The following is a 121,424-nucleotide window of genomic DNA, read 5'->3' on the forward strand; positions in this document are numbered from 1 at the left end:
ATCTCTCATCCTTCTAATATGCACAAATGCCCCGCACCCAAATACCCTCAAGTATCCATAATCAACATCTCTCACCGACCATACTCTCTCGATAATCACTATTCGTAGGCTTTGCTGGTGACAAAGTTGATCACATGCACGGCCAGACGCGATTGCGCCTACCCAAAGAGCTTCTAGGTAGCTTAGAGTGAGATAGCATGCATCTTATCCTCTCTACAATGGTACGGTTCATTCTCTCTCGCTATTCCATTCTTGCGGTGTCTTGGGAACGGTCCGCTTCATGACCTAATCCCATGACTCGCAATACTCTTCAAATGGCCCAATGTACTCACCCCCATTATCCGAGCGAATACACTTCAACAACTTCCCAGCTCTCTTTCCACCATGTCAGGAATTTCTCAAACACGCCAAGTACTTCATCCTTGGTCTTCGACTATAGGCCCATATCTTTCTTGACGATCATCAATGAATGTCAAGAAGTCAATAAAACTTCACTCTCATAGGACCACATAAGTCTGTGGTGCACTAGTTCAAGGATTTGTCCTTTCTCGTGAGATCGGAATCTTTGGAAAGACACCCCCGTGTTGCTTTCCTACCAAACAATGAGTACATGTATTTAAATGTGTACCTTTAATGTCCGGCATGACCTTTTGCTTAGCAAGAACTTCCATCCCTTTTATGCCCATGTGACCGCGGTCTCTTGTGCCACAGCTCAGATGAAGCTTCTTCTTCTCATTATTCGCTTCGCTTTACACAAACTAGCCTCGTGTTTTGTAAAGAGAGCAAGTTTTCTTTCCTCTGCTACAATGGAACCTCTCCTCGCCAGGTTTCCATACCCCGCTACCAAACGAGTTTACAAAGCCATCGTCATCTAATTTCCCAAAATTAAATTAGGCTTAACCGTATGTCGTGGACATGTCTTACATCCTTGAGTGTCAAGGTGTAGCCGACATTGGTTTGTACATGAACATCTCCAATGCCTATAATCTTCGAGACACCATCATACTACCCATCCTCACTTCACCATATTCACCACAAATTAGGTAGTGAAGAATCCCCGTCGGCGTGTGACGGATAGGATGCTCCTCAGTATCTATCACCCACTCAGTATCCCCGACATGAGGTACTAAGGCAAAGACACACCACAATCCGACACAATTCCCTCAGGGTCGCCGACTAGTGCGGTAGTATCTCCTCGCCTCAGTTTTCCGTTCCTCGCACCACCATGTCTTCATGTACACGCTTATTCTTCTCATCCCTCTTCTTGTTCTGCACTCATATCCGAAGTGGCCTTTGGTGGCACAATAGTAACATTGCCTCTTGCGCCTTTAGGAGTTCTAGCTTCACCCCCTAGATTTACTTCGTCATCACCTCTAGAACGAGATGGTTTTCGCTTCGACCTCTCCCCGCTTTCTCGCGGAAAAGGACCTCCGAAGTTAGAAGAGCCGCTTTTGCACTCCTTCTAGTCTCCTCATTCAACAAAGACGTGGTAGCCATCTCCATGGTAACAATTCCATCCTTGGCTGCTCCATGTAGAAACCGCTAATGTCTCCCAACTTTCGGGTAGAGAGCCTAATAGAAACAAAGCCTCAACTTCGCCTCCCAAATTGATCTTCATCAAATGCATCCGATTGATGATATTCTCAGACTTCATTAAGATGCTTTCGGACATTGAAGAACCTTCTTGGTACTTCGTGGTTCCGCAAACTTCTTAACGACTAGCACTTTGTTTCCACCCGACTTCCTCTCATAAAGGTCTTCGAAGTTTCTTCCATAGATCGGGCGTCAGTAGTCTCTTGGGCCACATGGTGAAAGACACCGCCGTCTATCCATTGTCGAATGTACCCAATAGCTTTTTCTCAAAGCTTTTTCCACTCAAATTTCATCGTTTTTTCGGTTTTACTCCCCTCATTCTCAATGGGAAGTGCCAAGTCCTTGCAAAGATAGCAAGTCTTCCATCTTGGCTTTCCAAATGGTGTAGTTCTTCCTATTCATCATCATGCGAGTGTTCACTGAATGGTCCATCTCTACAAGTTATTTAACCTCAAATCTTCTCTCGAATTTCACAAATACCTTTCCCGACCAAGATTCGGATAACACCCTAAGCTATTCTAACCAAGCTCGATACCACTTGTTGGGGATTACACCAATACCAATCGGTTCCCCACTACACGATAAACTTGTATGAACTCAATTCAACTCCGATAAATCTCAAATATCACAAACTACCTATACTAACATGCCCAACTCGCTAAACAACTATTAACAAATGATAATAATGTAAAGCGAAGAAAAGCAAACCACAACACAAAGATTTACCGTGGTTTCGCCAATGATGCCTACTTCCACAAGAGCCGCTTCTTAATAAAATGGGAAGGAAGATTACAATCTCTCCTTACAGCTCTCACCTTACTAGATCACTCTTATCTCTTTACGTGGTTGTCTCTCTCAGAAGGTTCTCTCTCTTTTTGTTTTAGTCCGGATTCCAATCCTTCCCGACTTGTTTGGTTCTTCCTTTTGTTTTCCAAAACCTTGATTTTTGGTTTTATCTCCAAAACCAAATTTCAAGGGTAATCTTGTAAGCAAGGCCCACAAAAAATTATGCTGGCGGGCTGGCACTCGGCGCGAAGTCGCTACCAAGACTGGAAGCTGAACTGGGCGCGCTGGCCACTTTGAATGTTATCGAACTCTCGAGCTGAAGTCGCTTCTGGCCTTGGCCTCGACTTCAAGGATGTCGAAGTTTGCCCGTTCTGTCGGCTCAGTTTCTCTCCTCATGTGAGGGATAACTCCAACAGGACTCTGGAGGCAAGATCGGGTCAAGTTTATATTTTGGCATGATATTCAGTATGCTTCCTTAGGTCCTACAAGGCTACAACTATTGATGAATGAATGATCTGTACTCTCATGTTTTTAATTGAGTACTTTTTCTAATTTATAAATGAAATCATCTTCTGTTGTTTTTGTTTGAAAAATATAAATAAATAAACAAGAAATTGGGCCATTCGATTCAAAATGATTCTAGAGGACATAGTTTTTTTTATAATCACTTACAAAACCATTTTCATCGTCAAAATAGCTCACGAATCCCAGTTTTAAAATTTTAATAACCCTCAAGGACAAATTAAGTTGGCTCAGTCCATTTTATTTTTCTTAAATACCACTTTTACCCTTTTGTGTTTTTATATATAAATTAAAGATGTTTTCAAAATTAGAAATCACACAACACACTCCAGTTTTAGGATTTCCTCAAACTAAAGATTTCAATCCATTACTTTTTCTTCCTCAACTGAAATCGAGTGATTTCCTCAACTGAAGGTTTCAATCTATAACTTCTTCTTCTTGCCGTCTAAAAAAGTATATTCAAACTTTGTATTTATAACCTATATGTTTATAACAATTTGAAATCATATATTGATTTTGTTTATAGCTCATGTTATTATGTGTTATAATGATGTCTAAAAACGTAAGTTTTTAATTTGTTTTGTTTGTTCATATTTTAGATTAGATCTGTGATTTTGAGATGTAATTTGTTTGTGGTTTTTATATCATGTTTGTTTTGAAAACACTCTTTTATGTACTTTTCTTAATTGAACTTTAAGTTTTGATTTTGTTTTTGTTATGAACAATTATTCACAAACAGCTATGAACAAACCAATGTTCATAGTTGTTTGTGCTTGAACAATGATTGTTCATATCTTGTTATGTATTTTGAATGATCCCAGTGTTGTACCCGTATTGTAAATATATTTGATGATGCATTTTTTATTATGATTTTGCAGTTTATATGGATCATAGTGTGATTGGAGTTTTTTTGCTACAATGGTGGTAGTCAGGTTGAGTCAACAACTTCTTGTAATTGAGTCGATAAAGACATAATTTCTTGTAATTTTGCAGAAGAAGCAGGTATTAGTTGAGTCGATAAACCATCTAGTCAAAACGGAGGATTTGAAAATCCACCTTCTCAATATGTAATTAAGGAAGAATATTTTCTCCGAAATGTCCACAACAAAACAATATGTAATTATTTATTTATTCTCCTATTTGAAACGATTATGAACAATGAGTGTTATGAACAATCATTATTCATACTCCTATAGGTATGAACAATTATGAATACAATGATTCCTCATATTTAGAATTAATTGTGATTTGACTGTGTATTATCTAAATTGGCTGTGTATTCTCTAAATTGCAGCATTGATTGTGGACTTCATGTGTGCAAAACTGCAAAATGATGAAAATTCTGTATGAACAAATGAAAAGAAAGTACACAACAGCTTGCATTTGAGACCTCATGAGTTGTTTTGTATATCTCAATAACGCATTAAGCATTTAACCATCATTTCATTTTTCCTAACAGAAATTAAACTCCAATATTGAGAACTGACGCACTAAAGAGAAAGGCTCATATAACTTACCAAGGACCTACGTGAACCGCCAAGCAATGCAGTACCTTGTTAGTTTTCAGTAACCTCGTCAAGTTTTGCTTTTTCCATAGTTTCGATTGTTTTAAGAAATTGTTCTTACTTGGATTTTTAGTTTCCTTTGGTTAAGCATTATATTTCTAATCCTATAGAAGGATTTTTGTTATGGAACATCTTCAGAAAATAAAGATCGACGTTTGTCCTTGTCAGGGTAGGGAAAACTGTGTTTGTTGTGATTGATTATATATGCGATTCTTAGTCTAATGCCCTGCATTAGAATATCGCAAAGTAGTTTAAACGGTTAATCCCAAGGTTGCCGTTGGGTTGGGCCAATATGCATGTTCCTTGGAGCCACAACAATACGATTGAGAGTATAAAATAGTCCAGAGGTATATAACAAAATTTAGTAAGGTATAAAAGTTGCAGCCTTGAGAAGGTGTCCACCACATGGTGTTGTAAAACAAGTTCTGCGTCTCTAGGATGGTGTAGCTTGAAACTGTGGTCTCTGAGAAGTGAACTTATACAAGACTATTCAGCTATTGTAGACCGATACAAATGTAGAAATACCATATTTGAGATGCACGTGAATGGGGGTCATTGTTATAGATAAGAGTTGGCAAAGGGTTACGAGGAAATAAACTTCTCGTCCCCCTTATGCATATCCATGTAGCAAACAATTGAATTGGGAAAGGGTTATGAGGAAATAGACTTCTCGTCCCCCTTGGGGTAATTATGCATGTTAACAAAAAGGATGCAGTGCCAATATTGCTGAATTAGTAAACAACTTTCACATTTGATATCAAAAAGTTTAGTTTCAAGTTAACTTACAAGGAAAAAACACAGGTACAGGTTTGAGAGTATCTAAGCAGCTTATGTTCTAATGGAGTCTCGACCATCAATATTTCGGTACAGCAGAAAGGAGAAGAGTCTGTATGAGACGATAAGATTGATTTTCTCCTCACTGTTGCAACAAAGAAATAATAGAATAATAAAAAAAAGGGTTAACTAGTATTACCCCCCTACTAGATGAGCCAATTAGGATTTCCCCCAACTAGATGGAGAAATTAGGGTCTCCCCCCTTGGTTGACCGTGTTTTTTTGTGTGTGTACTCAGGGGGGAGACCCTAATTTCTCCATCTAGTTGGGGGAAATCTCAATTGGCTCATCTAGTAGGGGGGTAATACTAAAAGATCCTAAAAAAAAATAGAATCATAAAAACCTAGTATGTAGAATTACATTGTACCTTAGCAAATTTGGCAAGAAAGTTCATTAATTATAGAATAATATAAGAACCTCTAAAAGTTTAATATGGCCAAAAGAATAAAAATATCTAATCTGGAGGAACTCATAAACATCTGAGATCATTTCTTAGCAGAAACAAAGGAACAAGAGCTGTACATTGTAATATTCACTTGGATTAACTGATTTATATGCTATCTTCTTTATTGGAATTTGAGATATCAACAGCTTTGTAGTTTGACCTTACATGCTGCAAAAATAAAGAACTTCAAAATCAACTGCGTATATAGCTAACAAAGCAATAACAAATGACACTTCAAGAGAAGAAGAATAACAAGTAGGCGGAACCGTAACTTTGGAATGATAATTGGTAACCATTAAAAAGTTGGGAGCGTATTGTATAACAAGGATGGTGTAGCTTGATATACAAGTAAACTTCGGATAAACATATGTAGAAGGATATACCTCTAGCAGAGTGATATAATAGAAGTCCTCCATATGCTGCATAAGCGCACTTCCATCTCTAATAGAACGAAAGATATTTATCTCTGTCTGCAAAATCTTTTCAAGTAGTTCCTTTTCTCCTTTCATCTGTTCAAAATGTTCACATATTAAATTTAAGTCAGAATTTGCGCAGGTTCATCTTTTCCCTTTGGCCATTTGGTATGTCTGTTAATATTTCTTTTAGGGATAGGTTGAGTAATGGTTGTGCTAAAGAATACGAATTAATATTCTGAAGCAAGAAACATGTTGCAAAGGTTGAGAAGCATACGAATTCGCCAACAAGAACGTCTGGTGTGTATTCGGCAATCACATCTCCATGGTAGCCATCTCCCAAGAGCTCCATATTTTCCTGAGATGTGAAGCTTCTAACATATGAATGACTGTTATATCTTGAGAAGTGCAATAACTAATAATAGGTACTTATAGTTGACCAGTTGAGAGCCACCAAGAACTGTGGCTTTTGAGATTGGTTACAAAACAATATGAGTAACTAATACACGGATCAACGACAATATAGATTGAAACATGAATACCATTAACGACAATACAGAACCATTGAAGATAGATAACTTATAGACTACCTAAAGTTCAGAGCGTCGAATGAGCTTCCATATTGGAAACAAATATATGTTTACACTTATTTGCATATGAATATGAATATATGATTAAGTTCAATACACTAGAACTTGCTAGCTTCCCATGAATTAAAATATAAAGGTGAATGGTGAGTCAGTTGCCATTCATTGTCATTCATAGATACTGAAGTAGTAAGAAGAAGAAAGTTTTGAAGCATAAAGACATTCTCCGTTTTACTAAGTGGTGGCACACGCATATGGAAGAAAGATATACTAAGTGTTATATTCCTTTTTTTTTTTTTGGTGAAAGTGTTATATTCCAACAAACATGAGCCAAACATGTTATCCCTAGAGTTGGTGTATGAATGTCATTGGGTAACTGGCTTCCATTCTTACAAAGTATACATGTACACAGAAACAGAGTTCAACCAAATGTATATAATAAGACAATCCCATTGATAGAACAATAATTTCATTCACCATTTATAACTCTCTTCAATCCTAACCAGTTTATTATTCCATTCTTCTTCTTCCTTCACCATTTCTTACTAGTTTACTTATCATTGTGTTGTTTATACTCTCCTAGCATTACCATTGACACATAGGATATGCATAGAGAAGGGAATATATTACAGAATATTAGGATGTTATTAGAATATTAGGTAGAATGATAGAGGTGGTTGATGATACAAAAAATTTATCAGCCTTTTAACCAATTACTCACCAACGCACCCTGTAGATCTCCAGTTGCAAGATAAACCGGTTGCGCAACATGGCAATAGCCCATCAATCGAGGGACTGTAGGGATAATATCCCGGTGGTTGACGATTCTCCAGCTATCTTTAACTTTCTGCAAAGTGGCGACAGAAAATAAGTTTTGATGTGCATGCAATAAAAGTCGACATTGTTAAATGCGATGCAATTGCAAACTGATATTAAGAGCAGATGCAAGAAAAAGTAAAGTACCACATCTAAACTGTTGTATTTATCATTATATATCACTGTCAAATATATTCAAGGAACACATAAAGGTTCATGGAAATCCATTAGTAACCTAAGAACTGGTACGAATTTGAGTCAATCAAAGATATTCTACTTTGTGACTGTTGTACAGATATCCAGATAAATAGGAAAAGATTGTAGATAAGTATCTTGCTGACTAACATGTTAAGAGCCAATATTCATACCTCATTATAGAGGTCAACAAATCTTTTGTTCCCAACTCTTGGAGAACCAAAGTTATACATCGTCACTGAAACTGCGTCATTCCTAAAGATAGACAATGAAGCAAAATATTAAAATGTTACCACAAGAGTTAGAATATACATGTGAGATAGTGATATAGGGAGAAACCATTCCTGTTATTATGTAAATGAGAAAACTACTACAACTCCCATGAATCATATCATGTATTGATGTTATACGCTGAATATGCTTCACATGACATGTAAAAGACTAACATTCTCTTCTCTATATACCAAACTTTTCACCAAATTTAAGTGTTAACTCAGTTGTTCAACAGTACTTACTCAAAAGAACTACATAACTCATGCTCAAACATATTCACGAGATAGATACTAACACCAATACCAGATACCGCATGTGCATTACCTATTTTCATGTTCTGTTGCAGTTGCAATTATACTACATATTTAAGCATACAAATAATATTGACGTTTGAGATAGAATACTACTATCAGCATACATTTCCTTGAAGTTAAAACATGAAGGTACGTTTCCCTTTATTTTCTTTTTCTTTTTCATGATTGTTGCCTCTACTGGTGTTTATCTTCATGCATCTAAGATAGTTATATTCTTTCATGAACCCACTGCCCTCCATTACCTATATATTGACATTATCGACATGGCTAGTTAACAAGATACTATTACCACAAAAACCAAAGGTAGAAAAGGGAGGGGGTGGGTATAAGAAATTTTATAGCATTTATGCAAATGTGTGTAGTATTTATAAAAGTAACAATGCCAACAATTTCAATTGTGACATTTGGGGCAGGCCACACCTGAAACACATGTAAAAGCATGTATATTATTATCCTTCATTAGGTGGTGCAAAAGGATCCTAGCTAACATAGATATGCTCATTGTCAGTATTGATTGAATTGCAGAAAGAAAACGTTCCTAAAATGCTGATGGGTAATATAGACATGCTCATTGTCTGTATTATTGAATTGCAGAAAGAAAATGTTCCTAAAATGCTTATGGCGAACAACAATCTTCATATAAATTAAGAAAATAAAACAAAATAGCATATTATGGAAATGATGCAGCTTAATGCTTTTTTATGTACTTAATAATCTTCTTATCTTCACAAAATCTGCATATATATATATATAAAACCTGTACATAAATAACATAAACTTTATAAATATGATTGAATAACAGTGTAAAAACTACATACGATTAAAAAGAAGAAATAGATAGAACTAACTTTGCCATTTGACTGGATGAAAGTTCAAGAGTAAGAAGAGTGGCTAGAGCACCACCTAAACTATGACCAGTCGCATAAATATGCCACTTATCCATGACATTGACTCCGTCGTCTCTGCAATAACACACAACTTACTTTTACCAAACAAGAACAAAATCATATATCATGAACGGAATTAATAAGCATAGGTTTAGTAAAACCTCAATAAAATATATTTTTTTTTTAGGGCGTCGCTCATGTCAGTCTTATATTTAGCTAAATACAGTAAGCATTATTTTCTCAAAACTTCTTATCCACATGGTATCAAGAACTAGGTTCTGAACCCGATTTCCCCCATCACCTCTCTCTATCTCTCAAGCTTCTTCATTCTCGTCCCTCTCTCTCGTTGTTGTTTTCACATATGCCACTATTTCCCTCCCATCTTTCTTCTACAGCAACCCCTCTCCTTCTCTATCTCTGTTTTGTGATCCCTCCCCTAGCTCAATCTTTCTTAGTTTTTCTGATTCCGCCTTTCTCCAGTTGCGGTTTAAAAGTCATGCATATGAACTGTATGACAAAACTCCAGGAGAGCCAACAACCCGTTTCTATGGCTTCCAGCAGCACCCTCTCCTCAACCTATAATAGCTCAGTGCCTCAGTGGATCCACCCTCTCCTCAACTCTCCATCTATGCTGGAAACCTCTTATCAGCACCAAATGTTGACCACTTTATGAAATTATCTGGTGACAAGTACATCACTTGGATGCGTCATATGGAGCCATTTCTCTACGGTTGTGACTTCATGAATATTTTGGCGCTTCTCATCCTCACCACCTCACACCGTTTCTGGTCCTACCAAGGGTACCACCATAACTAACCCTGCCAAAATGCAATGGTTTTAGATAGATCAAATGATCATTACCTACATTACCTCTACTTTGACCTAGAGTATGTTGTCTCTCCTAGATGATGTCTCTGCATCACAAACTACTTGGGAATCACTCCTGCGCCATTTTGCTCAGTAGCCACAACAAATGTGGCTAATAAGAAACTCCAGCTTTACTCCCTCGCTCGTGGTGCATGCAACAGGCAAAGACTCTTAGTGACTTATTGGCAGCAATTGGTCGTCTGGTTCACAACAACGAACTGGATCCCGATATCTTGCCTGGCTTAGGACCATATTCTGACAACATTGTGAGTACTATTCCCCGAGTTGGGGTTCTACCTGATTATGAGTATCTTAGGAGGCTTTCTCAATATGAGACTCAGAGTCAGATTTAGGTTTCCTTCCTAATAAAATTATAAATTCATTGGTTTCGAAACGAACACAAAAAATGGTGATTAGATTTAAAAGCTCAACTTTCTAAGTGACCTTCATTTCCAAAGAAAAACAGATCTCCCACACTTTAACTTAAAAAGGTCTTACATGTCAGTCTTTTAGCAGATTTAATGTGAATGAGAAAATAAAGTGATTTATGAATATTCAAATACTGTCGGGTGATAGCACAAAACACAAATATGCGCAAGTTATGACAAACATCCAATATTTCTCTGTATTTACCTACTGTGATTTTCAGTTGCGCAAGAACAAGAATTCCACTGACTACAGAAGTAAGGCGATGCTTTTCTTTGGGCCAGGAGTAAAAGGTTTCACTGTATCATAATTAGGGGAATGATATGTGAAAACTGAAAAGGAAAGACTTCAATGAGTTCTACAAATCGGATGGTGTTACCATAAACCCCAAAGTTTCGAGGCCAAATTCCATCAGCTAAGTTTGAATTTATGGCAAGAAGTTGTCTTTCAAGTAAATTTGAATGTTTTAGGATGTCGATTATACTCAGGAGTTTAGTTTCCTTTGCTTAAACATTAACCTATTAAAGGATTTTCATTCATGGAACATCTTTGGAGATTGACTTTTGTCCTTGCCATTGCCAGAGTAGGGGAAAATGTGATGTTGTGATTATATGTGTTGTTATTCGTCTAATGCCCTGAATCTAAATACCATATCCATTTTTGACACACAGCGAAACGTGCTTTTAATGTGATTCAAACGAATATCATGTAGACATATGACTTGCAAAACAAGTTAATAGTACAACCACTGGAATGAGTGTATGTAGCATAAATTATACTTACAAATAACCGATTGACAATTTAATGAGAGACATGAGCCTCGTCCTGACTGAGTCATATGCGCTTAAGAAACCACTATGAACCTGACAAAAGCACCATATAGTACATTTTGATACACAAACAAAATTACTTGTTTAACCAGCATTTAAACTTAGGTAAATTCCATTGACAGTGCGGGACTTACTTGAATTTCTTGCTTGAAATCACCACCTACCCTCTCAGGATTTAGCCTATATAATTGACAAATTTGACAGTCAACAATAGTAAGAGAAGAGCACGGGAAAAAAGGGAAGTGAAAAATTATGTTCTGATTTCCAAATGACACAGTGCGAAGCTAAGTTAAAGACTTTTAGTAGAAAGAGGAAATTACTTATGACTCTGAAACTTTATCTGAAGATAGTGAAACATCCCCAATAGTTTAGCTAGTGAAGAAAATATCACCATAATAATAATAATAATAATAATAATTTTTAATAATTTTTCTACTTACAGACACCCTCAATTTTTGTTCAAAGGACAAAACAACCTTATTCTTTACTAAAAGCTGTTCAAATTAAAAAGAAATCATAATTTTTTTTAAAAAAAACAAAAAAATAAGTAAATAAGTGCTTTATGCCATTGAGGCGTGATTGAGGCTCAGGTCTCAATCACCTCTGAGGCACAACTTCCTCTAGGAGGCTAGCGACTTGAGGCTCTTACGCGTTTGTTAAAAAGCTGAATGCAAGACTTTATTTACTTAACGATGAATAAATCAAATAAATTTCTTCTTAAAGTTGTCTTATTCCAGTAATTGATATAAATCTTGAATCAACTCAGTTACGTAACATAGTCAGGATTTCTAACATAAGCTGAAGTCATAACCATCTCAAATTTCTGTTTGATCGCATTACTTATAGACCAAAAAATGAGGTAGAAAAATGTCACGTGCATTGATAGTTGATACAAGGTCTAATTGTAAATTGAGCTAATGTCTAGATGATGCAAGAAAAGTTTCTATTTTCACCCACTGGCATATCTAATAAATAATGATAAGAAATCTTTTATGATTAAACCCATTTTGTCTTCGTCAGATCTTTCGAAATTGCAGGTTCTTTGTCCAGGATCTATAGTTGTTGAAATAGAGAGAGGCAGAATGGCAGATGTTTCATTTACAAACACCTAGAAGTTAAAGATGCTATAGATAGAAGAACCTGGGAAATGTCCCATAAATAAAAGAGCTCTAACACAGTTTATCTAAAGGAAAAATGTTAATTCTAAAGTAAAGAGCTTACCCTGCAGGAACTAGCATTAGATCAGTTAGTAAATCCTTCCATCTTGACTGCAACAAAAAATAAAAATACAAAAATAAAATCATAACTGGGGCAATCAAAGGGCAACTAAATGACCAACTACACCCTAGGTTCAACCAGAAAACCAACACACTTGTTCAGTTCCTCTGAAAGCAACGACTAATCTTCTCCTCAAGGTATCACGCCATATAGCCACCTGCAGTTGTTTTGTATTTTTTCATTAGCATAATGTAAGATTTTGCATATGCAGATTATTCTTAGATGAAATCTAAAACAATTCATGAGACCGAATCTTTTTGTCTCCAAATCTAGAGAACTACGAGAACGAGATCCTTCCAAACTAAACCTGATTGTGCAACATTGGCCTATACTTAAGGACTCAGGATTCAACCTTACCTGAGTATCAGTAGATGTATTTTCGAGGAAACATATCTTCTCGAATTCAGATTTGATGAAACTAGGATGCCCCAATGATGTAGCTAGCATGGCCCAAGCCTCCATTGCACTTTCTGCACTTGAAAACAGTGCCTTTGTGTCATCTGCTTTTCTTTGTTCAAATGAGGATCCATCCAAATTGCTAGAATCCCTTTCACTTGTAGAACATCCAGAAATACCATCAATGGCTTTGGTAGAGCTTTCCTCAATCTCATTATTTCTCACTGAGCTCCCGTCCTTGTTTTGTTGAGAAAATGTAGTGCCGAAAACCATCACTGCTCCTAGAATCGAATCTGTCTGCCGTAATATATCAAATGACAACTTTCTAATATCTGGAGAGGAAGAGGGACCTGTTTCAACTGTAGATGATTGGACACCTTTAACATCAATACCCTGATTTCCAGGTGTCGCAAGCCCAGACTCAACATACTTTGCTTCTGCAATCTCTTTGCACTGTAAACCAATTTTGTTTAACATATCAAATCCATCAAATTTTATTTTGTCAAGAACAGGAAAACCAAGCTTCGGAACAACATTCTGATTGATAAGGTCCGTAACATTCTTCCACATATCAGATTGCATAGATTCATCAAATTGTATCTCTAGGAAACTGCCGCTTCCATCACTTTCAGCACTGTCCTCAGTGACATATTCAAAGACATTGTTGCTTTTATTCACTTCTGCACTATTCTCCAATTCTAAAGGCAATTCTGAATCATCAACTGCACTCAGAGACTTTCCAAAGTCTTCAGGACAACTTTGCACCACTATTGGCACATCTGAACCACTGCTTTGATCTGTGGAATTCTCCCCAGAATGTCCCTCCTTGTCATCTGAATGATTCAATGATCTTAACTGTCCAAATGCATATTGCACAAACTGTTGTGCTTTTACTGTATCAGAGCCAAAAAACTTGCTGAATGTAGACTCCAAACTTTTATTTGCAAGAAAGTCTGAGATGTAAGGTATTTTCCACCCAGTTTCCCTTTCATCCACTTCATCAAAGCTTCTATACTTAACCTGAAAAAATATCACCAGCAACAGTGAAACATATTTCACAATTGAGACATTATTAATTATTTATCTGGTTAGTTTTGATGACTTCGTGTGTTTGGAAAGACGAAAGCAAAGTAATGAATTTCTATATTGGTGTTGTTTTCATTTTTTTTTGTTTTTGTTTTTTGATTGATTGAGAGAGAAATGGAGATTCCAGTAGAAAAGATGGATTAAAAAGTTTTATGACTTTGAACTTGCAGACACCACAAGAATATCCAACTTGCAGACAACAAATTTGACTTGGGCATAATGATGCGCAAAAACGTCCTTTAACATGCCCAAGGACGTGGACACCTGTCCAAATGGTAAAAGTACTAAAATAGGGGTTTGATCTTTTTCATCTGTTTTCAAAATAGGAGTATTGTTTTTATAAAGCTATTGGCGCTGTCCTTCTTGTAACTTGTAAGGTTCCGATTCCAGGGTTTTATCTGCCCCATTCTCTAAGATTCTAATCAACAACGAATATAAATGAAAAGAGAACAATACAAACAATGTGATATCATTACTGATGACATAAGAGAAGTTGAAAACTTCACAAGAAGAAACTATGGACTAAAATATATTTTGATTTGCTGTTCAGAAAGGGCTATCCGTGCAACTTGTAGCGTGCTTGTCCCCGACTACTTTTGTATGATTTTTTGTTTTGGATATTCAATAAAAATATATTTTTATTCAAAAAAAAAAAAAAAGACACAAACACACAATGGATTTCAGTGACCAAGTGAAGACCATATACCTCAAGATGTATTCTTCCACCACCTCCCAGACCTTCCAGTTCCAACACCAACTCACGCAAGTTACCTAGATCCACAAATTTATGTCACTTTATCACTGAATGTCATATAGTTTGCAGTAAACTGTTTACAGTACACAAAGATTCTATACACTGTGTAATCCTCAGGTCTGGAAGAGTCAAAAGTTACAATTAAGTAGAAGATTTGGTTTATTTGGTGGTAAGGTATTGTAAAGCTAAAGAAGCAGTGGGAAATATAAGAATAGGAAGAAGAAAGCCCCTTCTATGCTCCTTAAAGGACTAACAATGGCAAAGAATACAATTAAGTAGGACTAATATATCCTTCATAAGAAAGTTCATTTATCCTGATCAAAGATGAGCTCTCACCATCACATAATGATTCCAGACTGAGCACTGCATTACCCATACGTTTATGTGGAGTCACAAGGTTTGCATCCCAAGCTGCAACCTGATGTTTGAAATATCATGTACCAAAAGGTTACGACAAATCGTTAATCACACTCACCAGCCAAAATCAGGATCAATTACTTCCAATTTTTTTCCACTTCTAGTCATAATAAAAGTTTATCCAGGAACACACAGTTGGACACTCTTGAAGATCTGACCGACTGGACCAGACACAATTCACCAATACTAAAAATTGAAAAACCACGATAAAAATATTAAGGAACCGCTGATCGTTTCATCATCAAAGACTGGAAACTAAACATGATTTTAAGCATGTGGACCCAATAGTAGATGCCAAGAACTTAAGTTTGAATGTGATTTACTGTCCTCTAAGCTGGTATAGTCTTTAGCCTTAAGAGTATATATATGTATTTCTTAAGTACTTGGTAATATAGCCCAAGATAACTTCTCCGAGTACTTCCTAAAATACTGGTCTAAAAGATTTGGTAACAGAAAAATACAAACTGCAAGAAAGAAGAAAGATACTAAAAAGATTTCGGAGTAGAGATACGAATATAAAGTTCAATATTCAAATTGAGGAAAAAAATACTAAAATTCATTAAGGAAGATCCAACAAACCTGAAGACTTTTTGTGGTAGGTATCTTGATATTTAAAGTAAATTCTTCATCCCATGTGGGGTCTTTTTTCCTGCCATGATCAAAATATTCATACAAAATCATGCAAAGACTGTTGAGAACATGAGAAAAACATAACTGATACTTCAAACATTCAGTACAGTTATTGAACTTGCTTCTTGAAAGCCATATGGTACCATAGTTATCAATTTTAGATACTAGAACCAATAAATAATAAGCATGTAATAAAATAATTGCAGTAACTTACGCCCATTTGACATTGCTTTTGACAACTTGTCCATCTAATTGCATTATCACATATGGATCACTTGTTCCCTGGAAACCCCACCTTTAGATGAGAACTTAATCATCAGATTGATAAGTCACTTGCAAAACTAAACTCGATTTCATAGGAAGTCACATGGCATGCAAAGTTGAAAACAGTTTTGCGGAAAGCAACTGACTGAGATAGAGAAAGACATGTAGGACCAGTGTAGTCAAGGCATTAAGGCGCATCACTCTCTTTGTGCCTTTGGCGCAAGGTGCGGTGCGGCGTGTGCCCTTATTGAAGTGAGGTGTGCAGTAATTAAAATAAATAAATAAAATATGATATGATATGAATTATCACTGATTTGCATAGCTAAACAATAAAATCAATTCTATAAGATTGTAAACATATCAACCATGGAGCAACACCCGTAAAAATCACGAATCGTTTAGGTAGTAATCACTTAAAAGAAAAAATGTAAGCAACAATTAAATAGCAAAATGAAAATTGTATCTCTCAATACAATCTAGCTCAACTTCGATCAATAAACTAAAGGAGCAAACTAATTGAACTGAGCTAAATGGACCTCACGAAATAAAATACATGATTCAAATTTTGGAAACCCATAAGAACTTCATTTAATTCTTCTTTGTGTCTTTCTCTCAATCCATTCAACTTAACAAAAACTTGTAAAAATCCAAGTATAGAGTGTACCCTAATATAAAACTTATAAAAATTGAATGATTTCTTGTACCATTCCACTATTGGATCGAGTGTAGATGTGTCACATATAGCCAAAAGTGTACAAAAAGTAAGAAAAACTGCAAATGATAATAAGGCGCGCTCCTTGTGCACCTCAACAAAAGGCACGCGCCTTATGTGTGTACCCGCACCTTGCTTGAGGCGAGGCACTAAAGGTGCGTCTCGCGCCTTAGGCACGCGCCTCTTTGCACTTGACTATACACTGTGTAGGACCTCTAACACATTCAAAACCAAAAATTCAAAATCTTAAAAAACACACACACAAATAACAGCCAAAAAGGTAGAAGTAGCCCCACACTTTGCCGAATATTTGTGAGCCAATAAAATCAATTGATTTGACTGTACTGTTCAAGAACAAAATTAGACTGAACCAAAACAGAATCATGACAAACACTTCCATCCCAATTTCACTATATATGAGAGTTCCTTGGAAGATTAAAATGAATACTAAGGCATGTGTTTCTTAAGGGACTAATCCAAATATAATTACAAGTGAGGCATTTTGAGAAATACCCAAACCTCTCAACTAGGGCGTTAAAGTAGGGATATATCAGCACTAGAATGGAGCAGGTCGTCATAGTATGGTATCAAAACCGAGGATGGTTCATCCTAAAAGATGGAGGAACTGCAATACGCTGATACACCAAGTGGTTTCCAGTAGGTTATTCTGAAGGCGCCAAACCTAAAAGGTGGAGATTGTTCTTAGGAGTTTAGTCCTTCATCATTACATGTCCACCAAGAGTTAGGTTTCTCAGATGTTGTCACAAAGTGGTTTCTTAGCATTACGGATCCTACAGCTAGTGGTTAAACATTCAATACTCGTTATGAAAAGTAAACCCAAAATTTTCCATAGGTCCTTCATCTGGTAAACTTATCATGCAGTTCAACTACAAACGGAGAATTATCAGAAAAAAAACTAATTATATATAGAAGTCACATATGATAGAATATATTGATTAGCAACCAAATTAACCGGAAAAGCTAACAATCATATATTGCAGTTGTTCAGATAGCATACCCAGGGATCCATGGCAGGAAGATCAACCCCTTTTCTTAATTTTATTAACAACTGCCCATCATACACCTCGCGTAGAAATAACCTACAGACACAAGTATCCAAACATAAATTAATTATGCACATTTCAAACTTTAATTAATATCACATAATTTTCCTTCAACGATTCAGACGAAAAATGGAAAAATCAACTAGCCATTTGTATAGCAAGTTCACAGTATATGACCATACTGAGAGTAGGTCACACTACTGACTACTTAATTCTAATCCAATTCTTCATAGAATACACAATTACATGCTTATTTAAATAGTATTCCATGAAATATAGGCAACATTAAATTACATACTCAGATAGATACACTGTTTGACAATCTGCTGAATTAAATTCCCTGGTTCCCACATTTTCCTACACACAAAAATAAAAAGACACATCATTCAATTAGAATAAAAGGAATCAAGTAGTTAACTTTCAAAGTTTCAATTCAAAATAGAAATAGAAACTTACAGGTGGACTCGAATACGCTTCGAAAGAGAAACCAGCAAGAATAACAGCAAGATTAATATCAAAAGAAGCTCTTTCTTCCCCAACAATAATCTCTTTCTCATCCTTATTAACATCAACAGATTCTAACTGTTCTTGAAATGAATTATTTGTTTTACAGAAACAACAAAGACTGTAACTTGAATTTGAAACACTAACAAGTTTCTGTTTGAAAAAAAAGAGCTTGGAACTTGGAGACAAAGTTTTGAAGTTTTGAATGTGAATGAGTTTTTGTGAAGAAGAGAAGGAGAAATGAGGATGGTTATAAAGGTGAAGACGAAAAGGGTTTGATAGAGAAGAAACCATGAGTGAATTGAGTGGCAAGTTATGTAAATTTGAACAAGATAAGGAGTAGAAAGAAGAGTGTGTCAGTATTTGTAGCCGTTGTCTCTTTCTTTCTCTCGTACTTTACATAACTGATAACTGTCTTGAAAATAGAAGTTGCTAGAAACGCGGGTAAGTTCTTTGGGCTTGGGCCTGTATATACAAACCTAGTCTATCCAGGCCCACGTAATTTGTTTGAAGTTGGAAATTTGCAATTGATGAAGGTGAACCGTGAATGTAGCCAGTATACTGCATAGCAATGGGGGCGTGAGCGGAGTATTGGAAAGGTGTGGAGAGTGGAGAGTAGAGAGAGAGAGGGAGAGATTGAAAGGGCGTGGAGAGTGGAGAGGGAGACGAAGAGAAGAGATAAGGACAAACAGAAACCTAACCATATGACATTTTGGCCACATACCCTCTATGGGCCAGAACGTTCGCTCCACTCACTTGATAATTTGCGCGTTCCTACGTTGAATCTTGAATGCATAGAACCAAAAACATATAAATACCATTTTTACAGACTTCGCCAGAAGTTGAGCTTAAACACATTTGATGCCTCCTACCATGAGATTGACTTAACATGTTCTAGTTTGAGTGATTGAGTGGCAATCACACGTTATAAAATCAAAATACTTTGAAAAAAATCTCTGTGATCAGAACTTTAATAGATAGCCTCAAAAGTCACAGCCTCATCTACCCATCCATATTATTTTTATACACAGAACACAGCCTTAATACACATGCACCGACATTTAAGTATGTAACTCAAAGACTTAATTGTATATATATCTAATATAACAAGGGAGGGAAGTTTTATGACCTACGGCTGGGATTCAATATGAGCGGGTATAAATCGAGGGACACCGTTCCGCCACGTGTTGGAGTTTGATGGTAATTAAGACTTCCCATTAATTTACCAAATCAAATAATAGTAATTAAGACTTCTATTTATTAAATCAATAAATAATGATAGTTAAAATTTGTTATTAATTAAGCAAATCAATAAATAATGGTTTAATTGGTAATTAAAACTTTTCATTAATTTATTAAATCAATAAATAATGATAGTTAAATTTTTTTTATTAATTTTGCAAATCAATAAATAATAGTTTAATTAGGTAATTAAAAAAAATAATTTTCCAATAATATCAAATTAATTAATGCTTTATTAAAATAAAGAACTCAGTTCAATCAAAATTTTCATTTTTTTTTTTATTATCAAAGTTGATATTTAAGGAATCAAAAATCTTACACATCGATTGTTCCCACATAGTCACCACAGTGTGAGGTTTTTTGACACCGACAACAAGTTTTCAGGAGGCCACCCATCCTATGACTACTCCTACATGAGCAAACTTCACTACATAGTTTCCATGAATCCATAAATCCGGAAAAAAAAATCTCTATGTTGGGATTTGGCGGATGAATTACTTATGTCTCAAATCTCAAACAACTTCATAGATGCTAGAATTCATACATGAGGCGACCCTTGCCCCACGCATCTTTCCAAGTACCTGTTTCAACCTCGCTTCACGGGCTAGGTGATGCAGTATATTCCCACACGGGCCGGGTATTACACTATATATGCAAAGATTTAGACTATCTAAAATACTAAAATAAAATTAGCAAATTATTTAAGGTTTCTACCATTTTTCCAAAAGCAATTTATTAAAAGACAAGTCTACGAAAAAATCAAAATAAAAAATAACAAGTTTATTGAGAAGTTCTTATAGAGATGATCAACAGTTCAATGAGGCTTTTTCATGGGTATTTTAATTTCTTAATTGATAGCTTACAAAAATTTAAAAATAGATCGGAAAGTTATGACAAGTATGAATTGGATATTACTACTGAGTTAACCTGGGTTAAAATATAGGATGAGACATACTCTAAAATAGTTGGATTTCAATCTCGATCCAATAACATGCGAGGCGTTAAAATATGAGGACGACAAAAACCATTATGCAACACTTTAAAATGGATAGTTGGTTTACATCGTCTCGATGAACGATTGGAATTATAGAAAAACTATGAGTTAACGAAAATGAAATAAACAAAAACAATTCAAAACCATAAAATGAAATCAATTTAGGAAATTTAGGAAAGTCATGCATTACCTCCGAAGGCATGTAGTCACCGTTTATATATATATATATATATATATATATATATATATATATGAATTAAGTTTCTTTTGAACTACAAAATTTCATGTTCAAATCCGTTGAAGTATGTTCAAAATAATTCTTGTAGAGTGAATTTGACACAAATCTTTTTCTATTTTTATTTCATGTCTTATACTTTTACCGTTCTGTTGAAGTAAGAGATGAGTCAGTGTGCCGTCATGAGTCGAACAAGAGCAAATTAACATTTGTTGATATACCTTACAATGTGCAAAGGATTGCTCAAAGTGTAGTTAATCTGCTGCAGTGAATATTCTCAATTGTATAGTATGGTTCAATTACCTGCCCAAGAACTTTGGTATATTTTCAATTTGCATAGGTTTTTGTTTACATTTTCAATGTCAACAATGTTGCTTCAATATCCCAAAGTAACAAACACAAAAAGGTTTTGCCAAAATTCTTTGCGACATGGTGTTCATAGACGTAGAGATAGCACCAAAGATAAAAAGACGACAACATAATTTGTGCCTTCATGGCTAGGTATGGAGCGTATATCATATTCATATTTTGTAATCATATATATATATATATTATTTTTTTGTAGTTTATTTTATTTTATTTTATTTTTTAATATATCGGAAACTAAATCATTAGGAGGGTGTATATACATGCTAGGGATACATATTGCCAAAACACAAGTATAAAGTTTGTGGACAAACTTTTAATGTATCATATTAGTCAAAATTGTTTCGGTCGGATGAATTTTTCACAAGTACTTTTTGTTTTTGTTTTATTTCTTGAAATTATGAAAAATACATGAATTAAAATATATATGTTCAAGACAAAAAACTGTACCAAAATCATAAAATAATAAATCAATAATTATTATTTAAATAAGAGACGAACATAGCGATGATGTTTGTTAAAACTGTGGCTAGGAAAAAATATTAGTGAATCTAAACAAGAAAAAATAATAATAAATAAATAAATAATATTAAAAAAATCAATGCAAATTAAGAAATTCAAAAACAATCCGTGCATTACCTAGTATATATATATATTAAAGCAGGGTAAGGAAAAAACACTTTCAAAATGAAAAAAATAATTGTATGATTAATGAGGTAGACAGTTGAATGACCGGAACATACGTATGGAAGAAATATGATATGACAAAATCAAGTTTGAAATAAAAATTGCGGGTTTATGTGTTTTTATCATTACGATGGTCTTGAGATCTTTGGTGTGTGAGAATTACCAATGCACACACCAGCCTCAAAAACATTTAACTAAATTCATTATTAGAAGATCGATCTTGTCAGATCGAACGAACTAATTACAAGAATTAAATAATTAATCCGCCCGCTAAATTTAGCTATTGGCACTGTGGATTATACCCAGGGCCCCCAAAATAAAAATCTGTACCCCATCCATCACTATAAAAAGTTTTGATGTCGTAACAATTGGGGTTCGCGGTAACAGTTGAGATGTGCTGGGCTGAGCTGAGGCTGTTATCGGCATCAACAACTTCAAGGTTCCGAAAGAAACTGGACTGCCCAAACCCATCTTGGGCAAAATGGCCAGAACCCATTTGAGTGGATGTGTGTTTGCCATTGGACCGTGAGTTCACCACCTCACCACCCCCACTCAACCGAGGTTGCGTGATCTGCTAAATGCGTAAAAAGCTCTGCTGGCCAATATCCAATAACTGTGTCACCGAATGCCAGCCACCAACATCCTTGTTTTGGATCCTGTAATGTATCTAGGGTTTCAAAATTGCTCAAAAAATCTTAGATGCTGCGCATATAATTAAGATCGATAAACCTTCCAAATGACAATGGTGATATCATATTGATTGCTTGAGACAGATGACACGGGAGATATAGCAGCTCCAATAGCAATCTTGTTGTACGAAATCAGCACAACTAAGGTTGTAGCAGCCCGTCGCTTGGTATGCATCACCTAAAAGAAATGCGAGCGGAACATTTTACAGTGCACACTCTCAAAAAGTGCATATTTTGAAAAAGTTCACCCAAAATTCCAGCACGGTTTTCCCTATAGGTAAAAGATGCGTACGTGGGACAATGACCCCCTTCCCCACCTAGGCCTAAGTAATCCTTTATGAGCAAGAACACCATTAACGTTTGAAACATTCCTTTTCCCACTAGGCCAATTGGCTGAACGTTCAACCGTTCAACAGGGTTAAAATACACATTTTGATCAAATGTGAAACAGTTTTCTTTTAGATTGCCAAAAAGCACTTTTATAATGGAGCAGATTGTCGTCTGCCTGACTGCCTCAGTAGTAGTCAAACTTGTTTGCGACACAAAATACTCCATTACTCTGTGCACTTGCATGTCATGTAAGTTTAACTATCTATTATATAATTTCTGGTTTTTATTAGCGTCTGTCTCATATACTGAAAATGCACAAAGTGTTCTGCTGCACGTTGTAACCAGATACTTGGGCAAGGTCACCTGATTCTTCAAAATAAAATATCAAGTAGAGGAAGAGAGCTCACCGTCCAATATGTAAATAATCTGGGTCTACTGTCCCCATAAAGCTGCGGACAGACCTGACCAAGAAGAATCACAGCTTCAAAATATGTTTTTAAAGTGAATCTTTTCACATTTGAAGGTTCACTAATTTTAGTACTTTTCATTAACTTTCAAACATGGGATAATGGGTAATATGTATGTAATAGCTATTGAGGCAAATTAAACGAAATGAAATAGAAGAAGTTAAGAACCTGCCAACCAGCTTCTATGGTGTTGAGACCTGAGTCATTATAAGATCCACAGAGAATCCAAATCTGTGAAAGACTAAACTCATTCACCACTTCTACTTTTGGATCCCATACATTTATTGTAGCCTTTGCTCCATATATTTCTTGCGATGTTCCTGTGTATGCAAATGCATGCTACTAACAGATGCACAATCAAGGGCATAAAGATAGAAAATTAATAAGAAACTTAAAGCTTGATAAAAAGAACAAAGTTTAACAGTTACATCAAGTGAAAACTATAAGTAGTGGTGTTCTGACTTCTGAGTTTTATGTAATGGCTCTAGGTCACTAGGTAACTGAGCTAGATATATTCGATTTAACCATCTCTACGAATCCACACTGTTGCTTATCTTACATATTATGGATAGCGTCTTTTAGAACCCCCCCCCCAAAATAAAATAAAATAAGAAACTCATATCTAGCTCTTGTGGATATGATTATATGATCAAAGTAATTATATTGTGAGGCCCTTCTTTTTGGTTTGTTGTTGAACATACATGTTAGCGTACAAGGAGAACCAGAAATTACATATACCTCATGGCCATCGCCACTGCCCACATCTGGTGCATCAACATGTCTATCAAGATGAAGCCTAGTTGGTTTCTTCCCATAATGATACAAAGATTTTGCTCTCAAAACGTCATGTACTGAGCTTCTTCTTATTGGAACCGTCCCTTTTGGACACTTATCACCACTTTGATGCCACTTGCCATGCATGTTCACTCCCAGTTAAATTTTTCATCATATTTTCTTCAGTACTCACTTTGAATCTCAGCCTTTCTGGTGGCACCCTCTGATAATCACATAAATCATTTACAATCATAAAAATATAAGTAAACTAGGACTACAGAAAATAGGATTAACGTTGTGTGGCCATTATATTTAAATTCAGCAATGAGGTATATAATAGCGTGGCCGTATGTGATCTTTCACAATGAACTAGCCCCTTCATAATATTGTCAGTGTGACTGGGTGAGCTAGTTTGTTGCAGTGGGAAGGTCAGATAATCTATGTACTTCATACTTTTCTGTCATACAAATATTGTTCCTTTTCCTATTTTTAGAGATGAGAGAGACACACACAACAAAGAAAAAGATGAGAGTTCTCTTACCTGGATCCTGTGTTTCCTTAGAAGAGGGTGATCTAAAGCTGGTTGCTTGTGTCTACGAACACAATCTATTATATCTCCATCTGGGCTCTACACAGATCAACGAAACATAAGAAATAACCACATCCATGAAGAAACACAAGATCGAACCATGTATGATGATACGATCACCCGGAAAATAAAATTCGATCATTAGAAATAAGGACAATATATACCTCAATGGTCTTAATCGCAGGTTTGTTAATTTTGTTCAAGTGTATTTGGATCCTTTCAAGTCTCAAGCTACTTACTCTCTTATAATTAGTGTAATTCAAAGCCAACACTACTGTACAACCTTTAAAGAAAACTATGAAAACAATGCACATGACTACAATAACAGAGAAAGAAGAGTCTCTCCTTGTTGTCCTTAATGTTGCCATATTATATTCAGTGCGGTTGAGAAAATATGAGATGTCTACAACACCATTACTAGTACATATAAGAACATGACAAAGAGGAAGCGGCCGGAACCAGGATTTTAGGTGAGGGAAGCTGCTACTTTAGGAAATTCTTTCTAAAGAAAGAAATCCATGGCTAGGAAATTTTTGTTTAAATAAAGAAATAAATCTCTCGCATTACTTTCTAAATTAAAGACAGAAATCTATAGTCCATGAAATCCAACAACATTAAATTACACACTCAAGTACTTAAATAGATACTTACAGGGGAACTATAGAATTCGCGAAACCATCAAGAGAAGCTCTTCCTTCGCCAACAATCTTCTCCTCATCCTTAACATCAACATATTCTGATTGTTCTTGCCATGAATTTGAATTACAGAAACAGCAAATACTGTAACTTGAATTTGAAACACTAGTAACTTTCTGGTTAAGTAAACAGAGGTTGGAACTTGGAGACAGTTTTCATGTTGACATGTTGTGGAAGTGATGATTGAGTTTTTGTAAAGAAGAGAACGAGAACTGAGGATGGTGATGAAGGTGAAGATGAAAAGGGTTTGTCCGAGAAGAATCCATCAGTGAATTGAGTGGCAAGTTATGTAAAATTGGACAAGATAAGGAGTAGAGAAAAAGTTAGTGATCAGTTTGCTTCATATAACTGTCTTGAAAAAAGAAGTTGCGAGAAACGCGGGTAAGTTATTTGGGCCTGTATATACAAATATAGTCCACCCAGGCCCACCTACAAATAACTAGAATTACTACATAGCAGTAGGGAAGTAAGCGTAGGAGATGAGAGGAGGAAGATGAAAAGAAGGGCGGAGAACAAAGAGAATAAGAAAAGAAACACAATAAGAGAGAAGCTATAAGTAGAGGGGGCAAGAATTATTGTACCCCCCTAAAAAAAAGAAAACTCAAGAACGTTCACATACGCTCACTTGACTAAGTCACCAGAATACCAGATACACCAACCACCAACCACAGTGATAGATATATACCTTCATTTACATACGCACTGATATGTGGATACATCGAGATTTTTTAGATTTTTAAAGAGAGCTTAAAGGTTTCATTACTGTTCCTGTGTAAATCAATCGGAGTGCACTGGGATATAGACATTAATAGGCACAAGCCTGGCTACTTGGCCATGAAAATTGAAGTTGCAAGTCTCCAACAACAGCCTGACTACTTTTGGGTGGTTTATAATTTATGAGCATATCAGAATCTTACCACAAAATAAGAAGTATCAACACCATCAGCTTCAAATTCTTCAAGAATACCTCTCCCTTGTGCATCATCAGCAACCTAGAGAAAAGAAATTTCTTGTACTGTTAACAAAAGAGTAATGCAATTGGTCATATGAAAAACTTACTCTGGAATATTGGACCAGTGAGGCAGTGAAACGTACACATATAAAGAATATTATTATACAGGGAAAAAAACAACTTATAGTGAAAAATGTTATAAACCTTAGAAATCAACCTTGGATTCAAACCCAAACGAGCAGCACATGTTAAAGCATTTCCAGCATTTCCCCCTCCCTGAATCTGCAGTACGCAAGGCATTTGTAAAAAAATTGCGTAGGCACAAAAGCTACAGCCTACAAGTAGACTCCAAGTTTGCTAACTAAGGGCATCCCCAATAAAGCAAATGAGTTGAGACTGGTAAAATCTTGTCAGACTAGAGTGAGCAGAAAAGAAGAGGACATACCTTCAAACTAGTGCTCCTAATCTTGTCATCAAAGTTTGAACAAAGGGCACTATTCTTAGCAACCAGGTTCCTACACATCCAAAGGGAGGGGGGTTCCTCTTTTCTGTTGATGAGGTTAAATGTACTTAATTGCCAAAAAAATTATTTGTTTAAAGAGAAACAGGTCTCGACTGGCAATTTTTCTTAGAAGCGCCATATGTTTCTGCCTTCCTCAAAGTTCTCCTTCTGCTGATCTTCCTCTGCATAGGCGGTACACCCTTTTAGGCCAGTACTTCACTCTCTTGTATTGGAACTTGGAGAAAAACAGAGAGCATTGCAGTAAACCCTTATATAAATGAAATTAAAATGGTTCTATTGGAGGTAGTGTTTGCAGATGTCATCATATTAATATAAATTAATTTGTGTTGCATGGTATTGCACCTAGGTTGTCTGAACTGAGTTGGATTGATTGCACAGAATGATCACATTCAGGTTTGTGATTCTTCATGCCTATAATTGTATTGCTTGCTTGTTATCAGGTGTGGTCCATTAAATGGTATCTCGTGCTCTACTTGCATTATGTTCAAGCTCATTGTGTCTTGATATCAGTTGTAGCTGGTGAGGGGCGACTATTATTGGACGTTTGGACTTAGCTGAAGTCTTAAAAGCAAGTCCCAAGCAGCCCAAAATTGTGCTAGCATGATCTGAACCACCACTCGTGTTGTAATTGGAGGATTGACATTATTATACACCTGAATAGATTCCGAGTTTTTGGCTAAGAATTTGTGATTACTTAGATAAACATTGATGCAGTTTGGAATCCATTGTTATTGTCTCTTGCTGTTAAGTTGTTACTTAACTTCGTTCTCGTTCTAAGTTGTAACTACTGATTCACTGCACTGTTACTACACTGTTCTTTCTGAAAGCCTCAGCAATTTGTACCATAAGCACGTTATGTTTGATAATTGTCGGAGTTGACATTGGAGGATAGTTCTCTAGGAGTAAACCAATCGAGTTCTCTTATTATTCTTTCTTGCCAGCGTTATACGAAATTACGAACTTATATATATACAATAATTGGGGCGATTAAAATTGAATTGAGTGATTAAAATGGAATTGTGTTGTTGAGCACTGGGTAAGTGGGTAGCTGGCACGAGGATTTCAATGGGCTAAGATAAAAAAATAACAGCTGTGGTTATACAACACGTTGAGCAGACAAAAGCAAGTGTTCAAGCCCAAAAACCCTGGTAAAGTCGGCATGTACGTTTGTGGTGTTACTGCTTATGACCTCAGTCACATTGGTCACGCTTGTGTCTATGTTTCCTTTGATGTCCTCTTCAGGTATGTATACTCCAATTGTTAAATTCTCTTCTTGTAGTTGTTTATTGCAAGTGATTTCGCTTCCGACTAACTAAGTGGAGATGTTTTTTGCACCTTGTTTGAAAACTAGGTAGATACTTGAAGCATTTGGAATATGAAGTTTGTTATGTATGCAATGTCACCGATGTCGATGACAAGGGCAGTATTATACTTCTTGCTGCGATTCATATATAAGATGTTTTTTTTTAGTTGCCATACATTTTGTGTTGGACATGTCATTAGACTTACTCCTGCACTTTTCCATACGTGTAGATAATTGCTAGAGCAAATGAGTTGGGAGAGGATCCTTTGAGTTTAAGCAGACGCTACTTTGATGAATTCCGTTGTGATATGTCATATCTTCACTGCATTTCTCCTTCAGTTGAACCGCGTGTATCTGATCATATGCCCCAGATCATTGATATGATCAAACAGGTGCTCACCTTGATCTCTATGTACTTGTTTGTAAAACTGACAAGCATGCTTCTTCAGTTTCGTAATTTTACAGATGGGACTGTAACTATAAGACCATTTGTTATTCTAGGTTTTATCATATAAGAAGTTGACGCTACTGTCTCCATGTTGCTGTTATCCACTGGTTAAGTTATTTGACCTGCATTTGAAATAATTTTTAGACCATTAGACACTTCTCATGAATTCCATCCACGTAATAGCATAAACCTGTTGGGGTTTATACCAATATCAATCGATTCCCCACTACACAGATAATTTTATTTGAACATAATTCAATTCCAGACAACAATCTCAATATTCCCTACAACCAAACTAACATGCCCAACTCGCTAGAACAACTATTAACAACAGATAATAATGTAAAGCAGTAAAAGCAAACCACAACACAAAGATATACCGTGGTTCGGCCAATGGTGCCTACTTTCATAAGAGCTAGTCCTTTTATAAAATGGGAATGGAAATTACAATCACTCCTTGCAGTCTCTCACCTTACTAGATCACTCTTCTCTCTTTACAGGGTTGTTTCTCTGTAAATGTTATCTCTCAATCTTGATAGTTCTCAAGATTGAGTTTTCTCTTACTTCTGTGTTGTCTCTCGTGTGTTAGGTTTTGCCAAAAACCCAACATATAATGCAAAACTCGCGATTCCGCAAAAATAGAATCCTACCAAAATTAGGCATGGGCATGCTCGGAATTGTACTATAACAGGCGCGGGGCGCGCTCTTGCCTCGGACGATGTCCAGGCACTTGAGCGCGTGGCGCGCTTCAGATTTGGCTGTGGAGGGTGTGGGGCGCGCTCTTGCCTGAGTCGATGTCTAGGTACTTGAGCGCGGGGCGCGCTTCAGAATAGGCTGTGGAGGGTGCGGGGCGCGCTCTGTCTTTCCACACAAGCTGAACTGATTTCTCTCCTCTCCTCATATGAGGGATAACTCCAACAATCTCCCCCTCCCGAACAGTGAGGGGGGATACCTCCATGCAATTTCCAAATCAACAGGAGGAGTCTGCTACCATTCCGACAGTAGCACAACAAACAACAAACATCAAACTTACTTTTCGGTTAGACCTTGGTCATCATATCCGACCCGTTCTTGTTGGTATGGATCTTCTCAATACACAAATGCTTGTCTTTGAGTACTTCTCTAATCCAATGATAACGCACATGTATGTGCTTGGATCTAGAATGGAAACTCAGATTCTTGCTCAAATGGATGGCGCTCTGACTATCACATAGAACTACAAACTGTTTCTGCTTTAGCCCTAGTTCGTTGAAGAACCTCTTCATCCATAGCATCTCTTTGTAACACTCAGTGGTTGCAATATACTCGACTTCTGTAGTGGAGAGGGCAACACACTTTTGCAACTTAGATTGCCAAGAAACTGCTCCCCCTGCAAAAGTAACCAGATAACCGGAGGTGAACTTCATCGAGTCAACATCACCTGCCATGTCTGCATCAGTGTAGCCTTCAAGTAAGGGCTTACTTCCACCAAAAAACAAACACAATTTGGAAGTGCCCTTGAGATATCTCAATATGCACTTAACACCTTCCCAATGTTCTTTTCCCGGATTTGACATAAATCGGCTTACAACACCAACGGCGAAAGCAATATCTGGTATTGTACACACCATTGCATACATTAAGCTGCCCACTGGGATGCATAAGGAATCTTTTCCATCTGACTCTGCTCATGCTCACCCTTTGGACACATCTCTTTGGTCATGCGGAACTGTCCACCAAGCGAACAACTAACTGGTTTCGCTTGATTTATGTTGAATCTCTTCAACACCTTCTCAATGTAGCTTTCTTGAGAAAGCCACAACTTCCCACTCTTTCTATCATGAGTGATCCACATCCCAAGTATCTGCTTTGCTTGACCTAAATCCTTCATCTCAAAGGACTTACTCAAGTCTTTCTTCAACTTGGATATTTTGTTGATGTTTGGGTCAACTATCAACATATCATCCACATACAACAAGAGCACTATGGAATCCCCATCTGGAAATCTCTGAACAAACACACAATGATCGGAAGCAGACTTCTTGTATCCTTGCTTCGCCATAAAGAAATCAAACTTTATGTACCACTGTCTCGGTGCCTGCTTCAACCCATACAAGCTCTTTATCAGCTTGCATACTAGATGCTCCTTGCCTTTGACCTCAAACCGCTCTGGCTAGTCCATGTAGACATTTTCTTCAAGGTCTCTAGCTGCTTAACCTCTAGGTTCATATTTGTGGTCATACCCAATACCACCTGGATAGAAGTCATATTCACTACAAGAGAGAAAATCTTATCAAAGTCAATACCTTTCCTTTGACCAAATCCCTTCACAACAAGGCGAGATTTGTGCCTTGGGTGTGGATTGTTCTCCTCATGCTTGACCTTGTAGATCCACTTATTCTTGAGAATTTTTCTTCCTTGCAGTTTCTCAACTAACTCATAAGTGTGATTATTATGCAAAGAATCCATCTCGTCATGTATGGCCTTCAACCACTTTTATTTGTCTGTACCTTCAAGTGCCTCTTGATAGTACATAGGTTCTCCACCATCTGATAGTAGAATGTACGTATGTGGTGGATACCTGGTTGAAGCTAGTATCTCTCTACCTGACCTCCTACCCTACCTACTGGTGCCTCAGGAGGATGCACTTCTGCTTGCTCTGGTGGTGGTTCATGCACTTTATCTACATCTTCTATACCAATAGGTTCTATCCCATCATGAGCAATAGGATTCTCATCATGAGCTTCAAACTCATGGTTCTCTGCATTCTTAATGCCTTTTGCACGTTCCACAGTAGAAACTTCTAGTTTTGAATCAACAAGATCATTGGTGAAAGCCTGTAGCTTCTCACCCTCCTCAAAGTCTGCTATGGTTTGGTCTTCCAAAAACACAATATCTTGACTTCGGATTACCTTCTTGTTAATCGGATCATAGAGTTTGTAACCAAACTTTTCATCTCCATAACCTAGAAAAATGCACTGCTTGGCTTTATCATCAAGCTTGGATCTCTCATCCTTCAGAATATGCACAAATGCCCTACACCCAAATACCCTCAAGTATTCATAATCAACATCTCTGCTTGACCATACTCTCTCGGGATAGTCACTATTCAGAGGCTTTGACGGCGATAGGTTGATCACATGCATGGCTGTACGCATTGCTTCTACCCAGTAGGTTCTAGGTAGTTTTGAGTGAGATAACATGCATCTCATTCTCTCTACAATGGTACAGTTCATTCTTTCTGCTATTCCATTATGTTGCGGTGTCTTGGGAACGGTCTGCTCATGACGAATCCCATGACTCTAGCAATACTCTTCAAACGACCTATTGTACTCACCCCCATTATCTGAGCGAATACACTTCAACAACTTTCCTGTCTCTCTTTCCACCATGATATGGAATTTCTCAAACACGCCAAGTACTTCATCCTTGGTTTTAGACTATATGGCCATACCTTTCTTGACGCATCATTAATGAAGGTCACGAAGTATAAAGCTCCCCCATGGGACTTCACTTTTATTAGACCACATAAGTATGTGTGCACTAGTTCAAAGACATTGTCCTTTATGTGAGACGAGAATCTTTGGAAAAACACCCTGTGTTGCTTTCCTACCAAACAGTGATTACATGTATTTAAATGTGTACCTTTAATGTCTGGCAAGGCCTTTTGCTTAGCAAGAACTTCCATCCTTTTTATGCCCATCTGACACAGTCTCTTGTGCCACAGTTTGGAGGAAGCTTCTTATTTTACCGCATTAACTTTTGCTTTACACAAACAAGCCTGTGTTTTGTAAAGAGATCAAATTTTCTTCCATCTGGCTGCTACAATGGAACCTCTGCTCAATTTTCATACCCCGTAACCAAACGAGTTTACAAAGCCATCGTCATCTAACTTCCCAGCCGAAATTAGGTTTAGCCGAATGTCATGGACATGTCTTACATCCTTGAGTGTCAAGGTGTAGCCGACATTGGTTTCTACATGAACATCTCCAATGCCTATAATCTTTGAGACATCACTGTTACCCATCTTCACTTCACCATATTCACCACAGCTGTAGGTAGTGAAGAATTTCCTGTGCGGTGTGACGTGATAGGATGCTCCTGTATCTATCACCCACTCTGTATCCTGGCATGAGGTACTAAGACAGCACACACCATAATCTGACACAATTCCCACTAGGTCGTCAACTAGTGTGGTAGTATCTCTACTTGTGTTTCCATTCCTCTGCACCATGTCTTCATGTACACAATTATTCTTCTCATCCCTTTCCAGTGTTCTGCACTCATACCTGAAGTGACCATTGGTGGCACAATAGTAACATTGCCTCTCTGCCTTAGGAGTTCTAGCTTCACCCCTAGATTTTCTTCTGTCATCACCTCTAGAACGAGATGGTTTTCTGTTTCTACCTCTCCCCCGTTTCTCTGTGACAAGAATCTCTGAGTGAGAGGAGCTGCCTTTTGAGCTCCTTCTAGTCTCCTCATTTAACAAAGACGCGGTAGCCATCTCCATGGTAACGATTCCATCCTTGGCTGCTCCGTGTAGAAAGACTGCTAACGTCTCCTAACTTTTGGGTAGAGAGCATAAAAGAAACAAAGCCTCAACTTCGTCTCCTAAATTAATCTTCATCAAATGCATCTGATTGATGGTATTCTCTACTTCGTTAAGATGCTCAGACATTGAAGAACCTTCTTGGTACTTCGTGTTGGCAAACTTCTTAACGACCAGCACTTTGTTTCCGCCCGACTTTCTCTCATAGAGGTCTTCGAGTTTCTTCTACAAGCCAAAAGTTGTAGTCTCTTGGGATACATGGTGAAAGACACTGTCGTCAATCCACTATCGAATGTACCCAATTGCTTTTCTGTCAAACTTGCTCTACTTAGCCGCAGCAACCGTTTCCGGTCTTTTTCCTCCATTCTCAATGGGTTGTGCCAAATCCTTGCAATAAAGCAAGTCTTCCATCTTGGCTTTCCAAATGGTATAGTTCTTCCTATTCAGACTCATCATGTGAGTGTTTATGGAATTGTCCATCTCTACAAGTTATTTAAACTCAAATCTTCTCTCATGAGTTTTGTCAAACACCTTTCGACCAAGATTTGGATAACACCCTCGGCTAATCTAACCAAGACTCTGATACTACTTGTTGGGGTTTATACTAATATCAATCAATTCCCCACTACACAGATAACTTGTATTTGAACACAATTCAACTCCAGATAACAATCTCAATATTCCCTACAACCAAACTAACATGCCCAACTCGCTAAACAACTATTAACAACAAATAATAATGTAAAGTAGTAAAAGCAAACCACAACACTAAGATATACCGTGGTTTGGCCAATGGTGCCTACTTCCATAAGAGATAGTCCTTTTATAAAGTGGGAATGAAGATTACAATCACTCCTTGCAGTCTCTCACCTTACTAGATCACTCTTCTCTCTTTACAGGGTTGTTTCTCTGTAAATGTTATCTTTCAATCTTGATAGCTTTCAAGATTGGGTTTTCTCTTACTTCTGTGTTGTCTCTCATGTGTTAGGTTTTGCTAGAAACCCCAACATATAATGCAAAAATCGCGGTTCCGCAAAAATAGAATCCTGCCAAAATTAGGCATGGGCGCGGGGCGCGCTCTTGCCTTGGACGATGTCCAGGCACTTGAGCGTGTGGCGCGCTTCAGATTTGGCTGTGGAGGGCACGGGACGTGTTCTTTCCTGAGTCGATGTCTAGGCACTTGAGCGCGGGGCGCGCTTCAGAATAGGCTGTGGAGGGCGCGGGGCGTGCTCTATCTTTTCCACACAAGCTGAACTAATTTCTCTCCTCTCCTCATATGAGGGATAACTCCAACAAAACCTTGTTACAAAACCTGGCCTTGCTCTATATATCTTGTCAATGTCAACTAACTGACTAAGTATATCTGTGGTGTTTGAAGCTGTATTTTCGTTTCTTTTCTTGTAAACAAATACACTTTTCATTTTACTTTGCAAACTTAAACAGAAACATGACTAGTCAATTTTACATAGAACTTTAACTTTGTTGGCTTGCTTTCTTAACAGATTCTTGATAATGGTTGTGCCTATTGAGTTGATGGCGATGTTTATTTTTCTGTAGACAAATTTCCTGAATATGGACGACTATCTGGACGAAAATTGGAAGATAATAAAGCAGGTGAAAGGGTGACTGTTGATTCGAGGAAGCGGAATCCTACCGACTTTCGCGTTATGGAAAGTGAGTTGATCAACAAAACTTCGTATGTATGAGGTTTTGCATTGAAAGTTTGATGCAAACGTTTTTAAGTGAAGTATGGATATATGTGATAAAGAGTTCATTTCGGGCTTAACCTCGCCCGACTTCTTGCCTTGTCAAAACTTCGATCTTGGATTGCACATTGAAATATTTGGTTCATTATTTCACCATGAAATTTTTGTTGCTCGAGAACTTTCAAGTAGGTTTCATTTGTGAGGATGATTTCCTTTTTTGGACCGAAACAGAGTTGCAGATCTTAACTTGGAAGTTAGAAGGTTTTAAAATTAGTCAAAGGTTCTCTTATGCTATGATGGTAAAATATTTCAGCCTACGATGCAATATCCACATAAATGCGGACATATTTCACAAGCTAGATAGATAAACAATATATCGACGCCAAAAGCGGTTCCGTTAGATAATCTTGTATAGATTTTAATTTCTCAAATTTCTAAGTTTATATGACAAACTCCATTTACCATCTGCTGCGAAGGAAGGAGAACCTTTTTGGGAAAGTCCTTGGGGACTTGGAAGACTAGGATGGCATATTGAGTGCGGTCACGAATGAGTCGCGACTTACTTGGGTTACTCTTTTGATATACATGGTGGAGGGTGCACCTTGTGTTTCCTCATCATGAAAATGAAATTGCTCGAGTTGTGCTACTTGTAACAAAGAGTAACATAAGCTACTGGATACACAACGGATTTGTCAATAGTGATAATGAGAAGTTGTCGAAGTCACTGGGTAATTTCCTCACAATCCGGCAGGTAATTGTAATCAAGTACTCTGCTTAGGATATCAATCATTCTGTGCAACTTATGTTTGCTTTCATGTTTGAGCATTTTACAAGAATATAAGATATCTTGATGGATGGTTCCCTGTAATTTTGCAAGTTGTAGACCTTTACCATCCACTTGCGGTGAGGCTATTTCTGATGGGAACACACTATTGATCTCCTATTAACTACTCAAATGCGCATCTTGAAAGTGCATCTGACCGTGTTTTTTACATATATTAGGTACCACTATTTCTTTCAATTCCTCGAGGTGCATTGTTAAGACATACAACTCATACATCTTTTCTCCCAAGCCGAGGCAGTTGGAAGTTGGAACACATTGAAGGCCTTGGCCTATAAGAAGTAGACCTGACATTCTATTAACCCTAAAATTATCCGCATCTAGCTGGTTAAATCCAATGGAAGTTTCATCCCTAACATTGTGAAAGATAACTGTAGAGCTTACCAAATGCGCAATGAACTGATCTGCGCATCTTAAGTTTCTTCCAACCTCATAGAAAACATCAATATATTTTCTATTGTAGACTTCAGTCTCTGAGAGTGTGATTTAAATGCACAAGGTTGAGTATGCCTTCATTCAATAAAAAAATGTATTTGATCTTTTCTAGTGAGGTCGTTCACAAAAACGTGTAGATTTGTTCTTTTTTGTGAGTGCGACTTTTGATATCATTTATATTGATGTTTAGTCGGAATACTCCTTGTGCCTCGTTATAGTTTGGTCTTTGTTCTCTGACAAGCATGGTATTTTACCCCTCATTTTTTTTGTCTATAAAAAGCCTACTCTTCTAATAACATAAATGCTGCTAGGATTCTTGGATACCTATCTTCATGAAGTTGTTCTCGTGAAATTTGTGCAGACATTACGTGATTGTGAAGAGGTGTTGAGCAAGCATCCCGAAGCGAATTGCAAGGACAACATTCCTCCTGCTACTCAAACTTGCATTGATAAATTTCATAATGATTTTGAGATATCTATGCTGGATGATCTCCATACTCCTATTGTTTTGGTTGCTATGGCTGATCCACTGAAGACCATCAACGATTTTTTGCATACTCATCAGGTACCCTTCTCTAACCTCTACCAATATTTTGCTCAAAACTTTTGGGTCGAGGGGTGTTTGATATTTGTCACCATTCAAATTGAATGATTCTTGCAGGGGAAGAAACAGGAACTACATATTCAATCACTTTCAGCTCTCGAAGAAGAAATTAAGAGTGTTCTCTCGGTTCTTGGACTGAAGCCCACAAGTTATGCTGAGGTAGGTGATACTGATCACTGAAAGCTCTTCCCAAAAGATGCCCAGATGTTTGTATATTTTCTCTTTCTACCACAAATTTCTATTTCATTCTTTCAGGTTTTGCAACAATTAAGAGAAAAGGTATTGAAAAGAGCAGGACTGCAAGAAGATGATGTATCACAAAAAATTGAACAAAGGACGTCTGCAAGAAAAAATAAGGAATATGAAAGATCAGATGCTATCAGAAAGGAGTTAGCTGAAGTTGGCATTGCGCTAATGGATGGTCCTAAAGGAACATTTTGGAGACCAACACAACTGTGCCTCTTGCCCTACAAGAGCATGAGGTCAACTCTTCGTGAATGACATAACTCTGATAAGTGCAGCCAGTTTACGATACGTCACCAAACCTGAAATACCTTTTTTTTTTTCCGTTGGAAACATGTCTTATATATATCAAAGCATAAGAGGAACAATACTACTATCCAACAAAAATGCAAGAAGAGAGTTCAAATCCTGGTTACTAGATGCCCACTTGGCCAGTGCATGAGCTTCACCATTAACCTGTCTACTAATCCAACTAAACCTACAAAATATGAAAGTCTGACATAAATCCTAAATATTACATCTAATGGAATCAAATTTCCAGTTCATCAACTGCTGCTCCTTCAAGTTCTGTGCAGCCAAAATAACTTGACGGCAGTCTCCTTCAAACAGAACTGATGTACTTCCCGTGGTTCTAGCTAGTTTAACAGCCACTTCAAGTGCCACCATCTCTGCCTCTTCTGCACTCCCAGCTTCAAAGTGCCGTGTAGCTGCTCCCACCAAACTGCCTTCTCCATCCCAAGCCAATGTCCCTGCTGCTGCCACTCTTGTTTCCCTACAAAAGGCCGCATCAAAACGGATTAATACAGTATTTGTTTCCACAATAGGGAAAATAGAATTGTTTTTCTCATCAAGCCAAGTCTTAGGAAAGAATGAATTTGAAATAACTACTCCCTAAGGTTCTCTATAAGCTTCAAGGCTTCTGTTCTGCTAAGCATATGCCCTTCTCAGCAGGCTATCTCTGTTGGGCAATTTGCCTTCAAACTTAGCCTTATTTCTTACTCCCCAAATGTCTTGTATGATATGAGCTGCTAGCAGCCCCATTTCAGCAAGACCTGGGTTAGCTGTTTGTGTCCAATCTAGGAAGACATCCAGCCAGTCTCTTATCGTATGACCAGCATGTTCTTCAACTCGAGCCCCCAACTCAGAGGCAAACCAAACCACTTTTGTCCATTCACATTGGAAGAAAAGGTGGATGGGTTCTTCAGGGGACACCAGCATATAGGGCAAGTATGGTCCCCCTGAATATTTTTGCTTTCCATCACATCTCCTGTGGGAAGTATGTTCATATACAACTTCCAAAGGAACATCTATGTGTTTGCTGGCAGCTGCAATCCCCACAGAGTTTTGATACTCTTGGAATTGAAAGAGGAGGTACCTCCTTGCCAATTAGCTCTAGTGACAAACTTATAGGCAGATTTGACTGTTAGGAGTCCATTATAAGTGTTCACCCATCTGATATCATCAGTTGCCCTACTGTTGGGCCTGATCACCACTTGTTTGATCATAGTCACTATCTCAGGTGGAAAGAGAGACTCCACCTTTTGATAGTCCCAGCTTGAGCCATCCCTTAGCATCAAGTCTCTTACTCTTAGTTCCTCCAGTTCAGGGCTGGTAGGCAGCACCTCTTCCAGTGTTATAGGGGCATTGTTTTGGAGGAGCCAAGGTTGTTTCATGATTTTCACCTTGTCCCCTTTTCCAATACTCCATATAAACCCTGGGAGAATACCACGTGCAGTTCTATGCACCCCTTTCCAGAACCAGGAGGCCCAAGGAGGAGGTTCCTCTTTACTATCAAACCAATGATTTCCATACACAGCTATAAAGGTCTTAGCCCAGATAGATGTGTTGTCCTTAACAACTTTCCAAGCCAGTTTAGCAAGCATAGCCTTGTTCATGTCCCCAACTTTCCTCAAACCTAAGCTTCCCAAGGCTTTTGGTTTACATATGCCATCCCACCTAATAGTGTGGAGGATTTTGCTGTCAGCAGTACTACGCCACCAGAATTATCTGTAGGCTTTATCCAACTTATTGCAAGTGGATTTAGGTATCTTGTAAGTTGCCATAGCATAAAGGGGGGTAGCTTGAGCTACAACTTGGATTAGAGTATTCCTCCCAGCTTGGCTCAATACTTTTGCTCTCCAGCCTTTTATTTTGCCATGAACTTTGTCTACTAAGTAGTCAAAGTCTTCTTTTTTGTTTTGAGATATGACAATAGGTACTCCCAAGTACTTATCTCTCTTGTCAAAGATTCTCATCTTCCAGAATCTCTTTAGAATCTTTTTGTGCATTCTATGCACATTTTTGCTACAATATATGCTAGACTTGCCATAGTTTATTCTTTGTCCTGAAACTACACAATACTTTTTCAAGATATGCTTTATCTTGCTACTCTCAGCCAAACTGGCTTTAGTGAACAAGATAAGATCATCTGTATAGAGGAGATGCGTGATAGGAGGTGAATTCCTCCTGATTTTGATGCCATGAATCTCCCATTATTTTTAGCCTTTGCTATCATTCTAGAGAGAGCTTCAGAGACAATGATAAACAGGTAAGGGGAGAGAGGATCTCCCTATCTTAGTCCTCTATCAGGAATGAAACTCTCGAGAGGACAACCATTCAACAAAACTCTGTAAGAAATAGTAGAAAGGCATTGGGAGATGAGGAGTCTCCACTTAGCACTAAAACCCAACTTATTGAAGATATTGTCTATAAAAGACCACTCTACCCTATCATAGGCTTTTGCCATATCCATCTTTAAAGCAACAAAGCCATGTTTTGTTTTCATACTCTTCATATTGTGAAAGATCTCACTAGCAAGCCCAATATTATCACCTATGCTCCTACCCTTTATGAAAGCTCCTTGAAAAGGAGAGACTATCTTATTAATATGAGCCTTTAGCCTATTAGCTAGGATTTTAGCAATAATCTTATAGCAGAAGTTACACAGACTAACACGTCTAAACTTAGACATATGATCAGGATTAGAAACTTTAGGAATTAAAGCAATAAAAGTTTCATTAAAACTAGGGTTCATGCAACCTTTTTCAAAGAAATCTTTAACACAATCTATAATAGCAGGGCCAACCACATCCCAGCAATTATGGTAGAAGGTTCCTTGGAAGCCATTTGGTCCAGGGGCTTTCAGAGCCCCCATCTTCTTAACCACATGCCAGATGTCCTCCTTAGAGGGACAGGCTATAAGGATCTCATTTTCTCTATCAGTAATACAAGGGGAAAACAAGTTAAAAACACTATCATTACTAGTAGGATTATCAGAAGCATAAATATCATCAAAATATTCTTTAACAGCAAACCCCACCCCTTGTCTCCCTTTCTTCCACACTCCCACATTATCTTTAATCTTGTCAATGTTATTCTTTCTTCTCCTATACACAGTGGACAGATGGAAGAACTTGGTATTTCTGCCCCCCTCCTTTATCCAATGTTAGTTTGATTTCTGTTTCCAGAAAACTTCATCTTTGTCATACCAATCAAACAACCTTGCTTTAAGCAACTTTGCTTTTTCATGGTTCTGGTAAGAGAAAGGTTTATGGAGAACTCTATCAAGATCTTTTTGAGTTTTTTTTATGCTATAAAAAATATTCCCAAAGGTTTTTTTATTCCAAGTTTTAAGGCTGTGCTCAGCACTCTTGAACTTATGGACCACTCTCCAATCTAGAAGGTCATGAGTGATAGCCTTCCAAGCCTGATCTATAACAGGCTTACAAGACTCATCCCTCAGCCACATATCATAGAACCTGAATGGCCTGGCAGCACCTTCTATCTTGGGCTTAAGATTTATCATTAAAGACAAATGGTCCGAGGTAGCATTGACCATATTTTTAACAAGCATATTAGGGAAAATATCCAACCAGTCAGCTGTGGCCAGAGCTCAGTCAAGACACTCAAGGATGTTATCTTTAACTTTCCTATTGTTATTCTAGGTAAACTTAGGTCCCCTATACCCCAGATCAACTAGGCCCAACTCATTAATCAGATTATTGAAGTCAAGCATGCAATTATTAAAAACAGACCGACCCCCTATTTTCTCATCTAGGGATCTTATAGCATTAAAATCTCCAAAGGGCAACTAGGGACCTGGAATAAAAGGGCAGTTTCTCTTATCTCAGTCCAGAATCTATGTCTAAGGCTAGCATTAGGTTCTCCATAGATGAAACTGAAAAACCAAGGATTATTGCTATGATAATCAGAAAGTTTACCAGTGTTTTGATTTGTCGTGGCTCCCAGCACCTCAAGCTTTACTCCTGTTTTCCAGAAGAGTGCCAGACCACCTCGAAGCCCAGAAGCAGGAACGCAAAAATGGTTATCAAACTTTAACACTTTGCTCAACATACTAATCTTACTCTCCCCACTTTGGTTTCAGACAAGCAGATGATATCAGGTTGGTGTTGCCTCACAAGATCCTTTAGATTTTGAACTGCCGTGGAGGAACCTATTCCCCGGCAATTCCAGGCGTGTATCATTTCTGTTGAGGCAGCTATTTGGGGACAGGTGCTGCGAACTCTGGAGGAGGACCACACAGACCTCCACTGCTTGCAGATGTACCACTCTCACCATTAGAACTTATATCACCACTATAACCACTTGTAGAGCCTCTTCTCTTCCTGGAGCTTTCCTCAGAACACTGTTGCTTTTCCTTTGCTGCTTGTTGTTTTACTACTGTTGAGTCATCAACGGCTAGAGGCTGTGGTTGTGCAAGATGAGAGATACTCACATCAGAATCATACTCACCCCCATCATGACTACCTTGAAGGAGGTCCAAAGGCACATTACCCACTGATACTTCCTCTTGAGAGTCAGCATTAAAGACCACCATGTCCAAGTCTTCTTCTTCTGAAGGATCCTCCTCTTCCTCATCAGTGAAAGCATCAGATGGGATTTCCTCCTTTGGTATCTCTGGTCCCCACTGTTCTGAATGAACACTTGAATCCAGTGAATGATTTGATATGAATGGTTCCACTGATTCCATAGTGTCGCTGGAGATGGAGATGATTTGTGCTTCCTCCGGAATCAACAAGTGTCCCAATCCTTTTGCCCTCAAGTCATCAGCATCTTTTTTTGCTTTTTTTGAGAGTCTTTCAGCCAGCCTCAAACTGTGTTTACGCCATCCATCATCATCCATACTTTCCAATTCTCCACCACCTGAACTCAACTGTTTTCTTTTGGTTCCCACTCTAAACCCTTGCACTTTTTGCAAGCTTCTCTTAGCACGTCCCCTTTTGGATCCTCGAGAGGCAAGAGTTTTATACCCCCTACCACGTGTCAGTAATCCAAGAAATCGAAAATTGGGTTTTCCATCCTTATCAGGTAGACCGGCTTGGTTGCTCCCATCAATCGCGTTGTTTTCTAGAAAAGGAATGATAGCCTGGGAAGAGGGAGAGCCAAAATACGGCGAGGCGTGATCCTCCAACAGATATTCCCTAGTTCCCAGAAACCCACCCTCAGTAGCTAGTGTGCCTAGCATGACAGGTTTACAACCCACTTATTCCCATTCTTTATCTCGGTGATTTCTAGAAACTTCATTTTGTATCAATTCGGGTCCATTCTCATCATCCCTTGGGCCCCTATCCCGGTCCATACTTGTAGCCCCCATCTATGGGGTCCAAAACACAATAGTTTTCCCATGGGCCTCAGGTCCATCACACCAATCGGGATAAAGGCCTTGGGTATCTAAAACTTAGGCTTTTTCTTGTTTATCCTGAGGCAAAGGCCCCCCCAAATTTGAAACTCCAACGGTAACTGACAACCCAGCCCCAATTTCTATTCTAGCCGTTCTGAGTTCTGACTTAGAGGACTCTCTTTCTTATGTACCCCAACTCCTGACATCAGACAGCTTTCCGACCGACACATCTCTTGGCGGAGTTGACAACAGACCTATCCCATTCCATAGTCTTCTCATCGGAGAACCCCTTTTCCTTGCCGGAATTTGATCAGATCTTGGTTTTTGTGGAGTTCTAGATATTGTTACAGAGGCTGGCCCAGAGTTTGCAACTCCATTGAAAATACAGTTGCTCTCAACATGAACGAGAAGTTGTTCTTGATGTCTCTGGGGGATCATCCATATTTGCGCAAGTCCAGGCTGTATTGTTCTCTCTGTTTACGTAATGGATATCATGGCCAATGCAGCCACAGAAGTAACAGAAATTTTTCAATTTTTCATATTTGAATGTGACTGGGAAAACTTCCCCCATTTCAGTACGGAGGTCTAGACCTTTTAGCAGCCGCTCTTTTATGTCCATTCGAACTCGAACTCTGGCTACCGGATTTCTGAACTCCCCTTTACAGCAGAGATCAACTTCCTTGATTTTTCCAAGGCTTTGTCCCACACTCCTAACGTTCTCCTCATTTATTCGATCTCTCGGGAGTCCATAAATCTGTATCCAAAAATCCACCAAATTGAACTTCTGTGATGTAGCCCAATTTTCCAGATGTCTCCCTTTCTTTACTGAAAAGATGAACCCTTGTATCTGTTGGGATATTTGGCCTTTACAAAGCCAATGAACGTTAAGGTCCAGATCACTGGACTGCGGTCAAGCATATCCTAAAATATCTTAGGAGGACCAAAGACTATATGTTGGTATATGGTAATTCCGACCTTATGCCTATTGGCTATACCGACTCGGATTTTCAGTCAGATAAGGACTCTAGAAAGTCTACATCTGGATATGTATTTACACTTGGTGGAGGAGCAGTTAATTGGAGAAGTGTAAAACAACAATGTATTGCAAATTTGACTACAGAGGCAGAGTATGTTGTTGCTAGTGAAGCAGCAAAAGAGGCAGTCTGGTTTAAGAAGTTTTTGATGGAATTAGGAGTAGTACCTCAAGCACAGATTCCAATAACATTGTTTTGTGACAATAGTGGTGTAGTAGCTCAGTCTAAAGAGCCTAGGTATCATAAGAGGTCAAAGCATGTGGAGCGTAAGTATCATTTGATACATGAAATTGTCTTGATGGTGATATTACGCTACAAAGATTCCTACAAAATGAGAATATTGCAGACCCTTTTACTAAAGCTTTGCCTATTCATCCTTTTGAGAGTCACATGGATAATATAGGTCTTAGAGTAGTTGCTAAATGGCTTTGAAGGCCAGTGGGAGATTGTTGGGATATTTGGCCTTTACAAAGCCAATGAACGTTTATTGATTATACATGATGATGTTTAATTAAATACATGAATCTTATTATTATGCATATGGGTGAACTAATATCATATGATGAAACCATAAGTTCCATAGGTAATATAATTAGAACAATCAATCATATGAAGAGTCATGTGCGGGCGATTTGATTGTATCTATTTACCTAGAATACTCACAGTTAGGGGTGAAGTCGGACGCTTCATTTATAAAGATCAGAATATACATAATTGCTATATGATAGGATGATGATATCTCAATCATTTGAGTATGACTCTAAGTTTGTATATTGGTGTAGTCACATGGCTGACACTGAGGGGATCAAAGTGAGAACACACTATAAATTCACTGTTAAGGTTAGTGTGCAAATCTCACTTTACCAATTAATCCCTAGACTTGAGGAATTGTGAAAATTCATTGTGTCTCAAATTTATTACTTTGAGACGTTAAAAAGTAATGTCTATTCATAGACTAGACTTAACGTTTTGGGTAATTTAATAAATGTAGGACGTCTTGAATCACGAATTCTAATAAAGGATCCACCACTTTATGGAGTTATGTATTAGGAAATTATGACATAACTAATTGAGCTCAAACTCGGCCGGTATAAGAAATAGTTTCTTAATGCTCAATTGATGTTAAATGTCAAATTGGGTCAATTAGACATGGGTGTGACAGTGAAGAACAAATTCCCATTGGTCTAATTGTGAATACAAGATAGGTGGAGGGACTTAGATATAATTAATGGTAGGAAAGGACTTTCTTGAAAGTTCCAAGGGCCTTATTATAAATATGGATTTGTTAATGGGCACTTTCCATATTAAAGAGATATAGATTAAAAGGGTTTTAATATATCAAGTACAAGTACTTGTATGACAAGGACTTGTCTTCTTAAGATAAGACTTGGAATCCTAAGTGGATCCCACTACACACACATCTACGTATTCTCAAAGTTTCTCTATATAAGAGAATGACTTTTTAGAGAAAAAGAACTATTAGTCTTTCCAGAAAAGGTACAACTAAAAGTAGGAGAAAAGCAAAAATGTTTTGTGGTGTGTTGTGTGGTGAATACTACTAGAAGGCTGAAGACTACGTGATTTGGATTCAGCTTTGGAAAGTTTCTATTTACTGTCAATCTCCAATTTCGGCGGCTTTGAAGGTATTTTTCTTTTAATTATTTTTATTTTTTTTTTAATTTTTTAATTTTTTTATCAATACTAGATTAGCATGTTAAAGATGTAGGATTAAAGTAATCCAACAGTATCAACCAAGGCCATTTGCTCTAATATGCTCAAACTCTTCCATCTTTTCAAACTCCATCTTGTAGTAACCTTTTGATATCAGTTCCACCTTTGTGTTACCCCTAGTTTGCCAACCCCTGTGCAGTTCATCCGCAAGATCTTGTAAAGAGATGAGTTAACCTCCATACAACTTACCCAGCAAGGTTGTGCTTTTGCCAATGTTTTCTTCCATATTTCTACAGCCAATATCCACCACCTTTTTTTCTTTAGAACAAAAGAGATTTTGCATTTCAACCTGAAGTTGCTCAATCTTTGCTCTAGTTGATCTTCCTTGCACAGAAGAACTCGCCATGTCCCCTTGTGAAGATCCCATCACCTCAGCCATACCACACTAGGATAACCAGGAAAAAGACAAACTGAAAAAAGAAAAACTGTAAAAAGGGAGGGGGGGGGGGGGAGGATAACTCAAGGTGGGGGAGAAGAAACCGACTCCCAGCCAACTAAGGGAGATCTACTATATTCAGCCCACCTCAATCACAACTATTAACTATATACTATATACTGTTCAGATTAACACTACAGAGATTTTCCAAACAAACTTGTGAGCAAAGATTCAAACTTTGAGAAGAAGGGGGGAAGAGAGAAGTAAGATCTGCTTTTAGCCGCAGGAGAGCTCTATTTCAGACATTATCACAATGCATCTTTTTGAAATACCTCCTTTGGAGCTTTGAGATGTAAGACATTTGAAGTACGGGTTAAGCTGTTTTGTTATTCATTCTCAAGTAGCAAAGAAAATAAAGTTGAAAAGGAGAGAATTGTAAAAAGCAGAATAATTTCTTTACCCGTTGATCCGGCATTTTGTCGAGGATCATAGTAATTTTTGCCATTGTAAAATGTGTACTTGGTAGTTCAAGACTTCAAGTAGTATAAAAATATACAGGTGTCATTCTTGACCATTTTGCATACCAATCATTAGCTTATTAAATTTTTATAAGAGCAACAGTGTATTATCAATATTGCAGGATTACTGCATTGGACTTGCAGACACGAGACTCATCCGTACACTAAATTATTGAATCTTGATTGCCTTCGGCACTCTTAAGAGTTTGCAATGTCTCGGTTTTAGTCTTGGAAAATATTAGGGATCAGGGTTGCTAGTTTCAATCACTCTTAAGAGTTTGCAATGCCTCGGTTTTCGTCTTGGAAAATTTTAGGGGTCAGGGTTGCAAGTTTCAATCACTAGAGGTTTTTAGATACTCATTTTTGATTGTATCACTATATGAAAAATGCACCCTCAGTCCTCTCTAGTCTCTACAAGCTATCACTCGAGGTTGCTCTAGTCAGTTTATTCCCGTATGTTTTCCGCCTGAATTTTTAAGAGCCACATTTAGTCGCACCTTCTTACTCCTGGAAGTGTAGATGAGTAAATTAGCAAAAGTTTAGTTTTTTTTTTCCTGACGTATAATAAGTTGGTCAGTAACCGTCAACATTACAAAACTTCACTACTGATACTGTCAACAAGTAACATGGCAAAGGAGCCATATCACACTCTATCGTGCATGAAATTACTTGTTTGCAGTCCATGAGAGTATAAACAGCGATACACAAATAGAAACCTGGCGGTATCAAGAAAAAATATTTCACAAATTAAATATCTGTGATAAGTTTCTCAAGATACAAAAGTTGAATCTAGTCTACAAAATTTCCAGTTTAGTGAGATATCAGTAATAATCAACTGGGAAAACAACGCTTGTGGTTGATCAATAAATAACCTGACTCCCAAGTCCTAGCTACAAAGGGCGAAATCAACCATCTTTTCTACCAACTCCTCGTGCTTCTTTATCTGCTTTGCCTTTCTCAGATGTAGCAAAACCGACTCATACATTGGCAAAGTTGGTCTTAAGCACTTTTCTTCAAGCATCTCAATTAAGAACTTATGCGCTCGAACCCAATGCCCAATACTACAAAACAACGAGATCAAAACTCGATTAAGTGTTCACATTTGGTTTAACCTCATTCTCATCCATTTCCTGCTTCAGCTTGAAAACCATGTCTGCTGACTTAAATTCCGCAAACATTTTCATCAACACATTATATGTCACTGTGTTGGACGTGGATTTCATCTCTTTCATCTTAGTATACATTCTATGAGCTGCATTAACATCCTTCAACTTCATTATACACCTAAAGATTGGATTGAAAGTTGAGGCATTCGCACTACACCCTTTCTTAACCATCTGATTCAAGACCTTTGTAGCTTCCTCAAGATTATCATCTCTACAATGACTCTCTATAAGAATAAGAAAGTTACACGTAATAGCCGAGCAATCAACCTGCAAAACTTTCTCAGTCCCCCCGCCTTAACATGAACACCCTCATCGAATATCTACACTATATGATAGCCGACTATACGATAGCCAAGGTCTTTAGGAGGCACACTTCTCAACCGAACACAGTGTATTTCTAATCTATCTATTTTAAGATTTTAAAACAACCTCCCTTAATTATTTTGATTAGCTCCTTTCTTTTTAAACAATTTGCAAAAAACTCTCTCACTTTACTAAAATTAGAATTGGCTTTATATTATTTAAAATAATTTAGAAAACTTCCTTCACTCATCACTGAAATTATATTAAACCTCTCCTAATATTTTTATATTATTTTTTAGATTAGAACTAGAATTCAAAAAATCATACTATCCGAGATATGTTAGAACGACAAAAATCATACTATCTGAGAGACATTAGAGTGACAGGTTTAAAGACTTGAAAAAACACAGATGCGTAGCATGGTTCGCATACTTGTAACCAACAAAAATAAAGTAATTTCATTGTTCGAGCCATCTTCTTCCTCCTTTTGTTTTTTCTCTTCAGTTTTAAATCCCATTATATTCTTCTCTCATTATATTAAAGACCAACCCAATTTCATCATATAAAATTCAAATATAAATAAACCCAAAAATAACTGGATTTCAGCCAAACTCAATGGAAAGAATATATTTTCTTTTGCCGAGCAATGTTTAAGAATGTACTTGCAAAGTGGCAATGGCAAATCGAATTCCAATAGCATCTCCATTTGTGCAAAGATCACTTTTATATTTTATTCTTGATCATTTTTTTTACTATAATTTGCAAAAAAAAAAATTGCTTAATGAAGGAAAGATAAAAGAGGTGTAGAGAGAGAGAAAGAATCACACAATACCATAACAAGAGTTTCAATTGTCACTAGAAATCCAATGAAAATGACGGTAGCCTCGGTTGTCATGTGGGACCATGTAATGTAGCTTCGAGATTTAAGTAGCTCAATCTGACGGTTGATGACAATGTGTGCATCATTCAAAGAGAGATCGATCTCCCCTTATCAGTTGCCTTAAAAATATTAAAACAACCTTAAAACTCTCCTAAACAACCTTAAAACTAACTCTCATACTACAAACAATCCACACTACCAACATTCCAACGTCCACACTACCACAAACAGTCAAATACATGCCACAAACATTTCTCTCAAATGCATTGCTTCTTCCGAAGATATTGGAAGAGCATCACCCCAAATGTAAAGGTAAACAAAAGTGAGAAAAAGAAAATCACTAATTGACTTTTTACCATGTGGAATACCCCCTATTTTTCCCATCATAAACTTGAGCATTCACTGTTCTCTCAACTATTTGAGCTTCTAGTCCACCACTCATCTCCCTTTTGAACTCCATTAGCAAACATTGAGAGCAAACTTTTTACAAATAATACACAGTAGAGTGCTTTTCTAGATGAAAGAACACCATAAGCATAGTTTTTTTTTTACAGAGCAAGGAAAATTCTCGGACGGAAAAAAAAATGCTAATAAACTCACGGTTGTTGCACTTGTTCCGACTTGAATCGCAAGAGTTTTGCGCATCTCTTCATTCAACATTTTTGCAACTGGGTCACCGAACCAACGACTTTCAAATAACTTTTTTTCCGATTCGGTAAGAGTCACCACACCACCAGAGGATTCACTTTCCTCACCTCCCCTAGCTGCCGCATAGATGAATATAGGGGGGTGCGTGTGGGGGCGGTCACACTCCCTGAAATTAGAAAAGTTTCACTACCACATAACTAATTGCCTAGAAAAATCTTTAAACTATAAGGACTCGCACCCCCCAAAATTTTCACAACTATAGTGGGAATATAATCAACAAAAAAAATTATATGAAAAAAAAATTAATAAAAAACATTCCAATAAACCAAGGTTTTTTTTACTTATCTTTTTGCCCTTACAAAATTATCATTTATCATTTATTTTGAGTCCAAAACCATTACAGAAAGACAAATGTGTCTTTAATGTTTGATGGGTTAATGAGACTAAAACAAATAGTCAATGCCCCAAAACCCAACCGGTGTATAATTCTAATCACCCATAACAAACCCGTAAGCTCTCCCTCATTTCTTTCATTCTCAATTCTTAAACAAGCGTCAGACCAAACAAAAAACAAAAAACAAATTCAAAAGGACTTGCGGCGCAATTTGTTGCATGTTTATCTTAATTATTTGTAAAACTCGTTACCATTATCAATAAAATTTCCACTTAAAAAAAAAAAAAAAAAAAAACAAGATAATTTTTTACTCTCAATGTTAATCTTTTATAGTTTTCTCCACATAGATAGTAGGGTTATATATCATTATAGGAAGTTAACAATTTGTTGAATTGTTGTAGACTTGTGGACTAGATTATATAGATATATATAGATATAGTAGTATCAATTAATTGCTTAAGTGCTTAATTAGTTAACTTCGTCAGACCATATTAAATTCTTAGTAGTCAACACACTCTAGTTTTGTGAATTGAAATAAATGTATAATTTTATTGATATTTATTGTTTAGACCTTCTGGCAAAAAAAAAAAAAAAAAAAAAAAAAATTGCATATTTTTTTTGAGTCCTGTATTAGGCACCACTAGAATTCGATCGGGCAGCCTCCAGCCCAAGCCCAAAAACGAAGCCCAACAGCAAAAACCCAATACACCCCCCCACCTCAACGCATACCGGCTACAAACGGTCATCTCTCTCGCGATTTCTCACCAAAAAACCCAAAAAACACCCAAAACAAAATCCAAAACAAAATTTGAGTTTGAGTTTGAATTGATTGTGGACATTATGTTTGGGCGCATTGTGGAGATTGAGACTTTGGAGTTTGGAGTTTGGAAAGAGTTTGGAGTTTGGAGATTGAGAATTTGGAGTTTGGTGCAAACAATCATTTCTCTAATTTCGAATAACAATTTTGGTGAGTGCACAATTTAATTTATTTTCTTTTTGATTCAACTCAATCTAGTTTCTCAATTTTTTGTGTATATTGTTGAATAATGAGTATGGTTGTTATTGTTATTTTGATTACTTATTATTAAAAGTAATCGAATTCGGCGAACACCAAACATGAGTCATCTCCACAAAAACATCATGAGCACTTGATATCTGCCCACACCGACACAAGGCATCAATCACAATACTATAAGTATACACATTAGGTTGTATCCCAACCTCCTTCATTTCCCTGAACACTCTCTCAACTTGATCAATATTTCCGGCCATTAACCAAACTAGTATATATAATCACATATGGTTCAGACTTGTCCTTCAATTCCCAAGCTATCGAAAAACGATGGGTTTCTTCTGCTTTTCTTTTCTTACAAAGTATACTAATCACTATCGAAAACGCAATCTTATCAGGCTTACACCCAAAATCTTCCATTCTATTAAAAGCATGAACGCCTTCAGCAACTAAACCAGCCCTTACATACCTTCTAACTAATACCGAAAAAGTTTCATTAAATTGATTAAATACCAAGCAAATTTATAAAAAAGAAAAAAAAGAACTATTTCTTCTTCAATAGCTAATACTAGTACGATAAAATATTTTAATACAGGTTGTCAATGAGAGGGACCATCTCCGGAACTCCTCATCCTTCCATTGATCTCTTTGAACAAATCTAGCCAGTCACCAAGATCCCTCAGGACTATTTTTTTGGAATTTTGAAGATTCTTCCTGTCATTGAATACCGTTTCCCACTTCTTCAAGTTCCATTTGATGTTTTCCTTGAGTCCTATCTGGTCATCACCATCCTCTTCACTTGGTAAATTATAAACAAAATTCTCCATAACACCTACAACATTCTTTAGATCTTTTTCATTCCATTGTTCTTTTTTTAGTAGATCTCTTGCTGAGAGCTCTTGGTGTAGTAGAATCCTAAATAATGCAGCATTGTTTACCATGAACTGCTTGTTGTCTGGATGGTGGTAGGTCCTATCGAAATCTTTTGTAAGTGAACTTTTCTCACTACTTCATGCAAAAAAAAAAAAACCATTCAAGTACTTCAATTTCGGGGATAATCACACATTCAAAGTAGAGTCCGGCTCCTCTATAACCGGGTACAGAAGATATCTTTGCAACTGTTAGAATCTTATTGCCATCTGTCCACTATAACAACCCTAATAACTTCCGTTAGTTTCCATTTTTTTTTTTAACAACCCCATGTAACAAAAATTAGAAAAGCTCGAACCTTCCTTAGTTCGTCATTTCATCTTCCTCCTCTAAACCCTTAACCTCCAGTTCCATCTATTAACCTAGTAATTCTTACCAACTTTGGTTAAGGTGGTATCGATCAACAAGCCATAAACAAAGAATCCCCAAGGGTATCAATTAGGTTGCCATATAAATTTCGGATCAAATGTCTCTGTCTGAACTTTTTTGATTGCATTGCGCGATCGCCAACACCAAAAAATAAAACTCATTGTACGTGGTTCAAGATCTGTACTTTCAAAAGTAATTACCGAAAACTATTTAAAATGTATGTGGAACCAATGAGTTTGAAAAAAAACTAGAAGATGGGGTTAAGAGAGGAATTGAAGGAGAAATACTAGTATTAATTGAAGATCGAAAAGAGAGCAATGGGGATTAGAAGAGAAAGACAAGCTTTGACAAGCTATTTTAGCTGTAAGAATAGAGATAAGGAAGAATGGAGCATTAAGTGTTTCAGTGAAGTACGTAAGTGTTGGAGTTATCCCTCACATGAAGATGAGGAAGAATATGGGAGAAAGCAGTACTGTTCGTGTGAAGAAGTCTGAGCGCGCACGCGCTTAGATTGGTCGTGACCAAGGCGCGCCCGTGCCTTTGCAGTGAAAAAGAAGATAGTTTTTTTCAGCCCTCTCACCTAAAACAACTCTCTTCGACTTTTCCGAGGAAAAAATCGATGATAGCCCGATTTTGCCTTCTTTCTTGAGACCCCGTGCTCATGTCTAAATTTGTAGATTTCTATTTCTACAGTAACCATGAGATTTCAAGTTTAGTATAAAACAAAAACAAGGTTTTTAGGAAAACCTAAGTCTAAGAAAATCCTTGCAAAGAAGAAAAGCTTGTAAGGAGAGAGAAGTGATTTAGTAAGGTGGAGAGACTTGAGAGGAGTGATTGTAATTTTCCTTCCCATACTTACAAAAAGGATTAGCTCTTGTGGAAGTAGACATTATTGGCCGAACCACGTTACATCTTTATGTTGTGGTATGTTTTACTTGATTTATATTTCTATTGCTTGTTTGTGATAGTTATATCCATAAATTAAGATTGTGGTTGTTAGTTGTAGTGAAATATTAGATTTTTGATTGGAGTAGTAGATTGTCCAAGTACAAGTTATCTTAGTGGGGATCGATTGGTATCGTTGTCCCCATCAGTGGTATCAAGAGTGTTGGAAATAAGGCTGGATAAACGCCCACCAGGATAAGGATAAACCACTGGGATAAGGATAACCACCAGGTATTAGGATGAGTATAAGACTCTATCCTATCTGATATTAGATGAGTATAGGACTCTATCCTATCTGATATTAGATGAGTATAAGACTCTATCCTATCCAATATTGACCCCCCACCCCTCACATATTGATCATCCCAAAAAACAACAAGAAAAGCTCTCTCTTCTTTAATGGTGGCCTCCAACATTTTCTAAAGAAGAAGCCAGTAATTTGTGAAGATTCCATACGTGGTAACCTCCTTAGCCATTGTCAGTTCTTGGTTCTTGGTTCGTGAACAAAGGTTGCTTCCCATTCGTGGTTGGAACTTGACTCCAGCTAAGTTGAGAAGAAGAAGATCTTGAGTGTGCTAAGAACATCATCTTCTCCTGTAGATCAAAGCTTGAAATTTCAAATTGAAAGCTGTGACCAAGGTACGATCTTCTTTTTCCGCTGCGCTATTTTATGCATGTGGTATAGCGTAATTGTATATATCATAGGAATCATGCATGAGATATCGGTAAAAACCCTACATTGGCATCGAGCCAGGTTTTTCATGGTTTGCATGTTTTTGTTTGTAGTTTTGATCTTGTGATCTACATTTTTTTTGGAAAACTGTTTTTTTTTTCAAAATCTTTTAATTAATTTTAAATAATTAGGTTATTTAAAATTAATTAGAAATTGCTTTTTTTTTTTGCAAAATAAATTATTTATGGGAAATAATTTGGCTTTTTTAGTGGAAATTTTTTTTAAGGAAATTTTTTCCTTAAAATTTTTTATTTTTCCACGATTAAAAATTGACATTTGGATGTTTATTTTTACCATGCAGTAATTATTTAAATCTGGATTTTTACTATTGCATGTAAATAAAATTGTATGTTTTCTATCAACGGTCATATGAAAACTAAGGCACAATGCCTAAGTCGCATAGACCCGAGACTTGTAGGAAAACCCGAACCCGGATCTTGGGAGATTAGGCTTCCAAGAAACGCATGACTGCAAAGCAATATAGGAGAGCTTTGAAGCATACTGTCTTGAAATCTGATAAGATAAAGACAGAGCCACCATCACCAGAATATACACCAAAATGCCCCAGTCCTATTCAGGATAGGAATAAGGCTCGACCACTTAAATCTCTCCTACATCGATTATGGGATGATGATAAGGAACCAAATCCATATGATGTGTCATCAGGGTTTATTTTCCCACCTCACAGGGAAACAGGAAGTGGCTAGTAATTTTCAAATAGCTGATAGTGACTGTGAGGATGATGATGACTCCCCTGGGCATCCAGGACGTTTCTATGTCCATGGTTGACTGGCTCTTTTTAGTTCCACATTGTTTTTGAAAGATAGAAAACTCTTTTTTGTAGAAACAATTTTATTAAATGATAATTTAAGTAGTAGATTTTTTTGCATATTCTATGTTATTGATAGTCAAATGCATTGATTTTATTTAATGGCTAGAATCATGCTAGTAGATTATCATGATAATCTCATATGTGAAAATGTGGATTACTTAGATTTATTTTAAGAGATGATTCTTATTCGTAGTATCTTATTTTTGGAATTCAAACTTGATAGAATGGCACCCGATGGAAAATCCCCGTTTACCATGCTACCTGAAAAGGACTTGTTAAACGATAAGAATTACGAACTTTGGTCTATGAAAGTTAGGCTAATTATGGCAAATAGGAAGGTCATTGACGTAATAACTGAGACAGTAGCAGAACCTATCGCCGAAGGATTAACACAAGCTGCTTATACTGCTGCACTTAGGAAGTACAATGAGTATACAAGCAAAGATAATGTTGCCCGAATTGCCATACTTGGCACCATGAGGAATGACTTCATGATGCGGTATGATGGCCTTGGATTGGCTAAAGAGCTATGGGAAGTAGTAAAGGAGGACCTTGGGGGTACGACTACTGCACAGGTGAGGAGGTTACAAATGAGCTTTGACAAATTTATCAAGTCTGCCCCATACCTCTATGACCTGAAACATTACACGGTGATGAGGAACATGGTTCTTGAAGTTAGCCCAAGCAGACATGTCCCGTCAAATGAACAACAAATTCAAGCGTCATTAGGTCTTTACCTAAAACTTGGGAACAATTTCGCCTTATCTTGACGATGACGACAAGATCACAAACTTTGCACAAAAAGCAAAGGAAATGTGAGCTTGAAGAACAAAGGCTTCTCAATGAAAAGCCCATTGTTCAAACCGAAACAAAAATATTGTCAACTCCAAAAAGAGGAAGGCTCCTTGGAACTAGAAAAGTGGAAAAGGGAAAGGCAAGGAAAAGGCCAAGCCCGACCCACAACAAAAGAAACCTAGGAAGTCGATAGATATGACTAGTGTTGAATGCTTCCATTGTCATCAGATGGGACACTATGCTAGGGCATGTGGGCATGTCCTTCTCCTGAGGTAAGTTTTACTTTAAGTACTGTAAATGTGATAAGTACTGTCATGCTGTCTGATTCATCACAATATTGGATTGTAGATTCAACAAATGGACACCACATAAGCCGGATAGGTCCCTCGCTTTGAAGATTTCGAAACTTCCACAAGGAACTTCGGAGAGTCCACATGGGAAACCAAAGTGTAGCTGATGTTTTGGGCAATGCATTACTTGTAGGTTGGATTTTGCAAGTGGGAGATCCATCCTTATTGAAGAAGTACTCTTTGTACCCTCAATTAGGAGAAATCTTTTATCAGTTTTGAAATTACTTCAAGAATCCTATGTGTTTAATTTTTTTCCAGAACTCGCTTGAGATATCTTTAAATAACAGTTTGATAGGTCATGCTTATTTAATGAATTCTTTTATGACATTATACTTAGCACAAACTGAAGTTTTTATGTCTAAAATGGTTGGTTACCAATTGTGGCATGCTAGACTAGGACATATTTGACACAAAGAGGGATAGACCGCTTAGCAAGGGAGGGTTGTTAGGTAACTTAACCTCTATTAAAATGGAAATCTGTGAAAGTTGTTTTGCTGGAAAAGCCACCAAGAAACCTTTTTAGGGAAAGCCCAAAGGGCAACTTATCCTTTACAACTTATTCACTCGACATCCGTGGACCAATGAATGTAATGAAAAGGCATGGGGCTTTGTATTTCATTACCTTCACAGATGACTATACACGCATGGGACCGTGTACTTGATGTCTCACAAATCAGACGCCTTGGACTGTTTTAAAAAGTACAAGAACCTTGTTGAGAATCAACTTGATAGGACAATAAAGGCCTTAAGAACTGACCGCGGACGTGAGTATCTTTCTGATGAGTTTAAGGAACTCTGTGAAAATAAGGGTATAGCTAGACAACTAACTATTCCTTATACCCCTCAGTAGAATGGTGTCTCTGAGAGAAGGAATAGAATCATGCTGGAAATGGTTAGATCTATGATGGCTCAGGCTAACTTACCCATCTCATTTTGGGGTGATGCATTGTTAACGGCTGCACACATACTTAACCTAGTTCCTTCAAAATCTGTTGACAAAACACCCTATGAACTATGGATTGGTAGACAACCCGTTTTGAACTACCTTAGACCATGGAGGTGTGCAGCCTTTGTCACTTCTCAAAATCGATAATTTGGGAAGTTGAGTGCTCCTGGAAAGAAGTGTGTCTTTATAAGATACAGTGAGACTTCTAAGGGGTATGTCTTCCTAGGGGAGGATACTCAAGGGCATGTCACAGAAATAGAAGCACGTAACGTCAGATTCTTAGAGGATCAATACCCAATGAGGGGTGAGGTTGATAAGGATATACAACTTTACGAAGTTGACGACCTTATAACTGCTGATGAACAAGGCGAAGATGAAACTTTCATCAACCCCGATTCCAGTGACAATGGCATTGGTCAACTGATTGATCAATCCCAACCTCGTAAGAGTGTTAGAGGCCATATCCCCAAACATCGGTTTGAGATTGAAGGGGAGATGAATATGACCAATGCACTTACATAAATATCTGATGAACCTAAAACGTTCAAGGAGGCTATTTCTGGGTCCAATACAAGTAAGTGGATGGAAGCTATGAAGGAAGAATTGGAGTCGATAAAGAAAAACAAAGTATGGGACTTAGTTGATCTACCTCCAAACAGGAGATCTATTGGGAACAGGTGGGTTCTCAAGATCAAGAAAAATGCGGAAGGGAACATAGACAAATTCAAAGCCAAACTTGTTGCAAAAGGTTACACCCAAAAAGAAGGAATAAACTATGAGGATACCTTCTCACCAGTAGTGAGATTTGCCTCCATACGTCTCCTCTTGTCAATAGTTGCTCACTTAGATTTAGAGCTTTACCAGATGGATGTCAAAACTGCTTTTCTCAATGGAGAATTGCAAGAGGAAATCTATATGGATCAACCCATTGGTTTTTCAATCAAGGGTCAGGAACACAAAGTGTGTAAACTAAACAGATCCATATATGGTTTAAAACAGGCCTCTAGACAGTGGAATATGAGATTCCATGAAGTTATGCTTCAAGACAAATTCGAAATGGTAAATAAGGACTATTGCGTATATGTCAAGACATCTAAAAATGGTTTTGTGATTCTATCTCTATATGTGGATGACATTTTGTTAGTAGGTAATAATAAGGCATTGATAAATTCCACTAAGGAGTGGTTGTCATTAAACTTCGAAATGAAGGACATGGGTGAAGCTAGTTATGTCTTAGGAGTTAAAATAACTCAGGATCGGCCCAAACGCTTGTTATCTTTGTCTCAGGAGACATATATCAAGAAAATTTTGGAAAGATTCAACATGACTGATTGCAAGCAAGTGGATCTCCCAGTAAGTTTAGGAGAGTCTTTGAGTTCTAAGATGTCTCTCAAGAATCCTACTGAAACTCAGGCTATGAAAAATGTACCATACTCAAGCGCAGTCGGAAGCCTTATGTATGCAATGTTGTGTACAAGGCCAGACATCTGCTATGCAGTTGGGTTAGTATCAAAGTTCCAAACAAATCCTGGGGTCGCACACTAGAAGCCTGTCAAGAAGATAATGAGGTATCTTAAAGGCACCGTGGACTACTCACTTGTCTACCAAGGAAAGATCTTAAAATTGATTGGGTACTCGATACCGACCGGGCCGAGACCTTGATGAGAGGAAGTCAACTTCGGATATACCTACATAATGAATGGAGGTGCTATATCCCGAGAAGTAGAAAGCAAACTTCCATAGCACTTTCAACTATGGAAGTTGAAAGTATATTGCATCTTTGCTTTCCGCCACACGAGGGTCGTGTGGCTCGACGATTCATCAAACACTTGTCGGTAAGATTCTCAAGAGTTCGAACCTTCATCGCCCTGATCGACAAAGATGGCTGCTCTTGCATATGCTAAAGATCCAAAGTACCATGGAAGAACCAAGCATATAGAGTTAAAGTACCACTTCCTTACGCACGACAAATGATAATGAAGAAGAAAGTGGTTCTACAACATATATATATCCACTGATCAGATGGTTGTGGATCCACTGACCAAACCTATTCCAAAGGAACTCTTCCTTGCACATGTAAAAATGCTTGGGTTAAAGAGGATGTGATTATGCTAAGAACACTTTGATGGTTTAATGAATAAACGTGCATTCTTTCCAGATCGATTGCATTTTCATTATACTGTTTATCATCTCATATGTATGTTAGTAGGATTGACTGGTTCACTCACATGAACAATCACTTCCATTTTAAACAGTGGGGGTTTAGTTTGACAAGTCACTAAACCTTATGGGAAGGGTGGACCTAGTGCCGAGTCATGCCCCTTCTTATAATTGGATAAGAAGAAACATGCTTCATAGGGAAGATTCTGTCTAAACCTACAAACGGTTGTTACCAAGTGGGAGCAAAGTATCCTTGGAATTGTCATTAGGGATGACAACACTTGCATGGTATGAGTGGACATACAGATATCTATTGTTAAGTAAACAAATTAGATATTCTTGCCATGACATGTTTTCACACAACATGTGTATAGTTGACCACCTGAGAGCAAGAAAAATAAATATCCCTAAAATTCTTGCTATGTGAGCTCTATTGATATATTTTTTGTTTAAAACATATCGAATGCACTAGGTGAAAACATGGGCTTTTTAACTCCTGGCCCGGGTAGGAATTGACGGGTACTAATCGTCAAGAATATATTTGACGGGCTTTTTATGAAATTGATGGTCCATAACCGTCAAACAAAAACTCGACCGACCAAGCATGTCAAGAACATTTTCCCCGAAACCCAGCCCAAAGCGCGAATATCTTCCCCCCAAAATTTTCGCTCTTTTCCAATTTTCTCTCTTTTGGTTTTTATTTGATCAAAACCGCAACTCACCGTCATATACAACAAATTCCGCCAAAGCTAACAATTTCATCTCTACAGCAACTTCAAAGAAATAGAGTAGTTATCAGCAAGCTTCAATTTCACAGGTTTGTTTCTTATATTCAAAAAAGATGTTATTTTTTCTTTAATTAGTATATTGGGATGATGCATCTTATTTATTGAAGTTGCTTAGGGTTTGTTTATGATATGGGGGTGTATTAAAAAATTATTTTGTGAATATTTCATTGTTGTTGTGATGTGAATTATTAAGTGATTGTGGATTTTTAGTCAGTTCAATTTATTGAATTTGTAAGAAATGAATGATTAAAAAAACTAATTTCAAAAAACTATCATTCCGTTGATAAACAATTTGATTGGAGTTTTGCCTACTCTTCTTTTGACTAAGTTTAAACTTAGGTACAATTTCTTTGTAGTTATTTTAATTATTTATAGCACCTATAACTCCATGAGCTAATTCATCTGTTACATATGTTGGGTATATCTGTTACTAGCTTTGAGCTTAGAGTGAAATATCATTTTGTAGTATTGCAATCGACTTGGTTATCTTGTAGCAGTTAGTAGTTGTTTATTTTTGTAGAAGATTGTACTTGTATGTTGTAGAGGTATAAATTGGTATCATAACCCTTGTTTTTTTTCCCATTCTTATAATGGGTTGCGTCAAAACTCTAACTTTTTAAATTGGTTGTTTTGTATATACACTACTACAACTAGCTTTGATGGAATTTTAGTTAGTTTGCATCTCATAAAGGTTTGTTTTTTTTTCTTTGTTTAAAAAAACTTCTTTGTTTTAAGAAATGTAACACATCATTATCGTTGTTATTGATATGCTATTGTTACTGCGAACTTAAAATACATGGAAACTCCGTGCAAGTTCAAGTCTTGGAAGTTGGTTTCAAACAGAGCGTTGATACCAAGTGAGTTCCTGATATTATTTCTGAACTTCAACCAACTCTGTTTTCATTGTTCCTTATGCTACAAAGATATTTACTATGCTGACGACAATAGGCATGTAAACTGCTAAAAATTGCTAATGTTTCTTCTTTCTGATAACAATTTAAGTATTAGTTAGTTAAACTTCTATCCTATATTTAACCATTGCAATGTTAGTTGGAATAGCACTGCTGCAACTTCTGAAGTAGTTTGGGGCCAGCAACAGTAATATCACATGCGTCTTTACCTGTAAAAAATTCATTACTCAAAAATATGCCAAACACCTAAAGACCATACTTTCTTTCAACTAGATTGCTACCTAAAAAAATCATTTGAAATAAAATAAGTTAGATACCTGTGCCAAGTGTTAAAACCAGAAGTTCTTGTGCATGACTGCTTGAATTGATATCTCAAAACACAATTTATCCACCAAATCTACCTGAGCAATGTACAGGACATGACAATTTAACATGTTGCATGAAACGGCATAAAATATCGTCTTAATACTTGTTTTCAATAATTATAATAATTAATATTTGTCAGATGGGTTTGTACTTCTATAAAAGGTTATGAGGTAGTTTGCCGGGAAACACTACTCGATAAACAAAGACCGGTCAGAGCATCCATTCGGTAGAGAGAGAATGGATGTTGCTCTAACCAACTGAGCTAATAGGCCAATTTAAATTGATTATTTAAATTTAAATATTGTTGTGCTTTCATTGAGAGTTGAACTTGTATATATTGTATTCATTTATAATTGTGATGTTGTACTGTAGGTAAGAAGACAATCACGTGTTTCTGATGAAGTGTCACATGTTCAACAATCCACACGATGCCTTTTAAAGAACTTCAGGAAAAGAACCGTTGCACTTGGAACCGTGTCTAATGATGTACCATTTGCCGACTCGTATAGCATAACAATTGACGATATCTTTGATTACACAACTGAGTTATATGTTGGGGAATGAACATTTGGCGACATTTCAATTGGAGATACAATCACATGGCCCATGCCTTTTGTGGAGCCAATTTGATGTGAGTTGGTGAATTTTTGTGTGTGCATTTTAGTAGTTTCGTCTTTTTTGTGCAACCTAGTTGGTTTTGCATACACATGAAGATGTACTATGGTTGTATATGGAGTATATTAAAACTCATGTAATGTATTTTGCTACAATATTTTGGTGTTTTGATGAAAAAATATATTGTATTTTGGTAAAATGTTGATTTGAGTTGGATAGTTTAATTTTTGCAGGAAAAATGGATATGAAATTTAGATTATAAGAATTTCTTTTAAAAAAAACATTAATGCTCAGAAAAATCACGGATATAGACCGTCAAGAAAATTTATGTATACAGAAAATTGACGTAGCAAACCGTCAATAATTTTCAAATTTGCATCCCAAATTCCATTAAAATTGGACAAATTTGACTAGTGAAATAGCAAACTTTGACGGTTATAGACCGTCAACAATTCTATTTATTATTGACGTTGACCACCCGTCAAATAAATTTAAAGTTATTGACGATAACTAACCGTCAAGAAAAAAAACGACTACGAATTTTTTGACGGGCCTTGAGACGGGCGATGTCAGTCAAAAAGCAGTGTTTTTTGACAGGGTCTACCCGTAAAAAAAGTCTTATTTTCACCTAGTGATGGTACTCTCCTTGAACTTTTGACCTTGTCAAGAAAATAAGAGGACTACTCGTAACTTTGGTTTGCTCCCCACAAGCTCTTACTAAAAGGCTGACTGTATGCATACTGGGAAGTTGGTAGAACTTTGACAACAATGACTTGCGTGCAAAGGGTAAAAGAACTGAAGGTTTATCACACAATCACTGGGATTCTACCTGGCCAGGACAATTGATGATAATTGTGAATAATGTGATACGTTTTTGATTTTATGGTGTGGACTCATAGGGATGAGTGCTATTTGTCAAAGTGATGAAACAAACAGATCTTGGGGTATACACACACTCTCCGGATATTAGGTTTCTAGATTCGTCTTCTTTAAGATCACATTCATGGTAGATCACTGTGTCATGCTTTTCATTGCGACTTGCTACTTCAAAGATATCATGATACGTGTGCTAGGGTCACATGAACCATTTGCCATGTGAGACACACAAATGGCTGAGCATTCTACTTAAATGCTTCTCTTAGAAACCATCTTCGCCGTTGTGGGCGAGTGGGAGATGTTGGAAATAAGGCTAGATAAACGCCTACCAGGATAAGGATAAACCACTGGGATAAGGATAACCACCAGGTATTAGGATGAGTATAGGACTCTATCCTATCTGATATTAGATGAGTATAGGACTCTATCCTATCCATTATTGAGGAGGTAAGATAGCTCTATAAATAGACCCCCCACCCCTCACATATTGATCATCCCAAAAACAACAAGAAAAGCTCTCTCTCCTTTAATGGTGGCCTCTAACATTTTCTAAAGAAGAAGCCGGTAATTTGTGGAGATTCCATACGTGGTAACCTCCCTAGCCATTGTCAGTTCTTGGTTCTTGGTTCGTGAACAAAGGTTGCTTCCCGTTCATGGTTGGAACTTGACTCCAGCTAAGTTGAGAAGAATAAGATCTTGAGTGTGCTAAGAACATCATCTTCTCTTGTAGATCAAAGCTTGGAATTTCAAATTGAAAGCTGTGACCAAGGTACGATCTTCTGTTTCCGCTGCACTATTTTATGCATGTGGTATAGCATAATTGTATATATCATAGGAATCATGCATAAGATATCGGTAAAAACCCTACAAAGAGCCAGGTTGGATTAAGCCTAACAAGGTTATCAAAACTTTGCCCAGAAGGAGGTTTGAGTTGAAATAGCTTGTAGAGATGGACCATTCTGTGAACACTCGCATGACTAGTCTGAATAGAGCTAACTACACTATTTGGAAAGCCAAGATGGAAGACTTGCTCTATTGCAAGGACTTGGCACAACCTATTGAGAATGGAGGTGTAAAATCGGAAGCGACTGCCGTGGCTGAGTGGAGCAAGCTTGACAGAAAAGTAATTGGGTACATTTGATAGTGGATTGATGATAGTATCTTCCACTATGTATCCCAAGAGACTACCACTTTTGGCTTGTGGAAGAAACTCGAAGACCTCTATGAGAGGAAGTCGGCCGGAAACAAAGTGCTGCTCATTAAAGTTTTTACTAACACAAAGTACAAAGAAGGTTCTTCAATGTCTGAGCATCTTAATAAAGTACATAATACCATCAACCAGTTGCACTTGATGAAGATTGATATGGGTGACGAAGTTGAGGCTTTGTTCCTATTAAACTCTCTACCCGACAATTGTGAGACGTTAACAGTTTCTCTTAACGGAGCTGCTAAGGATGGAGTTATTTCCATGGAGATAGCTACCGGGGCATTGTTGAATGAGGAGACAAGAAGGGGTTCATGAAGCAGCTCGTCTCACTTAGAGATCCTTGTCACAGAAAAGCGGGGGGAGAGGCAAGAGCAGAAAACCATCTCATTCTAGAGGTGATGACGGAAGCAAATCTAGGGGTGAAACTAGAACTCCTAAGGCAGAGAGACAATGTTACTATTGTGCCACCAAGGGTCTTCAATTTAGGTATGAGTGTAGAACACTAAAGAGGGATGAGAAGAATAACTGTATACATGAAGACATGGTAAAGAGGAATGGAAACACAAGCCGAGATACTATCGCACTAGTAGACGATAAGCTAGTGGGAATTGTGTCATATTGTGGTAAGTGATATGTTAGTACCTCATGCCAGGATACAGAGTGGGTGATAGATACAGGAGCATCCTATCACATCACACTACACAGGGGATTCTTCACTACCTACAACTGTGGTGAATTTGGTGAGGTAAAGATGGGTAACAGTGGAGTCTCAAAGATTATAGGCATTGGGGATGTTCATGTAGAAACCAATGTCGGATACACCTTGACACTCAAGGATGTAAGACATGTCCCTGACATTCGGCTAAGCCTAATTTATGTTAGGAAGTTAGATGATGATGGCTTTCTAAACTCGTTTGGTAACGGGGTATGGAAACTGAGTTGAGGTTCCATTGTAGTAGCTAAAGGGAAGAAAACTTGCTCGCGTTGCTTTACAAGACACAGACTAGTTTGTGTAAAGCAGAAGTAAATGTGGCACAAGAAGGAGCTTCCTCCGAACTATAGCATAAGAGACTGTGTCATATGGGAGAAAAAGACATGGAAGTTCTTGCCAAGCAAAAGGCATTGCCAAATATCAAAGATACGCATTTAAATAGATGTACTCATTGTTTGGTAGGAAAGCAACACATGGTGTCTTTCCAAAGATTCTTGTCGATCTCACAGAAAGGACAATGTGCTTGAGCTAGTGCACACAGATTTATGTGGTCCTATGAAAGTAAAGTCCCATGGTTGTACTTCTTGACTTTAATTGATGATGCATCAAGAAAGATATGGGCATATAGTCTGAAAACCAAGGATGAAATACTTGGCGTGTTCAAGAATTTCCATAGCATGGTGGAAAGAGTCACAGGGAAGCCATTGAAGTGTATTCACTCAGATAATGGGGGTGAGTACATTAGGCCATTTGAAGAGTATTGCAAGAGTCATGGGATTCATCATGAGCAGACCGTTCCCAAGAATCCACAACATAATGGTATAGCCGAGAGGGATGAATTAGACCATTGTAGAGAGGATGAGATGCATGTTGTCTCATTCTAAGTTACCGATAAGTTACTGGGTAGAAGCAATGCTCACAGCCGTACATGTGATCAACCTATCGCCTTCGAAGCCTCTGAATAGTGATTATCCAGAGAGAGTATGGTCAGGCAGAGATGTGATTATAGATACTTGAGGGTATTTGTGTGCAGAGCATTTGTTCATATTCCAAAGGATGAAAGATCCAAGCTTGATGACAAAGCTAAGCAGTGCATTTTTCTGGGTTATGAGGATGAGAAATTTGGTTACAAACTTTATGATTCGATTAATAAGAAGGTAATCCGAAGTCGAGATGTTGTATTTTTGGAAGACCAAACCATATCAGACTTTGAAGATGGTGAGAAGCTAGAAGCTTTCACTAATGATCTTGTTAATTAAGAACCAGAAGTTCTTACTGTGAAATGTGCAGAAGGCATTGAGAATGCAGCGAACCATGGGTTTGAAGCTCATGATGATGATCCTATTTCTCATGATGGGATAGAACCTATTGATATAAAAGATGCAGATGAAGTGCATGAACCACCACTTGAGCAAGATGAAGTGCATCCTCCTGAGGCACAAGAAGATGGGGCAAGGAGGTCTGACAGAGAGAGACAAGCTTCAACCAGGTATCCACCACATATGTATGTTTTACTATCTGATGGTGGAGAATCTATGTACTATCAAGAATCTCTTGAAGGTACAGATAAAGAGAAGTGGTTGAAGGCCATGCATGATGAGATGGATTCTTTGCATAAGAATCACACTTATGAGTTAGTTGAGAAACCATAAAGAAGAAAAGTTCTCAAGAATAAGTGGATCTTTAAAGTCAAGCATGAGGAGAATAATCCACACCCAAGGCACAAAGCTCCCCTTGTTGTGAAGGGATTCAGTCAAAGAAAAGGTATTGACTTTGATAAAATTTTCTCTCCTGCAGTTAAGATGACTTCCATCAGGGTGGTATTGGGTTTGACCACAAGTATGAACCTAGAGATTGAGCAACTAGATGTCAAGAAAACTTTTCTTAATGGAGACCTTGAAGAAGATGTCTACATGGACCAGCCAAAGATGTTTGAGGTCAAACGCAAGGAGCACCTAGTATGCAAGCTAATAAAGTGTTTGTATGAGTTGAAGCATGCACCAAGACATTCACACATAAAGTTTGATTCCTTTATGGTGAAGCATGGCTACATGAAGTCCGCTTCCGATCATTGTGTGTTTGTTCAAAAATTTCCAGATGGGGATTTCATAGTGCTCTTGTTGTATATGGATGATATGTTGATAGTTGGCTAGAACATCAACAAGATATCCAAGCTGAAGAAAGACTTGAGTAAGTCCTTTGAGATGAAGGATTTGGATCAAGCAAAGCAGATACTTGGGATGCGGATCACTCATGACAGAAAGAGTGGGAAGTTATGACTTTCTCAAGAAAGCTAAATTGAAAAGGTGTTGAAGAGATTCAACATGGATCAAGCTAAGCCAGTCAGTTGTCCGCTTGGCGGGCAGTTCCGCATGACCAAAGATATGTGTCCAAAGGGTGAGCATGAGCAGAGTCAAATGGAAAAGATTCCTTATGCATCTGTAATGGGCAGCTTGATGTATGCATTGGTGTGTATAAGACCGGATATTGCTTTCGCCGTTGGTGTTGTAAGCCAATTTTGTCAAATCCGGGTAAAGAGCATTGGGAAGGTGTTAAGTGGATATTGAGATATCTTATGGGCACTTCCAAAGCGTGTTATGTTTTAGTGGAAGTATGACCTTACTTGAAGGCTACACAAATGCAGACATGGCAGGTGATGTTAACTCTATGAAGTCCACCTCCGGTTATCTGTTTACTTTTGCAGGGGGAGTAGTTTCTTGCAATCTAAGTTGCAAAAGTGTGTAGCCCTCTCCACTACAGAAGCCGAGTATATTGCAGCCACTGAGTGTTGCAAAGAGATGCTATGGATGAAGAGGTTCTTCAATGAACTAGGGGTAAAATAGAAACAATTTGTAGTTTTATGTGACAGTCAGAGCGCCATCCATTTGAGCAAGAATTCGAGTTTTTATTCTAGATCAAAGCACATACATGTGCGTTATCATTGGATTAGAGAAGTTCTCAAAGACAAGCATTTGTGCATTGAGAAGATCCATACCGACAAGAGCGGGTCGGATATGATGACCAAAGTCTTACCAAAAGGTAAGTTTGATGTTTGTTATGCTACCACCGGAATGGTAGCACACTCCTCCTATTGATTTGTGAATGCATTGAGGTATCCCCTCTCACTGTTTGGGAGGGGGAGATTGTTGGAGTTATCCTTCACATGAGGATGAGGAAAAATATGGGAGAAAGTAGTATTGTTCGTGTGGAGAAGTCTGAGCATGCACACGCTTAGATTGGTCGTGACCAAGGCGCTGCACTCTTGCCGTGAAAAAGAAGATAGTTTTTTTCAGCCCTCTCATGAAATAACTCTACTGGACTTTTCTGAGGAAAATTGAAGAGGGCGCGTGCGCACTCGATTTTGACTTACTTTGAGCACGCTTGCGCTCATGTCTAAATTTGCAGATTTCTATTTCTACAGTAATTGCGAGATTTCAAGTTTAGTATAAAAAAACAAGGTTTTTGGGAAAACCTAAGTCTGAGAAAACCCTTGCAAAGAAGAAAAACTTGTAAGGAGATAAGAGTGATCTAGTAAGGTAGAGAGACTTGAGAGGAGTGATTGTAATCTTCCTTCCCATACTTATAAAAATGATTAGCTCTTGTGGAAGTAGACATCATTGGCCGAGCCACGTTACATCTTTGTGTTGTGGTATGTTTTACTTGATTTATATTTCTATTGCTTGTTTGTGATAGTTATATCCATATATTAGGATTGTGGTTGTTGGTTGTAGTGAAATATTAAATTTTTGATTGGAGTAGTAGATTGTCCAAGTACAAGTTATCTTAGTGAGGATCGATTGATATCGTTGTCCCCATCAGTAAGTGTTGAAGATGAATCACGGTTTCAGTGAAGTACATAAGTGTTTAATAACTTAATAAAAATAAATTAGTCAAAAAGAGAAAAAACGAAACTAACGTCGCCATTTTGTTGTTGTTAAAGTGAACACATGGCATCATTTTGATAACAGTTGCAGAGATATCATCTCTGTACCCGGTTATAGAGGAGCCGGACTCTTCAAAGTATCCTCATCTATCTAACTAATCAAGTTATACTTAAGTACGGTGTCAGTAGCATCACCTTGAGACATGGTAGATCTAGACCTAGATCTGGAAGTGGACCTAGGTAGTGGAATGCTTTGATCCAAGTCTGTCACTACTGGATGTGGTTGAAGAGATTGTGGTTCTTGGTTAAGCATCATAAAGTCTTGCAAATGTTGTAGTGGTTCTTCATGTGATGCTTCCAACGGAACTGTAGATTGTTCAACTACCATCAGACGGACATTTGAAGGATTATATCCATTTTGCCTTAGGAGGTTTAGGGCATGTTCATCCAATGTTGATTGATAAGCATGTATCATGTTTTTGAAAAATTCTTTGTGTTTCCGGTCTATGCTCTTGTTGTAATTAAAGGTGGTATATATAGATCACTTATTAAAGTGTTCTACCAGTCTGCCAGACAATGTGGTCTACTAATACCATTAGAGTTCATCCGTCTGAAGTGTAAGTGTGTAGGCCATCTATGTTGTGGTACATAGGATGATACCATAATAAATGATAGGAGTGTTAACACCTTTACTAACACTACTAAATTTGGCACAGATAAAAGAGAGGTAAAGTTGAGTTATGCACTTACGCTCAGATAATGTAGTCCCTCGTCCCTTGACGGGGATACTGGATAAAGAAGACCAATAAAGTACGGGTCCTGTATTGGGCACTCATCAAATTGGATTGGGCAACCCCAAAAAAAAAAGAAATATTAAAAGTTTGTCAACAAAGCCTAGGCCCAACAACCAATCCAACTGGCCTGGTCTCGCCATAACGAAACCCTCAGGTCGTTTGAGTGTACACTCAAACAGTCTCGCCATGTCATTTGAGTATATACTCAAACGGTTTATCCATGTCGTTTGAGTGTACATTCAAACGATCTCGCCATGTAGTTTGAATGTACACTCAAACGACCTCACTATGTAGTTTGAGCGTACACTCAAACAACCTCACTATGTAGTTTGAGTGTACACTCAAGTGGTCTGCGCGTGTCGTTTGAGACAAAACTCTTGGTTTTTAGCTAGACGATATGGCGGGGTCGTTTGGGCAGTCTCAAGGACAACATGGCAGGTCGTTTGGGGACTCTCTTAGGCGACATGGCTGGGTCGTTTGGACTTAAAAAATTTGGTTTGTTTGTCACGATGTTCATTTTAAAAATCAACTTCCACTTAATCAACCCAAACTCAAAATGACTTCATCAAGCTTGGGCAAACTCGAACTCAAGTTTAATCAACCCAATCTTCCACCCAAACTCCAAAAAAACATCATGTTTGAAATCATCAAGTTTAATCAACCCAATCTTCCATCCCAATCAAGTTTAATCAACCCAATCTTCCACCCCAATCAAGTTTAATCAACCCAATCTGCTTCCACCCAATCAAATTTAATCAACCTAATCAAGTTTAATTAACCTAACCAAGTTTGAGTATATAGTCAAACGGGACACGACTTGAATTGGGTGAAGTCTCCAACTTCAATTCCCATTGTTGATTCACAACTCAACACTCGAAGTATGAACACGACAAAAAACTCGAAGTTTTTTTTTTTTTTTAATTTTTGAGTTCAGTCTCGCGAGTGAGATGATATCGGCTAAAAAGGTTTGAAAAAAATGGTAGCCGATATGCGTTGAGTGTATTGGGCTATTGTTGTTGGACTTAGTTGTCGGGCTTAGGCCAGAGGCTGCCCAATGCAATTTGATGAGTGCCTGATTAAATCACGTAAAGTAATGAACAACCAAATTCATTATGAGGACGGGCACAACGTTGAAAGAGTCAAATCACTTGTTGTAGCACGTCAAACATTTTTTTTTTGGTATAGATGTCTGACGTCGACATTGAGTCAAAGGGCCGAACCATGTTTGAAGCCAACCACTTTGGTCCTAATGTACAATTTCAAGGGGAAAATGATTGAAATGACTAATCGAGTATTACTTGTTTGACAACGTAATATATGTGTAAAAGCACGATGCACATAATAGTTACACAGTTGTCCGAGACTCTAAGTTTTGTGTGTGTGTATGTGTGCGATAAGTAGTGTTTCAGAATGCAATACAATCACTTCTAACCATTAACCAATCATTCAAAGTTTCAAACAAAGGTATGGAATTAGACATTAATTGTTCCAGAACTACAACTGATAAATTCACCTAACACATTAGATTAACCTAGAATTACAATGATGATAACATCCAAGCCAAACCCTATTCCACAACTTTACATATCCAGCAAAAGTGCTTCACAAATCCCATTTGAACCACTACTTGCAAAAGTAAACCAACAGAAGACAACATCTACCTAAATGAGAGAAAACGAAATCAATTACAAAAACATTGGGAGCTTTTTCATACAAACTAGGGAATGATCATACAAAACTTACATTTCCAGCAATGATATGAAACTCCAATTTAGAAAGAAAACACACATTCAAAAACATTCAAAAACCACAACTCATTGCAAATCCATCATCCAAATTCAATACAACTGACAATTAACAATTTAACATGAGCCATATTGGAATAAGCGAATAACAATTGACAGTGACAGAAGTAGACATAAAAGCAAATAATAATAATAAATAACAAGATGAACCCACAAGCAAAACTGCTAAAGCACATTGACGAGTGACTATATACTACAACATTAATAAAACGATCATATATAAAACCTTTGATGATCCCCTGCACAATAATTTCAATAAGAATAGTAATCTACAACATAGTAACATAACCAATCCAGCTTCATTAAATGAAACCACCATATGTATAATAAAAGAGAGGATACAATCTAAATGTATCACATAATTATGATCCTCTCCCCAAAATGTAAAGCCATCAACATAAAGTCAAGGTACCAAATCCGTTAACAACAATAAACCATAAGCTCAAAAACAGATCCATAACCAAGCTAAACCCCATTAGAACAAAAACACTTTTTCAAAACTTTTGATGGGCTGCCTCAAAACAAATGCCATGTAACTATCAGTCTAACACACATTGTAAGCTTCCTATGATGTCACTCCCACTTTGATTCAAGCACTGCAAGAACATCAAAAATATATATATACATTAACTTTATAAAACAACTGAAAAAAAAAACACAAGATTAAAACTAATGGCACATACGTGGGAAAATATGTACGACACCAATCCCTAACAATTGAGCAAGCCTTAGCGCTGAAGGCCGATATCTTAATAACTGTTTGATCGAATTTTTGTTGTTTTTTTCTCCAAAAGTTCATAACGATCTTTTAACAATTGCAAACGCTTCAGATCATCTTTAAATTTTTCATCTCAGGAGAATCCCCCATCACAAGTATAGAACTAGATATCACTGAAATCAGATTATTGAAGTCGTTGGAAGTCCAATCCTTGCGAGGCTTTTGTAGCAATTCTAAATTATTTAAATTCCTCAAATAATCACTCTTTGTTGATGGATTGGTGAGGTGAACTCGCCTCAAACCTATAAACCAAAAACATTATCATACAGACACGGTTATCAAAATAACTTTGTCAAGAAATGAAAGAAGAACAAAGAAACCAATGCAGCAAGTAACTAATTTAACATATGGGAGATACGAATCAATATGTGAACATACCAATCAGTGTTAGCATTCCTCTTCAAATTATGTTCATCAGCTTACCAAGTCAAGTTTTGAACATTGGTTTGTTTTGCTGCACTTGTATTATGCAACTCAAATAACATCTTATCCAATTTTGTACTTGTGGACAACTTATATTTCTTTTGCTAAATCAGCGCTTATATTCTTGACATGAACAAAAAATAAAAGAGGTATGCATATAAAATTATAAATAAAAACTATGGGCATTCATTATAGTTATAAAGAATATAATACATGATTGTATATTAAAAATAAGTTATTAAAAGTCTTTATACTGGATCTAAGAGATAGTGAGGGTGATCTATGCCCTCTTACACCACGCGTTTCAAATGCCATAGATAAGGGGTTTTCAACATCCAAGTCAGCACTTTCAGGTTCTCTTCTCAACCATTCAAACGATGGTGAAAGATTCTCCCAATCAGTCGAATTTTGTGTCCTTTCCAATGTCGTAGTTAGATCAGTTGTCAGATCTTCATTTATAGGTACTGGGGCAGAGTGCAATTGCAAATTATTATCTCGAATGAATTGCAGCATTTCAGGTGTAAGACTAACACTATAAAGCATTCTTCTTTCCATTTTCCTTGACTCAACTGAAAAAAGTCAAAGTGAAATGGAAGGAATTTTGAAGAGAAAAACAAACAGTAAATGATAGGTTAAGAAAAGGGTGACCAAAACATCTGGAGCATATAACAATTTCCAAATAAAAAATACATTTTTTTTGACGTAAGTGATAGGGTTATATACTAAAAACATTACTTTTGTATTGACTCTAATTCTTTATATTTTGAATGAGAATCATATGGGCAAATGTTATGCATATTATATATGTTTTTAGTTATATGCATGTGTTTAATACTTTATGTTGTAGATGATATGGTGTGTGGTGACACATAGAAGATCATATCATCAGTACCTTATAAAGTATAAGTAAATGTTCACAACCTAAATGGATCTAGACAAACCATTGGTACGGTTGTAGTATAATCTGGTATTAGTCTATCTTGACTATAAGATTACACTAGTACACTTTCTATGTATTGAACAGGACCAAGTGAGGTTGTTTCTCTTTATACTGACTATATAAGAGAACAAACACTTCTGTTATTATGGATGTTTGTCCTCTTAATCAGGATATAATAACGGGCACTTACGTGCATTGTACATTGCTTTAAATCATCAATGAGTGAGATTCATTTGTGAATCAACAAACTCAATGGATTGGGTAATGACATTGTATGTAAGGTGTGCTATTGATTATAGAAGGAATCCGTGATCCGCAGGAAGTTGGGTTGATGATGTCCCCTTGAGGAGCTCAAAAAGATTGCCATGTAAACCCTGCAGGTGGATTTATTCCGACATAGCAATGAGGTTGAGTGGTACTACTCAAGGACATAAGAAGTTGATTAATGTAGTTGTTAGTAACTTGACTTAATCAACGGGCATTCGATATCTTAAATACGGGGAGATCAATGAGCATATAATATGAAGCCCATAAACGCTGACGTAATTTGGGATTAGGGCAGTAGTGCAATACTGACATTTAGTGGAATAAGCCATTTGTTGACGGACTTGGGTCGTGTGTTCTAGGCGAACATGGGAAGCCCAAGCCCGTCAGGAGGCTCAACCCTAATTTCTCCTCATGGTCCCTGTTGTAGCCTATAAATAGAATCTCTTCTCTCCTAGTTGAAATTCACTATTCACTGGATTGAAAAGAGAGGCAAGGAAAGATAGATCCAAAATTAGATCTAGCTTTGTGAGAAAGAAGGGGGTTGGTAGATCGTTGCCTACACAACATCCAATCTATTGAAAAGAATACAACATAAGATCAAGGGGTTGATTGTTGATTTGATTTCATAGCTATTGTATTCTTAGAGAAATCAAGAAGCTGATTTACAGGTATGTTTTCAATTCCAAAATCATGAGAACCATTAATTCCGTTGCGCGTGGTTTTCACAGTTTGTAGAAATATTCATTCTAAAATAACGGTTCCTACAATAAGGTCATCACCAAAAAATGTACTATAGTAGGTTGACCGAATTACTTGATTGAGTAAAAAAAAACACAACAAGAAGAGAAATTTGGACTAATTTTGAAAAAATTGTGAAAATAGAAAAATACGTTTGTGTTTGTCATAAAAGCAATAAAATTTCAACAACCTAAATAAATACCCAGTAGAGAATTACAAATGCATAAAGAGACCAAACATTCAAACAACGACGCATTGAAAAAGACTCTTAAGCATTTAGTAGTAGTAATTGCATGTAAAGATGGAAGTCGAAGGAGAAAATAATGATACCGGATTCAGTAATGCTGTGGTTCAAGTGAGTTGTGTCTGGCATTGAACACAAGAGATGTCACTAGCGTTTTGTTCTATCCCTATTCTTTACTAGAAAATATACACGTGCTTTGCACGTGGTAATCATTTGTGTGTATGATTAGTGGTAGGGTCTCTCTCTCTCTTACTTTATTTGTGGTACGGTCTCTCTCTCTAAAACAAAATAGAACAATAGATGTGGTTATTGACTTTTTTGTTTTGGTTACATGAGACATGTCAAACTATTAGATCTTGTTAGAACCGAGCTACAACTTTTGGTGGCTCATATGGCTAAACATGTGGCATGTCAAAAAACTATGCAAACTTAGAACTGAGTAACAGCTCATGCGGCTAACTCATCCACGCCTCTTATAAGTAAAGGCATCAACATAAAGTCAAGGTACCAAATCCGTTAACGACAATAAACCATAAGCTCAAAAATAGACCCAAAACCAAGCTAATCCCCATTAGAACAAAAAACACTTTTTTAGAACTTTTGATGGGACGCCTCAAAACAAATGCCACGCAACTATTAGTATAACACACATTGTAAGCTTCCTATGATGTCACTACCACTTTGATTCATGCACTGCAAGAACATAAAAAAAAAATATATACATTAAATTTATTATATAACAGAAAAAAAAAACCACAAAATTAAAACTAATGGTACATACGTGGGAAAATATGTACGACACCAATCCCTAACAATTAAGCAAGCCTCAGCGCTGAAGGCCGATATCTTAATAACTGTTTGATCAATTTTTTGTTGTTTTTTCTCCAAAATTTCATAACAATCTTTTAACAATTGCAAACGCTTCAGAACATCTTTTTAATTGTTCATCTCAGGAGAATCCCTAATCACAAGTATAGAACTAGATATCACCGAAATCAGATTATTGAAGTCGTTGGAAGTCCAATCCTTGCGAGGCTTTTGCAGCAATTCAAAATTACTTAAATTCCCCAAATAATCACTCTCTGCTAATGGATTGGTGAGGTAAACTAGCCTGGGACCTATAAACCAAAAAAAATTTCATACAGACACGGTTATCAAAATAACTTTGTCAAGAAATGAAAGAAGAACAAATAAACCAATACAGCGAGTACTAATTTAACATACGAGAGATACGAATCAGTATGTGAACATACCAATCAGTGTTAGCATTCCTCTTCAACTTATGTTCATTAGCTTACCAAGTCAAGTTTTGAACATTGGTTTGTTTTGTTGCAATTGTATTATGCAACTAAAATAATATCTTATCCAATTTTGTACTTGTGGATGTCTTATATTATTTTTGCTAAATCAACGTTTATATTCTTGACATGAAACAAAAATAACATATGCATGCATATAAAATTATAAATCAGTAGACTATGGACATTCATTATAGTCATAAAGAATATAATACATGATTGTATATTAAAAATAAGTTATTAAAAGTCTGTATACCGGATCCAGGAGATGGTGACGGTGATCTATGCCTTCTTACACCAAGCGTTTTAAACGCCATAGATAAGGGGTTTTCAGCATCCAAGTCGGTATCAGCATCCAAGTCAGCATTTTCAGCTTCTCTTCTCAACCATTCAAATGATGGTGAAAGATTCTCCCAATCAGTCGGATTTTGTGTCCTCCCCAATGTCGTAGTTAGATCAGTTGTCAGATCTTCATTTATAGGTACTGGGGCAGAGTGAAATTACAAATTATTATCTAGAATGAATTGCATAATTTCAAGTGTAAGACTAACACTATAAAGCATTCTTCTTTCCATCTTCCATGAGTCAACTGAAAAAAAGTCAACAAATAGTCGAACTAAAATGGAGGGAAATTTGAAGAGAAAAACAAACAGTAAATTATAGGTTAATAAAAGGGTGACCAAAACATCTGGAGCGTGTAACAATTTCCAAATAAAAAAAATACATTTTTTTTTACGTAAGGTAATCACCAAAAAATGTGCTATAGTAGGTTGACCGAATCACTTGATTGAGTAAAAAAAAAACACAACAAGAAGAGACATTTAGACCAATTTTGAAAAAATCGTGAAAATAGAAAAATGTGTTTGTGTTTGTTATAAAAGCAACAGAATTTCAACAACCAAAATAAATACCCCGTAGAAAATTACAGATGCATAAAGAGACCAAGCATTCAAACAACGACGCATTGCAAAAAACTCTTAAGCATTTACTAGCAGTAATTGGACGTAAAGATGGAAACCAAAGGAGAAAATAATGATATCGGATTCAGTAATTATGCGGTTCAAGTGAGTTAACTTGTGTCTGCCAATGAACACAAGAGATGTCACTAGTGTTTTGTTCTATCTCTATTCTCTACTAGAAAATATACACGTGCTTTGCACGTGGAAATCATCTGTGTGTATGATTAGTGGTAGGGTCTCTCTCTCTCTTTTACTTTATTTGTGGTATGGTGTCTCTCTCTAAAACAAAACAAAACAACAGATGTGGTTATTGACTTTTTGTTTTGGTTACATGAGACGTGTCAAACTATTAGATCTTGTTAGAACCGAGCAACAACTTTTGGTGGCTCATATGGCTTAACATGTGGTGTGTCAAAAAAGTATGCAAAGTTAGAACTGAGTAACAGCTCATGTGGCTAACTCACCCACGCCTCTTATAAGTAAAGCCATCAACATAAAGTCAAGGTACCAAATCCGTTAACGACAATAAACCAAAAGCTCAAAAATAGATCCATAACCAAACTAATACCCATTAGAACAAAAAACACTTTTTCAGAACTTTTGATGGGCTGCCTCAAAACAAATGCAACGCAACTATCACTATAACATACATTGTAAGCTTCCTATGATGTCACTCCCACTTTGATTCAAGCATTGCAAGAACATCAAAAAAATAAATATACATTAACTTTATAATATAACTAAAAAAAAAAAAACAAGATTAAAACTAATGGCACATACGTGAGGAAATATATGTACGACACTAATCCCTAACAATTGAGCAAGCCTCAGTGCTGAAGGCCGATATTTTAATAACTGTTTGATCGATATTTCGTTATTTTTTCTCCAAAAGTTCATAACCATCTTTTAACAATTGCAAATGATTCATTACATCTTTTAAGTTGTTAATCTCAGGAGAATCCCACATCAACATAAAGTCAAGGTACCAAATACGTTAATGACACTAAACCATAAGCTCAAAAACAGATCCATAACCAAGCTAAACCCCATTAGAACAAAAACACTTTTTCAGAACTTTTGATGGGCTGCCTTAAAACAAATGACATGCAACTATCAGTCTAACATACATTGTAAGCTTCCTATGATGTCACTTCCACTTTGATTCATGCACTTCAAGGACATTAAATATATTTATATATATATATATATATATATATATATATATATATATATATATATATATATATATATATTTATATATAACAGAGAAAAAACACATGATTAAAACTAATGGCACATACGTTGGAAAATATGTACGACACCAATCCCTAAAAATTGAGCAAGCCTCAGCGCTGAAGGCTGATATCTTAATAACTGTTTGATCGATTTTTCGTTGTTTTTTCTTCAAAAGTTCATAACAATCTTTTAACAATTGCAAACGCTTCAGAACATCTTTTATATTGTTCATCTCCGGAGAATCCCCCATCACAATTATAGAACTAGATAGCACCGAAATCAGATTATTGAAGTATTTGGAAGTCTAATCCTTGCGAAGCTTTTGCAGCAATTCTAAATTACTTAAATTCCTCAAATAATCACTCTCTGCTGATGGATTGGTGAGGTGAACTCGCCTCAGATCTATAAACTAAAAACAATATCTTACAGATACGATTATCGAAATAACTTTGTCAAGAAACGAAAGAAGAACAAATTAACCAATAACGCAAGTAACTAATTTAACATACGAAAGATAGAAATCTGTATGTGAACATACCAATTAGTGTTACCATTCCTCTTCAAATTATGTTCATCAGCTTACCAAGTCAAGTTTTGAACATTGGTTTGTTTTTTTTTGCACTTGTATTATGCAACTCAAATAACATCTTATCCAATTTTGTACTAGTAGACATCTTATATTTCTTTTGCTAAATCAGCGTTTATATTCTTGACATGAACCAAAAATAACAGAGGCATGCATATAAAATTATAAATCAGTAGACTATAGGCATTCATTATAGTCATAAAGAATATAATACATGATTGTATATTAAAAATAAGTTATTAAAAGTCTGTATACCGGATCCAGGAGATGGTGAGGGTTATCTACGCCTTCTTACACCACGCGTTACAAACGCCATAGATAAGGGTTTTCAGCATCCAAGTCAGCATTTTCATCTTCTCTTCTCAACCATTCAAACCATAGTGAAAGATTCTCCAAATCAGCCGGATTTCATGTCCTCTCCAATGTCGTGGTTAGATCAGTTGTCAGATCTTCATTTATAGGTACTTGGGTAGAGTGAAATTGCAAATTATTATCTCGAATAAATTGCAGCATTTCAGGTGTAAGACTAACACTATAAAGCGTTCTTCTTTCCATCTTCCTTGAGTCTACTGAAAAAAGTCAAAGTAAAATGGAGGGAAATTTGAAGGGAAAAACAAAAAGTAAATGATAGGTTAAGAAAAGGGTGACCAAACATCTAGAGCGTGTAACAATTTCACCGTGAGTTATACTTCTAATGTTTAATATTAGAGAATGAATCCCGAATTCAGCCTCTCGGGGGAAGAACCTCAGGTTTTAGACTTTTAGGACATTGACTCTGTGACAAATGTGTGTTCAGTGCAGCTTTTGACAGATCCCTAGCTGATGCAATCGCAATTGCAAAGAACATCAACGGATCTCTACTAATCCAATATTCAATTCAACCAAAAATTATTATGGCCAAAGGCCTACATAATTTTTTATACCCTATAAGAAGGCTTACAAATTAAAAACTAATTGGAAAGGAAACAACTAAAAGCAATACCTAATTCAAATTAGAAATAATCTAAAAGGAAAACTAGTCGAATTAACCTAATCACATTACCAACCCTCTTCTAAATCAAAATGAAAAAAATGAAAGAAAGAAATTCAAGTGGGAACCTTGAGTGTTTTATCTGGAACATAACAAAAAGGGGACTCGTTCTAGCTGATAATGATAAACATTCATTGTCAGGCGCCCTTCTGAATATTTTGTAGTGTGCATGGATTCTTCTTGTAGTGCTTGGGCGAACAGAGGATACTTCTAATTTTTTGCATGTTTTTCTTGTAACATTTTGAGTTCAAAATAATGTAGGCGTGTGGAGAACAACAATTTAACTGGAGAGCTTCTTTCACTTGTCAACTGATTCAGTCTAAATGTTCTGTAAGTTATCTTTTTGTCTGGGAACTCTATCAAATTTATTATTAGGTTGATTATAGGTGAAAATTGCAGTCCCTCATAGTATCTTATTTGCATCTAAGCAGAAATGTGTCATACAACAACTTAGCTGGTGATATTCCTTTGGGAAAAAAAGTTTTCAATGTTTCCTCCGAAAGCGGTGAGTGATTGTAAACATTTTTTCCTCAGTGGGAGAGCTAACCGCTTCACTTTCTTGACATAGATGGTTCTCGATTTTCAGTGATTCTCGGGTGGATCTGCTTCTCTGCAGCTTTGTTGGAAATCCTGGGCTTTGCGGTCCTTGGGTTGATTCTCCTTGCCACAATTCTAACTCTCCTGAACGAGGTACACATAAGTTCTTAGATGGATCTTTCTACTATCACTATTCTCCAATTCGTTGCTCGTTGTAACAAATCTGTGTGGTCGTTGTGCACATAAATATCATTTTGGCTGCATGTCGAAATCTGAAATTTGTCAAAATTAAATTTAATGGGCACCACACGGGACCTATGGTTTCCTTATTCTTGTAAATGGCTGCTACATCGTCTCAGATTATTCACTTCATGAACATGCCCTTTCGGAGTCGTCCCCACTTTCTAAAAACCATATCATCGAACTTATTCATTTTCTTGAAAACCAAAATTAATGTGGTTATATTTGCATTTAATTGTTTTTTCTAGTTCTTGGTAATTTCATTATTTTCCTCCAATGTGGTCTTTGCAGCCTCAATATCTAAAGCAGCTATCCTAGGAATTGCTTTAGGTGCACTGGTCATCCTTCTCATGATCTTTGTGGTAGCATGCAGACCGCACAATCCACCTCCATTTTCTAAAGGAGCTCTGGACAAACCAGGTGTGTCCCCACTCCATATCTACTCGATAACAATCAATTCCATAATATCTGAAATATCTTGTTCACAAGAGCGTGGGGATTTTGCTCATGTATTTGCTATAGACATTTGTTTTTGATTTCTAAACTTGAAACTGGTCGTGCAACAATTGTCAACTTGAATGTTGAGGTTTCCGTTTGACACTCACTGTTGACATGAGTTGGATGCCCCATTGGCCCATTGTTTAATATGGTATAATAGCAGACTATTGTTGTGGCCCAAATGGCTTGTTTACTCTCCGTCACCTAAATATGTTGTCCAATGTTTAGTGCGCACCAAGATGATTAAGAGTCTTAATTAGCTAATTGTTCAGAGCTTTTGGTCCTGCTTTTGATGAATAGCAGTAATGGCAGCTGTGGGTTGACCACTTGGGTAAACAATGGGAGCATTCAATTCTCTCTAAAGGTCTAATATTGCAAGGAAATTGCTCTGATACATTTAAATTCAGAAGATTAAATATGTTATCCTCTTTGTAAGCACATATTGCATATAAAATGATAATACATTCTTTATCTAAGTCCCCTTTGGCCTGTGGAACTTCAGTTATCTTGTAAAGTGTATATCATCAGTATTGAATCAATCTTTGGTTTATGTAATTAACTAATTAGTATGTGTTTTGAGAAAGATACCTGCTCACTAGTCGATACTTCTTTTTCTCTCCTTTTTTGAGCTTCAGTTTATCAGATCACACCAAAAGCTGGTGATCCTTAACATGAATATGGCTCTTCACGTGTACGAGGACATCATGCCATTGATCTTTCTAGCTAAGTGAATTTAATATTCTGCAGGTATTTATCAAGTATTTGTTCAAATTGCAGGCTAACCCGGATTATAAAGGTATGTCATCATTGTAGGCATGGGGAGGTGCCTCTCTCTCTTTCCCAATAGGCTTCTTTTATTTTTGTGGTCCCTTTTATGACTTTATTTAATTTGCTTGCAGGTCCTTCTTGGTACTAATTTACATACATGCAATGCTGGTGCATTTGGCTAGTTCGCCAGTGGAATTGGAAACACTGATGCCGGTTTTGTTATGGGTGCTGAAAAACTCCTTAAGGTATGTTCATGATTTCTTTGTAGCTTATTGATATTCCAGTCCCATCCAATCAAGCTATGTATGAAAGCATAAAACTGTTTAAACCTAAGTAAGATGGACATTTCATATTCTTGAACCCCCCCCCCCTAAAAAAAAAATCTTCCCCGCTCCGCTCATGTCCCCACTGCAATGCAGTATACTAGTGTATATAGTGTCTTTTTGATTCGAGGATTAGTTATTTGACTTAACTGGCATTGGTCGAGATGGTTAAGTAGCTGGTTCTACGAATCAATATATATTTGAGTAGTTAGGTTTACGACCGAGGTCTGAGGTTTTAATATATGTTATGAAAGTATATTACTTGATTTTCAAGTTATGACGGGATTTATGTCTATGAAATGTTGAAAATACAGAGGAGATTTTGCCGAAATTTTTATGTCTTTAAATCAAGGTGTCCGACAAGGTTATAGGGTTTTGGGGCGTTACATAAACTTTCAATACTATGCTTCTATTGCTACTAGTCTATTACCATACTCTCTTTTCCGAATTTTGTAGTTTGAGTATAAGGAGCTACTACTTAAGAATAAGATATAATGATATAAGTATATATCTATATATATTTGTTTTCTACTGCCTGACTCATTTTTATTTATTTCTATTGGTGTATATGATGAAAAGGACTTTTCTGATGATACCATCCCAAAGTCATCCCCTGATGCTTGCAACTATTGAAAGTGGGAGTTCTATACAAATGACGTGAGAACTTGAGTTTAGGAACAAGTCCCATTTATTTGGAAAACAATGTATATTTCATTCGTGGCAAGTCCTATTTATGAAAAGACGTTTTGGTGATGTTATGATAATAAAAGAATATGTGATTGGATGTACTTGTGAGATTTCTTGTTTATGTTATGGACGATTGTAGAATACCCAATAAGTGGGGATATTTTTATGTAGGTTAGTAGTCTCCCAAAAAGGGTGGTTTTGGGGGAAATTATTTTTTTTACATATGAAATAGTTTTGTAACGGTGGAAAACCGTAACTAAGCTTTGTAATAAGTAACGCTTACGAAGCAACAAAACCGTTACCAAAACGTTACAAATTCTATAAATCAATTAAACAAAAAAAGGTTACTAACTTTCTAAAACTGTTACTGTTGTTGGAAAAGACTAACACAAAAAAGCGTTACTAATTCTATAAAACCGTTACTATTGTTAGAAAAGAGTAACACTCAAAAAGCGTTTCTAACTCTATAAAAGCGTTACTATTGTTAGAAAAAAGTAACACAATTAAGCAAATAAAACCGTTAATAAATATTTTAGTTACGGAAAAAACCGTTACAATAAATAATTATGTAACGGTTCTAAACCGTTACGAAAATTAATAACGAATTAGAAATGCCAAAACTGTGACGCAAAAAAAACCGTTACAAATATTTTTAGTAACGGTTTCTGACAGTTAGGAATGTCCTATTTTGGTATAGTGGTTATGAAAAGGGTAACCAAAATATCTGGAGCGTGTAACAATTTCCAAATAAAAAAATACATTTTTTTTACGTAAGGTCATCACCAAAAAATGTACTATAGTAGGTTGACCGAATCACTTGATTGAGTAAAAAAAACACAACAAGAAGAGACAATTGGACTAATTTTGAAAAAATCGTGAAAATAGAAAAATGTGTTTGTGTTTGTCATAAAAGCATCATAATTTCAACAACCAAAATAAATACCCTGTAGAGAATTACAGATGCATGAAGACAGCAAACATTCAAACAATGACGCATTGCAAAAGACTCTTAAGCATTTACTAGCAGTAATTTGACGTAAAGATGGAAACCGAAGGAGAAAATAATGATACCGGATTCAGTAATGTTGTGGTTCAAGACTTCAAGTGAGTTGTGTCTGCCAATGAACACAAGAGATGTTACTAGAGTTTTGTTCTATCCCTATTCTCTACTAGAAAATATACAAGTGCTTTGCACGTGGTAATCATCTGTGTGTATGAATAGTGGTATGGTTTCTCTCTCTCTTACTTTAGTTAGGGTACGGTCTTTCCCTCTAAAACAAAACAAAACAACAAATGTGGTTATTGACTTTTTTGTTTTGGTTACATGAGACGTGTCAAACTATTTGATGTTGTTAAAACCGAGTAATGCTTGACTTTTGGTGGCTCAAATGGCTTAACATGTATGGCGTGTCAAAAACTATGCAAAGTTAGAACCGAAAGTAACAGCTCATGAGGCTAACTCACCCACGCCTCTTATAAGTAAAGCCATCAACATAAAGTCAAGGTACCAAATCCGTTAACGACAATAAACCATAAGCTCAAAAACAGATCCATAACCAAGCTAAACCCCATTAGAACAAAAAACACTTTTTTCAGAATTTTTGATGGGCATTTAAAACAAATGACACGCAACTATCAGTCTAACACACATTGTAAGCTTCCTATGATGTCACTTCCACTTTGATTCATGCACTTCAAGAACATTAAATATATATATATATATATATAGAAATGCTCTAGTCCAGACTTCCCGTACAAAAAATAATCCGGAACAAAAGAAACCAACTTGAATTCTCATGAATTTATTCTCTCTCTCATCTCTCTACTTTTTTCCCACACACTCTTTCTCTCTCCACTTTTCCTCTCTCCTCTCTCTCTATGCCCTCTCTCGTCTCTCTGATTTTTTGCTACCAACACTCTCTTCTTGATTCAGAGACAACATAGTTCAGAACAACATAATTCCCTCTTTCACTAAATGGTATGGAGGAAGTCTCTATTTATAGAGATGTATCCCCACATTCTTCAGTAGTTTTGGTACTTATGTATCTTCAATTTCTCCGACCATAAAAAAAAACTCTTTTTCTTACTCCCTAGTTTGGTTTCACCAATTTCTACCGCAAACAAGAATATATATACCATTTCATGTTCATAGGAAATTTAAACATATATGCTTGCTATTGATTGAACTATTTGAATCATGCCTTTGATTCCTGCTACTAATTACAAATGAATAGTTTAATTGATAAATCTAAGATATCAAAAAATGAAGTAATAAACAATTTATTGCATTAAGTTTTTCTTATTTGTAGACAATATATATTTCGTTCCTCAGAAGTTTGTTTGTTTGTTTTTTTTTTTGATGCATGTGTGGCAGTGAGTCTGTGGATCACATCATAATACATTGTCATTTACATAGAAAATGTGGTGCTCTTTCCTCCCCTCCAATCTGTCTTATGTCTTAGAGTGTGTGTGTACTCCCAAATGAGTGTGCGCGGAGCTTGCTCTCTTTCTCAATCCCGCCCTAAGGTGTGTGTCTAGAATTTAGAGAGGGATAAGGTCGGTTTGATGGTTTGGGATGGGCTTAGTCAGATCTTTTGTTGTTTGTTTCATCAAACTTTTTAGGAAGAGTTGATGGTATGCTCTTGTTGTGAGATTGAGTCGTATGTATCTTTCACAAGTGGCAAGGTTAAGCTTTTACTCTTTAAAACTTATGCACATGCAACATAGCAAATTTTATCGGTTCTCGATTCTTAATCTATAGAGTGCCTCTCATTTCCATATATATCTTGTTTCCAAAGTTCAAAAGCAGACATCATTTTCGAAGCTTAAGATAGATACCATTATCATTTAGTCCTTATTATTTCTCACTTGTTGAACCCGAATACTTGTTCATGTCATCAGTTTTCAGCTGGAGGAGTCATTCCTGTGCCACGGTTTGATATGGCAATGGCCAAAGATGAGGCCAACAAGAAACCTGTCCTAGCTTAGGAAGATGTGCATATTGTGACAATGTAAGTTCAATTTTATGTGTTTCTTTGGCTAATAGTCTCATTTTCGCCATGGGTTCATTTCTTTTCAGCAGAAGATATTAATTTTCATCTTGCATTTGAAAGTGATTATGATGTACTCTATCAATATTCACAGCTATGGTATAATATATTGCTCGCAAGTGGATAGTTTTGCAATGCTGCTCAACTTGTATAGATTTTACCGTGACGCTATTCTACAACAGGTACGTTCATGCCCTCTGTTGGTGGTATGATCTTATCCAAACTCCCAACCACTTCCAATAATCTGATATGATTAATTAGTTATAAACAATGTTATATTGTTCTAAGAGTCCGGTTCCTCTATAACCGGGTACAAAGATTAATCTCTGTAACTGTGTTATTTCACTGTTAAAACTGTGTCGAGATACACAACACACGAAATTCGAGGTCGAGGTCTGTATTTTGAGACGATCCAACGGTTAAATAACACGGTTACAGAGATTAATCTCTGTACCCGGTTATAGAGGAACTGGACTCTTGTTCTAAACTATGTTGTCTCTAAACCAAGAAGAGAGTGTTGCAAGCAAAAAATTTGAGAGAGGAGAGAGGGCGTAGAGAGAGGAGAGAGGAAAAGTGGAGAGAGAGAGAGTGTGTGGGGTTTGATAGGAGAAAAAAGTGGAGAGATGAGAGAGAGAGACAATAAATTCACGAGAATTCAAGTTGGTTTCATTTGGTTCGGATTATTTTTTGTACGGGAAGTCCGGACTAGAGCTTTATATATATATATATATATATATATATATATATATATATATATATATATATATATATATATATATATATATTATAACTTTATAACATAACAAAGAAAAAACAAAAGATTAAAACTAATGGCACATACGTTGGAAAATATGTACAACACCAATCCCTAAAAATTTAGCAAGCCTCAGCGCTGAATATCTTAATAACTGTTTGATTGATTTTTAGTTGTTTTTTCTCCAAAAGTTCATAACGATCTTTTAACAATTGCAAACGCTTCAGAACATCTTTTAAATTGTTCATCTCAGGAGAATCTCCCATCACAAGTATAGAACTAGATATCACTGAAATCAGATTATTGAAGTCGTTGGAAGTCCAATCCTTGCGAGGCTTTTGCAACAATTCTGAATTGCTTAAATTCCTCAAATAATCACTCTCTGCTGATGGATTGGTGAGGTGCACTCGCCTCAGACCTATAAAGTAAAAACAATATCATATAGACACGGTTATCGAAATAACTTTGTCAAGAAACGAAAGAAGAACAAACAAACCAATACAGCAAGTAACTAATTTAACATAATGAGATCTGAATTAGTATGTGAACAACAAACCAATACAATAAGTAACTAATTTAACATACGAGAGATACGAATCAATATGTGAACATACCAATCACTGTTAGCATTCCACTTCAAATTATGTTCATTAGCTTACCAAGTCAAGTTTTGAACATTGGTTTGTTTTGTTGCACTTGTATTATGCAACTCAAATAACATCTTATCCAGTTTTGTACTTGTGGACGTCTTATATTTCTTTTGCTAAATCAGTGCTTATATTCTTGACATGAAAAAAAAATAACAGAGACATGCATATAAAATTATAAATTAAATCAATAGATTATGCGCATTCATTATAGTCATAAAGAATATAATATAGTACATGATTGTATATTAAAAATAAGTTATTAAAAGTCTGTATGCTGGATCCAAGAAAAGGTGAGGGTGATCTACGCCTTCTTACACCAGGTGTTTCAAACGCAATATATAAGGGGTTTTCAGCATCTAAGTCAGCATTTTCAGCTTCTCTTCTCAACCATTCAAACAATGGTGAAAGATTCCCAAAATCAGTCAGATTTTGTGTCCTCTCCAATAACGTAGTTAGATCAGTTGCCAGATCTTCATTTATAGGTACTGGGGCAGAGTGCAATTGCAAATTATTATCTCAAATGAATTGCAACATTTTAGGTGTAAGACTAACACTATAAAGTGTTCTTCTTTCCATCTTCCTTAAGTCAACTGAAAAAAGTCAACAAATAGTCAAAGTAAAATGGAGGGAAATTTGAAGAGAAAAAAAAAACAGTACATGATAGGTTAAGAAAAGGGTGAAAAAAACATCTGGAGCATGTAACAATTTCCAAATAAAAAAATACTTATTTTTTTGACGTAAGGTCATCACCAAGAAATGTACTAGAGTAGGTCGACCGAATCACTTGATTGAGGAAAAAAAACACAACAAGAAGAGACATTTGGACTTATTTTGAAAAAATCGTGAAAATAGAAAAATGCGTCTGTGTTTGTCATAAAAGCAACATAATTTCAACAACCAAAATAAATACCCTATAGAAAATTACAGGTGCATAAAGAGACCAAACATTCAAACAACGAGGTATTGCAAAAGACTCCTAAACATTTACTAGCAGTAATTGAACGTAAAGATGGAAACCGAAGGAGAAAATAATGATACCGGATTCAGTAATGATGTTGTTCAAGTGAGTTGTGTCTGCCAATGAACACAAGAGATGTCACTAGCATTTTGTTCTATCCCTATTCTATATTAGAAAATATACACGTACGTGATTTGCACGAGGTAATCATCTGTGTGTAAGATTAGTGGTAGGGTCTCTCTCTCTCTTACTTTATTTGGGGTACAGTCTCTCTCTCTAAAACAAAACCGAACAACATATGTGGTTATTGACTTTTTTATTTTGGTTACATGAGACGTGTCAAACCATTAGATCTTGTTAGAACTGAGTAACAACTTTTTTTTGGCTCAAATGGATTAACATGTGGCATGTCAAAAAACTATGCAAAGTTAGAATCGAGTAACAACTCATGTTGCTAACTCACACACGCAACTTATAAGTAAAGGCATCAACATAAAGTCAAGGTACCAAATCCGTTAACGACAATAAACCGTAAGGTCAAAAACAGATCCATAACCAAGCTAAACCCCATTATAACAAAAGAACTTTTTCAGAACTTTTTGATGGGCATTTCAAAACAAATGCCACGCAACTAGCAGTCTAACACACATTGTAAGCTTCCTATGATGTCACTCCCACTTTGATTCATGCACTGCAAGAATATCAAAAATATATATATACACTAACTTTATAAAATAATTGAAAAAAAAAACAAGATTAAAACTAATGCCGCATACGTGGGTAAATATGTATGACACCAATCCCTAAAAATTGAGCAAGCCTCAGAGCTGAAGTCTGATATCTTAAAAACTGTTTGATCGATTTTTCGTTGTTTTTTCTCCAAAAGTTCTAAACGATCTTTCAAAATTTGCAAATGCTTCAGAACATCTCTTAAATTGTTCATCTCAGGAGAATCCCCTATCACAATTATAGAACTAGATAGCACCGAAATCAGATTATTGAAGTCGTTGGAAGTCCAATCCTTGCGAAGCTTTTGCAACAATTCTAAATTACTTAAATTCTTCAAATAATCACTCTCTACTGATGGATTGGTGAGGTGAACTCGCCACGGATCAATAAACCAAAAACAATATCATACAGATACGATTATCGAAATAACTTTGTCAAGAAATGAAAGAAGAACAAATTAGCCAATAACGCAAGTAACTAATTTAACATATGAGAGATACAAATTAGTATGTGAACATACCAATCAGTGTTATCATTCCTCTTCAAATTATGTTCATCAGCTTACAAAGTCAAGTTTTGAACATTGGTTTGTTTTGTTTCACTTGTATTATGCAACTCAAATAACATCTTATCCAATTTTGTACTTGTGGACGTCTTATATTTGTTTTGCTAAATCAATGCTTATATTCTTGACATGAACAAAAAATAACCGAGGCATGCATATAAAATTATAAATCAATAGACTATGGGCATTCATTATAGTCATAAAGAATATAATACATGATTGTATGTTAAAAATAAGTTATTAAAAGTCTGTATAGCGGATCCAGGAGATGGTGAGGGTGATCTACGCCTCCTTAGACCACGCGTTTCAAACAGCATAGATTAGGGGTTTTTAGCATCCAAGTCGGTATGAACATCGAAGCCAACATTTTCAGCTTCTTTTCTCAACCTTTCAAACGATGGTGAAAGATTCTCCCAATCAGTCGGATTTTGTGTCCTCACCAATGTCATAGTTAGATCAGTTGTCAGATCTTCATTTATAGGTACTGGGGTAGAGTGCAATTGCAAATTATTATCTCGATTGAATTGTAGCATTTCAGGTGTAAGACTAACACTATAAAGCGTTCTCCTTTCCATCTTCCTTGAGTCAACTGAAAAAAGTCAACAAATAGTCAAAGTAAAATGGAGGGAAATTTGAAGAGAAAAACAAACAGTAAATGATAGGTTAAGAAAAGGGTGACCAAAACATCTGGAGCGTGTAACAGTTTCCAAATAAAAAAATACATTTTTTTTTTGCGTAGGTCATCACCAAAAAATGTACTAGAGTAGGTTGACCGAATCACATGATTGAGTAAAAAAACACAACTAGAAGAGACATTTGGACCAATTTTGAAAAAATCATGATAATAGAAAATGCGTTTGTGTTTGTCATAAAAGCAATAGAATTTCAACAACCAAAATAAATACCCCGTAGAGAATTACAGATACATAAAGAGACCAAACATTGAAACAACGACGCATTGGAAAAAACTCTTAAGCATTTACTAGCAGTAATTGGACTTAAAGATGGAAGCCGAAGGAGAAAATAATGATACCGGATTCAATAATGTTATGGTTCAAGTGAGGTTTGTCTGCCAATGAACACAAGAGATGTCACTAGCATTTTATTCTATTGCTATTCTTTACTAAAAAATATACATGTGCTTTGCACATGGTAATCATCTATGTGTATGATTAGTGGTAGGGTCTCTCTCTCTCTCTCTCTCTCTCTTACTTTATTTGTGGTACGGTCTCTCTCTCTCAAACAAAATAGAACAACAGATGTGGTTATTGACTTTTTTGTTTTGGTTACATGAGTCGCGTCAAACTATTAGATCTTGTTAGAACCGAATAATAACTTTTGGTAGCTCAAATAGCTTAACATGTGACATGTCAAAAAACTATGCAAAGTTAGAACCAAGTAACAGCACATGTGGATAATTCACCCACGCCTCTTATAAGTAAAGCCATCAACATAAAGTCAATGTACAAAATCCGTTAACGACAATAAACCATAATCTCAAAAACAGATCCATAACCAAGCTAAACCCCATTAGAACAGTAACACTTTTTCAGAACTTTTGATGGGCCGCCTCAAAATAAATGCCACATAACTATCAGTCTAACACATATTGTAAGCTTCCTATGATGTCACTCCCACTTTGATTCGTGCACTGCAACTGCAAGAACATCAATATATATATATATACATTAACTTTATAAAATAACTGAAAAAAAAGCACTAGAATAAAACTAATCGCACATACGTGGGAAAATATGTACAACACCAATCCTAACAATTGAGCAAGCCTCAACGCTAAAGGCTGATTTCTTAATGACTGTTTGATCACTTTTTTGTTGTTTTTTCTCCAAAATTTCATAATGATATTTTAACAATTGCAAACGCTTCAGAACATCTTTTAAATTGTTCATCTCAGCAGTATCCCCCATATAGAACTAGATATCATCGAAATCAGATTATTGAAATCGTTGGAAGTCTAGTCCTTGCGAGGCTTTTGCAGGAATTCTAAATTTCTTAAATTCCTCAAATAATCACTCTCTGCTGATGGATTGGTGAGGGGAACTCGCCTCAGACCTATAAACCAAAAACAATATCATACAGACACGGTTAAAGAAATAACTTTGTCAAGAAACGAAAGAAAAACAAATAAACAAATACAACAAGTAACTAATTTAACATACGAGAGATACGAATCAGTATGTGAACATACCAATCAGTGTTAGTATTCCTCTTCAAATTATGTTAATTAGCTTACCAAGTCAAGTTTTGAACATTGGTTTGTTTTGTTGCACTTGTATTATTCAACTCAAATAACATCTTATTCAATTTTGTACTTGTGGATGTCTTATATTTCTTTTGCTAATTCAGCGCTTATATTCTTGACATGAACAAAACATAACATAGGCATGCATATAAAAATATAAATCAGTAGACTATGGGAATCATTATAGTCATAAAGAATATAATACATGATTGTATATTAACAATAAGTTATTAAATGTCTGTATACCGGATCCAGGAGATGGTAAGGGTGATATACGCGTCCTTACACCACGCGCTACAAACGCCATAGATAAGGGTTTTCAGCATCCAAGTCGGTAACAGCATCCAAGTCAGCATTTTCAGCATCTCTTCTTAACCTTTTAAATGATGGTGAAAGATTCTCCCAATCAGTTGGATTTTGTGTCCTCTCCAATGTCGCAATTAGATCAGTTGTCAGATCTTCATTTATAGGTACTGGGGCAGAGTTCAATTGCAAATTATTATCTCGAATGAATTGTAGCATTTCTGGTGTAAGACTAACACTATAAAATGTTCTTCTGTCCATCTTCCTTTAATCAATTGAAAAAAGTCAACAAACAGTCAAAGTAAAATGGAGGGAAACTTGAAGAGAAAAACAAATAGTAAATGATAGGTTAAGAAAAGGATGGCCAAAACATCTGGAGCGTGTAACAATTTCCAAATAATTTTTTTTTTTTTTTTTATACTTAAAGTCATCACCAAAAAAATGTATTATAGTAGGTTGACCGAATCACTTGATTGAGTCAAAAAAATACATCAAGAAGAGACATTTGGACTAATTTTGAAAAAATCGTGAAAATAGAAAAATGTGTTTGTGTTTGTCATAAAAGCAACAGAATTTCAACAACCAAAATAAATACCCCGTAGAGAATTACAGATACATAAAGAGACCAAACATTCAAACAATGACGCATTGCAAAAGACTCTTAAGCATTTACTAGCAGTAATTGGACGTAAAGATGGAAACCAAAGGAGAAAATAATGATACCAGATTCAGTAATGCTGTGGTTTATGTGAGTTGTGTCTGCCAATGAACACAAGAGATGTCACTAGCGTTTTGTTTTATCCCTATTCTCTACTAGAAAATATACACGTGCTTTTCATGTGGTAATCATCTGTGTGTATGATTAGTGGTAGGGTCTCTCTCTCTCTTACTTTATTTGTTTTACGGTCTCTCTCTCTCTAAAACAAAATAGAAAAACAGATGTGGTTATTGACTTTTTTGTTTTGGTTACATGAGACGTGTCAAACTATTAGATCTTGTTAGACCGAGTAACAACTTTTGGTGGCTCAAATGGCTTAACATGTGACGTGTCAAAAAACTATGCAAAGTTAGAACAGAGTAACAGCTCATGTGGCTAACTCACCCATGCCAGTTATAAGTAAAGCCATCAACATCAAGTCAAGGTACCAAATCCGTTAACGACAATAAACCATAAGCTCATAAACAGATCCATAACCAAGCTAAACCCCATTAGAACAAAAACACTTTTTCATAACTTTTGATGGGCTGCCTCAAAACAAATGCCACGTAACTATCAGTCTAACACTCATTGTAAGCTTCCTATAATGTCACTCCCACTTTGATTCAAGCATTGCAAGAACATCAAAAATATATATATACATTAACTTTATAAAATAACTAAAAAAAAACACAAGATTAAAAGTAATGACACATACATGGGAAAATATGTATGACACCAATCCTTAACAATTAAGCAAGCCTCAGTGCTGAAGGCCGATATCTTAATAACTGTTTGATCAATTTTTTGTTGTTTTTTCTCCAAAAGTTCATAACGATCTTTTAACAATTACAAACGCTTCAGAACATCTTTTAAATTGTTTATCTCAGGAGAACCCCTAATCACAAGTATAGAACTACATATCACCGAAATCAGATTATTGAAGTCGTTGGAAGTCCAATCCTTGCGAGGCTTTTGCAGCAATTCTAAATTACTTAAATTCCTCAAATAATCACTCTCTGCTGATGGATTGGTGAGGTGAACTCACCTCGGACCTATAAACCAAAAACAATTTCATACAGACACGATTATCAAAATAACTTTGTCAAGAAATGAAAGAAAAACAAATAAACCAATACAACAAGTAACTAATTTAACATACGAGAGATACGAATCAGTATGTGAACATACCAATCAGTGTTAGCATTCCTATTCAAGTTATGTTCATCAACTTACCAAGTCAAGTTTTGAACATTGGTTTGTTTTGTTGCACTTGTATTATTCAACTCAAATAACATCTTATCTAATTTTGTACTTGTGGACATCTTATATTTCTTTTGCTAAATCAGTGCTTATATTCTTGGCATGAACAAAAAATAACATAGGCATGCATATAAAATTATAAATCAATAGACTATGGGCATTCATTATAGTCATAAAGAATATAATACATGATTGTATATTAAAAATAAGTTATTAAATGTCTGTATACCGGATCCAGGAGATGGTGAAGGTGATCTACGCCTCCTTACACCACGCATTACAATCGCCATAGATAAGGGTTTTCAGCATCTAAGTCGGTATCAGCATCCAAGTCAGCATTTTCAGCATCTCTTCTCAACCTTTCAAACGATGGTGAAAGATTCTCCCAATCAGTTGGATTTATTGTCCTCTCCAATGTCGCAGTTAAATCAGTTGTCAGATCTTCATTTATAGGTACTGGGGCAGAGTGCAATTGCGAATTATTATCTCGAATGAATTACAACATTTCAGGTGTAAGACTAACACTATAAAGCATTCCTCTTTCCATCTTCCTTGAGTCAACTAAAAATAGTCAACAAATAGTTAAAGTAAATTGGAGGGAAATTTGAAGAGAAAAACAAACAGTAAATGATAGGTTAAGAAAAGGGTGACCAAAACATCTGGAGCGTGTAACAATTTCCAAATAATTTTTTTTTTTTTTTTTTTTTTAGGTCATCACCAAAAAATGTTCTATAGTAGGTTGACCGAATCACTTGATTGAGTAAAAAAAACACAACAAAAAGAGACATTTGGACTAATTTTAAAAAAATCGTGAAAATAGACAAATGCATTTGTGTTTGTCATAAAAGCAACAGAATTTCAACAACCAAAATAAATACCCCATAGAGAATTACAGATACATAAAGAGACCAAACATTCAAACAACAACGCATTGCAAAAGACTCTTAAGCATTTACTAGCAGTAATTGGATGTAAAGATGGAAACCGAAGGAGAAAATAATGATACCGGATTCAGTAATGCTGTTGTTCAAGTGAGTTAACTTGTGTCTGCCAATGAACACAAGAGATGTCAGTAGCGTTTTGTTCTATCCCTATTCTCTACTAGAAAATATACACGTGCTTTGCACATGGTAATTAATCATTTGTGTGTATGATTAGTGGTAGGGTCTCTCTCTCTCATTTTATTTGTGGTACGGTCTCTCTCTCTAAAACAAAACAGAACAACAGATGTGTTTATTGACATTTTGTTTTGGTTACATGAGACGAGTCAAACTATTAGATCTTATTATAACCGAGTAATAGTTTTTGGTGGTTCAAATGTCTTAACATGTGACGTGTCAAAAAACTATGCAAAGTTAGAACCGAGTAACAGCTCATGTGACTAACTCACCCACGCCTCTTATAAGTCGTTGAGATAAGTCGTTGATCTTGGTCATTTGTATCCCTAGATTCTAGAAGTACCAGGAAAAAGGCCATCAGGGGTCAACACTTGCCCATTTACAAACCGGCCCGTATGGCTCACCATCTGGGCCAAATAAGAATTAGCTAGTCAGACTCACTGTTCTAAAAATCAGTCTAGGCGGCCGCCTAGGCGGTCTCTAGGCGCTAGGCGGTCCCCAACCGACTCGCCTAGGCCCAAGTTGTTTAAAAAATCAGTTGGCCGATTAGGTGGGTGTAGGCGGACCGATTAGATGGGTTAGACGGACTAGTCAGCCTCTAGGCAGTCCAGTCAAGTTTTTTTTTTAAATAATTAAATATCAAAAATTAAAGACCGGTATAGACTTCAAATTTGAACAAGTTTAAAAAGACTAAAGTCTAATGTAAATTATATGCCACTATAAGAAAGGGTATGTTTTTATATGAAGTCAATATTTTTCAACTATTACGTATTTTTGTAATAAGTATCTTTGTTTATGTTTATTTTTTGAGTTATGGTAAATGATTTTCTTCATTTCTTGTAGTATAGGTGTGTATTACTATATATATTACATGATATATTAGGGAAAAAAAACTGCCTAGCGCCTAGCCCGTCTAAGTACTACTTAGAAGGCCTAGGCGCTAGGCGTTCTCCCACCGCCGACTATGGCCTAGCGTTTTTTAGAACACTGGTCAGACTGCACACAAGACAGTGGACAATTAGACATGATAAAAGACGCCGGTTCGAATCAATTAAGAATTTATTTATGACTATTGCAATGTCCACGTAACTACGTCATTTGAACACTGAAGTCCATTGTAAACGCGCATAGTTTTGAAAAAAATAAAAAGATAGAGATAGTAAATAACCTTTTTCAGGGCCATCTCCATTTTCGGGTTTGGCTTCACCACATTGTCATTGATGAAAGACATTCTCCTAACTGTACTATCTTTTTTTACTTCAAATTTCAATTTTTGAATGGTTGCTGATGACATATTGATGCATAATTGAAAGAGATCATTAAATTAAAACTTGGAGACAATATGGGGACACATATATAGAGGAAATCAGTATTATATATAGAGATTAGAGAGGAATCAGTATATATTTTAAGAATTTACTGTGTTTATAGATAATGACTATAATTCCACATACAATGCCTTCATCACCTAAATTTGTCTCAGCTACTCAGTCTCAAAACGTATTTAAGTTAAGGTACTATACGGCTGTACCACAAAAAATTAGAATCTAAACCTTTTGAATCTTCGTTTTATGTTAAGTTTTCTAACTTTCCTTACTAACTTTAAACTTGAGACATCGCCTAAACTTTAGTCTTAAAATGTATTTATGGTAGCCTTCTTATCTACTATCTACTATCTACTATCTATATACTAAATCAGAGACCTCTAATGGAGGATTTTATCTCTCCTGTGTGGCATTCTAATATGAGAGTTAGTTTTTTTTCTCTCCTATATGACACTATAATATGAAAGATATTCTTTTCTAATAGCCTACAATCCCACGTACACGGAACCTCTTTGGAGAGTTTGAGTGTATTTCTAATTCTTATATTTGGAAAGTTTGAGTGTATTTCCAATTCTTATATATTTAATCAAATAAAAAAAATTACTAAAAAATAGGTGATTTGTAAAAGGTAATTTCCTATTACGAATCAAACACTTTTAGTGTTCCAATTTTTATATTTGATCAAATAAAAAAAAAATTGTTAAAAAATAGGTGATTTGTAGAAACTAATTCCCTATTACAAATCATACAATTTTGTCTATGATAAAGTACCGAATTTTTTCGAATATATCCTTAACACGACCCCAAAACATAGTTAAAAACAATTATACAAAAAATAACATCACAAAATATATAATAGAAAATGAAAAAAAAAATAACGGCAAAGTAATAATGACAAATATTTAAAATATATATATAATACTGAATGAAACTAACGTCAAATAATCAGAAACTAGATGCAAATGCAATTTTATCAAATAATAAACGAGAAATCGGAAACTGGATGCAAATGCATTAAACTAAACTCACGGAATAATTAACGGGAAATAAAAAACTGGATGCAAATGCATTGAACTGACCTCAAAGAACAATTAATAGGAAATTGAGAATTGGATGCAAATGTATTCAACTATTCGAAAAGAATAATTAACGAGAAATCAGAAACTGGATGCAACTGCATTGAACTGATCTCAAAAAATAAATAATGGGAATTGGAAATTGGATCCAACTGCATTGAACTAACCTCAAAATATAAATAACGGAAAATCAGAAACTGGATGCAAATGCATTGAACTAACCTCAAAACATAGTTGGGTTATATGTTGTGGGAATGTCTCGTTAAGTATAGTTTTGCATTTAAAATGATGTTTATCTTATCTCTTTCCGTATGATTGGAAACTCCTTGCTATTCAAGTAGCTTCAATATATATGAACTTCACCTTATTAGGCAATCTCATAAAACTTCAATGAAACTTCTATTATTAAATAACAAAATGAAGTTGAAGGGTTTTATCAAAGGTAAGTTATTTTTTTTTAATGGAGAGTGAGGTTTTCACGTTATAAGAAATTTGGTTGAGTGATCAATATAATATTAATATATAATAGTTCTGCATATTTGCAAATATTTTTCAGAATAATTAATTTAACAACACCTGTTCGTAGATAATCTTTGAAGATTCCTCATAGTGAGTCATGCATAATTTAAAGAATAATTAATAGGAAATCGGGAACTAGATAATCTTCGATGACCCCCACATAGTAAATCAAGTATAATTTACTTTCTATGTCATGTTTGCAAGGACACTACAAATGTATCAGTAGAAGTTGGTATTACACACCACATTGGATAATTAAAAGGAAATCGGAAACTGAATTTAAATACATAACTGGGATCAAAAAGTAATTAATGGGAAATCGGAAACTTTATGCAAATGCAATAAACTAAACTCAAAAGGAATTAACTAGAAATCGAAAACTGGGTGCAATTGCATTAAACTAACGTCAGATAATAACTAACGGAAAATTAGAAACTGGATGCAAATCCTTGAAAAATATTTAACGAGAAATCGGAAACGGCATGCAAATACATCAAACAAACCTCATATAATAATTAATGGGAAACCGGAAACTGGCTGCAAATGCATTGAACTAAACTAAAAAATAAATAACAGAAAATCAAAAACCGAATGCAACTGCATTGAACTAACCTCATAGAATAATTGGTGGGAAATCGGAAACAAAATGCAAATACATTAAAATAATCTCAAAGAATAATTAACGGAAAATCATAAACCGGATATAATTGCTTCGAAAAGCATAAATAATCAGAAACTAGATGTAGATGTATTGAACTAACCTTAAAGAGTTATTAACGGGAAATCGAAAACTGGATCCAAATGCAATGAACTAATCTCAAAGACTAATTAACGAAACATTGAAAAATAGATGAAATTGCATTGAACTAACCTAAATGAATAATTAACGGGAAATTATAAATTTGATGTAACTGCATTGAACTAACCTCAAAAAATAATTAACGGGAAATCGAAAAATTGATGTAAATGCATTGAACTAACCTCAAAGAACTGTAGGAAACTTATTCCAATAATATACTTATTGTTAAGTAAACAAGAAATCAAATTGATATAACAAATATATCATGAACAAACCTTCAATTTCAACAAACAAACAAACTTTTTAGTTCGACGAATGAACTTAATTTACCAATGACTAAATCCGAGCCTAGTGATGATCCCTATGTCCTTAAGGCAAATTTTTCCCCTCACGGTGCTTGAAGGTTGATGGGAAACTATCTCCCAAGATAGAACAAATTTAATTCTATAGAAAGCTAGCACTTCAATTCTATAGAATCAGCAAACACAACATAATATTTGACTAAGAACAGAGGGAGAAGAGAAAGATTAGAACTCTGTGTGATCTGGTGTGTCTTTCTCTCCAAATTCATCCACTATTTATAGGTGAGTGGTGCCTCTTCGAAACAACACAGTGACTCTTGGGAAAAAATAAGCAACTCTTTGGAAAGTCACATGTTTCGAAGGGACACACCATTTCAGCATAAATCACTGTTTCAAACCAGTACCTATTTCGAAAGGTTACACCTTTTTGGCATGATGCACTGTTTCGAACCACTGCACATTTCTAAAAGTCGCACCTTTTCGGCATAATGCACTGTTTCGAACCAGTGCACCACTTCAAAAAGGTTTTTCTCACTTTACGTACTGTTTCAAGAGAAACCCATTTCATCTCAAGTGGGTTAACTTGGGAGACAAATTACTAATTCATATCTCAATAGATTTGTGCAAATCCATTTTTCTAACAATCCCCTACATGAATGAAGATTTGGCTTCTTCTATTATAAATATCGGATTTCTGTTCTTTTACAAATGAAAAGATATTGCATCAGGTCAATTAGAATGGGAGGCCTTGAACTTGCCTTAGTGAAAGACGATTGGATTTAATTGGACGATCAGTAAACTTCAATTAATGTCCTTGAACTGTCAGCCGTTTGTATAAACCTAGACAATCATCTTCAAGCAGTACCTTCTCGAATACTGTTGGTTCTCACGTTTGTGTTCATTTTGGCCTTGAACACTTCTTGGTTTCAAATTGATAGTGCTTTTGAGACATTTGCTTTTAAAATTCTCATAGAAGCGGCCCCACTTCGCACTAACATAGGTCATTTCTATAAAGAGTATCCTACAATACTCCACTTGGATAACATAACTTTCCAAGATATATATAGTAAATCATTAAAAGCTTGACTTATCCTGGTTCTCGTGGCAGATATGCACTGTCTTATATAGGAATGGGTTAGAGTATAATATTACTCTCCAGTGCTAACTGAGTCACAGACATAATTCAGTTGGCCCATTGAACCTAGATCTTGGGATCTCCAGTCAACTAGGTTGTTTTTTCCATTATGAGGACTCTTGGTTAATTATCTCAAAGGCTTTTGATGTCTTTTGAGTAATGCTTCAACAAATTTCCAATTTTGAATTGATTAATTCAAGGAGATACATAATCCCCCAAATTTTCTAATTTCTCATGACAAAGTCAATAAATTGGAAAACCATTTAGATATATGTTTTTCAAGTGAGGCATCTTGTTAAAGAATGTCACATATCATTCATACAGTGTCGAAACACTTCTAAGACCTCAATTTTGCTTACAAGTATGCTTACAAAACAAGATCTTAAGCAATTTTCTTTATTGGCACTCTTTGGCGCAATAGTAAAACACATACATCTTACAAATAATAAAATACTCTTAGAACCCTTTTAGCACCCGCCATTCCTTACATCCAAAATGAAGCAAGGATTCTCGGAATCTTGGATCATAATCCCCCCCAAGTGTGGCATTACCACCACCTTGTTTGCTTTCAGGAAGTCCATTCCAAGAATGACTAGAAAATGGTTTAAGCGAGCTACCATCAGGTCCACCTTTCCTCGCCAGTTGTTCATCTTAATGTCAACTTCCAAAGCGAGTCCTTTCACCGGTTCGGCTTCTTGGTTTAAGCCTCTCATAGAGCCTTTACATTCTGTGAGTTTCAATCCAATAGGCTCGGATATATACTCAGAGATTAACGAATGAGTTGAACCAGTATCTACCATTGCTAGTAGACACCCGTAGTTGTTGAGCTCTACCTCTACGAACATAAGGTCGTCATCGGGGACCAAAATGTTCATACCATTCAACAAACTAGTAGGTCTAGCAAATGAAATAGGAACATCATGAATAGGAGAACCTGGTGATGTTGTCATTTCTATTCTAAAATAGAAACACACTTTGTTATTCTTTAAAACCAGAAAAGAAAACAGAAACAAATTCTGTTCAATAAAGAATATACACTCACAAACTAATATGTGAACTTGCTTCTATTTGAGAGATAAAGAATGGGCGTCGAAAGTACCTTTTCAGTAAGAGACAAACAGTGCATGAGATGTCCTTTTCAGAAGGTTTAAAATCTGGAAGGTGTGAAAAGTACCTTGTTGTTTATGATTTCCTTTACTGGTTATCAAACCATGAGATGGAACCAATTTACCGTTCTTAGTAAGAGACAAAAACCATGCTTTTAACCGTCTCTGGCACTAACAGTTACCTTATAAAGGTTTCTAAACCGTCTCCTGCCAACAGGTGTGGTACCACTTCTAAGTGTTCTATCCTTTCAAACATGCGCCACCTTTTTGAAGGGTCACGCCTTTTCAGTATAAACATATTAGGGAACTGAGGGTAGAAGATGTAACCACCATATACGACATGCACTAATAAAATATAACCATTTTTTTAAAAAAAGAATTGCGGCAACATACTTTCTTTGTTTATGATAGTTATTGGTTCTGTTTTACACAGAGACAAGAAAACTTCAAGTCTTGAACCGTACCTTATTTACTAACATGTGGCTTTAATATTTCCAAATCAAAAACATTTATCTTAACATTTACTAATGCATGGCTAGTGTTCGTGACGGTTGTCGAAGTCGTAATCAATGACACCTATACATCATCATTTAATGTACTTTCTGTTATTACACATGTCATCCATGGTGTAATCAATGGTGTTTCATGTAGTGTATGTGTATTGTTCATATTAAATATATGAACAAGGTCCCGAAAACATACCTGACTTTATGTGTGTTACTGAATTGTACTAGTATTTACCTGTAGACACTTTCATATTGTCTCACACCAATAAAGATTGTTAGTGCATTAACAATAAGTATAATAACCAAAATTCCATCCAAGAAAAAGGATCTGTCTTAAGTTTGTAGGAAACTTATTCCAAAAAATATACTTATTATTAAGTAAACAAGAAATCAAATTGATATAAAAAATATATCATGAACAAACCTTTAATTTCAACAAACAAACAAACATTTTAGTTCAATGAATGAACTTAATTTACCAATGATTAAATCCGAGCCTAGTGATGATCACTATGTCCTTAAGACAGATTTTCCCCCTCATGGTGCTTGAAGGTTGATGGAAAACTGTCTCCTAAGATAGAACGTATTTCATTCTATAGAAAGCTAGCACTTCAATTATATAGAATCAACGAACACAACATAGTATTTGACTAAGAACAAAGGAAGAAGAGAAAGATCAGAACTTTGTGTGATCTGGTGTGTCTTTCTCTCCAAATTCATCCACTATTTATAGGTGAGTGGTGCCTTTTCGAAACAACACAGTGACTCTTGGGAAAAAATAAGCAACTCTTTGAAAAGTCACATATTTCGAAAGGACACACCATTTCGACATAAATCACTGTTTCGAACTAGTGCCTATTGCGAAAGGTCACACCTTTTCGGTATGAAGCACTATTTCGAACTAGTGCACATTTCGAAAGGTTGCACCTTTTTGGCATAATACACTGTTTCGAACTAGTGCACCATTTCGAAAAGGTTTTTCTCATTTTACGTACTGTTTCAAGAGAAACCCATTTCATCTCAAGTGGGTTAACTTGGGAGACAAATTACTCATTCATATCTCAATAGATTTGTGCAAATTCATTTTTCTAATAAGAACAATTAACATAAAATCGGAAATTGGATGCAACTGCATTGAACTAACCTCAAAGAATAATTAATGGAAAACCAAAAACTGGATGCAACTGCATTAAACTAAAATCAAAGATTAACTAACGGTAAATAAGAAATTGGATACAGATGCATTGAAATAACCTAAAAAAAAAGTTAACTGGAAATCAGAAGTCGGATGTAACTGCATCGCACTGACCTCAAAGTATAAATGTCCGTTTTTTAAGCCTTATCACATGAGTTATTAGGAACCCAAAACGAAAGTGAGTTTATAAAAACAGACTCTAACATGTATGCAAACTGTATAGAAATTGTAAACTATCAAACTAACCTAGAAAAACAATTAACAGGAAATTAGAAACTGGATGCAGATGTATTGAACTAGTCTCAAAGAGTAATTAATGGGAGATTGGAACCTAGATGCAAAAGCAATGTACTAATATCAAATACTAATTAACTAAACATCGAAAATTGGATGCAAGTGTACTGAATTAAACCATAATGAATAACTAACGGGAAATCATAAAGTGGATGCAATTGCACTGAACTAACCTCAAATAAGAATTAACAGGAAATCAGAAACTTGATGCAACATCATTAAACTAACCTAAAAGAATAATTAATGAGAATTCGGAAACTGGATGCAACGTACTACATACATTAAACTAACCTCAAAGAATAATTAATGGAAAATCAGAAACTTGATACAAATGCATTGAACTAATAACCCTAAAACATATTTGTATTATATGTAGGGGGAATAAATGTCTCAACAAATATAGTTTTGCATTTTAAGTAGTGTTTATCATAATTCTTTTATTATGATTGAGAATGTCTTGCTATTCAAGTAACTTCAATATTATCTACGCCACATTGGGCATTATCACAAAACTTCAATCAAACTTCTATTGTTAAACCTAACAATAAAAAGAAGACGATGAGTTTTATCAAGGTTTGATGCTTCCTTTTTATAGAGAGTGGTGCAAGAAATTTAAATGAGTAATTAATATAATTTTCATATCTCATAGCTATGCTTAGTTGCTAATATTTTTTAGAATAATTTAATATAACGGCACCCGTTCGTAGGACACGTTCATGTGATAAATCTTTTCAAGTGGGAGTAGTGTATTCTTTGAGAATATGGAAACAATCAATCTGTTTTAGTGATTTGTACACATTAGTACGTAAGTTGAGCGGTGATGATTTACCGCTAAATCACCATAAATCTAATAAAACTATTATACAAGCTAGATCGAGTTTATGATAATTCCATTTGAAAATTACGGATTAATATCCTAAAGCACAAACTGAAGAGGCTATCTCAATTTGATCCCTTAGTTTCCAAGTACTTATGCACCATAATCGCTGCTCATTAACATATTTCGGTTTATTTTCAATAAAAATATATTCGGATTCGAAAATTTATTGCCTCTAAATCACCATAAATCTAAGAAAACTATTATACAAGCTAGATCAAGTTTAAGATAATTCTATTTGAAAATTATGGATTAATATCCTAAACACAAAGTGAAGAGGCTATCTCAATTTGATCCCTTAGTTTCCAAGTACTTATACACCATAATCGCTGCTCATTAACGTATTTCGGTTTATTTTCAATAAAAATTGTTCCAGAATCACTACTTAGGAATTAGGTATAGATTATGCATCCGGTCCCAAAATGATTGAGATTGTCCAAGTTTGGAGTGCTGATGCTCTAGAACAGTCTCGCGAGAGACCCAAAATGTCATGCGCGAGACCCTATGGTGGCAGTTAGCTCTCTGGTTTGTCCAGCTAATGTAGAATCGAACCAGGAGCTGAAATGATATTCCAGAGATGGAATATTAGTTCAACTCCTTATGCTAGTGAGATGAGCTCAGAGATGCGTGCATCTCACTAGGGATCGATACTCGACGCCGTCTCGGGTTTGTCTATGAACTCGAGAAGGATTAGAGATGTAGTGATATGGTACTCTAACTGTTGAAACTGATTTTTTTTTCATGAGTACGGTTAACCCTTCTCCTGTATCTTTATCCCTGTTTATTTTACGTCGAAATCAATCGTTATTATTTTACGTTACTTGCATTGTCGTTAATTTCTCTAAACCTAAGAAATAACCTAAAATCCTACTCACTAAAAGTTGTAAATCCAGTTGTGAACCTTGCCAAGCCCTAAGGTATGGACGATCCCTTACTCGACCTATCCTACCAACCCACGTGAGTAAGGTAACTTGACTAAATGGACGTTTACGAACTTTGGACTTTGGACTGCGGACTTCAGACTTAAAGGACAAAAACCTAAAATTATCGTTTATCAAGCAGCTGGAGCAGACCCAGGTCGGTTAGTAGATCTGATCGTCTACTAGCATCTACAATAGTACTTTCTACGCGATTCTTATTCACCCCCCCACTTTCAACAGACCTTTTGAGGGTTTTGTACTTACGTTCTAGCTCCATGTAATCATCCACCAGAACGTAGACATCACTACTCTCTACCAGATCGACCAGTTAGTTATATTCATTCTGAGCTTTCTCAGCAACGACCTGCGATTGTTTGCTCTCAGCAACCTAAAACGCTACCTCCACCCTTGAAACATCAAGAGACGATTGCAATAAGGCCACTTTCCCAGCCAAATCGTCAACCTGAGCCCTCAACCCCCGGACCCGTTCAACCTCTTGCACAGACAACAACTTGTCATAAGCGTCATTGGCAACCTCCAGCTCCTTCTTGTATAGATCACAGAGAGTTGTTATCTCTCGCAACTTCCTAAACATAGCCAGAACCTAACAAACCAACATAATAAGTCAAAAAGCAATAACTCAAAGCACAAAACAAAAACTCAGATCGGAAGGACACTTACAAAACAGATCGAGTGATCCATGTCTTTCAGATTCACCTCCAGATCCTTCCCAGTCTCCAGCTAATGCCTATCTCCATCTAGGGCAATACTCTCCAACAGCCCATTCGCAACTAGTAAAGATTTGAAGCTACAGTCCTTATTCTTCACCAGTCGCGTTAACCCACTCACTGGGTCGTAGTAGGTGACCGTTCTATCCAGAATGTCAGACTCACCAGCCTTATCACCTTGGAGAGTACTCCCAAACCCTTTGCATTTTTGGGTAATTGGCTCAGTGTCACTAGCCTTTTTCTTGCCCCTAGCATCAGCCACCCTAACATCCACCGCCAGCTCCTTCAGGTTTATCCTCTTCAAAAGAACAAGACCTGATGAAGTACGACCTTCTAGCATAACAGGTCATTCTTCAGACTTAGTTCGGGTCCTCTTAGCCCCCTCAGGCTCACCGACCTTAGCCCGCCTCTTCAACTGAGGCCTACGAAAGGGAGTGGGAGCATCACCACCTCCCCCAGCACTCCCACCTCCACGATCTCCCTATCACTTTCATCCCGCTCAGGTCGTCTAGACACAGAAGGGCTACCAGAGCCTCCTCTAACCGTTCTCACTCTAGAAATAGGCACCCTCCTTTGATCCTCTCTTTCCATCTCAGTATCCGAGCTAGAGTCAGAGATATCAAATACTAACTTTTGGGCCCTTTTCTTCTGCTCAACCTTCTTTCGGTTGATCTTCTCACCTCCACGCTTCTTGAAGTAATGCGCAACCTCTCCCAAGACAGATCGTTTCTCCTCCCAACTCAAACAAACAAACTTTTCTATAACCCCCAATGCAAATGACGCCCATGAATAACAACCTCTAAAAAAACAAAATAAAGTTGTTAGAATGTTTAAAATATCAACTACCATACATACACTACGACCTATAATATAACGACATACTATCCCACTTTATAGTACGATTTTCCAACTCCCAGTCAGAAGAATTGTAATTACCCACAACCAGTAAAGGCTTACGCCCCCAATCCTCCTTACTCACACCCACAATCACAAATTACTTCCCGCCCTTCACTACCCCGAAGCTAAAATTCATAGCAGACAACCTCTTCACAGAAAAATGCTCAAGCACATATGATAAACAAATGTTATAACCCCTCTCATTCAACAAATCCAACACATGGAAAGCCCTCCAACTATTCCCCACGAACTGACAAGGAGCATTTCCACAAAATTTCAAAACCTCCACAGTAAGACGGGAGAACGGTAACCTCAGCCCAGTCTTCAATTGACCATAGCAAACCACAACACCCCCATCCCGAGGAACGTAATCCAACCCAAACACATTTCTCTCTCCACCCAGGTCGTATACAGTCAGATCAGAGTCCACCCAACCAAACTCTTCCCTCAGAGCAGCAGTACAATCTACCGAGACCTAGGTACCTCCTCCTCAGCTATCGTCTCCAATGAGGAAGACGACGATGCCTAACCTCCACTACGAGCCCTAACACCACCATCTTCATCACACATTTCTCTCTCCATTGATCCAACTCAACTTCCCCACTCAAACTATCACTAGTAATCGACATGACAAAAGCAAAAAGGTAACAAAAAGATCAAATTTTTTAGATCAAAAGAGATGCACCAGAAGACGAAAGGTTGAAAAGTTTTGTTTGTTTTTTTTTTCTTTCTCTCTGCTTTTGCTTCCTTTGCGTTGATAGAATAAGAAATGAAAGACCGCCAGAAAACAAACCCCTGATCAGCTGCACAAATCTCAAAAATAGACAAAATGTTTTACCTTCCCCACAAAACGTAATCATAACCTTGCCCAGAAACCGCCGCGATTTGGGACCATGGATCAGATCCAACAGCTCCCGCACATTTTCCAAAACCGTTCAAACAAAACCAGCTATGTGACATGTGTTGAAAGCTTTATTTTATTTTTTCTTTTCACACCATAGCTATCTAAAAAATAAATAAAATAAAGGGGGCTGCGTAAGTACCCTCCGTTCTCAAACATATCACTACAACACACGTCTCCACACACCAGGTTGTATTTTCACAGCTCGTACATCACCAGGTCGTACCACGCCACTAGGACGTAATAACAACCCAAACTCAGGTCATCCCAAATATCAAACACAACCATATATGGAAGCAAATGATCTACTGCGATCCTGAAGCTCAGTCAACGCACCAATCAACAAGGAGACATTTACTTTGTAATATCAGAAGTAATGACGAATCATCAAGATAGCACAAAATATGAATCTACATATGACAATGGCCTGGAGAAAATAAGGAAAGTCAGCTCAAACATCTATAAGTAGAGAGAGATGAACTATGTAAGGCTTGATTTAAGTTTACCCAAGAAACTTGATACGTAGGCAACTCTTATCCCAAGAGAGAGTGCAACCATTCCCTATGAAATTTAACATCAGGTCGTAGGTACAAAATCTACACCTCTACACTGGTGAACAAAGCCAACAGAAAAGAAAAACATAAGAAGAGGTGGTGGTGTACTAGTTGGTAGTGGTGGTGGGAGAGGTGGATAGCAAGGGCAAAATGGGGAGTTTATTATTGCAGAACAGTAGCAGTTTTCTGACTTAGTTTTGGGTTGTTGAAATTACACGCATCATATTTTGGTTGAAATGGAAGCAAACTAGGCATTCCAAACATTGCAGCAAAAATGAATCCCTAATGGTACGTTGGATGTCTTAAGTTAATTGTCAACTTGGACATCTAGCAAAACTTTATAACACAATGTGAGTCAACTTGGGCAACTATTCATGAACAAGATTTTTTGTGATTTTGTTATAGGGTATAATAAACTGGCCCATAAAAGTTACAAAAGTGAGAAAAACCAGACTGAGTAACTATAAACAATTAAACAAAAGATTATAAAAAAAAACAATTAAACAAATGTACCAAATGGGGTCACGGGGCACTATTATTTATTTACTTATTTATTCATTATTTTTATCTCTAATTCTTTAATTTATGTTTGGTTAGGTAAGCAAGAAATATAAATGTACAAGTTGTATAGGAAGGGTAGTAACAATTAAACCAATTCATCTTCCTTTCGTCTAAGCTCAAAACTTTCAAAAACAATCCACTGACATCAACTCATAACTTAATTAGTTTAACGATTGAACCTATAGTAATTGACATAAGGATTCTCCCATTTATATAACCACGAGAAGGCAAGTATAGTTCTAACAAGCATATGGAGGGAGGCAAATTTTAGAGAAGACTTGTGTACGTGCAAAGAAAGGAGCAACCTTAACAAAAGGACAGAATCAATAGTGGGAGAATAGACCTAGTTTTGTCTACAGGGTAGAGAATCAAAATTACTCTACTTATTTCAGATTTATTTCTAAAAAACATGTATGTTGGAGTTGTTTGGGCAATGATTCACCTAAACACACTAATGAAGTTGTAGGGGTGTTGATTGTGGTATCGGAGAGATTGAACCAGGTGGCTGCCTTCGTAACTAGAGTGTTTTCCATAATCAAGTCTCTATGTGCGTAGTTCTTTGTTTAAATGGAATGGGGTCATTTTCTTAATTGCTATAATATTTTCCTTAAATATGAAAAATCTTAATAAGGAAGCATATCTTGACAAATATGTTTTTAAATCTGAACCTGCTATATCTAGCTTATTGTGCCATACTAGGAGGCAGTGCTGACATGCCATATTAGTAGGCAGCACTGGCATGCCATAATAGTAGGCAGTGCTAGCTGGCATGCCATACTAATGGGCAGCACAAGCATGCCATGATAGTGGGCAGTGCATGCATGCCATAATAGTGGGCAACACACATACTAGTGGGTGGCGCTATAGTGGCACTCGACAAAGTATGTTTGTAGGGGTACGAATATAGTGGTACATAAATCGCCCCCTCTTTGCTGTATGGAATTAATTCTTTGCAGCAAAGAATAAAATATTGTTGCATATAAATAGGAGCTCAAGCCATGAAATTAAATGAAAGAAAATTTGTGGCAGACACGTAAATTTTGTTTTGAGGTGATGAAAAACACAATTATTTTGTATATTTGTATGCGTGGAGTAAGGTGTCATAGACGCAAACCCCTCGACTCTTAATATGTGGAGTAAGGTGTAGAAAATGCATACTCCACGTCTTTTGATGCATAGAGAAAGGTGTTGCAAATGTAAACCCCACGGTTTTTGATGCGTGGAGTAAGGTGTCACAAACACAAACTCCATGGCTTTTGATGCGTAGAGTAAGATGTTGCAAACGCAAACTCCACAACTTTTGATGCGTGAAGTAAGGTGTCGCAAACACATACTCCACGTCTTTTGATGCGTGGAGAAAGGTGTCATAAATGCAAACCCCACGCCTTTTGATGCATGGAGTAAGGTGTTGCAAACGCAAACTCCATGGCTTTTGATGTGTGGAGTAAGGTCTCACAAACACAAACTCCACAGCTTTTGATGCGTGGAGTAAGATGTTGCAAACGCAAACTCCATGACTTTTGATGCCTGGAGTAAGGTGTCGCAAATACATACTCCACGCCTTTTGATGCGTGGAGAAAGGTGTCGTAAATGCAAACCCCACGTCTTTTGATGTGTGGAGTAAGGTGTTGCAAATGCAAACTCCACGACTTTTTATGTGTGGAGTAAGGTGTCGCAAACACAAACTCTATACCTTTGGATGCATGGAGTACGGTGTTGCAAACGCAAACTCCAGGACTTTTTACATAGGTTAGAAGACTTAGCTCGATCGCTGCCCCAAAATCGTCGATGGTTGTTATTTACAAATACACTAATTAAGTAGTTGCCCTCGATTCTTAGTTACTGCATACAAGTGTTGTTGAAGCTTGAAGCTTATGACAAAATTATTCTCTTGACTTTTCTTAATTTGCCTTCAAGAACAGATACTCACATATAACATGGCCGTCAAGGAAGAATTTTTTAAGTTTCTAATTCGCCAAAAGAGTACCATTTTGGAACATCTTCATTTACAGTTTTTTCCTTCAATCAAGTGTCTAATGCATTGTTATTGATCATTGTTTTTGTTTGCTGCTTAGTTTAGGCAACACTAGTGGTATGAAAACACTCAATACTAATGAAATGGAGAAACATGTGGACAATGAGTGTGTTACAGTCGCCCCCAATTGTGTATTGGATCTAAAGTCCTTTAATTGGTTGCCCTAGTTTTACAATGTTGTCAGAATGCTAGCTCCGAGGCCTCATTATAGGCCAATTCAAATTTATTATAGTGGCATCAGTTTTCCATGATTTGTGGCTGTAACATCTTCATTTCATCTATTTCCTTCAAGCAAGTCTCTGATCCGCTTCATTGTTATTGGTTGTAGCTCCTTTGCATTTTGTTTTTTGTTTGTCGATTGGTTCAGGTAACACTACATGTGGTATGAAAATGCTCAATAGTAAATGGAGAAACTTTTGGAAGCGTATTGCAGTCACTCCCAATTGTTGGCATTTCACTAGAGAAACAACCATGTTCTACGACAGTTGGATAGGTGCTCCAACTATTCAATGTCGACAAGTGCTCGCCCCCAATTTTAAATTGTATATAAAATACTGGGGTATTTAGCTTTTGGGCCACATTATAAATGGGTAATATGCAGTTGGTCACCAATTGTTCGTTTATTAGCTATTGGGCCAAAATTAACGGTGATCCATCCATATTTTCTAAAATGGCATATTTACCCTTCCACGTGTATTGCACGTGATTGAAATAAACGGCTAAGATCAAAGTTATTTTCAAATCAACAGCCACCATAACGTTTTATCCTAACCGTTTATTTGTGACACGCGTCCTAATCTCTCACTATTAGCGGGAAAAACACTAATTAACCGCCCAAAAACACTCACTTCTTTCAGACAAACACTCACTTCTTTCACTTACATCATTCTTTCAGACAACCTGTTTGTGTGCGAGGGTAGCAAACCTATTTCAGACAACCTGTTTTCAAACACTAAAAACCAACTTAACACATTTTCAAACGCTAGGAATAAATGTGGTAGCTTTGGAGAAGATAGACTGGACTTGTAGATCTTATCTGTGCATTCAAGCTTGAGGAAGTTAGTTTGTAAGTAAAAACCCCTAAAAACTAAACCTTTTTCAGTTTAGTTACGTTTGTTCAATTGTTTATACTATTTTGCATGGTTTGAATGTTTGTTTGTTTAAAGAAGTACGTGGGTGTTTTTTTTGGACCAAACCCTAATTATCAATTAAAAAATTGACCTAAACCCTAATTGTTTATTATGTTGTGGTCCCAAGCCCTAATTCTTAAATACAGTAATGGTCCCAAACCCTAATTTTTAATACAAAAAATTAGGGCTTTTTAAGTAATCTGGAATACTATAGTTATATTTTTTTAATATATTTTATATTAATAAATTAGAGGTATATAGTAGTTTGTTGCCACATTATTTTACTTTTTAAAAAATGTATCACCTTTTGGGCAATGTTTAAAAAATGTAACACAATGTTCACTTGTTGATTGTTGTCTAACAGACCTATCAAATGGGAAAAAGTAAGGGCAAGGGTATAAAGGGCAAGGGCAAGGGTCCAAAACAAAGGAGAGGTGAGGAGTATCCAGACCATTTAATGTCTGTTTGTAGATTTGGGTATAACAATTGGGCAGAGGATGAGGTTAGGGCTGCTAGAGCTTATGTTGATGAGCATGGTGATGATGTAACTCATGAAGAAGTCCATGATCACATATTTGAATATAGGGACAAGAAAGAAGCAGACAGGGTTGCTGTAGGACTACCTCCATTTGATTCTGATGATGATCAGGATCTATCTGAGCATGACTTGGAGTATTTGGATTGGCTTGATGCAATAAGTAATCCAAATGCTGCTGGGGAGGGTGAGGCTGAGGGTGAGGATGAGGCTCAGGCTAAGGTTAAGGGTGAGGGAAGTTCAAGTCAAGCACAAACTGCTGGAGGGGGAAGTCAAGCATAACCTAGAGTGGTTATGCAGGGTTTGATGTGTCCCCAGGAGTATAAAGCTATGCAGACTGCACTGAAGAATAAGAGGAAGAATAAGAGGAAGTAATGTTATTCTTGTTTCAATGTGATGGTGTTATGTTTGGTATAATGGCTGTCATGCTTTTGCTTGTTATGTTTAGGGTCTTTATGTTTAGGGTCTTTATGTTTGTGTTTTAGCCCTATGTTTTATTATGGATTGTAATGTAGTTTATTATGGATTATAAATGTTATGAAGTTTATAAATGTTATGAAGTTTATTCCATTGTTGATTTATATAGTTTATTTTCATTTTATGTTCCAATAGTGTGGTTGTATCCAATTATGGGAACTCGAGAGGTGATAGGGTGTTTGTGTTGCACTATGATGGTTTTTGGATGCCTTTTGCACCTGGGAAGGTTAATTATTCTATGTATAGAGGTGTGGAGAGGTGTGACTATGAGGTAAATGGTGAAGAGATGTGTTATCTTGATTTGCTCAAGGAGATACATAAGCAGTTTGGGGATGACAAACCAGTGTCATGTGTCAAATTCATTGCTAGGGGACATCTGACTTACTTCAATAATGATAAGGATATGTTGAAAATGTGGGATTTGATTAAACCTGAAAAGGATAAGAGGTATCATTTGTTTGTAACCCCATCAAGTTTTGAAGATAGCCTACAACCAAGTCAAGCCCGAAGCCCAATGTCAATAAGCCCTTGAAGCCCTTGAAGCCCCCAACATCCAACAAACAACCCAAAATCCTATCAACACCAAAAGCAACAAACCAAATCAACCATGAAGTGAGAAAAATCACCTAGGCTTAACCTTAACCCAACAAATCCCAACAGTCCCAACAACACCAAAACAAAAAACAAAGGGTGGTTGTGTTCAAGTCGAAAATCACCTAGGCTTAACCATGTTCCTTCCACAACTCCAACAACACCAAAATCTCCAAATCAGACCATTACTCAGCTAAGAAAGTCACCAAGACTTCATCCTACACCTACAAACACCAATGAAAGCCAAAAACTCTATTTTGAAGCTTGAAGGTAGGGTGGAACCTCAACTCACCGCAGAAGATGTTCTAAAGGACCGGGCAAATTGTGATTGATAGTGGTGTGGCATTTGAGGACTTGGTTGATAATGAAGTGGAAGATTGTGAGGGTGGAGTCAGTGAGGATGATGAGGTTGATATGTTTATACAAGTGGGAGATGAGTATGGTCCTAGTATTAAGCTAAGTAATCTTGCTTATGTTAGTGAAGCTTCTTCCGATGAGGAAGATGTTGATTTTGTGCCTAACCCTATAGACAGGGGACAAAGTGAAGGTGAAGAACCTGATTTGGTGGATGAGCAACCTGATTTGGATGGGGATAATAATGATGAGGATGATGACATCAATGCTTTTGTGAAGTTACCAAAGAATTTGTATGCAGATGAAGAACGGAGAGAAATAGAAGGAAATGGAACCACGAAGTGAGATTGCAACCTGCCGCCTAAAATGGAATGGAGAACATTTAAAAGAGTGTAGGGAGTTTATGAAGAACCTTGCAATATATCGGAAGTTTAGTTATGTTCAAGTTAGAAATAACAAGACCAGAATCCACTTGAAGTGTAAGGACCCAGAATGTGGATGGAGGGTGTATTGTACTGTGATGAGTGACAAACACACTTTCAAGTTGAGGAACTATGTGGAGACTCATAGTTGTGAGGCTGATGGAAAAAATAAGAATGCACAAGCAACATGTGGATGGGTAGCTGATAAGTTGGAAGGGTTTCTAAGATCTCATCCACAGATGAAACCCAAAGACCTAATTTTGGAAGTGTTGGATCAGTTTGGGGTTAACATTTCTTATTTTACTGCTTGGAAGGCTAAAGTTAGAGTACTTGAGAGGATCAATGGTAACTATGAAGCTAGTTACCACAAGATAAAGCGAAACCGAAAACACAAATACTTAAGAGGAATGAAGGATCATTGGCAAAGTGGTATAGGGATCAAGATGGTGAGTTTATTGGTTTTCCTGGCCTATAAGGCATCACTTGATGGATTTGTTCAGGGGATGTAGACCAGTGAATTGGTCTAGATGGATGCTTTCCCGAAAGGTAAGTATGGGGGTTGTGTATTGAGTGCCATTGGATTAGATGCTATGAATGGGCTGTTTCCCTCTTGGTATATATATATGCAGAGGTGAAGATAAGTGTACATGGAATGATTTCTTGAAGAATTTGAAACCTCATTTGAACAAACACCCAGAGAAACTTACATTCATATCAGATAGGCAGAAAGGGCTTATAGATGCTGTTGATTTCAACTTTCCTTTTGCAAATCACAGGTACAACCAAACTTACATTCATATTATAGTTGTTATCCTATTACAAATTGCATGTATAAGAATAGGTTGTTTCCTTTATTGTTCACAGATTTTGTTTTAGACATATGTATAAGAATTTCAAGTCAGAATTCAAGGGTGATTACTTGCAAAGTCTAAGTTGGGGTGCAGCAAAGGCATACAAAGTACCTGAGCATGTAACATTTATGGATCAGTTGGAGGAGGAGGAGCCAGATGCAAAGAAGTGGTTAGAAAGAGAATCCTTAAACTGTTGGGCTAGATCACACTTTGATTTGACATCAAAATGTGATGCTATAACAAATAATTTCAGTGAGTCATTTAACAGTTGGATCCTAAAAATTAGGGACAGACCCTTACTTCAATTTGTGGACAAATACAGCTTGGCTGTTATGGGCTTGTTGCATCAGAGAAGAGAGCTTGCATGTGAGATGGCAGATAATGAGTTGATACCAGCTGTTAGAGATGTGATTGAAAGACTTGAGAAGAAGCACACCGTATATAAGGTTTCGTGGAGTCTCACAAACTGTATACTGTGCCATCACCATAAAAAGTGAAAAAAAAATTGTTGTGGATTTGGTTAAACAAGAGTGTGCTTGTATAGTTTGGCAAATGACTGGGATTCCATGTGTGCATGCTATAGGCTGTGATCGGACCATTCGAGGCCAAAAAAAAAGAAAGTCAAGCAAGGTATATTTTTAGTTGCTATTTAGTAAGACCATTCAAATGCTATTTAGTTGCTATTTAGTAAGATATTCAAATGTTAACAGTGCATTGCAGTCCATTTTATCATGTGAATGCATTCAGAGCAACTTATGGTGGTTATATATTTCCATTTGACAATGAAGAGGATTGGGGCAAGGTACTTTTGGATTTGTCTTATCAATCATATTTCCAATTCTCCATTGGGATTCTTATGTATTGTTATATGACGAGGTTAAACCGAGAAGATGTTGTACAACCTCCACCACTCGAGAGACATCCGGGTAGACCTAAAAAAAGCAGAGGGATAAGAGGTGATGATGAAGAGAAGGCAACAAGTAAGAGAAAGTGTAAGAAATGTCTTGAACCAGGGCACAATAAGAGGACATGTCCACTAGGGAAAGATCAACCATCAAAGAAATCAAGAAAAGCAGATGAAGCCAATGAAGCTGAAGGCATTGAACCTGAAGTTGGGAATGCGGAGAACAATGAAAGTGAACGGGCAGAAGAGGTGGTGGCAGAAGGTGGTCATGATAGCCCTACAAGAACTAGAGGTGGTAGAAGAAGAGGTGGTGGTAGAAGAAGAGGTGGGGATAATAATGTGAATGTGCAGCTAGTGATTGATGTCCCTGAAGCTGAAGTTCAGAATCTGCAAAATGATGTCCCTAGAGCAAGGAGAGGTAGAAGAGCTGATAGAGCTGGTAGAGCTGGTGGTAGGAGAGGTGCAGGCCAACATGTGAATTTGCAGCCAATGATTGATGTCCCCGTGAAGAACCCGGCCACGGAGGCTGGGAAATCCTGCAAGTCCCCGAAGCAAGGAGAGGTGGAAGAATTGGTAGAGCTGGTGGTGGGAGAGATCTGAGCCAACATGTGAATTTGCAGCCGATGATTGATGTCCCCGGCACGAGCCCGAATCTGAGAATCTGCAAGTCCCTGAAGCAAGGAGAGGTGGAAGAACTGGTAGAGCTGAAGCTGCAAATGTTAGGAGATATGGAACAAGAAGTGGTACAGGCAGAGGAGGTGGTAGAGGCTTGGGCTGGTGGTTGGGTGAAGATTCACAACCACCCTCGACACCAGGACAATCTACACCTTGCATTGTGTTAAGTGAGTCTCTTACTCAATCCCAACCTTAGTAGTGCAGGCCAACATGTTGGTTAGTTGAAACACTCTATTTGTTTGAGATACTCTGTTGAAGTTGGCAATGTTGCTTTCGTGGCTGTTTATGGGCATCACATATTTTTTGTTATTTTGTATACTTTATGGAAGTTCACTTTTGCAGAATGATCAATTATGAAAGTTATGGAAGTTCACTTTTGCAGACTAAATTATGGAAGTTCACCTATGCAGACTAAATTATGGAAGTTCAAATGAACATTATCAATACAGGTTTAACTAGCTTTATTTTTGTTAGAAAAGCATGTTTATTCATGTTGCACTGAGTACACACTCACTCCCCCCTCACTCACTCCCTCACAAGTACTAGTAGGTAAATGACATTGTGGGCACAAGTGACAACTCTTGCAGAGAGGAAATTCTTCTTTGCATAATTGGCAACTTGGAAGCACCTCTTTGTTGGAGTAGATCTCTTGCACAATACTGCAAGCCTCGAATGAGCACTTAAGCAACTTGGTTTCTAGGGTACCAGCCTCATTATACTGTAAAATCACACGCATAAACCCACAACACCAAGCTTTAGGGCAGTGAACACCTATGTAAGTACATGTTGAGGCATAATGCCCTTCTTCTTTGCAAAATTGGCAGACCTGAAAAAACACATATTAGGGATTAGTGCCAACAATAATCAACCACATTAGGGATTAGTCCTAATTAAAATTGTTTATTTTGCGTTTGGTCCAACTGAACTGCCATTAAAGAGAAAGGTCGAACAGGTCACAAGGTGAGAAACTTACCTTTAGAGGAGAGAGAACCACCATTTCACTTCCACCCATTTTTTTAAGTATATGTTTGAAAGGATTTTAAGTGTATTTTTTGAAGTGTATGTTTGAAGGTAGGTAGGCTCCCATGGTCGAAATATATAGGGAGTGGAAGAAGACAGCTTCTAAGTTCTAACGGCTATATTGATTGGGGCCATTGGATCAACCCCATCTTAATTTTACCGTTTTTTTGTTTGATTTCAAATTTCACATCATAGACACGTGCGAGGGGTGTTTTAGGCATTACAAAAAATCAGTTTTTCAGACTAACAGTTCAGTCACGGTCAACGCAAAGTCAACGCAGTCAACCGTTAATTTTGGCCCAATAGCTAATAAACGAACAATTGGTGACCAACTGCATATTACCCATTTATAATGTGGCCCAAAAGCTAAATATCCCTAATAATAATATACTGGCAGTTCTTGATGAAGTCATGAATTTATCAAAATCCAGAAACCACTCAAGTGCGGCCCCTTAAAACTTGATGTTCAGGTCCAATTAGCAGCTTAAAAGTGAATGTCAATCAACCACAATAAAAATCATAAATTGATCGATCGACAAAAAAAGTAGACATAGCAAGAGGAGATCTGTCTTGCTCGTGAAAAACAACAAAACAGATCTATTCAAGAGAAAAATAAATAAATTAGTAGATCGGACATTTAGAACATGGTTACACCGAGAATTGGAGATAGAGATCCGTTCCAAATATGGAAATACAATAAACCCCAAACTCTTTAAAATATTTTACACTAATATTTTAGAAACCGAATGTTAGCCCATTTACGTTACTAAAAACAGAGAGTGGGTGGGGACCAAGAACTTTGACTTTTTTTAGCTCATAGCATTTTTCTTGTTACAGAACACCATCTAATAAGTCATTACAAACATCTAGTAAATTTTATTCAAGCACCATCTAATAAAATTTTATGTGTCGCAAACAAGATACCTCGTCAAACGACAAAAACAAAATCGCGGACTACATATTCAAAATCAGTATGGCAAAACAATATATACAACAAAAAATTTCATTTAGAATTTGAGTTGGTTTTGACCCGGTTTGAGTTTTAACAATGACTTTAGTGTATGAACATAATGAATTCTAAAAGCAACATGTAACTGAAATAAACTCAAAACAGACTTGCATATGATACAGAAGACAGATCTTGAAGTGATACTTAGCAAAGATATGCAATCATACTGAAATCTATTTCAGTCCAATGACTTGAATTCCCATGAAATGGGAGCAAAGGATTTACTCGTAACTTAATTAACATTTATGTCGAAACTTTTTATGATGAAAATTGAAGCAGGACAAAAAAGAGTCACATACTGATATTAGCTTTTCCAACCACTTAGAGTTTAGAACTCTCTAAATTGAAGCAAAAGAAATCAAGGTTCCTTACTCACGATCTTCGTTGAGTAGAGTTAGAATAAGGATTCGAACTACCTAAAGTATAGAACAACTACAAATTGTGGTTTAACCAAAAAGGGAACTAAGGAGTAAGGTTATAATACTAGGTTTCTTCCTAACAAACATTAAAGCAAAACATTTAAGTTTGAAATCATGCACTTAAACAAAATACAAATTACTAAAAAGAAAGGTGGAGAGTTAATCCTCCTCATGTGAAACTATCATTAGTTGTTTATTTGAAAAAGGTTTTGATTCTTCCTAGACTCATAGACAAGTCCCTAATGGAAAAATAGAGTTGATCCCTAGCATGCATGGCTCACTTAAGAGCTCATACATGCTAGCAAGTGAAACCAAACAATGACTTATCTCTAAGCTCATTGTTTGATTTCTAACTAGACACTACACCAACTATCATTTTGGGATAGGATGTAGTGTTAGTTGTTCATCCTAAAAACCTACCAAACTCACAACCAATGTTTTTCCCTCACATGAGTTGGATTAACTCCCCAAAAGGGAAGTTAGCTCATGATCCTTGGGACAAGGACTTATGAACTAATGAAAACTCAAAAGAGAAAGAGAGAGAGAGAGAAGAAGAAAATCCACAACCAACTCACTTCTATTATTTCTTAGAAGAACAAGTGTTCCTCCATTAAAACTATTACAAGCTTTTTGCAAAATAAAAACTAAAACTTCACTTCTCATTTTCACTAAGGAACTAAAATAATGCCATGTGAGGAAAATAAGTCAAGGGAGTAAATGGAGTATCCCCCACCTTTGTCTAATTTCTTCTCCATTTGAGAGAAATCTCATTTCCTCCCACGTGAATTATCAAACCACATTGATTCATTTTTATCTACCACATTAAAACAAAGTGACACCTTGCCTTTTTCTCACTATTAACACCTAATCTAATTTATTACATGCAAGGTGTCAACTTTGCACCAATAATTTGTTATCTTTGTCTTGACATGCTCCATGATTGATGACTCATCCAATCTTGTGGCCCGCATATAGTGGGTCCATGTGCAGTCCAGATGGCGATCCGGTATTTTAGGCGGTTTACAACTTCCCGCCTATCGCGTAGAGTTCATCGCCTACGATTGTCCGAGCAACTCTCTTGTCGCATTCGAGTCCCGGTTCGAGAGGTAGGAGCTTTGGAAGTATGATGCTTCTACGTGGATTTGAAAAATTCATATATCTGCCGTTCCTCGTGCTTTATTGCGGTTTAACCAATATTTCCATGTTTACTGCAAATACACGCAAAAGTATGAAAACATATTTATTTCATGATTATTAAACACATAATGAACCAAATTTATATGTCTCAATGGGGTTTCATAATACACTTTTGGGTGCTTATCACACTACCCCTTAAACAAAGACTTTGCTTGTCCTCGAGCAAAGAAGAGACACTAAAATAGATAAATGGCCAAAAATGTGTAGTCCTAAACTAATTCTCGTTTTAGCAGAGTGCGATTGCATTGACCATATGCAACAAGGCCTTTAAACCACTAGGAATTCCCTAGTGGGCGAGTTATAGTCTCGTGAGAGTTTTCGAGAAAAAGATACTCACAAACTTCATTTATACTACAACGACTTCGATGGAAAACTTGTTTCCTAAATTAATCTCGGATATCCATACATCTCCTTAGCGGGGAACGAGGATTTATTTCTTTGGAACTCAAGTTAATATGTATTCAATAATTAAAACATCTACATATGATTATTCATGCAGTGAACTTTTCATTGAAATATACTAGCGGGGGTTGTTTACGGATCCTTGGAGAGCATACCTAAATGGGTTCTCACGGGTGTGTGTTGAAACACATATTCACTCATTTTTCCACTCGAGGTTTTGTTAACTCCGGTTAATGCGGTGGGCACACATTTCCTTACATCTCAATGACAGTCAGAGGAGCCGATGTCGATCAATCACGTCTACTACTTATTATCACACCACCCTACTCCTAATTGAGCTAGAGGTCTTTATTAGGTATTGTGGGGCTTAGGTGATAGTGTACAAGCAAATGGGAATGGATAATCAAAATTTACTGAGTATGAGAGAATAGGGTCTTCATATATTTATACTAGAAATCCTTGTTTCCTTTCCTTCTTCTAACTGAGTTTTTCCAACCTTGTTCTTAAGCCTCTGGATACTAAGGATTTTTTTTTTTTTTTTTTTTTTTTTAACAAGCTTAAGAACATGATTCTATTTTCCTTTTAAAGCAAGTAACCGACTTATATTTGGGACAAGTCTTTCTCTTTATTCTTTCCACATTTCATCCTATTTCTCATACTCATCACTTAGGTAGGTTCTTTTATTTGGTTTAATAAATGGGTAAGGAATTTTGTGGTGAAAGTGAAAGGTTTGATGAAAGGTTCAATGGAGTGACTAAGCGGTAATATTTGTAACAGTAAGAAATTTTTAGCTATGTCGATCCAAAGAAGGGCCTAAATTCTAAGCCTAGGGTTCGGATGGTGATCAAGTAAGTAGATCGTGATTTCCTCTAATCGGAAAAACTACTCCTCCGCATTGTCATCACACACAAATCACTCATGTCAAGGCTTTTGGTTAGATTCTCACAGGATTTATAGTTTAAGTAACTAACCGTTGG

The 121,424-nt window shown here is 36.6% G+C and overlaps 2 protein-coding genes, 1 long non-coding RNA gene and 2 pseudogenes across 9 annotated transcripts; 2 read left to right on the forward strand and 3 right to left on the reverse strand.

Annotated features, from left to right (window-relative positions):
- Positions 1 to 5,193: 5,193 nt before the first annotated feature.
- On the reverse strand, positions 5,194 to 18,866 carry LOC147506464 (putative triglyceride lipase). Of its 7 annotated transcripts, none has more exons than XR_015193764.1 (18): positions 18,410 to 18,866; positions 18,252 to 18,310; positions 17,908 to 17,989; positions 16,128 to 16,195; positions 15,863 to 15,932; positions 15,203 to 15,284; positions 14,819 to 14,883; positions 12,988 to 14,046; positions 12,725 to 12,787; positions 12,574 to 12,620; positions 11,487 to 11,532; positions 11,306 to 11,385; positions 9,191 to 9,304; positions 7,929 to 8,010; positions 7,474 to 7,591; positions 6,435 to 6,515; positions 6,128 to 6,253; positions 5,194 to 5,385 (listed from the first exon to the last, which is right to left on the reverse strand). XR_015193764.1 is itself a non-coding variant. In XM_086558621.1 (18 exons), the coding sequence occupies exons 1-18, from the start codon at positions 18,749 to 18,751 to the stop codon at positions 5,383 to 5,385; spliced, it is 2,595 nt and encodes an 864-aa protein (XP_086414747.1). In that variant the 5' UTR covers positions 18,752 to 18,865; the 3' UTR covers positions 5,194 to 5,382. The 7 variants fall into 7 exon arrangements, 4 of the variants coding, with proteins under 4 accessions (XP_086414747.1, XP_086414746.1, XP_086414749.1 ...); XM_086558621.1 differs by having other exon boundaries at positions 7,466 to 7,591; positions 18,410 to 18,865; XR_015193763.1 differs by lacking the exon at positions 5,194 to 5,385 and adding an exon at positions 5,676 to 5,912.
- Positions 18,867 to 22,555: 3,689 nt separating this feature from the next.
- On the reverse strand, positions 22,556 to 25,198 carry LOC147506465 (protein neprosin-like). The gene is made up of 8 exons (XM_086605775.1): positions 24,995 to 25,198; positions 24,783 to 24,869; positions 24,382 to 24,464; positions 24,206 to 24,263; positions 23,636 to 23,806; positions 23,408 to 23,461; positions 22,711 to 22,848; positions 22,556 to 22,648 (listed from the first exon to the last, which is right to left on the reverse strand). Exons 1-8 carry the CDS (start codon positions 25,196 to 25,198, stop codon positions 22,556 to 22,558), a joined length of 888 nt encoding a protein of 295 aa, XP_086461901.1.
- Positions 25,199 to 27,268: 2,070 nt separating this feature from the next.
- LOC147506466 (cysteine--tRNA ligase, chloroplastic/mitochondrial-like) lies at positions 27,269 to 37,404 on the forward strand (annotated as a pseudogene).
- Positions 37,405 to 45,531: 8,127 nt separating this feature from the next.
- Positions 45,532 to 51,072, reverse strand: LOC147506467 (uncharacterized; annotated as a pseudogene).
- A 9,368-nt stretch (positions 51,073 to 60,440) lies between these two features.
- LOC147506468 (uncharacterized) lies at positions 60,441 to 61,581 on the forward strand. Its single transcript, XR_015220814.1, has 2 exons — positions 60,441 to 60,517; positions 61,310 to 61,581. It is a non-coding gene; the product is annotated as an uncharacterized LOC147506468 (long non-coding RNA).
- The last annotated feature ends 59,843 nt before the right edge of the window (positions 61,582 to 121,424 follow it).

This window comes from Coptis chinensis, chromosome 4, assembly GCF_015680905.1.
Source record: "Coptis chinensis isolate HL-2020 chromosome 4, ASM1568090v1, whole genome shotgun sequence".
Taxonomy (NCBI): Eukaryota; Viridiplantae; Streptophyta; class Magnoliopsida; order Ranunculales; family Ranunculaceae; genus Coptis; species Coptis chinensis.

Coding starts and splice junctions, on each gene's coding strand:
- LOC147506464 (XM_086558620.1), bottom strand. CDS start 18,751: ATGGTTTCTTCTCTATCAAACCCTTTTCGTCTTCACCTTTATAACCAT. Junction 16,196..17,907: donor TTCCTGCCATGGATCCCTGG/GTATGCTATCTG, acceptor TGGGGTTTCCAG/GGAACAAGTGATCCATATGT. Junction 8,011..9,190: donor TCATCCAGTCAAATGGCAAA/GTTAGTTCTATC, acceptor GTCTATCTTTAG/GAATGACGCAGTTTCAGTGA.
- LOC147506465 (XM_086605775.1), bottom strand. CDS start 25,198: ATGGCAACATTAAGGACAACAAGGAGAGACTCTTCTTTCTCTGTTATT. Junction 24,870..24,994: donor CTGCGATTAAGACCATTGAG/GTATATATTGTC, acceptor TGATCTGTGTAG/AGCCCAGATGGAGATATAAT. Junction 23,462..23,635: donor CCATAGAAGCTGGTTGGCAG/GTTCTTAACTTC, acceptor CTTCTTGGTCAG/GTCTGTCCGCAGCTTTATGG.